This window comes from Chiroxiphia lanceolata, chromosome 3, assembly GCF_009829145.1.
Source record: "Chiroxiphia lanceolata isolate bChiLan1 chromosome 3, bChiLan1.pri, whole genome shotgun sequence".
NCBI classification, from domain to species: domain Eukaryota; kingdom Metazoa; phylum Chordata; class Aves; order Passeriformes; family Pipridae; genus Chiroxiphia; species Chiroxiphia lanceolata.
Window position 1 is genome coordinate 80,592,287 of NC_045639.1, and position 144,179 is coordinate 80,736,465.

The following is a 144,179-nucleotide window of genomic DNA, read 5'->3' on the forward strand; positions in this document are numbered from 1 at the left end:
ATTGTTGACTCTAGTTTGTGGTCTCCCACATTGTTTTCTGCCCACACAGTCGTCTCCTATTCTATATTTAACTTTCTGCCCTCATTAGATTTCTCTTTCCAAAGCATTGCTTGGTTTGTATTTTGTCTGATTGATTTTAGGCTGCTTCTTCAATTTCTGAGGCCTGTTTTTAGTGCTATTTCCATCCTTCAAAGCACTTTGCCACTTTACCCAAGCCGATGTCACTGCCAAACTGTGTCAGAGCACGCATGTGCCACTGCCCAGGCCGTTAATGGATGTGGGGTATAAAACTGGCCCTAGGATGACGTCATGTGGCACTCCTCCCGAGAAACCTTCCCGGAATGACAGCAAACCATCAATTACTGCACTTTGAGAACAATTTTGCAAATACTGTGCATCTACTGGGTTGCTGCTCACCTCTGGAATGCTCTGTTGTGGCTTACTTAGGAAAATGCTGTGTGGGACAGTGTCAAAAGCTTATCATTGTCAAGATGCATCATATCTGCTATTTGCACTTATTTGTTAAAGCAATTATCCTGTCAGAGAAGGAGATTAGCATAAATTGATATGATTCTTTTCATGACTAACCCATTCCAACTGTTTTTTAATAATTATCATAAGCTTCCAAGTATTTACATTTTTTTTATTTAATAATTTGTTCCATTTCAAGGGATAAAAGTTAGATTGACAATATAAAATGCTCTAAGTTCTCTACCCTCTCTTTTAAAAATAAGTATTGCATTTATACTTTTCTAGAGTTTGAACCTTGTGTGCTTGCTGTTATTTCTTGAAAATTATCATTAATAATTCAAACATTACTTCAGTTAGTTCTCTGAACATTCATGATTAATTTTGTCACAGCCCCCTAACTTAAACACCTTTAACTTTTTTTTTTTTTTCCTCTAAGTATCGTGGAATCAAGGGTTTGGACTCCTTAAGCTTGTACTTCACAATCCCAATATCATTCTGCAACATGTGTGCCTGGTGTCAAAAAATTGTTGTAATCAGCAAAGCGTGTGTTTTTATGTACACCCCTGCTCAGCCAAAGTGTAAGTACATGATTAAATGCTTCTGAAATCACTGGGACTTGCTACATTACCAAAGTTAATGAGACTTCACACCAATGGCTGCTCTGCAAACAACTGCAGACTGCTCAGCTGGGGACCTGGTGCGATTCCCTGCCCTGAATTGTATGTGAATGTCTGCTTGCTGTTGGAAATTATCAGTCTGCATACCGGGCTAGAAGGAAAGGGCGTGTGAATGGTGCAGGAGAACAGAGGTGAGCAGAGTCACCGCTGGGTGTTGCACACCGAGGTGTTAAAGTAGGGTGTGTTCAGCATAGCCTCAAGCAGCGTCTTGCCTTTGACTGTGGACAGGTTGATCATGTGAGCTCCTCGCTGAGCAGAGACACATGTGCAGAGTGCCTAAGCTGTGCTGATCCTGAATACAGAAGCAATCCACTTGCAGCAGGATGTCTCCGTGACTCCAGTGACAAGTCTTGCTTCTCAGCTGAACTTAGTAATTCAGATGTGGCAGCACATTGCCATCTCTCTACTTCTTTTGTAACTGAACTGGTGTGTTTATACAGGACCATACCACAGCAGTGGATGTCCTGGTGCTATTCGGTGACTGCAGAATGCCTCTAGATCCTGTATTGATACCTGCCTTAGCCTTTTTTAACCTGCTTTCAGAACCTCAGTGTCTGTAGTGATGCCCTGACAAAAGCTGTAGTGGTTGAAATATGGAATAGATAGGGTAATTTTAGGTGGGCTGCTAAAAAGCGAGGTTTTGGTATTTTGGAGCTTGCTTTGAGCCATATCTGGCCAAATGTAAGAATCTGAAGTGCAGCTGTACATGCCTACATCTGAGATAGATGTCTAGGTTCCCTTTATAACCAAGGAGAGTGGTCACTTTATCTTGGCCTGAGATAGTTATTAAAAATAGATCTAAAAGTGCCTTCCCCCCCCCCATTTTGATTCTGAGGGAATCAAGAAAGTCAGCTCCCCTGTCTATGTGGCATGGCAGCTACCTGTGTTCAATCAGACAAATCTCAGGCTCATTCAATTACATTTTGCAGAATATGTGTAGCCATACTCTCAAAGATACATTCCAAATATGGTAAATAATGAAACTATCAGTTCATATCCACACCTGCTTTTTTCCTCATTCCTCTTCCCCACTCTTTCATATGCATTCAATTTTATTTTGTTAGACTTTAATTTGCTAGACTGATGAATCACATTCTCTGTGGTTATCGGTTGTTCATTTCTCATTTGTAGCTGGTACTGATGGCAATTTTGTATATAGCAATTGGGTGAGTGGGAGGGAAAGCATGTGCATGGATTCATATTGCTTCTTGCAAATATTTGCTAGACCAGCACCTAGACACCTTGTGACCCAGCACTGGTTCACAGAAAGCAGGATGGGTAACTCAAACTGAAGATAGTCCCAGAGGACCCTTTTCTGCACCCCAGGAAACTGAATCCATACTCACTATGTTCCCCGTCCTGCCTGTTTGCACAGAGCGATTCTCTAAATTGTTCTCTGAGGACTGCTAATAGTATGTTTGTGGGTACTAATTCATTATTTGCTTAATATACCTTTTTAAGGCATACTACTGTGGGTATCAGGTCTGAAAAAGTTCCCAGGAATGTTGCTTCCTCTGTTTCACTGCACATTGAAGCAACATTGGTGGAAGAGCTAAAGCAGACAGCCTGGAAACTGTTAAAGCACAAAGATATTGGCACTGAGCTTTACTTTTCCCTGTCAGAGTGAGCTGATTTCACACAAACCAATAAATCAATGGTAAACTCATGACCTCATTTGCTGTAATGAGTCAGTTGAATTGCCATGTTCTGTAGCATATGAAAGAGCAGCAAATCTGTTTAAATAAAAAATGTGTGTTTCTATTTGACAAGACATATCAAATGTTAACATTTGTTCCCTAGTCATACTTCACTTGGTAGTATTTGGTACTAGCCAATAGAAGCAGCAAAGTTGTGCTGCCTCAGAATTTTCCATCTAACATTTAGATATTGCATTTGAAATATTTTTAGAGGAACCTGCAATAAAAACTGTAAAGGATATCCCCAGGAAAAAAAAAATACAGTCAATTAACAAATGGGGACATTGAAATGTTTTTATTAACTCGATAGCCAACAGCTCTGACTGCCTTCTTAGAGTTGTGTGTAGTGCACTCTGAGACATCAACATCCTGAAGCTGGAGCTGAAGGTGTACATTCAGGATCTTGTGTGCCACTTACCAGCATGATTTTTTGCCAGTCTGTCAGTATCTGCCTGTACCAAAGACTCTACAAACTGAAGGACCATAATACATATTTCTATGAAATCAAACCCAATATTGTTAAATGCGTTTTGTGTTAGTCTGTGGACTTCTGTATGCCTATCAGACTCTAGGTCCTTGTGATGTTTTTCCTACCCGTGAACAGCTCTGGGAAGGTGATTATGTTCCTTGAAGTCTGCAGCACTTGCAGCACCATCCTTTAAAAGGATGCAGTCCGTTCTCTTCTTAGCATGAAGCAAGCAGGGTGTTGGTCTGTAGTTTTACTGCCTAGAAGCCCTCATCATGGATAAAAATAACTTGAATAAAATGATCACCTTCAGAGGATTTTCAAGCTAAATACACAGTAAGACAAGAGATTACAAAGAGCACAGACAAAGAGAAAGAATCTTAAGAGGCAATTAACAGATAAGATCAATTCTCACTTTCCTCCCCTTTCTAGCCTCCTGGATGGGCTGAAGGAAGTTACAGAGAACTTCCAGTTACAGCATGGACTTCAGATTGTCTAAATGTAAAAGAAAAAGTATGATTATAGACAAAACATTAAAGATGCTTTGGACTGGGTTCTTCTGGTCAATTGTGAATATCGTAAAAAATGGATATTACTATCTAAGATGGCTTTCTTGACCTGTGTATAACCAGTGGAGAGAAACAAGCAATTGTAGGGCATCACCCATTTCATTTTAATGAGAGTGCTAAGATAGAGTAGATACCCTGAAAATGCCTGTGTCTTTCCACTGATTGTAGAGGTAGCCAGAGCAACCAGATTGGATATTGGCCATATGTACTGCAGATGTCTGAAGTTGAGGGGATTTGAATCCTGCTGTGCTATCTTTTCTCCTTTTGCGCACTTGTGCGAGAGTAAAATATCAATAATCTATATGTCTTGACAGCTTGTTATGGAAGTGGACACAGAAAGCTGCATGAACAAAATAATTCCTGAGTGTTGAGGGAGTGACCCCCTGAACCATTTCCCATGGCATTTCTCATGTCCATAAAGAGGACACAGAAGCAGCTCTGCAGCATTTAACATCCTGCTTTGCAGAGGCTGCTGAGCTTTTTGGGCTGGAAGTCAGCTAGAAGTTTTCTACCAATCTGCACCTCAGGAAGTCTTCCATCATCCCCATATCATCATTGGCGAATCAGAGCTCAAGTCAGTCCAGCAGTTTAATTACCTGGGAAGCATCATCTCCTCGGATGGTAAGATTGACGGAGAGATAGACAACAGGTTAGCAAAGGCATATAGTGCTTTCGGCAAACTCCATAAAAGAGTTTGGTGTAATAAACACTTGAAGAAAAGTACAAAGATCAGTGTTTACAGAGCCATTGTGCTGTCTACTCTTTTATATGGGTCTGAATCATGGGTCATTTACCACCACCACTTGTGACTCTTAGAACGCTTCCATCAACGCTGTGTCCATACAATCCTGAACATCCACTGGACTGATTACGTGACTAATGCGTCTGTTCTTGAACAGGCAGCAGTTACGAGTATTGAGGCCATGTTGCTGAGAACACAGCTGCACTGGGCAGGACACGTCTCCAGGATGGAGGACCACCGCCTCCCTAAGACTGTGCTCTATGATGAACTTGCCACTGGCTGCCACAAGAGAGGAGCCCCGAAGAGAAGATACAAGGACTCCCTGAAACAACATCTCAGCTTTGGCCATATTGATCATCATCATTGGTTTACTCTGGCCTCCAGTCGGGAGACATGGAGATACACTATTCATAACTCTGCTGCTTCTTTTGAGAACACACGCAGAATCATTTTTGAGGAGAAAAGACAATGCAGAAAGAACCGTGTCTTGCCAATACTGCCTAAGGAGACTTTCCTCTCTGCCTTTTGCAACCGGACTTGTCTTTCTTGCACTGGCCTTTTCAGCCATCAGCGTGTTTGCAGCAAGCATGGGTAGAGTCCTTCTCAAATCTTCGTTCACAAAGCCTAGCCATGATGATGAAAGAGGACACACCATTTGAACTAGATTTTATTTAGTTGTCTCTCAGCTCTTTAATTTTGTATCTAAACTTACCTTAAGAAATAGCATGGTTCACAAAATAAAATAAAATAGCAGCTTTTAAATTTTTACTGTTTTTCAGACCGCCTTCCCTGCCCTCTCCCTCCCCACAGATTTACAGCTTAGACCTTTGCAGTATAGTTAGATAGACATTTACCTCAAATTTGAGGTGTAAATTTGCTGGATTGTTGGCCCTTGAGCACAGCCGTGTAATATTGCCGGCAGCAAATGACTACTGCTCTGCCTTGTGAGAGTGGCTAAATTTCAACAATGTGGGAAATCAGCTCTCAAAGTTTTCAAAGCACTGTAAGATCTATTTTGAAGTGTTATTATGTAAATGTAAGACCTTTTTATTTCTGATAGACAACTGTATGGAGGTGGGCAACACTGGGCTGCTTTACTTTCCAATACAGCATTAATTGTAACGCTCTAGCCCATTTTCCATGTACTGTGTCACACTGATAGCCAAATACCATGTATAATTCACTTTTTTAGTTGCTCTGAAAGTCTCTGGCAAACGTGAACCAAATGCTACACACAGTTCCTCCAAAGAGGCAGGTGGCTGTGGGAAGGGGCTGCTTAGACGTGATCAGAAGAGATCACTGTGAGTGTGGGACCAGACCTGCTGCACTATGCATACCTGACACCTCATCTGGAAATTTTGGTGATGTCTTAAGAAAAATGCCCAAGTGGGTGGAACAGAAAGAGTTTAGGGGAATGCCTTTACTCCTCCAAACCCAGTATAAAATGGTGAGTTCTCCAGAGCAGGGGACCATCTCTGCTTGTTCTCTGTGAGGCTTTTTTAGGTGCTGCTGCAATATAGAACCTAAATATGGTGAACTTTTTATTCAGCCAAATTACCTGGCAGCCAGTTTCCTGTGTTCAGTGACAGCAGAGAGAGTAACAGCAACCTGGTAATGATCCTCTCGGTAATTTGATAGAAATAAGCTGTTTTCTTCAGAAGCCTTTTTACAGCAAAGTTTCTATGTCAGTACATTTTTTTTTATTATCAGCGCTGTAGACTTCTTTCTTGCTGCAATTTGATTGGAATTTGAGGAACTTAGGCATTTTTTCTGCTTTAATTTATAAAAAGCAAGAAATACACTTCTATGAAATGTGAAAGCAATTAATGATAGAAACCTCTACTAATAGAAGAGGTGATACAATGAGCATATGAAAGCATTCAGATTTGGGTTTAGAGAAAGATAGTAGTTAATTGTCTGAACAATTATTACTGTATAAGATAATGAGAATTGCTGAAATTGCTATTTGCATAAATGAGACATCCTGCATTATTGATCAGGCTTCTTTGTTTTAGCTGTGCTAGAGGTATACATTTCACCTTTACATGGCTATGTATCAGGTCTAAACCTCACATGTAATGATCTGCTCATATGTTTTTTGGGGTGGGTCTTTTGTAGTGTTTTTTTTTTTTTTATGAAAAAAAGATAAATGCTGAAATATGTTTAAAGTAAGGCTACATTATCTATCTCTCGGGGGCTACCCTTATGGAGCTACCCTTATAGTGCAGGAACATATTCATTGACATAATCAGTTTGATCAGTAGACTACAGAGTCCAGTGTTTTAGCTCTGTCTGAAAATAAGCACTTAATGTTTCAGGAGTCTAACAAACCTGGTTACTTCGACTCAGCAATGTTATAAGTAACAGGAACAGACCTTCTTGTTACCTTGTGAGCTCGTTTAGTCATTATATGAGGTGTCGTTACTTTTATTAATTAAAAGTAGAATAAAAGAATATTCAAATACTGTCTCTAAAGGCCTTGAGGTTAAATCTACATGTTAATGACATTTTGTTTGCTGTTCCGCAATGCTGTGAGAATTGTAATATTATCTATTCTAAAATTACTCAAAGGAATTGGATTTCAAATAAACCTATTCTAAAAAGAAGCATGAAAACAGAGCTAAAAAGAAGCCATCATCCTATTAGTACCATAAGTTGCCCAATAGCGAGAAATGATTAAACATTTTGACCTTGACAAGTTACAGTAAGAAAGAGGAATAAAGTATATCTATTCCTTATAATCTTTTTGTTTTTCATCAGTGGTACAATTTTTACTTAGCTTTCATGAAATGTTTATTGCACATATTTCTGAAGTGCCATTGTATGTAATATTAATTCCTTTAAAAAACAAAAAAAAAGTATTAGTGAACCCTCTTTATGATTTTAGAATGGGAGAGGCTTTCCAGTCAATTATTTATGTGCGATAAGTACTGAAAGCCTTATTATCTCAGAATAATCAATGTTTGGCTGAAGCTCGAGAATGCTAATAGCTAATCTTAAAAGTCCTGATCCAGTGTCATTTGAAATAATGGCAGAACTCCCATCAATTTTAAGCAAAGGAGGATGAGGCCAGAAAGTATGGTTTTGAGAGATAGTTTGAGGTAATCAGTTGAAAACATCTGTAAAAGAACAGAAGATTTTACTTTCACTCTTGCCATAATACAGTATGAAGTATTTCAGCAGACAGGAGTTCTTAACAGTGTGTATCTGTATTTTGTGTTGCCTTGGGGAACCTTTTTTATATGTATATATACTGAGCTGGTGTTATTGTCTCTGGGAACAGCAGGATGGCAGCTGAAAAAATTAGGAGCAAACGAGGAAGGAGTAGGCAGACTCAGTGAAATATTGCAATACCTATCTGGTTTTTTAGCACTCAAGTTTCTTTTTTTCCTTGAATCCCTGAAATATTTTTCTCTCCAGGATATGCCTTCACTCACTCATTCTGGTGGGGTCATTTGTTGTTCTCTCTCTTCAGCAACTCTGATAATTTGCCTACGCCACTGCAGAGCAGCTTGTGGTATGTGGGAGCCAGTCTCCTCCTGGAACATCTGAAAGACAGCACAGGAAATGAAGGAAGTGACACCATAATGCAAGAAATAGTACCAGCCTTTCAGGATGCTGTCTGATGTAGGGTCTAGTGCAGGCTCAGACTTGTGGGTGCTGTGTCAGCCTGTAGGGCAGGGCTGGACAAAGATGCCAAGGAGGTATTCAAAGACTGCAAGTGAGAAGGAAAGAGGAGTTTCTGCCATTTGGTGAGCATTCCTTTCTCTCAGATGGAGGGCTGCTGTTTTCTCATTTTGCACAAATTATGAAGGGTGGATTTTGGCTGCATTTGGATGAAGTTCTGAAATGTAATTTATTATTGGAAAAAAATCCTCCAAAACTCAACCTGTTTATCCATCCAAGCACAAAATGCTATCAAAACTTCATTTTAAAGGTTGTTTCTTCTCATTTGCTTATCTACAAAAAATAGGAAAACCAATAAGGAAGGTAGACATGGTTCTGATGAACACAGCAGTAATTAAAAAAAAAAAAGGTAGAGGTGCTCTCTACTGTCTTTTCTGCTGGGGTAAGGTATAGCAAACCTTGTACTGCCCTTATTAAAAGTAGGTAGATTTTGTTAAATAATGCTAATCTGTGACCACACTTGGAGGATGTTTTTCTGTTTAATAATTGAGTAGACTTATTTTAAATAGAAGTGTTTGTTTTCTGTAGCAAGGGAGCCCTTTCCCAGTTTTTTACTGACAGTGCTGGGTGTCAGTGCTGAGTGGCAAAGCAGAAAAGCTTTCCTTTAGTGAAGAAGAGGCAGCATCAAGAAGGAGCCTGCAGATAAGCAGATATCGCTAAGTAGGGAAGTAGGACAGATACCCCGAGACAGCATCTGGCAGAGCAAAGGAAGAGACATTAAACTCTCCTTTCCAGAGGAAGCCAGACAAGGAACTGTAGGGACCCAGCTCCTAGAAAAGTGCAGAAAGTTCTGAAACTCCATAATATTTAGGTGCTGAGCTCATGACGATTTCAGTCTTAACAAGTACTATATTTAGTTTCATTTATGTTCCTTAATAGAGTCCCAGTCCAATTTTGGAACATAGTGGCCTCAAAGAAACTAGAAAATTTCAGTAATTTGTTGATTTTTCCAACCCACAATGGCAAAATACTAATCTTGGCAAAGCATATTCGATGGTCCATTTTGGTGTACATACTTACCTATATTTTCATCCATATACTTATATAGTCTTATTTATACTTATAAAATCATAAGAGCAGTGTGGCAAAAAAACCCTGCAAGAGTATTGCTAAGTGATTTAAGAATACATTTTTTTAATAAACTGTCCCCCACCAAAACAGTGAGCCACATTCTCTCATTTCTCATTCAGTCACACATTAAGACAGATTTGACCAAGTATTTTTAGTTGGAGATTTGGAGCGGCTAAAGTAAGAAATCCTCTTAATAAAAATAGGAGCTTTTTTTAAACTATCTTTTATACCAGTGTAATTCCATTGACTTCACAAGATTTATTCCTGATATATTGTGATAGGGAAAGAGTACCGGGTTCTGGGAACTTTAATTTTTCTCCTTTGCTATGTAACACTGTCACTATGCTGGAGTCCTTCTAATGAAATAAATATTTCGTATAGCTTTTACTTTTTGTTAGTTGTTGTTATGCTACAATACATAGGTAAATAAGTAGTAAATATGAATATACAATACAATAATTATGGTTCTCCCAATTATGAAGATAGTTTTCTAGTTTTTGTGAAACATCACAAGTCATCCTGTGTTTTCTGTAGGACTGCAAGGTGGGATGAATATGAAATGGACAGGACAGAAGCACTCTATAAACTTCAGCCATTTGCTTTGAATGACAAACATTAAGCTTCTGTCTTCCAGGGGAACATTTCTCCGGAAGCTATGTTACCAATAGCTTTCAAATTTCAGTGGTATGCTTTTGTTCTTAAATTAAGCAAGATTTGTAGGGAGAGAGACTGACTGGTTTTTTATTTCTCTTTTATTGGACGTATTGTTCAAAACACCAGACAATCTTACAGGTGCAGAAATCCATCTTCAGTTGTGAAAGAGAAGCCAATTTCAAGCCAAGTATAGGCTAGGGACAATTGTTTTGGGTTTAACTTTGTTACACTGATCAGTTGAACAAATGGAAGAGAAAAAAGTGCTTGACACCTTGAAGCAGATAAGGTTGTTAATGAAGACAGAGGTGATAAGGTTCCGATAAATGTGTCTGAAATAGCTAACAGAGTCTGGGGCTGTTGCTGTTACTAAAAAGAAAATCGAGGCAAGGGAGAAGAAAACTGGACAGCAGAAATCTGCAGAGGTGTGATTCTCCAAATCCAACTATACAATAAACATTTTGTAAGAGACTGTTTGCGAATCAAAGCCTCGCTTTCGCAGGAACACAAGAAGCTGTAGGGGGTCTCTTTCAATATTGCATCTCCAACAGTGCGTGACACAAAACAGGTGCTTAAAAGGTAATTTTAGGGCTTTGTATGCTTAGGAATTTTTTGAATCTATAAAACATTTGTAAATTTCTACGGGTAGGACAGCGAGCAGTCCAAGGTAGTTACCTTGGACTCTTCAGTGATGAAAAATAGGTGCACCAGAGTGCATAACTAGGGTTTAGGCAGTTAACTTCTGCAGTGAACTTTTGACATATGGAGTAAACCTCCTTCAAGTCTCCAGGACTTGAAAACACAGTAGGGCCTTGAGCACCAACCCCGGGCTGTCTGCTTTTCCGGGGGATATTCCCAATAGGCATTTGGATGTTTGCCTCATCTTTGTGGAGGGGAAGGAAAATGTTGAATGGATGCAAGCCCTGCTGTGCCACTTGGTCTCAGTGCCTCAAGTCAAAGCAGAACCCATCTTATTTAGCCAGAATTAACACAGACACTGTCACTTGAAATTGAGGACTTCCAAGTCCCTAAACCTTAAAAATCTCACCTTGGTGCAGTTTTCAGAAGTGCCTCCATTGCATTAACTTTATTCTAAAACCAAGATAAGATCTTGCCAGAAATCTTACCTTTACAGAGGGGATCGTACTATATTTATCCATGCATTCATTTTCTGGACATTAAATTCAAATGGAGATTATTCTTCTAAATGTTTGTGTAGGTCACTGCTGCTCTTTATTTTTTTATTCTCTGCTAAAACAATGCCATTGGTATAGAAGTAGTTTATGATGGGTTTTTTTGGGAGGGGGTTTCAGTATTACTCTCAAGTTTAATGAGAAGTACTAGGAAACCTTAGTAATTTGTCCTTTTTCAAAAGTGAGATTCTGTTCACTGAAAACTGCAACAAAAAAAAAAAAAGGATGTTCAATGTTTGACTTCCCTAAGAAACTCATACAGCACTGAGTTTGTGCTCTCAATCTGACCTTTCTTTCATTATATAAGAAAAAAAATAATCTTTATGAAAGTCAAGTTGAAGATAAGATCAGCATGGTGGGCTGGTAATTACATAAAGTGATGTTCAGTCATTAGAGAAAATGTACAGTTGATCCAATGGCTTAGATGTGGGCGAGGAATATGATCTAGCTTTAACAGGTATAAAAGAAAGATGCAACTTTTTCATACATCAGTTTTGGGAACTTATATCCAAGAGTTGAGGACAGCTCAGCTTCAAACATCATCCTGCAGTTTCTCCGATTTATTCTTGTTAAACAAGGAAGGTAATATATTTTTAATTTTTTTATCACTGTTGAAGGAGAACAATTGCATATTTTTTCACTTTATTTCCCCTTCTCTCCATTTCATTCTCTTTCTCTTCTCCTTCCATTCTGTCAAAGTTTTTACTTTGAAAATTAGCTTAAAGGTTGCTTTGGAAATAAAACATCAGTGTTTGGGGTTAAACTAGTTTTGCAAGTAAGAGAAAACGAGGTTCTAGGATTAACTTGCAGCTAAATGTTAATAATGTGTGAGTTCTGTTTGGGTCCAGTAATTTTTTGTTAGCAACTGTGTGTTTTTCTCCTGCTCAATGTTGTTGCTGTCAATTGCCAAATATTACACAACCTGTTGTACTAGCACATCTTCTAGAATCTTTAAATTTCCAATCATGATCAAATATGTTAAGAGAAAGGAAAAAAAAGATGTTAGTGAAGATTTTTCAGCCTTCAACAGTTTGCAAGCAGATTACTGTGTGCATGATATGGGGCTGCAGGTGAAGTTTTGCAGTTGTAGTTCACTGTTGCTGTGACAGCTGTACCTCATGGCCAAGCACCCCATAAAGAAATGAGCACAATGTGTAGAGTGTTTAACTGCTGTTGGGTATGACAGCACCACCGTTACCCTATGAAAAATAAAAAGGACATCTCAAGTTTATGCTGAACTCATTAGGTTATTGCATACAATCAGTACAAAAGATGGCCCTTGAACAGAGCTTGCTACCGTGTCTGTGTCAGGACATGGCCCACAGAGTTAGACAAGTGATTCTCATCCAGTGGAGCTTCACGTGAATGTAAAGCACCCAGAGTCCCACACATACCTGAGCAGAAGACCTGTTTGAAAATACAGGTCTTCGATGGTAACTGATAACATGATAACTTATTTACAGAAAAAGACAAGGTATTGTAAATAATGAGATGAGACTTTAACTACTGAGAAAGACTTAAAATTACCATCTCTCCAAAGAGCTGCTGGAATTCATGCATTATATAGTGTTGCAGTAGCTTAAGAAAGATAATATTTAATAGAACAAAGTAAAAGTTTCCTTTGATTTGATGGTGAGCAGTGTAGACACTAACCGGGTTAACCGCACAGACACAGTTAGAAAACCAAGTAAGACCATCAGGCAAAACAGCTATTGCATTGGAAAAGTAGAGAAGATCACATCTGTGGTTTATTGGCAGGTCTCTTTGGTGGTTTTGTATGAGCCTGACAGTCTGACTCAATAGAGGAAGTGCAGAACTGCAATTTCAATTCCCCTTTTGGTTAATGTAATATAAAAACCTTCCCTCTGGGATTCCCTCAAACCCTTACAATGTACCAAATTACAGCATTATGTGTTCTTAGAAAAATAAGGATGAAGGATGTCATTGTGCCTTCAGCAAAGAGCATGAAATCACAGGATAATCGTTCAAGGGTTGTGACTGGCATCATATTGGAGTCATTGGAGCACCCAGGCTATCAAAAGACTCAGGATGATGTAGAAACAGGTTGGTAGGAAAAGGCTGTCTGTCTCTTGCTGATGCATGAGACACTCCAGCTGGCTTCTTGTACTCTGGGGAAGGTCCCCTTGGATTAAACTGTGGAATTGTGTCTCAGTGCAGGCAAGTCTGCCAGCAATCATACCCTCTCTATGGTGCTGGAAAGAGCACACACAGAAAACAACCTGAAAAAAAGCCTCATTTGCTGGAAGGAGGGATCCAGCCAATCCATTCATCCATCCATAGATGCTGCAGAGCTCAGGGCAGTTCCCAAACATCTGGCAGGACCATAGGAGATTGTGGATCTACACAGTGTGAAGGATCACCTTTCTCCTGCAGACACAGCTTACTCCTGTCGAAGTAACAGGGCACAGAGAGCTGGCAGATGCTTCTCAGGAACCTGACAGCCATGTTCAATGCTTTCATGGGGCTTCAGTGTTAATGGCATCCCATTTCCTTTGCCACCCATGGTCAGGTGTAGTCAGGAGACTATTTCTTGTATTTATAGTTTTTTTTAGTAAAAGCCTAAGCAGAGATGAATATTACAGGCTGCATACAGCCTCCATGCATACCTACATTGAACTGGCTTTTTGTTATTTCTTCCAAGTGCTTATTTCCAGTGCTTCCACAATTGTTTCTAATGTTTTTCCTCATGATTTTCATTGTCTGCTCTTAACTCCTTTATCCTCTGTTTTCTGCCAGCATGAACTGACTCACTGGGCAGGTGGGAGGGAAGAGGCAAAGTCACTTGTACTCAGCACACAGCCTTGCCACCTGTTAACTGCAACCTTATTGTCTCTTAGCCATTCTGTTTAGCTGGGCTTCAGATCATTCTCTTTCCTCTATTTTTTTCTGTCTTAATTAGAAAGATGCTTGTTCCCACTGCCTTCATTCATTACACTGGAAAGCATTGCACATCAGCCTTGCTCATAAACTGTTTCTTTCCACTTTGCTAACCCCAGTCAGGTAGGGGTCATGCTCTTTTCATCCTGCCTTTCGTCTCAGCCTCATATGCCTGGGCAAGATCTTTTTCTGATTACTGCAAAGATGGAGCTTTCTTTCATCTTTTTTCCTGATTTCAAAGGTTCCTCATAGGGCTTGTGCTCCCCTGCCTTCTGAACTGCTGCCTTTGAGGACTGCATTGTGTATCTGTTTAATCAATGAACCAAGACCTGATGACCTGTGCGTAGCAGCCCCACATCCCCATATATCTCTGGGAATTTGTGCAGTGATAGAGCATCACACTGCTGATCAATACTCTGTACACATCCCAGTGCTCCAGGTTCACTCTTAGATAATGACACCAAGCAAGTGGCTTCTCTCCTTGAACAACCTCAGATTTGCCTCTCCCTCCAGATGTGAGCAGGCATTATTTGAACATTTGCATCATTGTGGCAGTCCTTGCAGGGATTTTGCTGGCTAGGTGCAAAATCTGCAAAGAAATACATTAGCTTTATGTGAAAGCTATCTTCATTTAATTATACTTGATTTTCTACCATCTTTCCTGGTTAGTGTTGACAATGCCTTCTCTGATCAGTATAGCATGTTGAAATAACCTCTACAGCATATCTCTAGATTGATTTCTGTGTTGCTGGCATTATTGTCCTTCTCATTGCCACTTCACTTTTAGAGATGTTTGGGGCCACAATTTGATCTGTCCCTGGGGGAATTTATCATGGAGTAGGAGCATTGGCTGGTGGTGTATTTGGAAGAAGAGAAGCTCTTAAGTAGTTAAGGATTTCATGTAGGGGGTGGGGGAGGTTGTTGAGGTTTTTTTGCTTGCTAAAACCAATAGCTTTCAGTATCTAAAATGCATATATCAGTGTTGTCAGCTTGGGGTCTTATCCCACACATCAGTCATTAGCACATCATGCTCTTCTGTGTCAGTTTCAGTCTTCTAAAATCAAGGGGTAAGGTGGTCTGTGCAGGCACAGAAGAAACTGTTCAAAAGGTCCAGTTGGAAGAATCTGGAGAAACTCGTGGGGCAGTTCAGGCACAGCCCAAACAAGTTATGGGCTAGCTCCAGGCATGGCCTGGGGTGGTGACTGCGCAGGTGGAGAGATCTGCATGATCAGATAACGTTTCTGAGAAGGTAGGTAAATAGTTTGGTGATTAGAAACTATGTTCTTGGGTTTCTGCGTGGGGTGCTTGGCTGAAGCCAGTAAGGAAGAACTGGGGCTTTGTTGCACATTCACAGCCAAGCACCCACTCTTGAGGGTGAAGGTGACCAGTGCTTAGCCCAGAATTCATCACAGGATTAGCTACAAGGGCCTGGAAAGGCCCCCTGTTGAAATGTGCTCTGTGTTTCAGCAATAAAAAGACTCTGAAACTCAATCCTCCAAGGTAAGGCTGTCCCTGGCCTGCCAGGTTGGGCGAAGGAGCACTGCTGTCTCCATCACCTGCACAGGATGCCCCAATTTGGTAATTTAATACTTCAGCATCCTTTCTACAGCTCTTTCATCTGTGGACCCAATTACTTCACCGTGAGTAATTAATTTCTAAAGGAAGGACTCAGGTGTATGCTTTAGAAGAAAATAATTTTTAAGGGGGAAATTCTGCAAATCAGTAAAATGAAGCCTAAAAGAAATCTTGTCACTCATGCATGGTGGGATGGAGGAGAGAATCAGAAGAGTAAAAGTGAGAGAACTCATGGGTGGAGACAAAGACAGTTCAATAAGTAAAGCAAAAGCCATGCATACAGGCAAAGCAAAACAAGGAATTCATTCGCCGCTTCCCATGAGCAGGCAGATATTCAGCTATCTCCAGGAAAGCAGGGCTCCATCACGTATGATGGTGACTTGGGAAGATAAAAGCTATCACTTCGAACGCTCCTCCCCTCCCTTCTTCTTCCCCCAGCTTTATATGCTGAGCAGAACCCCATATGGTATGGGATATCCTTGGGTTAGTTGGGATCAGCTGTCCTGGCTGTGTCTCCTCCCAGATCCCTGTGCACCCCCAGCCTTCTCACTGGTGGGGTGCCATGAGAAGCAGAAAAGGCCTTGATGCTGTGCAAGCACTACTCAGCAATAACGAAAACATCCCTTTATTATCCATAGTTTTCAATAACATCCAGAACATATCCCCACACTAGCTACTATGAAGAAAATTAACCCAGTCTATCATAAATATTAGACAGTTACAACATTTGAAGTTTTGGTGCTGTGGCTTATGTTACTATTCAGAAAGAAAAGAATTATTAGGGCTAGGAAGAAAAGCATATTTTTGTTATTGTGATTAAGTAAATTTTCTGAGCCTATAAAATGCACATCAGTATACTGCATTTTCAGTTTTCAATCCTGGTTCTAAATTGTCTTTGTTACTTGCAGTGAAAGCTGTACCATTGTATAGCCTAGAAACTGGTACTGTACCCAGTGCAAAACAGTCCTTCAAAAATGTTTGTATTTTCAGGCAGATCATGGATTGCTACAGGAAGTATGCAGCTGTCACATTGACAATTTTATCTGTATTTCTACATCTTCTTCATACTTTCCCAGATGGAGAGTTTCTCATGCAGGGTAAGCTGCTTTCAGCCTTTAGAAATAGGACAATTATTTGTAAAGAGTATAAATTAAATTTTCACATGTTTTATGAATGTGGTCATAAATCTTATCATTCAGTTCCATTTATTGACAATGAAGGTATAACAAATCAAGATAATTTCACTGTGAGTACGCTTCCTATTTCTTTTCTAAACTTGATTTCCCCAGGTCAAGGATGTCCCAGATTACCATGCCCTCATGTTGATGTAGGTGACCTTAATCCTTGGAACACTATCAAATAGAAACATCTGTTTTCCTGTACTCTTGAGATCTAAATGACAATGTATCATCAGGAACAGCAGAACCATAGCTTCTCATCATAATATGCAAGATATTTTTCCTCTTTAGAGCCCAGAATATGGGATGTTGGTGGTGTACTATTTTATGAAAGATGCATAAATTTTAGGGCTATTTTGGAGGTTGAACCTTTTTTTCAGTTAGCCTCAAACTGAATATAGAAAAATGTGATCTACAGAAATCTTGGGACCACCAAATATTTTAAAAACTCTCAATAACAGAATCTTGCCTGAAAACAGTCAAAGTCTAAGAAGCACTACAAATCCTGCTGGTGCTATTTAGCTATCTATAGCTTGTAGGAAGTTTTCTAGGGACAGCTAGTGCTGTAGACATTCAAACAAACCTCCACGATTGTCAACAAAATTGAAAAGAAAACCAGAAAAGATACAATAATAATTGTGCTTTACCTAGAAGGCCACAGTCTAGTTTCACAGCTTGTGCATGTTGCAGAGATGAAGAACCCTAAAGAGGAGAGCTTTGCTGTCTGTGCTTTTCTGTTCTGCAGACATCAAGAAGAAGAATGTGGCCAGTGCTTCCTCTTATTGCCTGCACTTGCCCTTTCTTTTTGAAATGAAAATACAGCTGGAGACCAACTAAAAGTCTCTTCCTTATATTTTTGTGGCAGGTTGTCCAGAGTGCAAGCTAGGGGAGAACAGATTCTTTTCCAAGCCGGGAGCACCTATCTACCAGTGCACTGGGTGCTGTTTCTCCCGTGCCTATCCCACTCCAATGAGGTCCAAGAAGACCATGCTTGTTCCAAAGAACATTACATCAGAAGCAACGTGCTGTGTAGCAAAGGCTTTTACCAAGGTGAGGATGTGAATGAGACCTGCTTAAGCTTCTTTTGGGATGCAATATTAAGCTGAAGCAGTGAATAGAGAAGAATATGGTTTTGCTGGAGGACACTGGAGAACTATCTGAGGGAAGAATTTTTGGCATTTATATACTTTGTGCCTTGGTTCTTTCTTTTTTTTCTAAAGAGGAAATTAAAACATCAACAAGTAGTGATCTGGTGTTCAGGTGGGATGTGGAAATTGGTGCAGTGCCATTGACTTCAGCAAAACTGTTTGGTCTCATGACACCAGTAGTTCTGGTAGTGGACTTGACCCCTAATTTTCAGTTCTTCTAGATGTGCACCCTGCTCTTAAATGCTATGCAGTGTGTATTTGATTTTAATAAGTCAATTGTCTTGCTTCTTTCCTGCATAGGCAGGAGTTCCCTGGAAAGGTGTCTGGTCAATACTATCAATTACATATATGGGAATGAGGGACCAAAACCATCTGTGCTCATTAGATTAATTGAGACTGTTGTTTGCTTTTAATATTATAACCAAGAGGGAACTGTGAATGTGTACAAATACTTGAGCCTTTAACAATCTCATCTGGAAGGTTCTTTTGAAGAGAGATTCTCCTAAATCTCATTATTTTGGGAGTGATTCTGCTCCAAGTGAAGAAACCTTAAGCTTAATGTAATAAACGGTGAGCTTGTTGAAACAAGCTAAGGTGTCTATCCTATGGTGACCTGAATCCAGCTCATTGTGCCAAAATAGAGGCTCAGCCGAGTTGCCCACTCACAGATTTGGTCCATTTGAGATACCTTAGGGTCCTGAAGTCATATGTGTATGGCTGGCAGACCAGAGCTTCTAGAGTGACACTTCTAGAGTGACATGGGTTTGGTGAGATCCCCTCTGACCTCTCAAATGGCAATTGACAGCTCAGTGTGTGCAGCTGAAGAGAGTGCTGTGTGATGAGAGCCCAGATACCTGACTTAATTATAGACACCTACGCCTGAACCCATCCTGGCTCTTCATCTGAGGAGAACATAGATCTTATTCTAGATCAACAACATTATACTTGCCCTGAAGCAGCAACTAGAATTTGTTTGTGAGTAAATATAAAGATTGTGGGTTTGGTCTTCATTTTTATAATCCCTATGTGAAGTATTTTAAGGATACTTCCTGATTTTTTGTAGATGGGTTACTTGACACTTTTTGAAAATTAGCCACTTTAAGAAGTGTCCAAACTAAGGACACCAAATTTTGTCACTATGCATGTCATGATTGAAAACCTTCTTTTTACAGCTCCAAAACCACTGATGGTGCAGTTTCATAGGCAGGTGTTGAGGTCATTCTAGTAAACGTACCCCAAAGAGCCTGTGTACCTTGTGGTTAGGAAAAAGGCTTCAGACATCTTTTACTTGAGAATGCTGATTTTACTGTGTAGCTAATCCTAATTATTCATTTTATGTGTGTATTTTCTTTTTTTAAGATTACCCTTAAGGACAATGTGAAGATAGAAAACCATACAGATTGTCACTGCAGTACCTGCTACTATCATAAATCTTGAAACCTCTCCCTTTGATAATGATCAAGGACAACGGTGAATGGAATGTTTGTTTTTCAGCTTTTATAGCACCACTGTGTAAAATCTTATGTTTTCTGGTGAAGACACTGGCTAGACCTTTGGATAAGATAGATGGCTATTTCATTTCCTCTTTGCTTCTTCATGCATTTAACTAAGTCTGATTATTTCCATTAAGGATAAAATACAGCACTTGCATGACAACCAAACACTTGATCTATTTTTAAAATAAACTGTCAGTTAAATCATCAATGTTTATTGAGAAAAAAGTGGTGATTTAATAGCTTAACGCATACATAAAAAAAGATTCTGCTACAATTAATTTCTAGATTTTTTTAAATGGGAGAGGGATTGAAGGAGGAAGGGAGGGATGGGAAAGTGGACAGAAGAAGAAATAATTTCTCCTTTTTCACTTGATGATTAGACTTTTTGAAGATGGAGCATTTTGTTTCTGCTTCTCTTCTATTTTTTTCTTTACCCTGTGGGCAGAAAGTATAACAGTATATCATCTAGGCGTATACTCTGTTGTTCTGTGCCATCCTTTATTTTTCTTTGAATTTAATCTTCTCCCATATAGATAGGTAGATGGACACAGAATCAAACATTATAAAGAATTATTACATTTTCATGTAGCAATGGTGGAATAGAGTAGTGGTACAACAGCATTAACTGTTTAAGCTGTTTACCTCCTGTTTATCTTCAGCATGGTATAGGGATTTAGTAATTCCTAAATGCACTGTCCTAGACCCAGGTATACAAATGGAAAAGGTAGGGAATGTGTTAGGTGTGAAGAGGACCACAGAATATGTACTCAGAATACATGACCTTGTTATCATAAACTTGTTCAGTTGTAGTGGGTTGGATCAGGGTCTCTGGAGGAACTGCTTGCAGGTCTAGAGACTCCCCATGAGAACTGAAGTGGATTAATTCCCTTGCTCTTCTTAATTTCAGCCTTTCTATGGTCAGTGGCTGCAAGGGTTTAAATATGCTGACTCAAAAAGCCTCAGATATATTTGTGGGGGATTTCCCTGCAGTAGAAGCTGTGAGAATAGCAGTAAGACCTTCTAATGGGATAGGGAAGGTTTCCTGGGACGACACTTCGAGGGTGGCTGGTCTGTCCCGGGCCATGGCCATGGCTGATATCTGTGCTCATGCCAAATGACTGAAGTAGTTTAGACAGGCCCCACAGGGCTAAGCTATGATGGGACACTTGAGGAGCCAACAGTTGCTAGGATGTAATGATTGTTTAAATCCATCATTCATCCACCTTTCTATCTATTGGAGTGCAAATTCAGTGCTATTTTCTGAGAATACAGTTATGGCATTTTGTGTAGACTTTTCATAGATAGAGGAGATGAAGTCCTTAGAGAATCATTATTCAATGTATTTTCAGTAAACCCTGTTAGCCTGATCTCCACGCCTTTAACCCCCTGATTCAGTCTCTCTCCCCTGGGAACCACTGATCTCATGTCCTAGCTTCACTGTGCAGTGTGCCATTCCTGGGAGATGTTTTGTCTGACTTGGTATTGAAAAAAAACCTCCAGTGGTTATTCCAGAAACTTGCAAAGAGACTGATCTTGTTGCTTCACTGTTCTCATTATACTGGAAAATTTCAACATTCTGGAAAGCTTTACCCTTAGTGTTTTATCTGTCTCATTTGCTTCAACATTACTTTTGGTCAGAGGGGAGGTAGTTCAGTAGGGTGGTCTTTAAGATTAGTTTAATAACATCAGCAGCACAGGTTTTCACATGAGAAGTGTAATTTCTCATTCTGGGTCATCACGCAAGACACTACAGAAACACATGTCAAGCAACTGCTATAACTGACTCACAATTCCAAGCTTTTGTATAATTTTATTAAACATGATTGATGTGGCTACTTTTAAAGGAGAGCCAGGTCCTGCCTGGGATTTCTGGGTAGCAAGAGAGGAGTGATTTGAAGATGCAGCATGATTACCTTTGGGGATGGGAATGGTATTGCATTTTTTCATAACTTTTACAGGATTGGAAGGGAGAGCAGGGTTACACATTCTCTGAAGTTCACTTTCAGGAGTGATGTGCTTTTTTGTGTTGCCAACCTTCTTGGATGACCTCTTACTCAAGTGAGCTCCTCCGGCAGTATCAAGTACTTGCTTGTCTATCTTGTGCAGGTTGGTGACATGATAAACTTTTGTTTGCGTCTTCTGAACCAAATTCTACATTTTGCATTGTAAAACCATAGAAATACCAAATAGAGTGAAACCCATGCTTTAAAAAAGACACGAGATGCTCTAGCCCTGTGTCCTCCTAGGATGCCTGGCGTTTTTTCAGTGGTTTTACCCCTCTTGGTTGTACAAAGCCATTTTGTGCAGAACTTTTCAACTCATGGATCCCTCCCCCCTCTCAGGCAACCTCAGGCACTGCGAGCTCAGCTCGCAAAGTGTGTATCATGAAGGTATGTGGAATGGGGGAGCACCATCCCCTTTAAGTTATCTAACTTTTCAGCTTAGAAGTACTAACACAAAGGAAAGTAACAAAGAAAGTGTTAGAAAAAACACCTAGATACACAAACTTAACAGCAGGTGGTGAAGAAAAGAAGAAGACCAGAGCCTTTCAGCCACTGGCTGATGGGCCATTATGGATGGCCCTCGGGCACCGTGGTGGGGGGGCCAGCCATCCTGAGCTCCCTAAGTGGTGGGAAAGGGGAGCGAGGCTGCCTTCGGCGGTGGGTGCTTGGGGGCTGGGCAAAACTCGTTATGGGATATCAGAAGGTGCTCCTGGGACTGTGCAAAATTTATTATGGGACATTTAGAGGAGTGGCCAAAGGTGGAGAAAGGTTGTGGTGGGGACCAGAATGGACTGGGGAGGAGCAAGCACGGGAAAACAAGGGAAAGGGGCTGGTCGTGCGTGCAAGATACCAATCAATAAGCTTGTCTGACTGAGCCTCTGACTGATCACTGCAGTCTGTACTATATTGGTATTAAAACCTTTGCTTAACCTTTTTTTCCCCTTCTTTTTCTGTGTAATCCTGCTTTGTATCCCACGTGTGAGTGCTGCAAGGCCTAAGTGCTAGCTAGCAACTTGGAGGAGGGACCCACAGATCTTGGTGACAGCAACGAAACAGACCAATATGCTGGAAAACAGTATGATAAGGTCAGGGGAGACATTACCAGTCTCTACAACTACCTGAAAGGAGGTTGTAGTGAGGTGGGGGTCTGTCTCTTTTCCCAAGTATCAAGTGATAGGACATGCCTCTAGTTGCACCAGGGGAGGTTTAGATTGGGTATTAGGGAACGTTTCTTCACAGAAGGGGTTGTCAAGCATTGGAACAGGCTGCCCAGGGATTGGTTGAGTCACCATCCCTGAAGGTATTTAAAAGATGTGTAGATGTGGCACTTAGGGACATGATTTACTAGTGACTTGGCAGTGCTAGATTAATGGTAGACTTAACGATCTTAAAGGTCTTTTCCATCCAAAATGATTCTATGATTCTGAAAGAGAACACTCATCATCTGGAATGAAATTAATTTCTTCTAGACACGTGGGTGGTCCCAAATGGAGAGACAGTGGGTAGGTCAAGTTGTCAGCAACTGGAGGGACCAGGGTGTGTGTTTATGTGGGAGAGGTCTAAATAATAGCACCTGTAAATACCAAAGTGTGTTTATTTTTCCCACAGTTGATTTAATCCTGTATGCACATGTATGCGTAATTGTATGGGAAATTTTAAGCTGGACAAGTTGGTGAGTAGGAGGAAGCCTGCATCTGGAAGGACTCAAGGTTTGAGGCCATGCTGGGTAGGGGGACACAGGGTCTGGGCATGGGTGGACTGAGAAGCTGTGCCAATATTCAAGGAATCCATGACTGTGGGGACTCCTGTGAGACAAGTGTGCAGCACACACATCTGCCTGTGAGCAAACTTCAAGGTGGACTGCCCAGAGAGTGGGAGGATACCCACTTACTGGTTACGGGAGTCCACACATCGATATTAGAGGGCTTTGCAGGCAGGGCTGATATTGAAGGATCTGTGAAGATAACAACACCTGTGAATCTAGAAAGTGAGAGCACATAGAGGACTTCAGTGCTTATCATTAGGAGAAGAGGAGCAGGACTGGGTTTGCTTACATTTAAGTGAGGGTTGTTGGTGTTTATGTGAGTGGGGCAGAAGGCAAGGCTCTGTAAGGTAATCTGTGCATGCAGTTGCCTTGGTGCTCTCTGTGTGTGTGCGTGCGTGCGTGTGTGTGTGTGTGTGTGTGTTTGTGTGTATGTGTGAGCCTCTCTGGGACAGATGCTCAGTTTTGCTGCTGGCCAAACATGCCCACAGGGACAGGAGCTGTGTCCATCAGATTGGGATGGAGAGTTCCTGCATGCCCACATCTGGGCTGCAGCAGTCAGTAAGGAGGAATTCCTGGGTCCTGGGGTCCATGGGATTCAGCAGCCAATCTTTACAACCTTAACATATCCAAATACATTTTTTGTCATTGTAGCTGTTAGAATCAGGCCAGAATGTAATTGCTATTGTGTGAAAGTAAGTGAAAAACCCAGACCATTGTTGAAAGAGTGGTGATGGTAGGTCAGTGAGCCCACTTACAGTCAGGACTCGGAAAAACAATGCAACATGTCATTATGAAGCTAATACAGTTGACCATAATAGATAATAAATGGAATATGAATGGGAATATATAATAGAAGACAGGCTAGATTTATATTTGTAGGGATTAAATAAGGTATTTGCAGTAGAAAAGGAAAGCAAAAAGAAATATGATACAGTTCCTTTGCATTAGAAAATGGCTGAAATAGAGGCTTGGTTGATCATCTATCTTCAAGAGGGCATAGAGAGAAAATGTAACAAAATCAGAAAAAAGCCTAATCTCTTGTTTACACAGATAGCCAATGTGCATCTTCTATATTTTAGGAACAGAGTATTTGTGCATGGAGATAAAATGAAGTCTTTGTCAGTGTGGTTTATAAGTAGCAATAAATCAGTCAGAGTGATACTGTGGATTAAAAATGCTGAAGATCAAGCAGGCTGAAGATAAAAATGATATGTTTTTACTGTCACAATGACCTATATAAACCTACATCACCACAGTCCTAATAAAAAATTCATTCTGTGAGCAGAGAGACTAGTGAAGCTTGGTTTCCTGACTGTCTGTGCCACATCTCACTGAAGATCCATTTTGCCATGTCCTCAGCAAATCCCTGCCCTTCCTCCCTGGTGGTCCCATCATGTGCCCTCCTGAGCTGCTGCAGAGCTATTAGCCAGAGCCAGCGTCACTGTTGGTCCATCCAGAATGTTTTCTTAGGGTTGCTGCCAACTTCTTTTCAGTCAGACCCCAATTTTTATATTTTGCTATTAACAGATGTTGATTTTCACAAAACTGGTAAGACTTTCCAAGGCTCAGGTCATTACCCATCATCAAATAATGTTCAAAACTGACAAAAAGGTTAAACGGTTGCTGAGGAGTGGCTGTCAGACAGCTGTATGGACAGACTGACAATGTGAGTGCCTCACTGCTTTGGGGTGCCAGGCTAAAAAACTTTTCAATGATTCTTAGGTATTGTGATTTTCAGTCCACAGCTGGTGAGTGCAGGAAGGGTGTCTTCTTGTCAGAAAGATAAATCTTTCAAGCTGTAGGGATTTTAGTGAACTGACATTTTAGACCAAACTTTTCATCCAAGCAAGCCTGAGAACTCTAAGTGAGCACTAGCCTTCCTTTCGTCTCCCTGTCACCCTGCCTAAATAGTGTTTTTTAATAGTGGTGAGAGGGAAAGAGGTTATCCAAGGGTTTGTGTTAGATAAGCACAGGCTATGTGTTTCCCCTTTACAGCTGGGTGAAAGCTCTTCACTAACTTGGAATTCACCAAAATATATTCATATATAGCAGGAATCTCTTGCAGCAGGGGGAAGGGCATTTGGCTGTGTCAAAGAAGATTGCAGTGAAAAATGATTGATTTGAAGATGATGTCAGGAAACATGTAAACACATTTGGCAATGGAATAAAACTAACAGTTAATCACTTCCTTGGGGTCTGGAGGATTTCCTCATTTAAGGGATTTCCCTGTTGCTCTGCAGCTTCCCATGTCTCTGGCATATGCTAACCCAGTACTTGGCCTGCAGTCAGGTTGGAATAAGATGCCATCTCATTATATGTGCATGTGTAAGCAGTAAATCTAACAGTTACTGCCCTGCCAAACCATTCTGGGTGCTGAGGTTTGAGAGAAACCAGTATTCTTTTGGCTGAGGAAGACAGAAAAGCCAGGAAATTTACTTTGGGAGAGGAATTCAGCTCAGTGTAATTTCTTAAGAATTTGGTTTTTTTCATTCGATAATTTGTTTTTAAAATCACCTGACTCTCTCCACTATCTGGATGGTCTAAAAGCATAAGAAATGTCTTTCAGGTCAAAGCAATCATCCTTCTAGCCCAAGCACTCGGTTTCTGACTCTGGAAGTGTCAGATGCTGTTTATTGGAGCACAAGAGTCTGGCCGGCTTCTTGCAGTCAGTTTCCCTTGTGCCACTCCCACAGTATCACGGTATCACTCCCACATGTGCCAGTATCCACACTGGTTTACTGGGCAGTGTTAGAGGTTACTTCTCTTTGTATCTACCCATGCACTTCTTTTGTATTAATTTATCTATTCTGGTTTGAATCTGCTGATATTATGTTCCTCCATAACTCCCTGTCACAATAAGCTAGAGAAGTATTAGGAATAAGTAGAATGTTCTTGCAAAGTTTGTAGTAGTCACAGTTAGCTTAGTAGTAGGGGCATAGAAAAGTTATTAGTTATTTAGTTGCCCAGCATAAGATAATACAGTGCCCAGAACACGGAGACCAATCAGCAGCAAGGGATAAATATGCAGTAACCTCCATCTGGAAAATGTTGGGGACCCTCAAAGCCCTTAATGAACATGTAATGGGGGACATGTAGTAGGCTTGTCGGGAAGCCTGTAAACCTGGAGTATCTCAGCCAATGGAGAAAGGGGGAGGGACCTGCATTTCGGGCAAAGGGAATAAAAGAGGCTGCAACCTCTATCAAATAGAGAGACCTCATTGGGGATTGTCCAATGAACTCTCCCTTTTATTCGACTAAAAGTTTTAGTTAGCTCCTCTGTCTCTTGGCTAGTTTTGAGGCTCTTAGTACCTGGATTTTTTTTTGGAATAGAAGTATAAGAAGTATAAGAAGTACTTATTTTAATACTTACGTATTCTGTTTTAAACTAATTTCCTGGATATTGTCTTCATTATTATGTAATATTCAACTGTTCCTCTTCTCAGTGCTTTCCTCTCTCTTGCAAAGACCCCAGCATTTTTAGGTTTTCCCTCATCAGGCAGCTGCTTGATCATTTTGTTTGGTTTTCTCCACACTTGCTGTAACTCTCCTGCATCCTTCCTGAGATGCAGAGAGCAGACCATGACCTGTACTCAAGTGCATATAACCACTCAAATGTGGTTGTACCAAAGGTGTAGGTAGCAGCAAAATGATGCCCTCTGTCTTGTTCTCAGTACCTTTTTTCATTATACAGTTTTGGCTTTTATTGATGACCAGAGGCTCGTCAAAGATGACTCTTGAAATATTTTTTCTGACATGCCGCTTTCAGTTCTGTATTCAGCATCATGTAGGTTTGGCCTATCTTTCCCCGTATGCATTAACTTACATTTATATACTCTGAAGCTTATCTGACACTTCTTTGCCCATTCCATTTTGTCAGGTCTTTCTGGAGTTCTTCACCATCAGCATAAGAGTTGGCTGTCTGAGAAAGAGTTTAGTACAATTTGGAAATTTCACCGTGGATTTCCTTCACTAGGTCTCTAATGAATATGTTGAGTAAAACTGATTCCAGCATTTTTCCTTGCAAGTAAAGGGCTTGATTTAGTTTTAATCTTTTGTTTCCTATTTTTTAGCTAGCTTTTACTTTGCAAAGTATCCTTTCCTCCAACCCTGTGGCAACTTAAGCTTCTTTAAAAACACTCTTTAGGCATTGTTTTGGCATGTTTCTGTTTTCTGTGTAAAACACCACAAATTTTAGCATTCAGTTCAAGCTGTCTCAAGCTGCTGCTTGATAGAGATTGAACAATCACCTGGTAACTTTTAGGACTGCCTTTACCCTGCTGCTGGGTTTGGAGTCAGGTTTCCTTATAACTGAGTCAGGTTTCCTTTTCATGAAAATTTTGTTAGGGTATTTTCTTTTGGAGCAGGTCTAGCTACAGCTAGGCTCAGAGACAACAAGATTTGAAATTCCTAGACCTCTGTGTGGAGAGAGCCTGGAGAAGAGTTGGTCCAGAAATAAAACCACCACTCAAACCATAGCTTCTATCTCTGTTTCTCCTACTTCCAGAAATTACTATGGTAAGTCACTGCTAGCCTGTATCAGCACAGTAACTTCTACCACGCAGTCACAGCTAAGTTGACCAGTGTTAAAAGAGGAAAAGCCAACATGCTCTATTTCTCTGTGGTTTTGGTTTCCCTTGTCTTCTCCCTCTCTGCCCATCTTCTACATAGTGGTATTCGAATGAGTGCAAAGGCCCATCAGCCCTCATCCTCAGCAGACAGTGAGAGAGGATGTTATTACTTGTTCTCACTTCTTAACATTAATGTATGCTCATTAATTTGCCAGGTGAGGTGAGAGCAGATAACAACATAAAGGGAGAATGATTTTTTTCCCCCTCCAGGTTTTTGAGTTAACTTGATTTGGAATAGCTATGTTTTCACACGTGTTTGTCATTTCACTTGTTTTATGTCTTTATACTAAGTGGTTCATAATGTTCCTTTCATGCAAATATACTCCCAGAGGAGGATACAACAGCAAAGCAATTCTGAAAAGTCACCAAATAAATTAAAGCACAAAACATTGAGCCATATATTCCTGAAAAACATGAGGGTGCACAGTTGCCTGAGAGCCCAGGGGAAAGAGCTCCAGCTGATGGGGCCTCCAAGCATGGGGCTAGACGTAGGAGTCTGAAACAGTTTGAAGTTAATATTTAAAAGAGATGAGTAATTGCATGGCCATTAGTAATATTTGCAGCCATGAATGCAAAGATAATGGGAAACATAAAAAAATCTGGTGCTTCAAGAAGTAAGTTGGCCCTGTAAACATTAAGGAGCAATTTTTTTTAATTGCTTTTTGGTCAGACCAAATACCTGTTTGTGATAGGGTTGTTTTTTTTTTTTTTTTTCTGTTTCCTTGGGCATGAGGCATTAACCTTGCTGGGGAGATGATACAGGGGTTCATAGTGCAACAGTGTTCCTAATAAGGATCTTTTCTAGTGTCTTAGTATTACTCAATATTTTCTGTCCCAAGCAGAAGAGAAAACATAGTCTTGCTTTGGATTTGTGGTCCAGCAGTAAGGAGACTTAAAAATGAGTGGAGTGTTCAGAATTATAAACATGGAAACAGAATGAAGCTATTTTGCTATAACAACTTGCCTTCCTGCACTCTTCAGTTTCTCCATCCTTGGGCAGCATCAGCCCATTGGCTTTTTCTTGGTGCCAAGGGTACAATAGATTTCTGAGAAGTGATTGGGAAGAGAAAGGGTGTTGACATGAATCAATCCAGTGGTTATGCTCTGGATCCACCCAGTGGTTGCACTGTGGACCAACAGAAGTAGTAACTGAGCTCCCGGCTGCTATCTGGATAGTAGAGCTAGGGCTGTCCGGGCACAGACTGCGGAACAACATATCTCATTGGCTGATGTGATTCTAGTGCCCATGTCGCTGTGAGTGTAACATAATGACAAAGAGGTTTTGCCTTTTGAGTTGTTTGATTGGAGAACGGCTAAGGGGCGAAGATAATGCTGTGAATCGGACATGAGGAATGTGTTAGAACATAATGCCTTTGTTGTGTACATAATCTCTGTTGAGAAATGATTATGTGTTTCAACTGTGCTTTGTAGTTTCTAAAACTCTATTCACGGTCACTGTTTTGATACTTATAGTTAAAACTCTGCCCTTGATATTTCCAATTTCTTCTGGTTTATATTACATTGTACTATTAAGTGTCAAAAAATTGTTAACTTTTTCTTCCAGAAAAAAAAATTTTTTGTGCTTTTGTTATTTTAAATCCTCAATTCAATAGGCGGGGCAGAAAATCTTGTGCGTAGTAGATAGTATTTTAAGATTGAAAATCACTACAGCCACTTCCACCTCTTCAGGTAACATAAAATAAGCCTTATGGGAAGAGGGTTTGGATAAGGTTTGTATCTGATAAGGAGTCCTCTGAGCAGACTGTGTAAAAGAAGACCAGAAGATTGCTCCCTGAGAGCCTCTCCCTGCCCTTAAGCCTTGATGTGAAGAACAATGCACAGGCTGGGAGAACAAGGTTGTATGTGCAGGACTGTTGTCACTCCACTATCTTCTTTCTAGGCCTCATAAGCTATACTAGAGAGATAATTACACATTATCATATATCAAAGACCCAGAGACCAACACAAGTCTCCCTAGAAAATCAGCAACCAAAAACCCTGAGAAGCGGTGTGAAGCTGGGTTTTAAGATACCACCAGCCTGTTGTTAGGAGTGCACCCCATGTGCACTGGGGATCTTCCCTTAATAATATATGATACACCAGGTATATTTATTATATATGTTTATTACATACATTTATTATATGTTATACTATATATTATATATTTTTTATGAGCTGCTTGAACACTACAGACACATTCACTGCAATGGAAGGATGAAGCCTCATCAACTGTACACTTCTCTGTTGCGAAGTACCCTATACAGTAAAAGAGAAGATCACATTTTAACTTATGTATTCTCAGATCCCCCCTTCTTTTACCTGCAGGCATCTATCCCCTGAGCTGTGGCAAAATCCTCACCAGAAGCAAACATACCCTGTTGCCATCATACCCCAATTGGAGCTAAACTGCAGCAGAGCAAAGAGTCCTGAGCACATCACCAGAAACACTGTGACAAGCACTCCAGGCAGTACAGCCTGAGAAACACAGCTCATCAAACACCTTTGGGTGAGCGAGACCAGACCACCACCACCACCAGTCACACTCTCAGCATGTGGCGGGAACACTGGCTTCCCAAGGCAGACTTAAAAAATTAAAGAGGGAACTAAAATTCATAGCTAGACTTCATAGCAGAAACTACAGACTTGGCAGGAACACTGGTTTCCCAGAATATCACAGCTTTCCCTGATGAGTCTTCTGCTGCTTGTACTCCATCTTTACACAGCAGAGGCTGTAGCTCTGTCAACTCTCATCTTCCAGACTTTCCTTTGTACCACAGAGATGCAAGCTATCTTTTTCTTTAAAGGCTTTAAGTGGTGAAACTCAGCAAATGTTGCCTTCCTGAAGCTTTCTCTGTTCTTTCAGACCTGAGGGGATATTCATCTGCTCCAAAACTCACCCCCCTTTCCTGGTTATACCAGCTGGTGTGTAAAAGCAGTTATCTCTCTGCAAACCTGACCCTACTCGCGCTCCTAGACCCTTATGGCTACACCCCCACAAATACTGTTACCGCTGTGGGGTGCTCTTCTTATCTGTAAAAACTGTCAATCTGTCTTTATTCTTAATGATGCAGTGGAAGTGCAGGGTGGCTCAGGTGGGAAGGGACGCCAGGGGGTCTCCAGCCCATCCTTCTTTCACAGCCGGCTCAGCTGTGAGATGGGTTGGATTTAATGATGCTGCCTGGCAGTAGGATGTGTCTGAGCTTTAAAGAGGGGATACAAAGGCAGAAATGCTTTAAAGAGCTTTTTGTGTGTGCAGGTGTTGCACAAACAGGGCATTGTGTCTGTCTAGACCCATGGTCAAGTTAATACATCTCACTTTTTCTCTTTCTGTTAGTTCCATATTGGGAAGAAAAAACACAAGTCCCATCTAATAGTTTCCTGCCAACTCATATTAATGAGATGCCTAGATATGACTGTTGGATTCTCCTAATTGGAATGCTGCTTTTAGATCTCCTGTCCTACATCCTACATGCATATTCAGTTGCATCTCAGAGGAAAACTCCTTTCTTCTCAGAAACTGTTTTTTTATCTTTCCAGATTTATTTCCTTGGAACTTTGAAAGCATGAATATATTACAGAAGAATCCAAAGGCTTTGGACGCTTTGTGTTTTAATTTTCTTTTGCTGCAGTTCCCAGTGTGAGTATTTATGGCCCTTGAATGCCATCCAGTGGTGGAAAAGCAGGGCATCTCCCAGCCTGCTGAGAAACTGCCTCCAGACACGGCAAGTTCACAGGGAAAATTATTTTTACATTAACAGCTTATCATTCTCATGCCCTATTTGTAGTGAAATCAGAAACCATAAAAATATATTTTATATGGTAGGGCATTGTGACAGAAAAGCCATCTGGTGTTTCACAGTTCTTTAAAATGTGAGACAGAAATAGACCCTATTTATAATTTGATTTTGTCTGGCTTTAAAGCTCAAGCTTTAAACAAATGCAAGGGCTGACTTTTTCATCTTCATCAAGATCTTTTAAGGCAGAATTTTCTCTTGGGATTTGTTGCTCAAGAGAGCTAAAACATGAGCTCCCATGGAGGGAAACAGCATTGTTAACACAGTTTCTGCTTTTCCCCATCCCTGCCATTTAATGATGGCAATATAGAATGAAAAAAGAGAAAATGGCCAGAAAACAGAAGGAAACAATTAAAAAGCCCACCTCAAAACAACAACAAAATCCCACCAAATCCTCATTTTCTTATTTCTTCTTATAAAGAAGAGCATCTTTTTTTGATATCTCTGCAAAAATTTGATTTTCAGTCTTTTAAAGCTCATGCCATTTGGGACAAATTCTCTTACTTAGAATATTTTCTGTCCAGTCAACTCTGCTTTTCGGTGACAATTATGTCAAGCCAGGATTTCTTGCCCTCTGGGAGCATTCCCCACTTGCACCCTGAGCTGCGACCACTTACTCTGCTTGGTGCTAAATCACCGTTTTGACAATGAGGGTCAGCCCTTGTTCTGAAGCCTCAGGCTCCCATGTGGACCTTCCTCACAGATTGCCTTGCAAGGAGTGCAGAGATGAATGTATATCTCTGGTTTTCCACCTAACAGTTCCCTTCTCCCTGGGAAGTACTGTCTGTACTACCAGACAGTGCCAGGGGATATCCCAGCTACCTGGACATTCATACTCATGACCTCTTAACACACCCAGGACATTGTGCTGGTTTATGCCATATAGCACAAATCCTAGATCTAGTTCAAGAGAGAACACTTGGTACTCTTCTGATATGGCTTCTGTTTTGGAGAGGGACATAGAGCTCCGAGCTGGCCTCAGGAGCAGGAAGCAGGGACTTGTGCAGTTAGTTTGCTGAGTGTCTGTACCTTTTGCACACAGGTCCCAGGCTTCTAGAATATAGTACTCAAATACTTCCTGAATCCCAGACACTGTTTATAGTTATGTTTGGCATTAATGGCTACTCAGTCATTAGCTATTGTAGCAAGGCACAAAATGGTACCTACTCCTATTTCATCCTGAGTTTTTAAACACCTTGCATGTTTGGGACTGCTATGGAATGGGGACTACGGGATCAGCAATGCCACTGACTTTCCTAGGTAAATTTTTCAGGGAACCTATTGCAACAACAGTGACATACATTTTAGGATTAACACTCCGAGTTTGCCTGTCACTGAATACTAATTCCAGGAAAGACGTATTGCTCAGCTCTGTTGGTGTTACTTTTCTTTACTCTTTGCTCTGACAGGCATATTTCCAATGCCTTTTCCATTAAGATCCTGTATACACTTCTCTTGATGAGGCAAATCACATCTCTCTTTTATCTGCCACATATCTCAAGGAACAGAGTGCTCTTAGAAATCAAAATTAGTAGCAGTTCTCCAAGTGCTGAAAAATAAGCACAGAACAAGCATCAAAAATGAAGAACCTAGTGTAAAAGTAATTAAATTTTTAGCAGTAATAGATTGTAAATTTATTTGCCTGCTAGTTTTACAGCCTTTAGTGGTACCATACTTTCAAACTCCCCTACCTTCCTTGTACCCCCATACCTTGGAGGAAGGCACCCAGTGGAGAAAGACAGGCAGAGGCAGGCAGGGCTGCTCATGGTCCAGGGTGCCTGGTCCTTCCAGCATCTGCCTCTGCTCCCCACTTCAGGGTGTCTAGGGAGTTCAGCGTTTCCCTCTATTTTTGGTGTTAGCCACTAATTCCTTTTGAAGGGCAAAGTGAGCTGATTCAACCAGCAGAGAGGGAATGTGACTTCTACACTGAGTTAATCCTGACACAGGTATCATTTGCATGAGTGGTGCCCTGCAGCCATTGCCATGTGTCCTGCTGGTTCTCAAGATGGTGGAAATACCACTAGGCAGCACGAATCTCCAGTCCCAGCAGAGCTGGCCCCAGTTGGTGCCATGCATGTGTTTTTTTGTCAGTCCCGCACAATCAGAGGCCATGGTTCTCATGTCTGAAGAAGCTGACAAGTACATTGTGCAGCCACGTCGAGATCATGCTATTCTAGTCCCACACAGCTGCTTTTTCTGCCTTGCAACAGGGCTTCTGCCTGGAGCCTCTCCTTGGATTTCTGAGTCTAGGTGGTTGTGCTATTTGATATGTTCCTCTCTATTTGCGTGTAGTGTAGTTAAAGTCTTGTTTCCAGCAGTATAGAAACAAGCTTAGATGCTGGGTGGAGATAATTTCCTGACAAAACATCACCATTTTTCACCAGAACCTATCCTTGCAGTTCTGTCTCACTTTGTTTTCTGTCATGGGGATGCAAATATTCCTGTTGACAGTCCATATCCGTCTGCTGGCTCCTCTCTACTTTGCAGTGGCATATCCTGTGTCTGCCAGCAGATGCCATCAAAACTAATCAAACATGAGAAACTACACAGAATCATAGAATACCCTGATTTGGAAAGGACCCACAAGGATCATCAAAGTCCAACTCCTGTCCCCGCACTGGACAGCTCCAAGGGTCACATCATGTGCCTGAGAACATTTTCCAAATACTTCTTTAGCTCTGCCAGGCTTGGTGCTGTGACCACTTCCCTGGGGAGCCTGTTCGAGTGCCCAGCCACCCTCTGGGTGAAGAACCTTACATCCAACTTAAATCTCTCCTGACACAAATTGTTGCCATTCCCTCTGGTCCTGGTCACAGAAAGAAGAGGTCAGTGCCTGCCCCTTTGTTCCCTTCACGAATACCTGTTCAAGGGCGGAGGACAGCTCTGCTTCCTTTGTGCTTTCTCTGCTCTTCTCCAAACCACAGCCAGAAAGGGGAAGGAGTGGTCAAGGATAAACTAAAAATATTTCAAGGAACAGGTTAATGAACATATAAGTTTGATATCAGGCTGAACACATCTGATAAAATAAATATGGAAAGAACTAGTCAAAACCACCTCTGTATAATTAACAACTATCACAGAAAATTAAAGGAGTGTGTGTGTGGGGTGGAGACTTAATGTGCCTGCATTTAGAAAAGTGCAAATAGGGCTTGAATAATGTCATTCCTAAGAAAGAAAAATCTTCTACAGGCCCAGCCAAACTAACTCTGATATCTGACAAGATGTAGGACAATCTTTTAAGTGATCAATCTGTATATGCCTCCTCAGGTAAAAGGAAATAGTCAGCATAGATTTGCTGAAAATAAATTGTATCAAAAAAAACTAGTTTCATTCTTTGACAGGATAATGGCCTAGGAAAGGAAGTGAGAAGTGTGATTTACCTTGCATTTAAATCAGACTTCTAGTACAGCTATTGGATACATTATTTTAATATTTTTAATTCCTAGTGTGCAACTAGCTGGAAAACAGTTTATAATTAATTTTCAAGGACTCACTGTCAAAGAAGGAGGACTTCATAAATGTGGCCTTATGGGACAAGACCTGAGGGCAGCTTTAATCATTATTTTATGGATGACTTGGATGATAAACTAGTTGGGATATTTGCTAATTTTGTGAATGACATTAAGTGGTCAGTGGTTTTATGTACCTTGGAGGAGAAGAATTCATACTTATTTTGATAAATTGGGCAAATATTTCAAAATCAAGGAAATAAAAAAAAAAGGCAAGTGAAAGGAGAGACAAGTCTGACTCTAGTCAGTGCAGAGCGGAGGCTCTATCCAGGTGGTTTGGGAATGCTTTTGGGAAACAGGAGCTTTGAATGTTAGTAGGCTAAAAAGCCATCATCAGAGGTCCCAAGGACCAGGTGGATCTGAACTTAAATAACTCCATAGGACAATAAACTTAATCAGATTTCACTCCAGAAGGGTCTTTAGATTGATGGCCACACCACAGAAGAAGATGAGCACACCATTTTTCACTTAATTTCTTTGCCAAGAGGAATCCAGGGCTGAAACATCTTCAGGGTAGAAAGTGTGTTTGGTGGAGTTCAGTCCATCAAGGATGGATGGGAAAACTTGCATGAGAAGCTACAGCTTTGTGGCTGCCTGTTAAATTTTTAACTAGGAACCTTTTCCTGTTGCCTTACTGGAAAGTGTGTTAATACTCTTGTCTAGAAATCACCTGTAGAGACTCTCCAACAAATGCTGCCTGTCAATGTTCTACTGCAATGTAAATTAAGGGAAAATTTAGGTGGCACTTCATGAAGCCATTTACTTTCCTGTTGCTTCTACAGCCACAAATGAAACTTGGACTTTGATTTTCTGGGGACTCTGCCAGTTTTGAAAACACATTTTCACGGTGTTTCTACCACTTGCTAATGGAAACTCTTTTCAAGGAATTGTTAAGATCTGACAAATAAACATTAGTTGTTTAATACTGAGGTTAATTGGGAAGACTGCTCTTTCAAGATTCTCTAAGCATGAGTAACTGATGGCCATACTGTTGTTTTGCGTTGCAAATCTCCTGAAATAGATTCATTTGTCTAATGTTATTCCAAGGGAGGAATTCAATATTTGAAAATGGACTTCAGGAAACATAGTTGTTCAAGTCTGTTGTTGCTGCCCTTTTAAATTTCCACCTGTTGCAGCTGCCACTGCACTGTAAAGCCATGTAGGATGAAGAGGAGAATGCATATAGTTGCATTAATGCTATGCTACATACATTATTAAATCACTGAACTGTAAACTGCTCAAGAGAATATATTTGTCTTCCTAAGCCATCCCTGCATCAGGAATGGTAACCTGGGGAAGAAGGGTGGGTAACATATGTAACACACCTAGGAGCCACAGCTGTGCCTGCTGAACTCACCACCCAAAAGCAGTCAATGAATTCTGGTAAGAAGATTAGAAGATTGGGGGGCTGGTTTTTACAGGTTGAGATTTTGATTATCACACTGGTATCTTACAACAGTTAAAAGATAGAGAGGACTTCAAATTCTAGGTCCAAATTGTCAGTTCAGCTGAGAAGGATTGGCATGCCCATATTCATGTATTTAAACTGAAATACTGTAGATGTTATGAGAGACATCAGCTAAAATACACACTGCACCTCCTACCAGTAACAACTAAAACCAGTGGGTGCTGTACTGCAGAACAAGAAAAGGCATTGCCTGCCCCGTGATCTGGAAAGGAAACTAGAGCTTTTCTCTTCACATGATTGATAGCCAGAAGGAAGAGGAATTGCTTTTGCAAAATGGTCAGAGGCCTTGAACATGGTTGATGTCTACATTCAGAAAGCTCAATACACTGGAAATTGAGACTGTTGGTCTCTGAGGTGGAGAGTGGGGCAGTGTGAGTGCAGAAGGAAGAAGTGGGACATTTGTATTTACAGAGAAACCTAGTCAGTCATGGTAGACAGAATATTTTGAAGCCTGTGCTAACTTAAGTGTTGATCACTGCAAGACATGTCAGGCATGTGGGGGGATAAATTCTTGCTCTTCTGCAAAGAGGAGGAACCTAAATATTGTGACTCTGCTGCCTTGTGTGCTGTGATTTCATTTAAACCTTTGCAGAAAAGCTCAGAAAAGTGACAAATCCGAAACTTTCCTCTGGGTTGCTAGTAAATGGACCTGAGTTTTCTCCCCATGTCAGTTCTGTGACTCAGGGATGGAGAGAGACAAACCTAGATCTTTTCCATTGTCACATATTGTGCTGGTTTAAAAGTAAACTCGTGGGAGAAATGAATCCAGCTCAAAAGAGATTACAAGTCACAGTCAAAATTTACTGAAAAGATTACAATAAATACAATGATACACCGAAAACTGGTTTTAACCCACAAAACCACATGTATAACCTAGCACCCTGGGACAGGAACAGAGCGGTGTTCCTTAGCCCCTGTGCTCAGCACCACTTGGCCCCCCTGGGTGCAAAGGTTATACCTACATAGTGATAAACTGGTCCCAGCCTCTGTAACTAGGACACATATATACATAACAGAATCTTACCTTCCTTTGGGGCAGAGGTAGGAGAGAGGGCCTAAGGGTGTGTCAACACAATGCAATGAAAGTCATAGTGCGCTGACATCATGCAGCAGTCCTTGTGTTATACCTGGGCTGGAAGGAAAAAGTGGCTGCCTAGTGTAATGGTTAAGGGAATGATGCTTTGGAAGAATGGATGTCTTCACGTGCTTGATTGCCAGCTTCTGGGAACTAATTTGGGAGAACTGTCCCAAACTTCTTGAAAGAAGAGGATGTGTTACACAGAGCTCAGTCTCCCAGCTTTCCCATCAGCATTAGTAGACATATGTTCTCTGCATCTGTGATAGCTCAAGTTGCATTTAAGCAAGCACTGCTGTACTTGGAGCCCATGGGAGAACTAGAAATTGAATAGAAGGCTGTCACATTTGTCCGTTCAGTAATATTTGGATAGAACAGAAACTCATAATGTAAAGGTAAGCCCAGAACCATAATGCCACCAATTGGTTGAAGAGAAATGGCCCCATCCCAATGCATGGGCTGAAGAGCACTGGGCTTCAAGCTCTCACCAGCTCACACTGTCAAATCATTGGGATTTTGGAAGAAACTCCTGTTCTGAGGTGGGTAAAGAAATAGAGAAACTAGACTAAGGTGGCATGTGGTGTTTGTAAAAGAGATGTTACAACATGGCATTTGGGGGACAACATCAAGGCAGAGACAAAGACATCCCGTCCTGTCCTAAGCATGCGGAGAAACTCTCTCTTACCTCTGACAGGCTCTGCTACACAGTGTATGTGGAGCGAGGAGGGAAAAAGACTCAAGTGACAAGGGCTGGCATTATTGTACAAATTGGTCCTAGACCTGCTAGATTCCGGGATTGCCATCCCATTCTGCTAGCTGAGAGCACTTGTGCTCTTCTTCCCTAGTCAGTGTCTGTAGAGTTATCTGAGAATGCCACCAGTGGTTATTTTAGGTGCAGGGCTTATGTACTTCACTGAAAAGCAACCTTTTCATGCTTAGGTGTGAGGCATATGAAAAGCAATTGGCTGTAAAACCTAGAGCTCAGAGATCTGCATTAGAGATTTATTTTGCTGATAAAGGTAATTTGGTAATTTCTTTTTCTGATAAACACATCCTTGTTTAAGTTGTGTGCTTCCTGTAGTACTTCTCTCCTGGAATAAGAGTGGCTGAAGAGTGCTCTGATACATAATATGTATGGTGCATTTCAAACTTGTAAGTATTTCTTGTAATAGGCACTCAACTACAGAGGAACAAAAAGAAAGCGTGTCCTTCTGAACTGCTTATTGAATGTGAGCTGGTTTCTTGTTTTCTCTTCCTGTTGACTTGAGGGGAAGCTGATGATCTTTTTCACTTGCAAGTTCATGGGTCTCAGGCTCCTTGTGGACTGAGATCTGCAGAAAAACAAGCATCTTAAGAAAAAGTAATTATCTGTGCAGTGAGGCTTTGATACTGACCGTGACATCTCCATTGTTAGGTGTGAGATGGTACTATTTTGTTCAAGCATTGCTTCTTGTTTGAATTTTGTTGGAAACTGTGTGAAGTCCAATGACTTTGGCATCAATGATGAAAACTATTTTTCTTCACTCAGAGTGGAATTGTAAAATCGCTGAGGTACTAGGGCTGCATCTATAACAACTACAGAGAGACATGTCCCTGTACAGGGACTCATTTGTGCCCTTTATGAATGGTGAAGAAGACTACATGAGTAATTCAGGTGCCTCATTTCTGGATGGTCAAAACTAGGTAAAATGAATCCACCTGAGTGTTTCTTACAGCACCAGTCACTAACTGATAAGATGAATGTCAAAGTGCTTCCACCATTATATGTCATGATGGTAGAGTAGCATCCACCCTGTTGAGCCATGCTCAGCTTGCTAGTTTGGCCTCTGCAGCGACACTGCTTGGGACCTGAGGCAGAGAGGAGGTCACTGAGAAAAGAAGATGCAGTTGATGGTGCCTCCAGGAGGAGGCTGACCAGTCAGGAGGTGCAGAGCACTGAGAAGCTGAGGAGGCAGATCCTGGACAAGGATGCAGACAGGAGGTGGAGATGAAGACTGGTGTTAAATACCTTCTTTTGAGTGCAGTTTCCCGCACTGAGCAGCCAACCTTTTTGGCTGTAAGCTTTCCATATATTTTTCACTTTCCATATACTTTTGTGCAGCTTCAGTTTACTCAGCAAATATTAATGTTAAGCAAATTCGAAATTTTGCTGTCAGCAAACACTCTCAACAGAAGTTGGAGTGTAAGTATTAGTGTCTTCTTCCATGGCTGAACTGAGCAGAAGGGGTCTCTGGGGGTCTGTGAAGCAAGTGCAGTGAAGCAGCAGTCATCCCATTGTAAGCCTTTAAAATACACGACATTTTGAGGGAAACGTTTCTGACTGTAATGTCAAAATAACTGCAATCTGCTTATAGGCAAAATATAAGCAGAATAGGAAGGAAGATTTGTCAGGTGGTAAGTGTTCAGAGGCTGCTGCAAAGAATAGGGCATTCGATTTTTTCTCTTTTTCTGTGGTAAACGGAATAAGCAGCATACACAAATTGCAGTAAGGGAGATTCAGGTTCGATAATGAATAAAGCTCTCTGTTGCTGAAGGAAATGAAACAGCAAAATAGGCTGAGGAAGATGAGGCACTGCCATCACTGAAGGACTTTGAGAACAGATAGAACAACTATTTGTCAGAAGTGACATAGCTGTACGAGACCCTGCATTGAATCTAGGGAATGGATGAGGGCCCTCAAGCTTTATGATCTGCTGCTTTCTGAGACGGATTATCTACTACAGACAAGTCTGTTGGCATAAACACAATATAAATGTGTTTGTCAGACTGTTAGACCACTATGAGTACAGTCAGTCTAACAGACATGAGTTTAACACTTCACATTTAATAGGAGCTAATTTCCTAAAATGAAGCAAGGGATTGAGGAATCTATTTAGGAAGCCTATTCTAAAAAGTTTGAGCATAACACTCGCTGCTTCTAATGTTGCAGACTGGCTTATACAGCACTACACTTTTTAAAGAACTGAGCAGGGAGATGGGTGATTATTTTTCAAGTGTGAGTTACTCTTGATTCAGATCCTACCTGAAAGGTGTAAGACAGACCTGTATGAATTACAGCATCTTCCTGACACTGCTGGTGCATGTTGCCCCTTCCCCACATACTCCCTGTGCTTCTCTTCCTGGCTTTCTCTCTCTCACTAGACTTTTGAACAGAGCTTCAGGTGACATGATGTATGTCCCTTACAGGAGCCACCTGGACCAAAGCTGTGTCCAAGGTGGTCAGCTGGCTGGGCAAAGGCCATTCCCAGTGTCCAGTCAGCTTCCACTCACTCAGCATCTGCTCCCCACAGTTTCCCACTGTGAAATGTACAGTTTGGTCATGGTGATCTAGGGAGCCTCCTTGGCTCTGTCTGGTTTTGTAGTTAGTACCAGATAGCCTTTGGCCACTAAAATCTGTGCTTGACAGCATCAGCTGGGGAATGACAACACGGTCAGTCTCCCAGGGAACAGTGATTGCTGGGGTGGCAGAAATGATGGTAAAATCAGCAAGTGTCATCATCATTACACCCTAGGTGTCAGTATAGGTACATGTGTTGGAGGAAGAACAGGGCTCCAGAGTATGCCAGCATCGTATTTGCAAATGATGTTGTTGTGTATGAATTGTGGCAGTGACTCGTGGGGCCTCAGTCTAAGAAGAAATTGTGATTGCAATAATCACTGCTGCACTTTGAGGGATGTCCAGTCAACAGCTGCAAAATAGTTAACATACTGTTTACATCAGAAGGGGTGGTGAGGCCTGGGCTGGGACAGGGGAAGGAGCTGGAGAGGCAGCAGACAACAACATGACTTGTAGGCTTCTGTGGTAAGGATGGATGCCATGAACTTGCTGATGGTCAGCTCCTAACATGGGGCAGGGAGGATAGGACACTGATGTGACCAGCTTTCAGAAGAGAAGAGCAAATTATCTGTATCTGTATGGAGATTGAGGGCTGGACATTGGTCAGCTGTCACTACAAAGCTGGTGACCACCCTGCTCTGGGCCCAGGAACAGGAAGATCCACATTCTCAAATCATAGAATCATAGAATATGTGGAGTTGGAAGGGACTCATCAGGAACAAAGAGTCCAACTCCTGGCCACGTGCAGGATGCTCCAAGAATCACACCATGTGCCCAAGAGTGTTGTCCAAACGCTTTTTGAACTCAGACAGGTTTGGTGCTGTGATCTGCTATGACTTCCCTAGAGAGCCTGTTCCAGCACTCAACCACCCTCTGAGTGAAAACGTTTTCTCAATATCCAACCTAAACCTCCCCCTTCTGGCCATTTCCTTAAGTTCTGTCACTGGTCATGAGAGTGAAGAGATCGGTACTTGCCCCTCCGCTTTCCCTCATGAGAACATTGAAGACTGCAATGAGGACTCCCATCAGCCTCCTCTTCTCCAGGCTTAACAAAGCACAAGTGCCTTAGAACTCTCCTGAATCAGAAGTACAAGGTAGTCCCAACAGGGTGCTTGTGTCATGTCCATAATGGTCAAGACATAACCAGGTCAGATCTACAACTGATGGCCACGGCTCTCAGCAGTGGGCTGTACTTTTGGTGTGTGAAGGACTGATGGGTGCTGATGCTACTGCTGGGACTCCAATCCCTAAGGTACTCCTGCAATATCTGAAGTACAGATGACAGAGAGCATTGTGGCATGACCTCATGTGCCTGGGGTGTGCAAGGATCATCTGCTACTTTTCTCTCCCTTCTTGAATGTGTGGAGGAGGCTGACACAGCAAGATCAAAGGCCTGTGGGTGGGTGGGAGCCTCTGACTGGAGATGAGACAAGGATGGAAGCTAGCTGGAGTGTTAAAACTGCCTGTGAGGTGGCTTCTGTGACTGATATTACCCTGTCTGTCCAGCAGTGTTGATGTGGTTATAAAGACCTGACAGGTCAGTGAAGCCATGGACGTGGAGACTAATCCCCAAATCATGCTGCTCCCAAGCTGCTTTTCTCTTGTGCAGCTGAGCAAACCAGGCTGCCCTGGAGAGCAGCTCTTTCAAGAACACAGACACACTAGCAGTTAAAAAAAATACCCTCAATGAAAACTATGTTTAACACAGCCACATGTAGAACATGAACTTGCGAGCAAAGAAGCTGTACTGTCTTACCTGCTACAATTATTTTTAAGCCTTTTTCCCCCCCTCTTCTTTTTGTGCTGAAACTTATTCTTATCTCAAGGTTTTGCTTGGAATTAGGTGACCCATAAGACTGGCTTTGTTTGCATCCCTTTTCTCAGGCAAACTACAAAAAGGTGGCTATTTCCTTCATCCGAACATATTTTTTCACATTTATTTCTTTGGGTAGCCTTGCTGTTTCCAGCACCCTGTTGATCTATACATGACTAACTTGAAGAAGTACAGTAGAAAACACTTTTATGTGATTGAAAGAAAGACTAAAGCAAGAGCTTAGTGGGAAAAAGAAAAAAGCCTCTCTCTCCCTAGAAGATGGGCTATTCATAGAGAGTGTGTTTTTTTAAAAGACTTTACTTTTAAAAGGTCAAAGTAGAAAACTTATTCTTGCATGACCATGCTTCAGCATTCAAGTGTGTATATGAAGTTGCCTGCACGAGTCTAAGTTCCCATTGAAGCCATTGAAAATCTAGGGCTTAACTGAGCTGCCCACAGGTAGGCATCTAGAGATACCTGAGGTGCCCTAAAGTATCCTGCTGTTGCTTTACAAAGGTACAGATCTGTGAGGTCTTTGTCATGCCTGGGTGCAGGTATCTCTTCCAGGATGAAGTGAATTACAACCTGACTCCAACGGCTGCCTTGGACAGGTCTCTCTTGGCTCTAATGGGAGCAAACACAGCACACATGTAGGTGCTTCTGTACATCTAAATTTTTGTGTCTTCATATGCAGCCATATCCTGTCCCATCTGTTTCCACTCCAGATACTCTCTGATATCCCTCTTGTGCTTCCCATCTCAGACTCATTAGGCTGGGAATATGATGTAGCCTTGACCATTTGGTATTTTAATACATTTTGCATCTGCTGGAGAAGAGTCTGCACTCTCTTCTTTTTAAGCAGAGGATTATATGAAATAATCTGAACTTTCATTTTTGTCTGTAGAAAACAAAGCTTTCATGAATTGGGCACCAAAATGCTTTGAATCCCCAGAAAGCCAAGGGCTACATTTCCTGTAGTAGCAAGAAAATGAGCTTCATATAAAGCATAATGTAGCAATTACATTGGCAGGAATTAGAAAAGGAAGTGGCAAAGCTGCTTTAGAGCCAATGATAGGTCTTAAAGCTATGGAAGCTTTGATTTTTGCTTTTAATTAACATGGCTTCTCAAGATGCTCACTTGTCAATCACCCTACATAAAATGATAGATAGGTTAAAAATATAATTAAATTGTGGATTACTAGGAGAAACGGAAAGACTTATGTGAAGAATTGTGTGACTAGCAGACCTGATGAGCTGTGGAAACAAAGTGTGTACTAAGTTGGTTAAAAGTCAGAAAACTACCATTGGAAAGTATTCAATGTAAAGTAACAGGGAACATTAGTGCGTAGAGGCAGTTCATCAACCTAAGTGAAAATCTATAGGAGCAGATTCATCAACGAGCACCTCTGTCCGTTTCCTTCTATTTAGCTCAAAATGCCCTTTCAAAATATTGATTTTCTGCTGCTTTCAATGAATATTTTACATGGGATATGTTTGATTTTTAGGCTTGTGCATGTTAGTTTTTGATAACCTTTCGGTAAATTACATATCTAACAAATTATGTTTGAAGTCTGTTTGTGAAATAAACCCTCCTAATAAGCAGAATTTGCTAGTTAACTTAATGAGCAATAGCTTTCCTTTTTCAGCCCAAACTCCCCTCAGGGTACTGTAGCTCTGACACAGGTACTTGTTCACAAGCTGGGTGTTTCTGAAGTATTTCTGAAGGTGACTGTCTTATGGCCAACCTGAGAAATGGAAATTTCAGGTGTGGGTGCCTGGCATGCAGCTGCTGTCTTCCCACTGCCTGCACTGGCGCAGGGCAGTGACATCCATGACACCGATGTGCTTGGCTGTGCCTTTGAACCCAGTGGGGTGTGCCTGGTGGGATTGGTCACTGGCTGCCGCTTTGAATCAAACTCTTCAGTGATCTCATAAAAAATATGTGATATCAGTGGCAATGGGGAAAACAAAGACAAGCTCACTATACGTAAAAGTGCTTTTTCTCTAGCTAATAGTACATGAGAGAGCAGGATGCGTAGATCTGGTATCCAACTTCCTTGGGATCCCCAGCCCCATCCAGCTGCAATGGACGAACGAGGAACAGTCTTTGGCAGGAGATTCACTTCCACTCTGTTTTCCCCGGAATGTATCATTTCCACCCTGCAATCACACTCCTATGCAGAGGAAGGCAATATTCAACACTGTGAATTAAATCCAGACTTGAGCTGTGTCAGTGTTCAAGCAAAGCATCTGTGACAAGTGCTGTGGGGGTGGCAGTGCGCTGTGTCTGCTCTCTGACAGCCTAATATCAGGGCTGGGGCTGGGGTCAGGTAGCCCTCTCCTGCGTCCTGCATTAGGGGTCTGTGTGGGGGTGTGAAATTCCCACTATGTCCAGCTCCTGGCCTGCCAAGGAGGCAAGACTTCTTATTAGCAAAGTACTCCGTTCAGCTCAGATGACAACAGCCTGTGGTTTTCATGCTGCTGATGGTAGTTCTGTCCCTAATGGTGCACATATATATGTAAAAGCATAATACATTTCACTTGGTACTTCTTCAGCTTGCTTAGCTTTTTCTCTGTCATTATGGTGACAGAAGGGTTGATCTCAGAGTGCCACAAAGTGTGGAGTGCTCTTGCAGAGATACAGAATTGCTGAGAAATACACTGAGAAGATGTAAGGAGCAAATTGGGAGGGTACATAAACCCTCATTCCGGGTATGCTCTACCTTTGCTGGGTTCAACATCCCGCTTCTCGTTTTTGCTGTGGCTTTTGGTTAACAGACAGAGGAATGCACCTTCTAACCTATGTGCTGCTGCTGAAGTCAAACCAACCCACTGGATTGAAGGTAATGGTTCACAGGAGAATATTAGTCCAATAGGATTATGGGGAAAAGTGTGGAAGAGAGGGAAAAGAGAAAGAATCAGGAAATGATCATGCATCTAAAGTAATCAGCATTCAGATATTATTGTCAGATTATAATTCAAGTTTTCAAACAGCCTTCAAAAATAGCTCCAAATTTTGCGCATCAAGAGACTGATTCAAAGATAGTTGAAGACAGTACTAGATTTACCACTGACTTGTTTAACTTCAGATCCAATTTCCAAAATTTTATAGGTGTACAATATATAAACCATAAACATGATGAACAGATCACTACACTCCAGAATGTCAAAACTTTGTCTTCTCCCAAACCATTCTCCTTTAGAAGATACCCTACAGGCTGTTTCTACAATATAAAAATAACTGTACTCTCCAAAGGGATTGCAATTGGCCCAGAGGACCTCCATCCTTTATGTGTTATTAGTCATTACCATGGACTTGGGGTGTCAATGTCAGACTGTTGTCCCAAATGCAGGCTTGTTACCCAGTGTGCAGCACCAATTCACACACTGAGGTGAGGTATTTCAATTTTTTATTCTAGTTTGTGCAAAGTAGGGAGCTAGGTGGTAACCCACAAAAGACTGGTTCCCCGATCATCAAAAATTTACATACTTTTACATTTTAATAAACAAAGGCATCAGCATTCATTGCTTACAGATTACATAATTTTTAATTGGTACTCAAATCCCTATTTGCTAGTTATATCTCTCATGTCTCATGCTAATTGGTCTGCAGGCACAGTTTTTCCCTGCATTTGAGTCTGGTGTCCATCTTGAATAGGTGGTCAATGAGCTGGTGATTGTAATCTCCCACTGCCAGAACTACCATTCCCCCAGTTACTGCTCAGTTCTGCTGACTTCACTCCTGGTGGCTACCATCCAGACAGTCTATTCATCTTCAGATTTTCTTCCCTTTTCCTTAAAACAAAAGATTAGCCAAGCATACAATGTTCACAATGCAGTTACTTAATCATAACTGTCCAGCTATAGCTACTTGAAAAAAATTGTAAAGTTTGATTCAAATCTTGAGGAGTTCAAATCTTGAGTGGCTTGACATGAAGACAGTCAGACTTGGGTGTCCCACTGTGCTGATTCCATCAATAATGATGGATTTTCCAAAGAACAAGAGGAAAAGCAACAAACATGGATGTGGAAGGAGGTGAGAGAATGTCAAATAGCCAAGAGAGTCAGTGAGAGCTGCTCAGGCCTCTCTGTGCTCCATGAACTCTCTTGTGTGCACTTACATGCCTGACTGTTGCTCAGTGCCATGGCTGCTCTTGGTTGCCACACAGCACTTTTAAGGGTGAACCAAGCTATCAGCTGTGGCCAAAACTCCCTTATTCCATGCTTGTGCCCATCTGGAGGGTGGAGAGAAGTAAGGCTGCCAGTTTGTGGTTGCTCTGGGGCTGCAGTGACACCAGCTTGTGGTTCCCTGTTTTGGGGGAAAAGAAAGGCATTTGATCTCTTCCATTGCATTTTCTCAGCTGTTCAAGCTGGGCACTAAGCTGAGAAGTTGCTGCCACCTCAACAGGCTCTCACCTCAACTGCAAGGCCTCAGCAATGGTTGCTTTTGGGGACATCGGTTACTACTGTGCAAGGTGTCAGGAATCCCAGCTGCAGTGCTTGGGGGTTAATGGTGTCACTGTGTGGTGGGTTTTTTCAGCCCTTCCAGAGGTTTTGCCAAGACAACCTTTCAGTTGCCTCGGTGATAAGTACTGCCTGTCTTTGTGTGCTTTGTTTGTCTTTGTGTGGGAGCTAGGTTTGGTCTCAGTAACAGGTATCCACTCTCAATACCTGTCAGCCTGAACAGTCTCTGCAGTGTCTGTAGGAGACACACGGCTTGTTTCCAGCCAGGACTGATGAATGTGGAGGACAAGAGTGCTTTCTTTTACAGTGGGTTTGAATCTCCTGCTTATGTTTTGATCTGTAGAATGTCAGAACTTGTTAGTCTGCTTTAGGGAATGGGGAGGTTTAGAAACTGTCTCTGAAGTGACTGTATCTGAGTTGATCTGGTATTGCTCTGGGGGTATGTGCCTCCCTGCCATAAAAAGAAGAGTTTGGCAGAGGAAAGCAGGCCAGCTGAGTGAAGCGAAAACATTCCTGTAACATGGGCTGATGTGGCCTTTCTACATTAACTGGGGTACTGCTGGTCAGGATGCTGTGGCCCAAGCTTTTACACAGGCTGACACAGCACAACCCCATTGAGGGGCAATGCTCAGCTCTGGCTGCTGCTTGCCTTGCTGTAATGTGCCGTAAGGGCTTGATGAATGTAGCAGGGATGCAGCAGCGTGTACTCCGTCCAGGCAGGTCTGCTTCCCTGGGGTTCTCTGCTGCAGGTCTGAGTGAGGCTGCTGGCGTGGAGCAGGTTTGGTGTGCCAGGACATGGAGAGAGAGGGACAGTGCCTGCCTTGGGGACTGTGCCCTGCTGAGAGGTGCCCAGGGTGTGGTGATTATGCACGCAGCTTGTTTGCAGTCTGTCACCTGTCCAGATGCCTGTCCTGCTCTGTCCTGCACCTGCTGCTTCAATGGGGTTGGGGGACACAACTCCAGTCACTTGCTTAGTGCACAGCCCAGGCAGAAGAGTCGTCCTGTCCTTCATACCCCTCACTTTTATTTGGTCAGAGGTGCCCCGAGTTCCCTGGGTGAAGGGGGAAGCCATGATTTGGCTGGGGGCAGAGTGGGCTCTGAGGAAGGCAGGTGACAGCGGTGATACCATGTCCCCAGTGCTCAGAGGAAGACAAGATGTGGTCTCTGCCAGCCATGCAGTCCCAGCTCTCTATTCCCTTCCTGCCCATAGGGTCTGCATACGAGGTAGGAAAGGGTACAGCCTCCTACCAATCTTAATTAAAACCACAGATAACCTGCTCTTGAGCAAGTAGCCAAACTGCTGTAGTGAAAAATTAAAGGATTTTGATCTGTAATTTGTGTGTATATGCAAGCATCAGACCAAGACAACCATGCTTAATTTTGTAATCCTAGATTAACTTCTGTGACCTAATTGGATTAATTTTTTCTTTCTGCCTGCTTCAAAATGACGGTCCAGTCATCATACAAAAATGTTCTGAAATTACAAAAAAAAGACAGTATTTTCTTGTTACTCTAAATTTAAAAAGTGATTCTTTTTATTTCTCATATGCAGACTTAGCAATAAAAGAATAAGGAACTGTACTGGAATATGTATGAATAAAAGTAAAACTCTAGCTGACAGACTTTATTTTAGTGATCAGTTCAATTTAAAACCTCTCAAGCTGGAGGTGTTGGCCTCATTTTTTATTTATTGAAGAAATAAGCTCCTTGAGGCTTATCCCAGCACTCTAGCAGCTTGGAAGGCTGTTCCTCCTTTAAAGGACTGGGATAATATTTCTAGTGGCATTCCGAAAGTGAAAGTCTTTTGTGTATAACTTTTTATTAACCTGAAAAGGACATTGTAGAAAGCTTTGGAGAGAAACAATTTTTTATTGTAAAATCCACTGGAAGGTCACTCTGCTTGCTGCAGGGGTGCAAGTTTCATATTTTGTTTCTTAGTGCTCCTTTAAAATTAATATTCAGAAGCTGAGTCATTTAAAATTATGTGCAAAACAACAATTTACAAAGGAATAGAAATTCTGTCCCCCCCTCTTCACAGAATTTATGTTTTGTTTCTTAATTGACAAAACATGCATCTTTTATAAAGTGTAGTTTCAGGGAGATAGTGCTTTATGCCTCACCTCATAGAAATGTGTGCCATTTGCAGTCATGTGGTGTACGAAATGAGTACAGGAGGCGTAGTACTTTGGAAGATTTGAGTATCTCAATGACATGGAATCTTGCACCAGATAGAAATGAGGCTTGAAATTTGTCACGCAGGAAATTAACCCACGAAAACTTCAAAAAGCTGATCTATATGCAAATGCGTTTTAAGAATGCAGTGTAAACCACTGGAAGAGTGTGAAATGTGAGGGGTGGTGGGAGGAGTGGAGGGGTGCAGGGGGGCATTTCCAACACTGCTTATTGCATCTGGGAATCATGCTAGCTGCTACTTTAGTTTTTACTGATAGAAGCCCCATGGGAGAGGAGAGGGAATTATTAAAAAGATATCTTCTAAAATTGTGACATGTGGGAAGAAATCATGGTTTAATACACAGCATCCTTCATTTGGAAGAATCTCAATGTACATTAAAAATCTGATTTGTAGGAAAACTACAACAAAACTGAAGCAGAATCTGTGCAGAGCAGTGCTATGGAACAGAGCCTGCAACCTGATTTCCGAAAATCAAGAGCAGAGTGATGCTTAGGTTGTGTATCAACACAGCACAAAGGTGGCCTTGCTTCTTGCTACAGGTTATTAGATGCTGCTGTGATGCTGAGGAAGGCTGCAAGGGAAAGGAAGGAGAGAGAGCTAAGAAACAGGAGGAAAAATTAATGAACAGGATTCACGGACCAGGAAATAGTGAAATGAGGAAGAGAGAAAAGTGATTAAGTAGGAAAAAAGTTGAAATGAATCTTTCTCCCTCAGGTCTCTGAGAAGAGGTTCATATAATTTTCTAATCATATTTTTTTCCCACAGCTCATTCATGGTTACATCTTCTACTTACATCAGCAACATCAAAAGTGTACATTTAAGGCCCGATTCATAGAAGCATAGAAATTAACTGAGTGGGAAGGAGTAATTTAATCATGTAACATCATCTACGTGTGATCACCTACATGGGATTAATGAAGAAGTAAAGATCCCCTAGCTCTGTAAGAGGGAAAGAGAACTATGCTTGCTATGTGATGTATGTAGAGAATGTTAAAGAATAATTTTACAGCTCATGAACCTGGCATTTATCTAGACTCAGATAATTTAAAAAAAATTTATTAATTTTGGCTTCAAGAGAAAAACAGGTAGCAGTTATAAAGGGTGACTGTGTTGCATGGGACTCTTATGAAATACTACTTTTCCAATACAAGATATCACAATATTTACTGTGTTTCCTTAAACAATAAAGGAATTTAAGATAATTTTTCATAGAAATCATTTGTGTATGTAAAGGATGAACACACACCAGCTTGTCTGTTATTGATATTTACAGTGGTTAAACAATACACAGGCACAAGGACAATCTCTCCACTTCAGCTGGAAGCCTGTATTTCACCTCAACACTGTGCAATGCTCTTTACTCTTTGATAACTGGGATTGAAAATAGAGAAGTGGAAATAGAGCCCTTAGAAAAGATTGGTTTATTCTTTTAACATATTCTCCTCAATAAAGTCAATTTGTTGTTGTTGTTGCTCTTGTTTCTTCCTTGTACCTCCGAAGGACAGAGAAGTAAGAAGTGATAACTATGGAAAACTGGACAGCTCAGCTACATGGCAGTGAAGTCTGAATAGTGACAAACTTTTAAGTAAACTTGGTGAGACGTGGGCTTTGTTTTAAACCTTTTGGAAAGTTCAATCCCATCATGTATCTCCATTCAGGGAGATGAAAGAAATTGATCTCATGTGCTGTAAACAGCTAGGTACATCATTGTGGTGAGGAACCCACAGCTCTAAAGGGATGTACCTGAACCAAATCTAAGTGGCTCAGGATATACACAGCTCTTAACATGTTTTTGCTGTGTTTAGGATGTGCTGTGCCCAAGAGAGAGAGGTAGCTCACCCTGGGAGATGATGTAATCTATGTGGGAAGGATGGAGAAAAAAGGACAGACAATACATGCATAGTTATTCCTCCACTCCCATGTTGACTGTTTTCCTTTCAGGAGTTGTATCAGAAGTGGTTTTGAGAAAGAAAAAAAATCAGCTGCAAGGAATAAGAGCGTGTGGCAAGTGTATGGAGGTGGTCATGACAAAGCTGCAGAGAAGAGAGTTGAGGTTGGCACTGGCAAAAGAGCAGGAGATGAGTGCAACCAGAGTTACCTGTGTAGGTACAGGTGCCTAAAAGTGAAGATACAGATCCACAAAATAGTAATATGAGGGTCAGTTTTAATATGGAAGAAAGGGAACAAAAAGAAAGGGTAGAGAAGGAAGGCAACAAGATGAAAATAGCAGGTAAAATAGCATTTGAAAAGTAGGTCTTTTGGGGAGGGAAACTGGTTGATGGATGCAGTCTTCAAGGCTAGTATGAACTCACTCCAAAGCACTGGCTGCTTACACAGAGCAAAAAGCTTCAGGATATGACCTGGACACATATAAGACAGAGTAAAATCTGACAGACTTGAACAGCCACAATCATGGGAATTCTGATAGCAGTGCCGAGATAGGGGGAGAAAACAGGGGCTTGCTCTAGTAGGATCACAACAAATTTAGGGATTAAACAGTCAGAAACACAAAGGCAGGATAGGGAGTCAGGCCTGTAATGAAAGATAATTTTGCAAGGGGACCATTAGTGAGAATAAGGCTCTGAGGATGCAAGATGGTTTAGAGAGGCTATGGAAAATGGATGTAGTCTGAAGACCTTGGATAAATCACTAAGAGCTTGCCGGGAAGAGCTTGTATTGCACAATATAGTGTGGCTGGGCCTGATCCAGGATAAGTGTGAAGGGGAGTTGCCATGGACAAGTCAAGAAATGTCTCCAAACCTTCTGTAAAAGCAGCAAACACTTAACATAAGAAAAAAAAATGTTGTCAACCAGTGGTGCCAGACCAGCAAAAGTTTTTTTTCTCATGAGAAGATAGGTGATTTCTGACCAAGTTAAACTGTTTTAAGTAACCAATCCTCTATATTGTTCTTTACTTTGATTGTGAGCATGGGCAAAACATATATCTTCATTAGTCTAGTGGCATTTGTTGGAAAATACAGCTTTGTGTTTAGCTAATGACTTAATTAGAAAAGCAGTAGTCAGTTGGCAGTGAATGGTGAGTCTTTATTTACAAGGGAAGCACGGAAATTAGCCATCCATCTGTTTTTTCCTGTTAATTACCTCTAAATATTAAAATTGATTACAGCCTTCAACCTGATTGGTAGTTTGAGTGGTAATAGTGGAGTTCAGATACTAAAAGGAAGACATAGAAGAAATGAAGATGATGCAGCACCTGTATTTTACAACTTTTGTACATATTGCTGAAGCACTTCTACCTACCTAGGACAGCTGCTGTGGAGGTCAAGTTCACCATTTCTGGCCCTTCAGCCATACTTACCGCTTTAAATGAGCATCAGTCTTGGCAGCAGAGTTAACTGAGCCCTTACTTTTCCACAAGAAACATGACTGCACACCACATAGCAGCAGCAGTGCCAAGCTGTGGGTTTGGTGCCACTTGGAGGTTTGTTTTTAGTAGGGGGGTAGGACTAGTTGGCTTCCAGAGATCTCTTCCAACCTAAATTATCCTGTGTGCTGCTATGCCCTTAGGAGCAGCAGTCAGAGCTGGCAGCTTATCTAATTTTGTTGGTTTTCCACTCTGAAACACCTTTCACCAGCATTGCCACTCCCACCTCTTCCTTTCTTCTGTCAAAGATCCTTGTGCAGCCCACGGCTGAACCTTAGCCCCAGTGACAGCCCAAGGAAGCTGGCTGGGGTATAGCTTCTGCCTCATCTTAGCTGAGTGCCTTGGGGTGGCTCAGACTGTCTGCTGGGGCAGTCTTGCACATTTACTCTTCCCTTTCTGACCATTATTGCACCTAGGCACCCTTGTAGAAGAGCAGGAAATGACCCAAGAGACACCAAAACCTACTCTCTTCTAGCCACAACTGCTCGTATGTCCTGTTTTCCCTGTCATATTCACCTTGTTTCAGGAAATTATGCCCAATCCTTTTCTTTGATAATCATTTCCATTGAGCTTGCTGAAAGAAAAATAAAATTACTCTGCAGCACTTCTTAACAATACTACATTTTATTTTAATTCCCAGCTACTTTTTTTTCCTTAACAGCATAGGTACTCTGGGGAGCTGCTTTGGAAGCTTTATAGATAGGCAGGATAAGAACACACTTCCCCGGTTTCAATCAACAGTTTCCACCTCCAACAAGCTGCAAAAAGGAAAAACCATACGGGATCTCTGTGCTTCCTCACTAAAAAACATTTTCAGTGACTGAGATTAATTTTTCCCTCTTTTTAGGTATTAATGTTAGCTAGAAAAGATTTCCAGTTGTTTAAATCAGTGGGGTAAGATCAATCAATACATGGGGTTGTTCACTACAAGGCCCAGGTGAAGTGTGGCACAAGTGAATAATATCACTCCAGACCAAAATACAAGGCCTGAAGAAATAAGGTTAGTGGTATTAAACGTGTCAGATGTGCCATTAGTTTCACAAGTGTGACACTTGCTAGCTGCATCCTCTCAATTCCCAAACAAACTGCATAGGTGTCTGCCCAATTCTTTAAAGATAAATCTGGAATATTCTATGAAGAAAGTCACCTAAATAATTGCTTTGGAATAAAAAATGAGATTAATTTTCAGATGCAATGAACTGAACTTTGCTTTCTGTTTTGGGAGTGTATTCCTGAAGAATACACTGAAGAATAATTTATTCTGCTTCAGTCCAAAGTGGAAATGGTGGTAATTTTCCTTCTAAGTGGCTGTTACAGAATGCCATTTAAAGTAAAGATTTGTTGTTTAGCTGTCATGACCATGAAGTGTTTATTAATTTTTGAATATGTATTTATGGGGTTCAGTTTATACAGTGCATGACAATTTAGATGTTTGATTCTTAAATGGAAAAAGTATAAAAGTGAATATCGTCGTTTGCTTCTTGAATCATTGATTACAAAAATGTCTTAAACATCAGTATCTAATGGTAATAATATCTCTTTTGTTGTTTCATTTATAAAAAATCTTTTCCCTTGTAGAATAAATTTATTTCAAACCCTTTACCATGAATAGCACTAGAGATTAAAAAAACCAGCATAATGAATTACAGGCTGACGATAAGTCAAGCAAATAGGCAAACACAAAAATCTCTTTTATCAAGGGAAATGGTGACAAAGTCAAATTATTTTGCTCAATTTTAAGGCTAGGAGTCACGTCAGCATCATCATCTCCCAGTATTTTTATGTATGTTCCCGACACCTGATAAGCTTTCTAAAGGCCAGCTTGAAATCCTCATTGAAGCTCGTGTACAGCAAAGGGTTGATGAGGGAGTTGACATATCCAAGCCAGGTCAAGAAGTCCGCTACTTCTGGAGAGACAGTGCAAATGTGGAGGCCCACAAGCAGTTCCTTGATGAAAAAGGGTAACCAGGACAAAATGAAAGCACCTAAAATCAGCCCCAAAATGCGAGCAGCCTTTCGCTCCCGTGTCGTGGAGATCTGCTGCCGGTCGCCAGCCAGGTCCAAGTCATTCTCAAAAGGTGGGATCCTCACGGATGCGTTGATTTTATCAAACTCCGTGGTCGGGTCAGACGTGGAAAAGTCTGAGACGCAGAATGTCTGTGTGAGCTTGCAGCTGGCAAAAGAGTTTTGGCTATCTGTGCTTCTGTTGCTGAGGTGGCGGCTTGAACCCCGCTTTTGGTAAAGGCTCTTTGCAGCGTGGTAAATTCTATAGTACAGGATCAGGATCAAAGTCAAGGGTATGTAAAATGCCCCAAATGTGGAATAAATAGTGTAGATTACATGATCGTGCTGAATGCGACACTCGCTGGGAATATTGATGCTGTGGTGATTTCTCCAAAACAAAGGGGGCATTGATATGAAAATGGAGATAGCCCACACGGTGACTATCATCAGCCCAGCCCTCTTTGCCGTTCTTTTCCTGGCGTATTCGATAGCGTCTGTGATTGCCCAGTACCTGTCCAATGCAATGACACACAGATGAAGGATTGAACATGTGCAACAGGTCATGTCGACGCTAAGCCAGATCTCACAGATGAAGTATCCCAAAGTCCATTTATCTATCATTATGTAAGTGATGCTCAAGGGCATGACGAGAACAGCAACAAGGAGATCTGTCACAGCTAGTGAACATATGAGATAATTTGCCGGCTGGTGGAGCTTCTTGGTTGTGGAGATTGCTGCAATTACAGCAGAATTCAGCAGCATAGTCAAGGTTGTGATTGTGGTCAAGGTCAGGGTAACAAGCATCTTTTCAGTTACTGTTTTTGGCTTTGCAGCCCCACTGGCTTCAGTGGTGCAATTTGTGAAATTCATTTTCTCCTCCAGGATGCAAGAAGGTGCTGCTTCAGGTAATGAAGGGTTGCAGGTTCAGAAGTCATCCATTTAGAGAGATGTTCCAGGTGCAATTTTTTTTTATAATCCCATATTCAACTAAGCAGCAAAAAGCTTCCAGATTTCCTCCTGTTCATAGTTTTCCTAGAAGATAAAATCACATCTATTAGTCAATCGAGGATAATCCCACCTTTTGGTACAGAGTTCTACATTTCTAATATTACTATCTCAAATAAAATGTTGGTGTGTTTTTCCTTCTTTTCTTTTCTCTTGCCTTTTCTCCCCCCTTTTCTCTGCATTCATGGTTCTCTTTTTTCCTTCTCCAAAGGGCACTTCAGGCTAGATTTCCTGCTGATGTGAAATGGTTATTCCTTCTTTGGTTTTGGAGATTTTACTTAAAGTGGGAGGTCCCTTCTCACAAACATGTCTGTGATCTTTGTGAATTACTGATACCAGGAGCTAGTCCTTTTCCTGCTTGTTAAAATACATTCCAGCAGATGAAGAGCTGAGGAAATTTGTCTTTTCATTTCAAATGCTGTATGAGAGTTATCAATTACTTCTATGTATCACCTTTGAAAAAGAGCAGCAGAGGCATGCCGGCATTTCACAGTTTTCCATTCTGCTTTTTCATATCCATGTCTGTATTAATATATTTGAAACTGTGCTTAAAGATTTCTCAGGTTACCTTTATCATGCAGGTTTCAAACAAAGTTTAAAACTTTATGGAGAATGCTTAGTTTTACACATCACATCAGTGTTGCTAGGAGCTTATATAGTTTTGTCTAATTATTCCTGACATTCCACATAGCTCACTGTGAGCATCTTTAAAGAAGACAGACAAAAAGATTTTGCCATTGCTTTGAGATTTCTATCTAACTGTGCTCCCTGTCAAGGAGCCCATTGTGATGTAAGGTATGAATAATAATTTAAAAAAACCCCAACGTTTAATGCTGTTTCAGGAGTTCAGATGTCTTTTCCGTACACCCCAAATGCTGATTGAAGCCATTCAGCAGTCCATGAGATGCAACTTGGGATATGCTCTGGGGCTTTGCTTACTCATTTGTAATTTACCTTGCAGAAAGGATGTAGAAAACTGAAAGTCTGAATCTTTTCCCATGAAAATAAACAGAAAGATTCTTTCCTCTGTGATGCCTTAAGGTCCTTTTAGTTTTTTGGTATTTCTAATTTTTATAAGTCTTATAAGTAGTTATATATCAGAAGTACATTTTAGAAACAGCAGCATATACTCCTTTACCCTTTCCCTTACCCTTAGCACAATCCTAAACATCCACTGGTCAGATTATGTGACCAATACACCTGTTCTAGAACAAGCAGCAATCACAAGTACTGAGGCCATGTTACTGAGAACACAGCTGCACTGGGCAGGGCACGTCTCCAGGATGAAGGACCATCACCTCCCTAAGATCCTGCTTTATGGTGAACTTGCCACCAGCTGCCGCATGAGAGGAGCCCCAAAGAGAAGATACAAGGACTCCCTGAAACAACATCTCAGCCTTGGCCATATTGATCAACATAACTGGTCTACTCTGGCCTCCAATCAGGAGGCCTGGAGACACACCATCTATAACGCTGCTGATGCTTTTGAGAATGCACGCAGGATCACTCTTGAGGAGAAAAGACAACGCAGAAAGAATCGTACCTTGCAGAATATACCACCTAAGGAATCTTTCTGCTGTGCCTTTTGCAACCAGATGTGCCTATCTCATATTGGCCTTTTTAGCCACCAGCACGCTTGCAACAAACATGGGTAGAGCCCTTCCCAAATCTTCGTTCACGAAGCCCAGCCATGATGTAACCCTATTACCCCATTCCATGCTCCCCATATAAAATATCCCCTGAATTCCATTAGAAATGTTTAGTCTCTTGTCAAGGTAGGCCTATTCTGTTTAGAGAACACTTGTACTCTGGCCTAAACCGCAAGATACAGCCAAGAACTGGGTGAATGTGTGCCCTTTGTGCTCCGAGGAAGACTAGGGGGACAAAGTAGGTGGTCCCAAAAAGACCCCAGCCTCAATTACCCAGGTGTGGACTGGGGGTGGACCGGGGCAAAAGGCAGAGGGTGGGAAAACCTCAGCTTGGACAAACAGTGTTATAAATTGTAAGCACCTGAGGCACAGGCCACGTGTGCATCTTGTAACCCCATGCCCTGGAGGCACGAATTAAATCCTTTTCTTATCTCACCTCTAATTAAATTGCTTTGGAGGTTTTTTTTCCTCAGCTCCTTTAAGCATCACCTGGCTCCTTTTATCAAAGAGTAAGGAGGCTCCTACACTGGTTGTACAGGCTCCCTCAACAGGCAGGGGGATAAGATAGCGGCTGCCAGAAATACACTTGTCCCCTCTCACGACAAGTCTTTAGGGCAGATGTTATGAATCATGTCCTGGAAATGCTGATTGTCTCTATTTTGACTACAAGTGGCTCCTCCACAGTTGCATTTAGAATACACGCCAGACTTTTAGATGGCTAAATTTGAAAGGTAAAACCCATTCTCACTGACACCAGTGGGACTTGGATTAGGCTCTGAGAGAGAGTTTGCACGTGGAAGCTAATAAGGAATTAAGAAATTGAATGAGAAATTATGAATTTAAAGCTAGTCAACTGCTTAGCTCTGTGTACATATGCTCTTATTCAGAAATTGGAGTGCCATCTTCAGAATGAGCTGAATGAGGAAGAATCAAAAATAGAAACTTTAGAAAAAACTGCTATTTGGATAGGCTCTAGGAAAGCTGATTTGTATTGTTATAGACTCTGGATTAGCAAAATGTGAGTTTTAAATTCTGCCCAAGGAACAGCAGAACCACCTTCCCCCAAGGCAGAATCCACACTTAAGAAACTGCTTTAAACTGCTTTAAAATACGAATAGCTTTGGAGAAAATATCAAGCCTGCTTATTAAAAATTGACTGGAGAAGTCAGATGGAAATCCATCCATCAGTCTACAGGACTGGAAATGGCAATTTGACTGTTTAGGCCTAAAGTCAAAACTTCAGCTCTAACATTTTCATAAATTGTTCATGGGAGTCTTCTCTGTCAAGCCAGATCCTGATTTCCTTAGTTTGCACCTTTACTATGTCTGATGCTTTGACCAGAGGATAAGGGTTTTCTCTACCTCCCTGAACTCCTGGAGAACAGACTAGAAGCAATTGTAATTAATAAACTTTCCTCAGCATTATCACTTAACGAGTGTAACCTATCCACAAGCACACTGGTCCAAAGACAGCTGAAGACATCATGGGATTCTCATGCCTTCCACAACCACTTACTGAGCCAGTCCACCCACTGGAGAGCTCGTGATGCTTCTTGATGTAAGCAGCATTTCTTTTTGCTGTCCTTCACTTCTCTAGGGGCTCTGAAGTTTCATGGTCCTGGCACATCTCCCCATGCTGTGTGTTCCCCACCATTTTCTCTGCTGAGCACTGTCTATATGCATCTTTAATCCAGTAGGAGCTGAATTGCTGTGGTTCTCCCCCAGGATAGCCTTTCCCACTGACGCATCTCAAGGGAAATCCTTTCTAAGCTCTACCTGTTCTCTGTACCACAAGGATACTCTGAAAAGTAAATTCTTTCTTTGCTTAATTAACCTGTCCTTAAACAAACTTAATCAGACCAAGCACCAGGTTTCCTTTAGGACAAAGGATACTGCTGATGAAATGGGGGAGTTTGGTTGTTTAAATCTTCACACTGCTCAGTGGAGCCAGCATTTTTTTTCTTTGGAAAATCACTGCAATAATTGAAGACAGGGAAAAATATAAACAAAACATCACCGTTGCAGAACACCAGTCTACAGGTACCTCAGATCAGGCAAGACCATCGGTTTATGGTCAAAACCCGTCACTGGGGAATTAATTCAGTTTTAATTCCCAAGCTCCTTATAGGAAATGAGCCCTTAGCAATTCAAACAACATAAACACTACATACGAGAATGGTCTTAAGCCAATATTAAGAAAGTATATTTAAATGCTGAAAAGTCATTTCAGTTTTTAAGGGATGAAGGTTTCTTCTACAGCTTAAATATGTGCCTCTTGTCATCCCTTACCCACTTCATGAGGATACACACCGGTATTATAACTAGTCAGTTATAATTAGTTGACTGTAGGCTTTGTGGCTCCTTTCACCTGCTCTTCCACCCTGGCTGCTCCTCTTTCCAGGCCATCCTTATTTCTATATGATCTGATTCCAGCTCCTGCCTTACAGAATGCACAGGGTCCCACAGCCCTGGCTGTTCACCTCCCAGCTCACCTCCTGTGCTGGAGCAGCCTCAAGCTCCCTTGACCTGCTGCTGCCAACTCACCCACTACTTCTAGGAGCTCGGTCAGGGCTCGTGTCAAGTCTCCCACAGTGCCTGTGTCCCAGCCTTTCCCTCATTGTCCTTGCTTGTCCAACTGTTATCTCTCTACTTTTGAGTCAGTTGGTACCTATGTGGAGTATTTTGGCCCAGAAAAGAGATGGGGTTTTAAAATGGGAAGTGATTTACCAGGAGATGTCAACGACTGACCTTGCTTATTAATACAGGGCAGGATTGAAATGCTACTTATCATTAATCTTTAAAAATGCAGGTGTGTTTGTGGTCATACCACATGTGTTAACAAGGAGAATCTTACCATCTCTAGTCAAGAATAGCTGGTTTCCAGCATTTCTATCACTTGTGTAGAATTGCTATATATAGTATTGCTATCACTATAGTAATTGATTGTGGTTTTCTAAATGACATCTTGGAAGGGACATTAACAACAGTTATTTAAAGTACTCTCATGAAAAGCATTGCCATGTTTATGTTTTGCAGCTGTATTCCTTTAGGCTGTCAGTCATTTCCTACAGAGAGGATTTTACACACACAGATTAATTTCCTGCATTTGGTGAGAGAAACTCATCTGGGTTACTCCAAATGGGAATCAATCAATCAGGTTTCATATTAGATGATTATTGTTAATGGCGTTGAGTGCTGTCTAGGAGGAAAAAAGGGGAAAGAGGTTGATTAATTGTCCCTTAAAAGCAACTGGACAATTTTAAGCTGCGAGATGGCAATGTCCGTGTCTGCTCCTGCCAAAAACTATCTCCCACTTTTCCACAGAGGACCATGGTGTAGCAGCATAATCTGAATTTCTGCTGGACACACTGACTCCCACTCCTCGGCTACTGAATTTTTCACCATTTCATAAGACATGGAATAACATTACTTGCAGAGAACAAGTGGAACTGGCACTGCACGTGTGTGTGCAGCACAGGTTAGTTCCTTTACATCCACAGTTCTACATTTCCTCTAAACAATTATGGCACTATACAATTGCTACATCTTTGTCCCCTTGACAGTAATAAACCAATTTGACTTTGTTAAAGTCTGAATTGGTCTGAAAGCTTTACACTTTCAATATTTCTACAACTGTAGCTGTGAAGGACAAGAATCTGCGGCATGATTTGTGAGACAGTTTATGGAAAATATAACTTAGCACATTTATGATAATGCTAATATTTCAAACTATGGAAAGATGCTAAACTTCCGATGCTCTTCCTTATTATCTCAAAGAGGTTGTCTCTTCCAAGTTCATATACAAAGCCTGAAATTCAGGCCTTCACGTCAAATTTATTTTGCAAGATCTTGCAATTTTTTAGATCATCCTGCTTTCGTAAAGTCAACAAATCTTCTTGGACTTCATGGTTTCTTGGTAGTCAAATGATAGAGCTGAGTTTAACTGAAGATTATAAGTTTCCAAATACTTTGTACTGTACTCTGGCATGCTGGTGTTGCTTTGGGTTTCTGAGGATCTCAGTGCTGCTGCAGAAGTCATGTTATGGCAGTAGTCTTAGGTGGCTACAATTTATGTAGGAATGACTGGGGTTTGCAGGTGGTTGAGATGGAGTTATATGGGAAGTGGTCGAGATTCACAGAAAAGTAGAGGGGAGCACTGGGGACATTTTGGGAGCACAGCCTCACCAGACCCACAGCACCTTAGCTGCTGCAACAATAATTGTATATAAAACTTGTGGGAGTAAGTTAAGCCAGCAGCACCTGCATTCGGTGAATTAGAATCAAAAGGGAGTGTTTCGGCCTTGGAGCTGAGAAGGAGTGTGTGAATCAAAACACTGAGTTTGCAAAAAGTCCTGGGAATTCTAGTTAACTAAATGACAACACCAGGTGCTGTTTAGCAAAGAACCCTAATAAAGGGGAAACTCAGAGAGAGCTCTGTGGAGAATTCTGAAAACTGAAACATGGTGTGTCCAGCCTCATTTCTTCATCATCTGTAAAACTGAGCTTGCTTACATTAGCTGTGTCATAAATTCCAGATTTATGACAACCAGGACTGATAGGGAGAAGGTAATTTGATCAGGGTTGTCTATCTGGGAGGAGGCTGAGATGGAGAAAGGGAGGGTCAAGGCTGGTGAAAAGAAGGATGAAAAGTGGAAGAAGGGTAACAAGTCAAAAAGGGAGTAAGTGTTGCTCACCCACAGCCAAAATCAGGGCAATAACTCAATCTGTTGTCCAGACCAGAGCACATGAGTCAAACTCGAGATCATGGTTGGGAGGTCTGGGGGGACAGGGGCTTTTCCCCATGCTGGCTGGCATAGGGACCCACGGGAGAGAAGGATGCAGCACCCTGGTGGTGTTGCTTCGATGCCTCCACCAGGCCTGATGGCTTTGGTAGCTACCCATCACCTCCTCAGGGCAATGAGGTAAGTCCATGTCCTCTTGCCTGTGCAAGAGCAAAACTAAGTGCTCCTGCAGGCCAGCTGTGTGTGTGTGTGTGCAGTAATCCTCATGGCTCTGCTTATTTTCCATTGAAAACTAAATGCTGTCTGTGGGGTTGCTAAAATGACAAGCTGTGAAACGGTGCTTAGGCACTGTTATTTCTGCCCCTGGATCTGATCTTCTATTGCTCTCCATCTCTTTTGCTGAAGGGCCCAGGACAAATGCCAGAGTGACCATGATGTTTTAACTCTCTCAACATCATAAGGTGGATCTCTCCTTGCTTGTCAGGGAGGCTTAACCTTCCTTCCCAGTGGACACTGCCAGCCCAGAGGATTCCCTTCCCAAGTTAGAAGCCTGAGAGAAAATTGGTGGGAAAGGGGAGGTGCTGCCTCCCAAAAACCCTGGTGCAATCTGATCTGAGTCAATGAAAGACCACAAGCTGGCAGTTTTGCAAAGCATTTTTTTTTAAAGAAATCCATCCACGATGGAAGTAAGCTTTTCTGGTGCATATCTTGGCACATGCAAATGAGAAACAATAATTAGTGATGATCTTCAAACCATGTTCCCTCCCACAAGCAGTGGCATAATTATCTTTCACAGATGATTACTCACTTTTATCTACTTCAATATAAAAATTAGTAAATCATTTTAGGCAGCGAAAGCTCCTAAGATGCTGCTGAGCTGCAATCTGATACAAACTAGGACTCAATGCAGATTTAGTCCTGTTTTAAGTCAGCCATAAATAAAATTCACTGTAGTGGTAAAATATACAGATTTCTAACAAAAAACCTACAGTAGCTGCATACTCTAATTGTAATAATTTGTAATATATAATACTCTAAGTTTATAATAATTTGCTTTAAAGAGACAATCAAATGAAAAAATAAACTCATAAAAAATAAAACTCATTATCACTTCTCATAACACTTTAGACCCTTAGCACTGTACATTTAAAAAGTCTGTTTTGTTTTATACTACACAAAATACCCAGGTGAAGTTCAGCTCATTCCTTGCAGTTCACTTCACTTTACCCTTTTCATGCCGTACTTTAAATCCTGAGATGTTTAACCTATGGACACCACCAGAAGCTGTATTTTACCATACCATGGAGCCAAGAGACATGGGTAGCTGGATCTTGCTGGATATTTTGGGGTAGAATTTGTAGTACAACTCTACACTGTCAAAACATGTAAGTGCTGCCTTTCCCATCAAGTTGTTGCAAGAAGACCTTCTTCCTGTGCCTCTTCTTTCTACAGAGGTGCTTTATGGAGATAGAAGCCTTCTTTAACTATAAATCTGTGCCTGACAGTGCAGAAAAGATGTTTTGATTTGTCTCTATTTGTTTTGCAGACTGCATTTGTATAAGTGCTGAAATGAGCTGGCTTGGGTACCAGAAACATTATGTTACGTTAGCATGGAGTGCTGAATGGGTTAATTCATCCAGCCGAGAAATGGTAGATTCTCGACCCTGGAGTTCCCAGTCACTGCTACATGAGGTGACTTAAGTTGACCTGATTCAAGTCAGCTGAAGTGCTCTCCCCTGATACGTGCATGACATGTATGCTAACAGAGCTTGTTTGATTGCCCCACAGCAGCATGTAGCTGCTCCAGAGTTGTGCTTGTCAGCAGACCTTGTCTTAGTGCAATGGTGCTCTTGAGCCCTGGATTTCCTAATTTATAGACAGCCAGACCCGGGAGACATGTAACCTACACACTTAACCTCTCATCTTGAAAGAAAAATACAGTCTGCAAGTGTTACTGACCCTTGCAACCTTCATGCTTAACTGTCATTCTGACATACAGACATTATTGTCTGATTAATTTTTTTTTTTTTTAGAAAACCTGTGGTTAAGACTGTCTTCCTTGAACTTCATATTTCTAAATGTTTTTCACTACTAAAGAAGACCTTTTCTTTGTGTTTTTGGTTCTGTCTTTGTACAAGCATCTTTACAAGATGCCGGGTTACCAACATTCCCTCTCCTCTGTTTTTATCTAAATTTTTAAAGCTTTTAAATTTTTTTTAACCTATATTGTTTTATAAAATTGACTATGGCAGTGATCCCTGCTATGGATGTTTTCCATAACAGAACCATAAAAATTTCAAAGACCTGGTGACAGACTCAAATCTCTTGCTATGGAACATGTGATTATCCCAAGAGAAGACATTTGCCCTGGGTTTTGTGCTGCTGCAATACCCACTGCTTCTTTTGGCTTGGGTGTTTTGCTCTGCACTTCCCTTTTGTCTTACTGAATGGTTCAGCAAGGCATGAACACAGGCACAAAACAAAAGAGAGCTGATGCTGAGTATTGGTGGGTCCTGGGGCCCTTCATAATCCTTCCTCCTACAGCTCAACCTTCATTCAGACTATTTATTCATTGACTGTATGACTAAGGCCTGCAATCAGGTAAAATACAGGTGGGAGGACAGCTTGGATAATGAGATACCCTATCAGACATCAGCAGGTAAGCTGCAAGATCGCTCCTTATAATTTTTAAGAGGGAAGGGCAGAGAAGTGTGCCATTTTCAGCACTTACAGCCCTCCTTACAAGAGCAACACCTGGGATGATGCTTCACTGATGGGTGGTCCAGGGGCAGCTGTTGATGAAGCTGGTCAGTAAGGTTTAACCGTAAAATGAAGGCACACAACGTATGAATGAGCAGGCAAGTCCATCCCCAAAACCTACAGTTCTTCTGGCAGCCACATCACTCAGTCTGCCAGGCAGCAGCCAAGACGCAGATCCATCCATAACAAGTCCAAGAAATATTTTCCCAAAGCAAAATAAACTAGAGTCACATTCGTCTTAAAGCTAAACCAGAATGACAGTAAATAACTCTAGAGGCCATGCTGTCACAACAATGGAAGGCTGGCGCTGAAGAGATCCCTTGTTTCTTAGGTGGGAATAGCGTATACACAATCTTAGGGTTTGAAGGAAATAGAGAAGCACACAACAAAGTGCTGGAGGACTTGGAAAGAGAGGAGTTTGCTCTCTTCTGAAAAAAAATCTTCTGAAAAAAAATAAAACCTCTTACTTTAAAATCTAGATCCAGCAACAAAATGTTTCAGTGTCCCCTTGGTCACTAAGTTTAATTTCTCAAGTAAGAAATCTATGTTTCCCCTTTTGAATGGACTTACAAAAAGAAAATCCATTATTCGAACTCATTTTGACTAATGTTTACTCTTTTTAAAAAAAATTCTAGACTTCCTTAGGTTCCAGTTACATGGAGAATGGAAGAACTATCCATAGAGCTCCAGAAATGGTGATTTTTTAAATAACATGAGCTACTTTGAAGGTTAGTATCCTTTGAAATAATAATGTTTTGTTTGTTTTGTAACTAGAAACAAAACTGCCTTGTGATTCTCCTCCCATGGTCTTTTAGAACAGAAATCATGCAGGACCTGTAAAATTGTTTCAAACAAAGAACTGTTCATTAGAAAGAAATCTGTTTCATTTGCTAACTCTTAAAGCACCTACTTCACTGGAAGATCTTAAATTCCTCTGAAGTGGACTACATCTAATATAACTAGACACAGTTTGCAAGCCTAACACTTCACATACTGCACACAGGCCCTGCGGGAGGCACAGTCCAGTTCCTCACTTATTAACACCTCAGAGGAGAAAAATGCAGTTTGTGGGTGCGAGACCGTGTAAAGACAATGAGATTGACTTGTCCTGCAGCTCCTGATGCCCGAATGCAGAGCTGGCTCTAGAAATTCAACAGCGCTGTAGCCTGCAGATGAACTGGGCTTATTATCTCTAAGCACATGCCTGAAATCCTACCTCATCTTCACCGTTTTATGGCTTAAAGGAAATCTAAATGTTTCTAAAAGTGCGCCTTGTAGGGAAGACTCGTTCCCTGTGTTGAACAGTTATTACCTACCCACCTTTCCTGTGTCACCTGTGGTTTTAAAGGCCTCTGTTTTCATCAGTTTGACCCTCAATCTTCTCTTTCCTAATTGAAGAGCCTGAGCACTCATTCTTCATATTGATCAACTGTGCTGTTGTTCCTCATGCAGAGGAAAAAGCCTCTGTATGTACAGGTGCTGCATTATTAAAGATGCTTAGGTCCCTTAAGTCCCTGAAACTCTGGCCTATAAAATCCCTACTCTTGTATAAAGATGGTGAAACATTAGCTCCTGGGTGCATAAATCCTTTCTGAATATAGGTATGAGACTTCTAAACTAATTAGCTGCTTTCGTTTTTCTTTCTGAGGAGTTTCTCAGGCTTGGAGCCCAGCCACATAGCACAGCATGAGTGACAGGGTCAGGAAACTACTGGCAGAAACCTAATACATCATAGTCTGTTATAGTTTTGTTACTTTGCATTTAAACCACTAACTAGAAAAGGAAGCATCTGCCTTTCAAGGTCTCCCAAATGCATTGAGAGAAAAACTGCAAAAAAATTCTGTGCTGAATTCTCACCTGTGACTGCATTTTCCATCTCAATTTCTCATCTTGCTGCTTAGAGACATGTCAAAGACACACAAATATTTACCGATGAATATCATACATTCAGCTCTGGGGAAATGGTGCTATTTGCATTTATATGGAGACTATCACTTTATACAAACTAAATGTCACTGTACATGCATTCTTTTTCCAGTCGGTATTTGTTTCTTGCTGCTATTACATATCAGGAGACTAGTGTGAATGGGGTTTATTTAATCTCCACATGACTTGGTTCTGTACATAACTGCTCTGCAATTCATAAAGGCCTCAAATGAGCAAATTTGACAGGCTAAAACTTAGTAGGCCTTGAAGCTTGATATGAGATCCTTTGAAATCGATGGAAATACTTCTACTGTGAGCAAAAAGGTTTCAGATTAAGCCTTAGTGAATATACACCCGACTTCTTGCTGGTAAAATACAGCAGATGACTCACAATGGCTCTAGACTTGGTTTGAAAGGAAAATTTTTTGTGACTGTTTTATTGTAGCAGAAGGTGCTGTGGGTCCTTAATCATGTAAAAAAATGTCTCATATTGGTGAGAAGCACTGGGCTGGTGGCATGAGCCTGCTGCCTGGGACTGCGAGCGTGGGATTTCCATCTGGCCAGTGTGCTTGTTGCAAATGCAGGAGAAATGAAGTACTGGCAGCCCACGTGGTGTACAGCAGCCTAAAGGTCAAGGACAGACTCCTGGTTAGTGTGAGAAAACACTTCTTGCACAAGTTCTGAGTGCAAATCCTGCTGATGAAGAGGCATTCAGATATTAGACTGGCTGAGCTCTGACCTTCATGGTGGCCTGATTCACCTTCAGTTTGCCATGTGGAAAGAGGGTCCAAAGTTGCTGTAGTACATTTATGGTAATGTGAGTTTGTATTTGAATTGAACTCATGCTACCATCTCAGTCTTAAGGCAAGCTCTAGCTAAACTTGGGCCCTAGGCCACAGTTTGAACAAAATTCTCAAGCTAATCCTGGTCAATGGCTCTTGAAAAAACACATGAAAAAGAGACTTACTGCTTTCATTTCCAGAACTTTGCTGTTGGTAGTGGAAGCCATGGGAACCATTAGATCAATACCAGACACTCACTGAGCTGACAGCACATACAAATGACTTTTTGGTTACCCATATAAATACAGCACTGTTGTGATACCTCAGTTACATTATTCAGGGTCTTAGTGATAACTACTTCTAGCTGTAGCTTCCATATGAAGACATACTTTTCCCCTGAAATCCTTACTATACACACAACCAAGCTAAAATATTTAATTTTGTCCACTGCCTGGAACAACTAAACCATAGCTCTGCTTTTGGAGACTTTTAGTTGCGACTAAGATCACACAACTGGCACTGTAACTACTTGTCTGGAGCACCATGTAAATACAGAGTAAGCAAAAAATCATTATGAAAATAATTGAATATCAACCATTTAAGGCATGTCATTATATGAATTAGTGATAATTACCTGTCAAAACCCAAAAGCATAATATAATTAACCCATAAATACAACATAAATATAGAGTAATTACAAAATTTCCCCCACTATAATGATTGACTTGTCCTTTACAAGGTGTAATAAAACATGATGAATCAAACTCCGTTGGAAGAAGAGTACAGGAGTTGGTGTGTATGATGCAGAAAGAAAAAGGACAGTATTTGGCTCTAATTCTCAGCAGAATGCCACTGGAAGTCATATGTTTTTCAGCTATAAACTACATATACTAAATTTCTATTTTCCCCTTGTAGTAAATTGGTTATACTGAATACAGAAGACTGTGGTTCATGCTAATAACATCCTATTCACATAGCCTTTTATTAATGAGAAAAATGCTTATGTGAACGTGTCTTGCCCTGGATTGTATTTTGCTGCAGCAGTTAATACTCACAGCAATTAAGAGATATTAGTATCATGCTAACAAGGAAAGGGTCATGGAAAAAAAAAAATTAACCAGAATCCTCCCTCAATGCTCCCCCCAGGTGCCTGTCTCAGTGGTAGAAGACTGATTTTAAGGGTATAATACATTAGACACCTACCGTGTGCATTTCAAATGTATTTTTCTCACTAAGAACAATATTAATTTCTGGATTAAACCAGAGTACTTTAATCAGCAGCACAAGCAAAGCCTTGATTTACTCTGACACACAAATGAAGGGAAAGGTGAAGGCGTAGAAGATGGAGAGTGTCTGTCTCTTTTGCTTTATCAGACATCTGCTTCAGGAAGCTTGTGTAGATACAGGCTTGGGTAGAACTTACTGTGGGATCAAGGGTGAATACAGCAAAGCAAAATGCTTTACAATTTATCAGTTCTATAAAATTAAAAGAGCATACATTCTCTAACTCATACAGGGACTAAAAATATGTGTATTATGTATGTTTTGTACATACAAAACTAGTATGTAATTGTACAACCAGCATGTTATTCCCTAAATATTTACTGAAAGTCCAAGGACCTGAAGACCCTCATTAGTTTGAGATTTTGAATTCTAACCATGAACATCACGACCGTGCTAACTCACCTGCCCCTGAGGTGACAAAAAGAAAGGAGCTGACATTGCATGACCCCTGTTCACTCCAGTAAGGGCTAGAACAACGCTTATATGGCATTTAAGGCTTCCTCATCCCACATGGGAAGACTTGCTGTCTCACTTTCTAGATGCTGTCAGCTTTACAGCTGATATGCAGCCCAGTATTGCTTGCAGTGAGAGATGATGGACAGCAACAGACAATAATACTAATCCTTTTTGGACAAGCTGCCAGGCTTGACACCCCTCCTGCTTCATTAAATGTGAACATTGCTCACCAGGCAACATTTCTTCTCTGTCTCCAAAGCAAACATATACCAACCTGTGTGAGACATTAATTGGATGGAGAGTTAATTTCTGAACAGGATGGTCCAGAAAGACCCTACTAGACTGAGTAAATTTTCCTCAGTCAAACCTTGTGCAAGGTAAATATTCTTCCTTCACACAGTGGAGTCTCTAGGACATTATACCAATGTAACACAGTAGAACTTGGGGTAAGAAAAGGAGCTGCTGTGATTCTGTGTCACCGCTACATGAGTTTATTTCTGGACTTACATGGCACCGCTTACGATGAGGAATTTAGAGTTCAGAAATCACCAAAACAAAATAGATCTGATGGAATGCAAAATCCTGACTGGCCTTCACAGGAGTGCTCTGCCCCTGCTGAAACATCCTATCAGCACACCTGCCCCAAAGTTCGGGGCATCGAGTTTGTCCTGTCCTGCTGAGGACTTCCCCAGTGGGTTCAAGGCACAGCCACCTTCTGCTGCGAGCTTGTTCCAGCACCTGAACACACTGAGAAAGGAGATGGAGGGTCAGAGGCAGACTCTCATTGCTATGTATTGGCCATACCCCATTGTCTCCAGCTGCAGCAACCTTGGTGGCAGTGAACCACAGAATCAATTAGGTTGGAAAAGACCTCTGCGATCATCAAGTCCAACTTTTGACCAGACACCATCCTGTCTACTAGACCATGTCACTAAGTACCCTGTCCAGTCTTTCCTTAAACACTCGCAGAGATGATTGACTCCACCACCTTCCTGGGCAGCCCATTCCAATGCTTCACAACCCTTTCTGTGAAGAAATTCCACCTAACGTCCAGCCTGAAACTCCTCTGGCACCACTTGAGGCCATTTCTTCTTGTCCTGTCACTAGTTGCCTTGGAGAAGAGGCTGATCCCCACCTCACTACAACCTCCTTTCAGGTAGTTGTAGAGAGTGATAAGGTCACCCCGAGCCTCCTTTTCTCCAGAGTAAACAACCAAAGCTCCCTCAGCTGCTCCTTGTAGGACTTACCCTCCAGATCCTTTATCAGCATCTTTGCCCTTCTCTGGACCAGCTCCAGCACCTCCATGTCCCTCCTAAATTGAGATGTCTAGAACTGGACACAGCACTCGAGATGTGGCCTTACCAGGAGTACAGGGGGACAATCACTGCCCTGGTCCTGCTGGCCACACTATTGCTGATCCAAACCAGGATGCCATTGGCCTTCTTGGCCACCTGGGCACACTGCTGGCTCATGTTCAACCAGCACCTCCAGGTCCTTTTCCAATGGGCCAGTTTCCAAGCACTTTTCCCCCAGCCTATAATGCTGCAAGGGGTTGTTGTGGCTGAAATGCAGGACTGGGCACTTGGTTTTGTCCAACCTTGTACAATTGGCCTTGGTCCATTGATCCAGCCTGTCCAGATTCTGCTGCAGAGCCTTCTGAGCCTGCAGTAGATCAACACTCCCATGCAACAGGGAGATAGGTAATATCTCAGCTGCTTTCTTTTACAACACACCTTAAATCTCCTGAAAAAATCATTTAATATGATTCCTTATGTGGCACAATACACTTGCAGGTGACTAACCTGTATTTTTTACTTTTGGAGAGGGAGGCTGGACTAGATGACTTCTGGAGGCCAACTTACATAACTCTATGATTAAAACAATTGTCACATATATTACAAGAAAATATATGAGGGAACCATCATCTCAACTTATTCTAGTTTAAACAGAAAATCCACGTCTGCCTAGGAAAGTTTCTTTCAGGTAAAAAAATAAACAATGTTAAATTAATGACAACAGCAGCAGTACCACACTTCGTCTGGGCAGCAGCTAAAGTAACTGGCTTTTCTTAGGTAAGTTTAAGGTATGTAGGTCTGTTCCCTTTAGCCCAACACCCTTGTTTTGCCACAGCCATTTCCTACCTACTGTGGCATGTGAGCCCATCTGACCAAAGGCTGGAAGACATGGACTAGACCTCTGTGATGCTCCAGCCTGTGCAAGAAGTAAAGTCCCACCATCCCACGGACTGTGGGACATCAGATTGCTCTCATGCTAAGCACTATCTCAGGGGCACAGGCAGTAGAGCAAGCTGTTGGGGTAGTGAATCTTATGCCTCATAAACCACAAAACACAACAGGAGAATAACTCCAGATAAATCCTGGAGAGATGCACCAACCTGCTGTGCAGCCTGGGCAATCCCAAACTCCAGAAGAGATTGCAGCTACAGGTGGCCAGAGGCTGGCATTGCCCTCCTCCTTGCCCACTCTTTGTGAGATGACTGGGCCACAGGGCCTTCGTGGCTCTCCCCAGAATGGTGGGGAAGATGCTTCACTTGGGATATGCCGGAGGATGAGAAGCAGCTGAATGCTCTGGAGGCATTGCACTGCCTCTCTATGCAGAGATGCTGGTGACACAGGGACTCCTCAGCTGGGAGAGCTTCTCTCAGGGCACCTGATGATTATAAAAGGGAAGCTGAAACAGCTCGGATGTCTGCAGGTTGTTGCAGCAAATTAAATATGATGAAACACAGTAGACCGTTTTATAGGATCTATTAACTGTATTAGACCTTCATATTGGAATAATTTATTGCTGGATTCTACACAGCCCAGATGAAATTCGAAACATCCTCCAAAAAGTTTTGGTTCTTTGCAAGGGCATTGGCATAGAAGATATATCCAGTCAGATTCAGTAGGAGCTGGAAATTTACTCTGGAGGCTGTCCCAACAGTGTTAAAGGAGCAGCTGTAGCCCTTACTCCTAGTTGTCTTTTCTCATGCTGACACTGCTGGCACACTTTGTAGGAAATGCCAGTCCAAAAGAGTGTTGAGGTTTTGTGGAGACTGTCCAGCAAGTCTTATCCTTCTCAATGACCATGTGAGAAGTACTCCATGTTTCAAATCGGTCTGATTTACTTCTCACCTAGCAATCTGCTGGAGCAGCACTGGTTGTAGAGAAGAAGACCTCCGGCATACTCATGCTGGTGGAGTCACTGCCTGCTTCATCCAGTGCTGAAGAGTGGCAAATACACCCCAGGGCTGAGTGTCTGCAGGAGGAAAATGAGGCAATTCAGAAGTTATTCGTTGGTGTCTCATTTCAGTGGTTGCAAACAAGAACGCTTGTGCTGCTCCTCATGCTACTCTGCATTGAGGAAGTGCAGGCACTCACCTTTAATGGATGATTGCCTTTGGATAAGTTTGCTAATGGCTGCAGTTATGTCACTCAGGAAAATCATCTTCGCGATTTCTGAAAGACCCCATTAACACTGCATTAGAATCCTGATGGCTTTCATTCACTGAATTATTTAATTACTTAAATTTTTTAAACATATCAGAATACCTTCTAAATCAAACGTGACCTCCCAGTCTTCTGTGAGAGAGGCTGACCTTGAGCATGCTTCCTCGGGCTGTTGTAGCCTTGCTTCTCTCTTCACACATGCTCTCCCTGCAGCACTCAGCTTTATACCTTCAGAAAAAGTGTTTTTGAGGGAAGCAGCATGCTAAGTGGTTTTCTTTTTTTTGTGATTTATCCAAGTGCCTGTTTGCTCCCACATGCTGTGAGTGGATAATAGCAGTTCTCAATCAAAGTTAAAATTACTAACGCTCTTGTCTGTGAAAAATTTAGTGCAGGAAAAAAAAAAGGTTAATGATGCTGCTATACTACCAAGCTTACTATGGTTTGTCTTATCTTCATCCCTGCATCCTTGTGAGCATTGTTATATTGACTGGTTATTCCAGTCGATCTCTCAGCTGAAACCTAGGAAAGACAATTGTATTTGATATTTTGCTAAGATGGTGAAACTAGTGTAGAAAAAGCCATGTAAACAGAAATGAAAAAACAATGTTTTTTCAGACACTATGCACATCACGCAGTAAACACTCACAATTCAACAGTGTACTGACGGCACAGTGGTTAGCACAGAAAATTACTCCATCCTCCTCCTAAATATATGTTTATAGCAGTAAATTTTGCCTATGTATTCCCTCATAGCTGAAAGCTGTCAAAATTATTTGGCACAGGATGTTGGAGTAGTTTGAAGAAAAAAAAAAAAAGGGCAACAACAGCAGCCACTCTCACTTCAAGTTATTGACACTTCAGTGTCTGTCTGCAGTCCCATCATACACAGGTACCATACTGTTAATTCCCTTTTTGTATTGTGTTCACTCTAGGGTCTTTTGTGACTAAAGTAATGACTACTTTTTAGTTGTAGTCTGCTACAATCTTTGTCAATATAAAAGGGCAGAGAGATGATCCTTTCACTTATACATTCTCAGTCTTCCACTGAACACATTTAATTTATGGGAACTGGAAAATGGGACAGCATTACAATTTCATATATTCATGTACAAAGTCATTTCAGTTGAGATAGATGAACTCTGATGGATTATATAGCGTCAAATTATACGTTTCAAATTATATAGTGTAGTGATGGAGTGGTTTGACCAAGTCACAATAGGCTCCTTATCTGAAAAGGTCTTATATCAAGCATCTGAAACCACTCTTGGGCACTTAATCAAAATCAGTCTGGTTTGCAGGGGTCATCAACATGCATTGACCACTGGCTAAATTACTCTGTCTGTATGGTGAGTAACTGAAATGATTGCTTGCTAGGTAGTCTGGGATCAAGTCACCCTTTATCGGAGTGCCTGGTCTCTGAGAAACTGAAGCCTCCAGCAGATGGATGAAGTTATCTTTACTTCATCCCCACTGAATATTGCTAGTTCCTTGTCGTGCTTTAGAGAATAATTACCAAATTTCAAACTTTACTCTAAAGATATAACTCTGTCCAAAGATTGTCCTCCCCTGTATCTTGGGATGTTTTCAGTGTGCCCTGATGTACTCTTCCCTGTGATACATGAAAGCTTTGCTGGAGCATGTTGGCTCCATTTCTCAGATATGCAGATGCATGAGCTCTTTATATCGCTCCATACCTTTTTTCACAGGTCTAATACAAAGCTTTTGGCAGACAGTGAAAAGATTTCCATTTTCCCACAAATTTTGGAAGAATCACTCCAAAATTGCTCAATTCCAGTTTTCCCAAGACTCGATGTTTGCTGGAGTCTTGCTTCAATACAAACCTAAATTCAGAACACCTTAAGCACCAACTTAACATGAAATATGACAGTATTTCCAGAGGTACTTGCTGGGTCTGTTGCCTTGCTGAAGATGAGACAGGTATTTAGTTCCCAGTGAATGACCCTTGAGGATTCCCTGCATGGAGTCAGCATAGGTGAGGGCTCAGAGGCCAAATATGTAAGGTGCTGCCCTAAGCCATGGTTCTTTCCCAGAAACCTTGCAGTTCTGCATGTGTTGGCCTTACAAGGCAAAAAGGGAGCTAATTTGACACGTGATCGGGCACCCCTAAGACACTTCTTGCCTTAATTGTATTTACATAGGAATAACAACGAACGGAAGGAAAATTCTGCTCTTATCAGCACAGCCTGACATTCCCAGTGCATTAGCACATTAAATGATCTGGTGACAGAGTAAATAAGATATGAATTACTTTTTAAAAGCTTTTACAACAAGGTTTAAGATGCTTCCATCTCAAGGGTGACCTGTAATTGTTAATAATTTGCAAAGACAACCCCATCAATGAAAATGAGGGTTTCAATACAATTATCATAAATGCTTCAACTAATCAAGTTATTCAGCACAACTAGATTTAAACATGCCTTTTCATTTTCATCTAAGGCCCTATGACAACTGGACTGCCTGTATAACATAACAGCCAGCAGCAAACATCTCTGTGGGAGCCCTCTGCTTTCGCAGAGACAGCAGAGCTTCCCTGCTGAACACAAACATTTTTGGGAGCCCTTAAAAAGCATCCAGCTTAGTAACCCTTCTGGAGGCCCCATGGGCTGAAGCTGGATGTTGTCCAGCTATGGCAATCACAGAATCACAGAACAGTTTAGTTGGAAAAGCCCTCTAAAATCATCGATTCCAACCATTAACCCAGCACTGCCAAGTCCACCACTAAACCATGTCTCTAAGTGCCACATCTACATGTCTTTTAAAGACCTCCAGTGATGGTGATTCTACCACTTCCCCAGGCAGACCATTACAATGCTTGACAACCCTTTCAGTGAAGAAATTGTTCCCAATATCCAATCTAAACTTCCCCTGGTGCAGCTTGAGGCTCATTCCTCTTGTTCTCTAGCTTAGAGACTGACCCACCACCTGGCTACAATCTTCATTCAGGTAGTTGTAGAGAGTGATAAGGTCTCCCTTGAGCCTCCTTTTCTTGAGGCTAAACGCCCCCAGCTCCCTCAGCTCCTCTTCATAAGACCTGTGCTCCAGATCCTTCACCAGTTTCATCATACCCTCTCTACACTTTGTGTCACAACAGTGACTTCATTTTGTCTCACCACCTCCCGAGGTGTCACTTGAGCAAAGAGCTGGCAATTTGCTCTGGACATCTGAACAGCAAGTCCACATAGGCAGAAATGGGCCACATCAGGGTACAGTGTCTGTGAGCTGCTGTGGCCGGGTGTGCTGGCAGCAGGGCACACCAGTCCCATTGCATTCTGGGTAGGACTTCAACTTCTTGATGCAATTTTATGTAGGTTTTATTGCCAGCCTCATTTTATACCCACCAAAGCCAGTGATTTATTTAGTTTAGAACAGCTTTATTCAGAGATGTTTACCCACAGAGTGTCCCAATATGGAGGTGTGGGAAAGGAGATTACTTACAATTTCTTTAAAGTTTTTCTCTGCTTATTTTCAGCAGTCCTCTACTGAAAATAACTTGGAGCTGTGCATAAAGGCTGATTATCAAACCTATCTAGGGGATTGAGTCACACAGCTGTGCATCTAAATCTAAATTGGAGATGGTATTTTTGGATTATAGATGGCAAAATGGGAGAGGGAACAGCAGGGTGAGAAACTAAGTGAAAGTGTGACTTCTGCATAGGGCTGTGAGGTTTCATCACCAATGCTGGCATGGAGGGAAGAAGGATCTCCTTGGCCTGAGAAAACCTAACAGCACAAACTGCATCTAGCTCTGTTAAACTCCCCAAGAAGCATGCACTAGGACAGCAGCACCACTCTTAAAAATACAGCGTATTTTGCACCTGAGGAATTCAGAGTTTGACAATTTAATACCTTTGGAAGAGGCTGCAGATGGTGTGCTCGGAAGAGTTTCTGTGACCTACAGGAGCAGGAGTTGAGACCCAGAGTTGACACAGTTTCCCTATTAAGCTGAAACCAACACAATAGAGCTACCTTTTCTCCCCAAGACCCAGCCTTATAGCTTTGCCAGATTATTTTGACATGTTTTCCACACACTGAGGATTTTAGCTTTACTTGTAATAATACCTTTTAGCTTGGAAACATTGTTGATTGCAGACTCTTTCCAGAAATGAAAAGGGGAAAAAAAAAAGGAAAAAAAAAGAATTCATTTCCAGACACTTGAGAGTAGAGGAATTGTTCAGGTGCTGAAGTCAAGGCAAATTATTAGATGATAAGTAGGAGGCTCAAATGTTAAAAATCTCAAGGTAGGAAGATAACGATTTGAACAGGCCTTCTCTCCTCCAATACTACTGGGAAAGGATGATATTACAGTGAACCTTGTTAAAATGGAATATTCCCAACAGAGAATAATTGATGCTAGTACTACTGTCAAACTGAAGATCTGAAAGGGACTAATTACGTTTTCTACTAGGAATAACTTTCCATTTTGTCACTGCTTCCATACCTGAGCAATACCATTAATCTCAAACATCTGAATCTCAGATCCTCTGCTTAATTTCTGCTGGGAATTGAGGGAAATAGCAAAACCAGCACTGCCAGAGCTACAGTAGCTGAAATTGATGCCCTTAAATCAGAAGAACATGTCAAAACATTCCAGGCAGTCTTTAATAACTCCTTTTAAGGAGCATGCAGATATAAGAGAGTAAGCATACAGAAAGCAGGATGTCTCATGGGGGGTGCTGGTTTGGCCATTCACGGCTGTGACAGGGAGCGAGGGATCCTATCCCCACAGTCCTGCGTGGGGTGTTGGGAACATGCATAGGGCTAAAAATACGAGCTAAGAGGGAGGATGGCTCTGCTTGTTAGTGGGAAATTTCCCTCCCCTTCTGTCTCACCATCATTAGCTCCTGACAGGGCAATGAGTTCTTCCTCCAGCTTCCATATGGCTTCTGGAGAGGTTTCTGTTTGGTCTTGACTTCTAGACTAAAGGGAAGCAGTTAACTACTTCCCTTGAGTGTCAGCCTGTTAAGTCTAGGCTGTTAGAGAGAGCACATCAAGAGAAAGCATCACCTATTGTTTCAAGAGAAAGCACTGGCCAGAAATGAATGGGATTAGCGCATCGTCTACACAACTACAGCAGCTTTGAAGTGTTCCAGGGATATTCCCTACCTCAGTGTTTATTCTGTTCCTGGGTGCTTCTTTATGGTGGTGTGCATATTCCCCATATTGCAAAGAATGAGGGAGATGTGGGATGAACAGTTTTTAGACAACATGCTACACTGTAAGAACTTTGTCAGATGATTTAACATTGGCAAAGAGAAGATAAGTGTAATCGCTGAGAGCTGGGATGGGGGATATCGAACCACATTTTACTGGTTTATTATTATTCCCCAATAAAGTGGAAGTTTTGGCAGCCTCTCTGAAAAGCACAAAGATGCCACTTATGTGATGCTATAAAAATGCAGGAGCCAAGTCCTACTGGAAATGCCATACTGGAAGGGACCTTAAGAGATTATGTGACCTGGCTCCTCTGTGAAGCAAGATTAGCAAGAGCACCACTCATCTGGGAGTGCAGCCTGTGTCTCCTCTTACCCAGGGCTGCACTTTCAGGACCAGTTCCCTACCCCTGGGTATGAGTGGTTCTGCTGCTTGCCTGCAAGTAGTGACCAGGTGCAACAGAACTAGGGAAAAATTGAAAAAAACCTCACTTGAGGAATACTGGGGTGGTTGAAAGTCTCACCAAAGTCTGAATTCTGGAAAGGCTGAAGAAAATCAGAACTGAGTTCTCTGCCCTCTATCTGAACATCCTGGGAAGACATTGCTTTGAGAAACCCCAAATGTAGAAGAACCAGTGGGCTGGTACAACTGAAGTTCACCAGTAGGACTCCTCCCTCAACCAAACCCAGACCCTTTCCTTTGTGTAGTCCCAGAAGCAGTATATATAACAATAATACTTTCTACTTAATGAAGTAGTTTTTTTTTAAAAAATAGCTGATGCTAAATGTATCTTACTTATGAGGACATCAACAGAGTTTGCAGGTGCAGGAGAACAGAGCTCACATTTGATCCCCATCAGCACCATAAGAAATGGTTTTCTCCTTAGCTAGGTTATGTTTGGAACATGAAACATCATAAAAATGCAAGGGTTTTTTTGAGTCATAAGAAGTATTTATTTTTGCCTGAATGACATTGGTTTAGAAAAGAGTTTACAGGTGAAGGTATAGAGATCTCTACATGATCAGAGGCACTCCAGTTCTTTCCAAAGGTGCTGACTATATCCACGTCCATGTGTGAATTCGGTGTGAAAGATAACGTAACTGGGGATAAATGCTACCACAAAAAGGTTAACACTGGAGGGTAATTGGAAGTAGGTGATGCATCAACATATCTGCCCAAACTGATGATGAAGGATCAAAAATGTCCTGGAAATGGCTTCAAGGAAAACTTATGCCTAAGAAGCAGACAAAATCAGCAGTTTGGGGTACTATTTTGTAGCACATCTGACAGACATGCAATAGAAATTGAATACAAATTTTGAGGGACCAAAGGAATTAGGTAAAGAGACACCGTTTTGGAGACCTACTAGTAGTCAGTTGTCCAGAGACATTTCTAAGGGCAACATTGATTCTGTAAGAAGCACTGACCAGCTAGATCTCTCTGTGTTGACACTTCAGTGTGGGAATGCAAGGAGCCACCAAGGAATTTTTGTCTATTTAGCTCCATTGTTAGGCACAGCCAGGATGTGACATTTATCATTGGGCATAGCTTGCTGATGATTTTCTTACCATCATCTGGCTGGCAATCACTGGCCAAGGTCTACTTTCACATGTATTGTATACTTCAAGCTCCTTTCAACCCCATAACATGCTGTTTTCTGCTCCCCCCTCCCCCCCCCCCACCTCTATCTGCCAAAAAACCTTCTAGCAAAAATGAAAATTCACACTGATTGATTTTCAGAATAATTTTCATGATCACGCAGTATTGCTCAGCCTTGTATTACATACAGTTTGAACCACTCATGCAGGATTTCATGCCTCATGAAACAGCTTAAAGTATTCTATCTAAAAGGGCCCAAAATTAGATCAGTGTTGGTACTGGTGAACTAGATAGTGAAATTGTTTAAAGGCTGTTACATTAAAAGTTCCATTAAGATATATGTTGTTGAATCAACAATGTAAAAACATTATGCTTAAAATACTAAAAATAAAATTACTACCATGCTTTGCCTGCTGAAGACAACACTTTAAAAATATTATAAGTCAGTTTCAGAGAGAAAACATTTTTCTGAAAATAGACCATGGTATCAACAGTATCATGAATTAAATACACAGAGAAGAGAGGTATTACATGCACCCAAAATATAATTTCTGAAAGAAATATGTTTTTTTTCTCCCCTTCTGAATAATGCCTATTGTGTGCCTGGTTAGAAAACAATAGCTTGGTTATGAAATAATGGAAATTTTATCCATGAAAATGCCGCCCTCACATTAAAATCATCACACAGCTCAGAGCATGCTGTCTGCAAGCTTCTTGGCTATAAATGCATCAGTAAATAAGGACTGTGGCTCTTAACATTAGGTGAATGTCTTATTCAATGGTTGCACTAGAATGTGCTATACATGAAAAAGAGAAGATCGAATTAAGGTGCACTGTAAAAATTAAACCACAAGATGAGATACATGCAAGCCTCTTCATTTTTAACCTACGTTTACATTTTACGTTTTACATTCTAAGTTCTAGCTCCACAGTCTGTACAGTAACAGCCCTACTGCTTGCTCCTGGCTGTGTGCTCCTGGAGGTCCCAGAGGTCCCAGGACACAGCTGCACAGCAGGGAGAGCCCCATGAGCTCCCCATACCTGTACCAGGGTGGTCAGTGACATAGGAGCTGGTCATACCTGAAACACTCATAAAGCATGGGAGATGGATGCAACTCAACATCATTCACTTTTGGGAAACTGCTTTAGTTAAGGGTGCAAACTCTCAGGTTTCTCTCCATCATTTGTCCCTGGCTGCTCTGGAACCACTCTTTCAATCCCTGGATTTTTCCAGTGCTCCTCTGATGCCCAGGCAGAAGCACTTGTAAGGGACAGCCAGGGTGAATACAGACATAGGGAGTGATGAGATACTTGTTCCACAGCCTCAAGTCTCACAGAGTGGGATTGAGTGTGGCCAGAAGATGGTGATAAATGCCAGCCCACCTTGTCCATGAGGGAAAGCTACAGGATCATTTTAAGTGTGACGCAGCCTGGATCTCATATACAGTGTATGCAAAACCTTCACATTGGGAAGTGTTTGCCTGGGAAAGAGCCTGCACTTAGCTCCATTCACATCTGCTGAATCCCCCAAATTATAAAGGAGCCAGGATAATAGCAGTTTACCTTAGAAAACTCTCTCAGCAACCAAAGAGTAAAGAAAATGGGCTTAAGAAAAGCGAAATGTTTCAATATGGTGTGGAAGACACTTAAGTAATATTTTCTCCCCTATCTGATTTATATATTAATAACTCATTTACATTCTCAGCAGTTCCCAAACCTCTATTGGCTCCAGTTGGCATCTACAGTGCCTAAAGGATGTGGACAAAATCCCAAAACACATGCAGCGATTTTGTACAGATATCAGGGACTCAAGAAAATTGACAGGATTTTTTCTTCTAATATACTGCTGTAATTGGGCCAAGTCCTCACTTTAAGCTTTCCAGATTTAAGCTTTCCTGGTAATGTAAAGTGGTACATTAATATGAACCTCAAGCTCACCTTCCACCCTGATCTTGGATGTCCCTAGGGCTTGCTGAGGATGTTCTCACTTGTTCTTCTGGCTGCCCTTCAGCAGCATTGGGCAGGGTTCTCTGCTAGCACTTATTAACAGGAACAGTTAACAGAAACAGCACGATTATAAGTTTCCAAACATCCATGACGTGCTTTTTGACACCAAGCGAAAAAATTGCGAATATCTCCACCAGCAAATCCCAGTATATTTATCACCCACCTACATACCAAACCTGCCTCAAAACAAGCTGTGCCTAAATCTCTTGTGGCTCTAGTTTTCTTTATGATGTGTTTTTTCTTCTGTGTTTGAAAATAGTTCTTCTATTATCAAATACTTGGGAAAATAAGTAAGCTTTACTTTTGTATGACATGCATTTACTTTTAGCAGCTTAGTATATATGTTAAATCATAACTCAGAGATAAAAACCAACAGTGATAGAAAACTGGTATTTTGACACTAAATACTGTAACCTTTTCAAACAGACAATTGGACTGCACTAAGTCATTAAAAGATGTCAATTGTCATTTAATATGAGAAGGTTTCAGAGCAAATTTGGCATCATTGCTATTAATGGAAGATTTCTCCCTCTTTCACAGACACTTCTGCATCTACCAGAAAGAAGAGAAAGTCTGTGGTTGCCTCAAACTCTACAGGACAGAAGTCATCACAATTAACAGGTTAAATGCAGGGCTAGTTTCACTTCTTTAATCATGATAAGAAAAATTCTATGTAGAAATTTCCCTACTTTCTTTTTATGAACTTCTCCACAAGTAGGAGCAACTAGAACTGTAGTCCCTGCCCCTAAAAATTGGACACAGCATTTTGGACCCCACCAAGGCTCAACCAGGAAGCACAGTCCCATCATAGGAGGTCTTCTGACACCAGCCTTCAAGCACAAACTGTAATGATTTTGGATAACTACTATTTCTAGCACTAGATTAAGAATTTACTACTATTTCTTACACTCTTTTCTTTGGTTGATGAAAATCTTTTCATTTTCTCCTAGAGAGAGTTTTGTAGACTGTTGGGCTATAACTATGTCTACATGGATACAAAAGAGGAGGATTTCTTTTGTATCCATGCATTACCTGACACAACTGGAAAATATCTGAAGAAGGAGACCATAGGCTTCCTAATAGCAAAAGGCTCAAATAGCTAATGAGACCTCCTCTTGGCCTTCCCTATGTGTCTCATGGGTTAGCTGTTTTGAGGACCCACGGGAAGAATTCAAATATGGACAAGATGATCACCGTTTTTCAGAGGAACAGTCTGTGTTTTAATATCCCTGAAAGCCCTCCTAAGGCTCAGCAAGAAGCTGCTGTGTGAAAGGCAGCCCAGAGAAAGGCTCATACACATACAGCAGGAAAGTGCAATTTTAACCCAGGTGAGTGCTCTATTCATACAAGTTCCTAATGCATAATTTGTCCAACTATTTGGGAATTTCAGATATTTGTTTCAGTCCAGTAAACAAAACCAGTGATAATCTGGGCTCTTAATTCAAGAAGATAATGCCCAGCACAATTTGATTTTTAGCTGTCTCTTACACTGTGCAGTTCACACTCACACCGTGCAAAGTTTTTATCAAATATTTACAGCTCTGTGAGACTGCTTGGCTAGTTTATGCTAGTTTATGAAATATAACAGCACATCAAAAAGAGAAAGGTGGATTCTTGACTGTCACAACTCAGGGAAAAGCAAATTGTACAGAAAACCACCTGAGCAGCGACAGCTACCACAGCAAGCAGCATCAAGCAGAGAGCTGGGTGCATGTGTGTACCCAGCTGGACCACTTCACTTTGGTCAGAGCAGGCACATGCTGTTCTGACCCTTAGAAGCCTGGCAGAATCAGTTGGAAAACATCTAGAAAAGAAAATGTATGTGTGCCCGCTTGTGTAACCCACTTCAGACCTCACTCAGCTTGAAAATTGGGTGATAACTACTGAACCTAATCTATTTCAGCAGTTTAAGAATTACTTTGTTTTGTTATTTCGGTCCTTTAATGAATTGTCATTGTAAATGGATCAAAATTAAGTTATTGGCTGTATAAACCTGTGAATTATGCCTGTGTATTACAATCGCCCACTCCCATGACAGGATCTTGCTGGGCAGCCAACTTTAGTTTTGCACCTTTGGATTTTTTGGGATGTGAAGTTAAGACACAGCACAGATACAGTTTTGCTAAGCTCCAGGTATTTTCCCTCATGCAGAACTTCTCATACATGAGAAATGCTACTAATGAAAAACCTTACTGCAAGAATGTGGTGTTGATGGGAAGCTGTCCATTTTAAAATTAAGATATTAATTTGACTGGCAGTCATTGTGTGTTTGCAAGTCAGAAAGACATAGCTACAGCCCAACAGTCTACAAAACTCTCTCTAGGAGAAAACTGAAAGATTTTCATTAACCAAACACTTGAAGCAAGGCAGAGAACATTTAATTCTGCGAAACACAGAATAGTGGAATTATCCCGGCAATTTACATGTGAGCTCTGAGTCAGTGCTTTCAGGCAGGGAATAATTCCACATATGCATTCCGGATGAAACAGGACCATAAATCTCTTTCTGAATGGTACTTTTCAGCTTATATGCTTGGCTTCAAATTCATCTCCTACAGGAAAGACACTCAGAGAGAGAAGCAGCTCCAGGCCCAACTCACGGAGCACAGTTCAAGAGAGCATTTTGCTATGATGACATGCTGTCACAGCACAGGTAGCTGCAAAAACACCTAGAGGCATGAAGAAGGTGTCTGGAGGGACAGGAGACAGCCAAGGGCTCAGGCAGCCCACCCTGGGACTGGGCTGCCCAACTTGGAGAGATGGATATGGGTCTAACCCCTTCTCTGAAAGCTCTTCCAAAGAGATGCTGCTACATCTGAAATGCAGGTTCATTAAAGGGATCCATCCTGGCCTTCCATGACTTCTAGCTCTTAAATAGGCATAAATTGGTAAATCAACTGCAGCATAATTAGAAGCTATCAGCATGATATTCCCCCAGGATATCCAAACTTGGAAAGTCTTTCAGGAAAAGAAGAATAATTCTGCAAGGGTGGTGCTGGAGGTCTCAGTGTAGCCTGTTCCCTGCCAACCTGAAGCTGTGGCGTTTGGCCAGAAGTGTGAAAGAAGAGGGTTTCCAGTGGTAGCAACCAAGTGGCAATGCTGGGGGCTAGCAGTGTGCTGCCCTAGCTTTTAAATCGTATTTGGTGAGCTGCTGATATTGTACCACCATGCCTTTTTGAGAGTACTGCAGAGATTGAATAACCTTTTTCATTTTTAGGATCCCAGACAGACCCCTGAGAGGACATGAGTAACCCTCAGAAGCAATTTTACTATGAGCTTCTGGAACAGACAAATACTTGATTTGCCTTCTTCCAGTGGAGATGTCCTTTTGTGTCTTCCCGCAAGAGTGAGGCTGAGCAGGGAAAGGCTGCACCCCATGTCCCACAAGCTCTTTGGTAAGGGAAGTAGCCAGCCCTTACGGGTAATAAAGAAGGAAACTCTGGCAGTGTGGAGTGAAATCCAGAGCAGAGGCAGGAGTGGAAATGTCCCCTGGACACAGCAGTGGGATGAGGAGGTGCTTTCCCTGGAGGTCCAGGGAGAGCAGGCAGACTCTATAACCCAAGAAACAGCCACCTAACTGAAAGGATTCAGCCAGCAAAGGCAACAGAAGGGAAACTGGCATCCAGGAAGACTCAGTCAGCAGCCACAGCCTTGGCAACTGCCATGTGTAAGACTAAGCCTTGTCTTTAAAAGGGTGGTCTTCGTTTTGGCATTTTGCCTCCTTGTTTCTGGATATGAAGAAACAGTAAGCAAAAGGGTTGTTCCATGTGACAGAGGAGTTAGATGATGTGGCTGATCAATGTGCTTCCTGGAATTCTATATAATTTAAAGGCCCAAACACTTATGTCCAAGATGACTTTGCTGTCTGTGCAACCAAAGAAAGATATCCCTTTGTAGTAGGAGCTCCTTGTTACAAAAGCACCCTTGCCAAGTCCTACCCAAGCCCAGGATATCTAAGAACACCCTGTGACTCTTTCAGAGTATCTCCTTGCCTGGATGGGAGTACAGCTGCTGCTATGAATGTGACTGAGCCTTTAGAAACTTTTCCCATGGGAAGTTTCTCAGCAGTCCAGCACACTGGTTTCTCTAGGGCTTGAGCCCATGCTGGCTTCACAGGGAGAAGATAACACCCCTCCTCTTTTATAGATCTGGGGGCTATGAGCATGTCCTCCTTCAGTCCACTCTTCAGGTTAAAGAGCCTGGTGAATCTCCCTCAGACCATATTTTTAAGCCCTTCCTTGCACGCTCACCAGGTAGCTGACACACTGAACAGCTCTGTCCTCAGCTGGCAGAGTCCTCCAGCCAAGATCCCACCAATGCTGACCTGCAGGACCAAATCACACCACATGTCTTGTAGGGTGCAATCCTCCTTGTGCAGCCCTGTGAGATGTCAGGCTTTCTCTCAGCGCTGCTTTTTATTTCTGCAGAACTTCTACCAGGCAAGCTGCTTCCCATACTACATTTGTGCAGCAGATTATTCCCAGGTTAGCATGATGCTTCCCACCTGGTGTTCCTTAACTCACTTCTGCAGATCACATCTCCACCTCAGTTACATTCAAATTCTGACCTGCAGAACTTCCTGCAGAGACCTCCACAGACCCCACATTTGTTGCTGCCAGGATTGTCAAGAGCATCAAGCTATCTATGTAGAAAAGTTCAGAAGGGCTTCTCCACCATCTGTTTGCAGAAGTAAAACCTTGGGCAGGTAGTTAATTTTACACAGGTCAAACCCTGTTGAATTTATGAGGGCTGCCCCTAAGCAGCTGTATTTACATACATGATCTTGTGGAGAAATAGGTGCTGGCATTTTTAATACACTAGTTACTTTATTAAGGAGAACCAGACTGATATTTTTTTAGTCAATTGTGTCAGGGATTAGTTTGACAGACTTAAAGTAATTAGATGGAGATGAGTTTGGCCTGGTGACCTTTTTCTTATTGTGTCCTCCCACTGTTTGACCAATGACTCTCCAAATAGCTTTGAACTGATTTAAGACTTTTCTCACTGTTTACTTTGAGATTTTTTCTTCCTTTTTACTATACATGACTACTCCCTTTGTGTCCTGGAAGAGATCCTCATGTCTTAAATATGTCATTCTTATAGGAAGGTTATGATAAATCCAAACCCCTCAGTCAGAAGAGGGGCTGCTGCCAGGTTCTCCTTCTACTCACTAACATAATTGCCAGTAAGGGACACCTGGATTTCAGCAGGCATACCAGGATCAGGGATACACGAGTTTTAAAGCCAACATCCACTGTCTTTAGGTGGTCACTTGGTGAAGCTGGTGGGTTTTACAGTAAAAGAAAAAAACCCAAAAAACAACAACAAAGCTCAAGGCACATCATCAAAAGCAACAGGTTAACACAGAACTGTGAAACCAACACTGCTTCTGTCAGTACACTCCTCAAGTTGTTAAATAACAATACAAGCGAAAGTGCATCTTAACTTTATTGGAGCTTGTAAGGCAGGCGTATTTATCTGCGTCCTGAAAAGAATGGGAAGATACTCAAGGATACAGACGATTTCAGCATGTACAGGACTTCGTCAGCAGAGAAAAAACAGATAACAATTAAGTACCATTTTCTAATTTCACAGGAATAAAAGAGTACCTTGCAGAAGAACCAAGCTACTTAGAAATAAATGCTAGTCCTTGGACATCTTAATTATATAATGTTTTCTTTTTTCATGCTGGAAAGTACTCTGGTTCCTGACAACTATCTATCTGTCGGATGCCTGACAATAATCTGGTTTTGGTGTTTGTAAATGAATTGCAGATCATAGTCTTACCAAATAAGAGATTCTCTGCGTGCTTGCACTTTTAAAATTGGGTAGAGCATATGAAAGCTACCCTCCCAAGTCCTGGAGTTTGAGAGGTAACTGAAATGCAAATGTAGGCTGAAGCCAGCCCACGATCATGGAGAGCTACTGGCTCTTACGAGGTTGTAATCTGCATTTCAAGACAGTCAAGAACTGCTCACCCCATATTTACAGACCTCCTAAAAAAACCACAGGAAAAGTCCACAGCACTAGTGATTACCTAGTTCTGTGCAGAGAGACTGATGATGCTGTTAGTCCACGTTTTCCCTGATTTGGTTTGCCTTGAACTTTTGAACGACTGTGATTCATGTGACTGAATGCTTCAATGAGCAGTACTTAAGCCCTGGTTTTGAGAAACACAGAAGCACATTTGCCTTCAGCCTTGCCTTCAACAGTTCAGTAATTCCACCGAAGCTCATGACACCTAAGTCCCCACTTGAATTTAACAAGCACTTTACTGTGTGGATGCCATACTTACATGTTTCTCTATGGTAAAGTAGTGCTATTTCTATATCATCGAAGTTACAGATTGGTGTGGGTTTTTTCTGGTTTTCTTTGTTTGTTTGCTTTGGTTTTAAACTTATAGCCCCAGTACACCCAGGTTACATGCCAATTCCTTTCTTTTGAAGCTGAACATTTCAGAATTTTTTCAGTAAGAATCCCAGCCACCAGGAAATAAATACAGATTAAATTCCTTATGCTTTTAATAGCCCATTATTTAGAGTCAGCATGAACCCAAATAATGGACTTTAAGTGTAAGGTTGGTTACAAACAACAAAATGAACTAGCCCTGCTCTACCCCCTATCTCTCTACACATCTATATTGAAGGAGACTCCAGACTGTGACCAAAGGAAGATGTCTATTCCACCTGATGCTCGTTTTGGGTCACAAAGACTAACAGGTAGATTGACAGTCCAACAGCTGTATTTCATGCCCCTGGAGGTCCAGTCCTGAAGTGAGAAGTACAGTCTACCTTGTACAGTACTAAGAATAACTATTTTCACATCCTGTGAATCATTCCACCACTCAGCCCCCACCCAGGCATGGGAAAGCAGAGGGCAGAGCACTGCCCTTTCTACCTATTTAGAGAAAGGGCCGGTACTTTAAAGACAACCTCACACCAACACGAATAGCGACTGGGGATACCTGGACAACCCTGGAGAGCACGCTGCTTACCGGGACAACGGGAGCGCTGGGCGCCGAGAGGAAGCCGCGCTGGGCGGGATACCCCCACTACTCACCCCCGCTCCAGGGTTCCCACGGACACTGGAGCCGCGCAGCCCTCAAGGACACCTTCGGGAGCCGTCTCAAGCTCACGAAGGAAAACTTAGGAGTGACTTCATGGCGGCAGCCTGCTGCCTGCCCGCCCCTGTGCTAGCGAGGTTTCCCCTTGCAGCCCGTCTCCTCGAGGCAACAGCGGGGGATGCCAGATGAGGCACCCTGTACATTCCTGCAGCTCCCTGCGACCCCCGCACTGTCCCGTCCCTCCTCCCGCAGCTGCCCAGCCTCAGGCACTCACCTGGGCTCAGGCGGTAGCGGCTCCTGCTGCCCCTGGGCGGGGGTCGCCAGCCCGGGGAGGGGATGTTTGGGGCGATACGAGCTCCGTCGCCTCCCCGTAGCGCGGCAGCCGCCAAGTGCTGCGCTGCCCGCCGGCACTGGGATTTATCGGCGGCGGAGGGGAGGGGGGGAAACGCCGTGCGGATCCACTTCGGGGCGCGCCGCGACTGCGGGCAGCGCCCGCTGCCTTCCCGCCCCCCTGGGCGGGGGGAGCCGACGGGGCCGGGCCAAGACAAGGATGAAGATGCGGCAGCTCCGCTCCTCTCAGCTCCACTCCGCGCCGGCGGGGACACGGCACCGGCACCGGCACCGGCACCGGCCCCGCCCGGCCGTGCCCGCCAGGGGGCACCGCCGCCCGCCCACAGCCGGGTGAGCCGCGGGGACACCCGGCCAGGCCCAGCCCCTGCCCCGGCCCCAAGCCGCCGCCTGTCCCCGCTCCCCGGCGTGGCTGCCGCCGCTGCTCAGGCACGACTGTCGCCGCTGTCCGTGCCAGCGATGCGCGGGGGCTGGGCCCCTGTCGGGGGCGCTGTCGCTGCCCTGTCGGGGCGTGGGTCGGCGGGCGGCTGCCACCCTGCCGGGAGCCCGGCTGCGGGTCTGGGTCACCCCGCTCCCAGCTGGAGCTCAGCCCGCGCTGGTGCGGGCAGCGGCGCGGAGAGTAGGTGTGTCGGCGGGCAGGGCGCTTCCGAGGGCTGCTACCTGCTGCGGTGACTGTCTGGGAACCTGGAGCCTGCTTGGGGCTTGCCCGCTCCTCGCAGCCCGTCCGTCAGCACCCTGTGCTGACCGGTGCCGGAGACGCGCTCCTGGAGCAGGCGGGGCTGTGGTGTGAGCCATGTGCGTTTGCGAGCGTGTTTTGTGATTATAACATTGCATCCACGCTGTCTGAGCACACCGGAGTGAAGTCGCTCAGTTCTACATTGTATAGCCTGTACAGAGTGACAGATACCCTGTGGAAGTACACCAGAGAGAGTTTAGAGGCCATTAATGATTCAAAATCAAGTAGCTGTTCCCTCTGAGAATGACATAATTTCTACCAGCAGTGTTTACATTGCCAAATGCAACTTTGATGCTATATTTTCTGCCAAAACAGGTAGGATGGAAGCTTCCCCACACATCAGACAATTGGTATAAAAATGCCACAGGACAGTCTTAAAAGGTTTCTGCTTTCGTAAGGAAGGATGGATGGATGGGATACAAGGAAAACAATAAGTGAACGGAAGTAAAAGAACCTCTGCTTTGTCTAAGGAAGTTGTCACTAACCAGAAATCGTGTTATTTTGCACAGCTGTAGATACTTGTGGTTTAATGTGGAGATTGTTGGTTTAAAAATCCTTCCACTAAGTCTCTGCTACTGTCTCTCCTACTTTAGCAAAGGATACTCTCACAGAATCCTGATGGACAAAATGTCCATCCCACAGCTGGATAAACACATCATATGGTGGGTGAGCAATTGGCTCACAGGTTGAGCACAGAGGGTAATAGTGAATGGGGTAACATTAGAGCGGTGACTTGTCACTAGTGGGGTTTCACAGGGCTCCATCTTGGGCCCTGTGCTCTTTAACGTCTTCATAAATGATTTGGACAGAGAATTGGAAGGGATACTCAGCAAGTTTACAGATGACACAAAACTTGGAGGAGCTGTTGACTCCCTCAAAGGCAGGGAGGCCCTGCAGAGAGATGTTGACAAATTAGAGGACTGGCAATCACCAACCATATGAAGTTCAACAAGGGAAAGTTCTGGATTCTGCCCCTGGAATGGTGTAACCCTGGATGTATGTAAAGACTGGGGAATGAGATGCTGGAAAGCAGTGTCATAGAAAGGCACCTGAGGGTCCTGGTCAATGGCAAGTTGAACATGGGTCAGCAGTGCCCTGGCATCCAGGGGGGCCAACTGTGTCCTGGGGGCATCAGGCAAAGCATCGCCAGCTGGTCGAGGGAGTTGCTTGTCCCACCTTGGTCTCCACTGGTGCAGCCTCACCTTGAATATTGGGTGCAGTTTTGGGCACCACAATATAAGAAAGATATTAAGCTACTGGGAAGTGTCCAAAGGAGGGCAATGAAGATGGTGAAGGGCCTTGAGGGGAAGCTGTATGAGGAGCAGCTTGGTCTGTTCATCCTGGAGAAGAGGAGACAGAGGGGAGACCTCACTGAAGTCTACAACTTCCTTGTGAGGGAAAGAAGAAGGGCAGGTACTGATCTCTTCTGGTGACCCCTGACAGGTCCTGAAGGAATGGCCTGAAGTTGTGTCAGAGGAAGTTTAAGTTGGATATTAGAAAATGGTTTTTCACGCAGAGGGTTGTTGGGTACTGGAACAGGCTCTCCAGGGATATGGTCACAACACCAGGCCTGTCTGAGTTCAAGAAGCATTTGGATGATACTCTCAGGTACATGCTGTGACTCTTGGCTAAGGGTTGGACTCAATGATCCTTTTGAGTCCCTTCCAATTTGGTATATTCTCTGATTCTATCCTGGTGCTTTCTGGTGTTTAAGACTGCTGGAGGGCTCTACGGTTTAAAATGGGAGTGGAAGATCAAGAAGATCAAGCACAGATCAAGAAGACCAAACACTTCTGGATCTCATTAATGATGTGCTAATACTTTCCTCAAATTTTGAACAACAAAGGAATGAGATTCCCAAGCATTATTTATGGTCATCAGTGCTGAAGAGAGTTTCTGTCTTGGACTTCCTATAGAGTCTCTGACATCTCTTACTTTTGTTTGGGGATTAGAGGAGGATGGTAAGGCTGGTATGTGTTCATATGATATCAGCCATAACAGGGCCATAAATTTCAGTGGGGCTATCATCATGCCGGTCAGACAAATAAAAACTGAGTAGTATTTATTCAGAGATGTGCATGATTGTATAAAACATGGCATGTGTCTTGTCTCAGGGAGTGACTGCATCTCACCCATCCTCCCCTAACACACTGCAGCGACAGGTGAAACCTGCTTCTAGGAGCAGGAGGTAGCTGTGTCAATCCCATACACATGGAGAGCCCTCTGTCCAGGGTTTCTGACAATGAAAATACAGATTTGAAAAATAAAAGCCATATGACACAAAACTAAGCATGGAAGGAAGGATTTTAACTGAGACAATGGACTCTTAATGAAAGACACGAACGTCAGTCACTCACAGCTGAACGATTACAAGTTGATCGGAAGCTGGGTGGAGTGACAGCCCAGAAAGCTTCACATTAAGTCAATTAAATCCCATTATTCTTTAGATTTTTTAAAAAATAATTAAATTAATTTCATGTGACTGTGAAAGGAGCTGAAATGACTGCCAAAAAATGTTCTTGTGACAGGCTATAGAGACAGGATTAGTCAGTAATTGTGATACCAGGCTAGTGCTCAAGAGAATTTTGTGTCTTATCTTCCCAGCTCTGAATGGTGATAAGAGGACTCTTCAGTTCCCACAAAATAGTGCTGGGGACAAGTACTCAGCTTGCATGGTGGGGTGGTATCTCTGTATCTCCAAGTATCTCTGGATCATCTCTTACTGCATACCAGCAACACTCCTTCAGACCTGATCTGTGATATCCTGGGCGTATTTACAGGTAGATGATGTAGAGCCTGCTAAGTTGCTTCCTTTCAGATGGGCATGGATGTCTTGCTGTGAAAAAGAACATGCCTTTCAGAGAAGATTTCATACGCATTCAGATATGTGTGCGTGCACCTCCTCAGTCTGCCAAACTTCCATCATGGCAGAACTGCAGATGTAAGGGGAAAGGTAGTGTGAGACCATCTTGTGGGCTAACTACCATCTCCCTTACTGCAGTCTTGGATAATTCAGATATAAGTAGTCATAGTGAGCCATGCTGTGTTGGGCAGAAAACATCCAGCAGGGAATTGTTGGCTTCTTGCTATCTGTAGATTTCTTTTACTCTTTCTTTAATGTATTACCCTTCTCCTTTCCTGATCCATTCTTTGCATTTAGATTGCTTCTTCTTCCCTAGGAAGTCATTGGATATGTCACCAGGCACATCTCAGCAGGGCAAGAAGAATCCACCAGAGTTGCTGTCAACAGTGTGCTCTGTAACCCCCTCCCTTCTGTCTGCAGGGCTGGCTGCTCAAATGCTAATGCACTTCACGTGGGATTCATATGCCTTTAGCTTCTGACATGGTGAGTTAATCATCAGAGTGCAAGCTCATCACCTCAGGCTCTCTGTATAGATAATGGAGAGAAATAGACACCTCCAGAAAGCAACTCCTCTCATCCATCTTAGGCATCTATGTGAAGATGAAATGAGCTGCCTTTTGGAGATGCTCATTTCTCTCCACCAAGTCTTAAAGGAGCCCAGGGTGACTTGCTTAGATGGAGGTGATTAACGTTTAGATATGTACAGTGAAGTGAAATGATTTCACTTCTTTTGAGTAATTGTAGTAGTCATGACCTAGTGGAGATTGAGAACCCTTGAGACTTTCTGTATATTCTATAAAATGCTGGCTAGGGGCAAATCTGAGCTTTTTTGCAGCTTTCTGGCAAATAAAAGCAGTGCTGATCAGACTGATTAATTCTAGTGCAGCAGGATGATGCAAATATAGGAGGGGACAGAGAAATGTTGTTCAAGCAGTTTCCAGAGGTGCCATTTTGACTGGTAGGTGGCTGCTTCCACCCACCTATCCATCTCTATGTGGTAGCTGGCTGCTTAGAAACAGGTGACTCCTGAACCACTCTTGCCTGTGCTAAACCAGGTTTTTCTTTCGCATTAGAGTGATTCAAAACTAATTTTAAGGGCTCTTGCAGCTCTCTCTAAAACAGCTTGTTCTGGCTATAATGAGATGCTGTAAGAGACACTCACCAGACTCACCGTAGTTCTTTCTTCAAAGCTGCCTCTTCCTGAGCTCTGGATGACACCCTGTTATCTTCCTAAGGAGATAATTCTCTTTTGTCTTCTATGAAAAAGTGATCTATTTTACTGTCAGTACCCACTAATCTACTGCATTGCAATTACTCCTCTTAAGCAAATTAACAAAACAACATCCTCATTTTATTTGGATTAACTTCTGCAGTTAAGACTTGACAGATGATACCAAAAATACCAATGTAAATACTATGTATTTTTATGTTTGATCTTCTCAGAAATACTCTCAGGCTTATGTTTTTCATGTGTGGTCTCTGGTCATTAGTAGTTCTAGGACTCTGAGGTATAAACAGATGCTTCTGCAGGGAAGAGCAGAGCTGCTGTTTTCCAAAATGCTATCTGAATAAATCTACTGAAATTCAAAACTTGGCAGGATCACACTCCTCAGCAAGGAGTCAATTAGTCATTAGTTTGCTGTTGTTCTTGGGTTCTTCCATGTCTGCATGTCAGTACTGCAGCCTCAGATACCCTGGAGCTGTGATGTGCTGCTTGGTGCCATCAGCTCTGTCTTGCTTTGAACAGAGCAACTGCAGTGTCTGCTCAGCAGCAAAAGTCTGTCTGGGAGCAGGGCCCAGAGGACACAGCCCCAACCCGCTTGCATCCAGCAGATGAAATGTTAATGCCTGTGGCATGGTATGGGCACGGTGCCTTCTGGCTCTGCTATGCTGGGGCAAAGCCTGTTTGTGACTTCTTCATCTGTACAGTGGGCAAAATAATTATGTGTTAGCTTATGTGTGTACTTTGTGTGTTTTCTTTCCATCTCTATCAATGGCAATGGTAAGCGTTCGGCAAATGTCACCCTTAGTCCATCATTCTCTCTTATTTTGCAGGCATATTTAGCAGGATGCTGTCTTGCAGCATCCCTCCAACCTCAGCAGCTCATTCTTGCACAAGCTGTTCATCTGCTTGTGGCTTGTATGGGATCTGCTTTGCTTAATGCTTTAACTATGCCTTAATCTGAAATATTCCAATCAATGCTGCACCAAGGCTGACATTTATCGTGGTCTTTTGACTTGATTACAGCCAACCTGGTTGTTGTGCTCTATACAGCATACAAGTTTCAACTCCCCTGAATCTGACCTACTGAACTGCAGTTTCTGCAAGGTGTCTGTCACATCCCACCTCAATCCAGCTTCACTGGGGCTCAAGATACAGCAGAAGGTTGAGCAGATCTGCAATACTCATTAAGCCTCTAGGAAATGAAGTTTAGGGTATTCTGGGACAGTGATAAAGTGTGCATGTGGGCTTGTGTGTAATCAGGGAGCCCCCTTCATGCTGACTGCCCATGTGCTGGGGAGTGCAGGCTCCTTTAGCCCACTTTGATATGGCCATCTACTGGCTGTTTTGGAAGGCTTTCTAGAAGAGATGGGAAGTTGATGAATCATTATACAAGTTTTCCTGGCAAAAGATGTAAAAAGTTAAGGAACTTCAAAACTCCACAAAAATGCACTTCTAGTTTTGATTTTCAACAACATACTCACTTATGCAGGAGTTGTTGTGGGCCCCTTTCTGGACTTGATAAAACCCCTAAGTGTTGATTAAACTGTGATCAAAATCACAACACAGAGTACTCTTCACAGAGGCCTATATACTTCTTATTTAGATGGCACCTAAAATTAAGTCTTAAATTGTTTTAGTTACTCACAATAAAGTGAACTGAACAGAACGTCTCTTACAAACACTTTGCCTTAGGATGACTATTCAGTCAATCTTTAAACGCCAAGTTAATTAAAAATTCATTCAAATTTCATATCAAATTTATTCCATGACTTTGTATGTATGGGGAGAGTCTAGTACAGCAGTCAGTATATCTGAGCACACTCAAAATTTCTCTGCTAAAACAGGAGTGTGCAGAAGTATGCAATTTAGTCCCTTATTGTGCAGTGACTGGAGGATTCTTTTCTCTGCTTTTATTTTTCTGTAATTTAGTGTTATTCTGACAAATCACTAAGAAATGCTTATAAATTACTTTCGTATTTCTAGATAAGAAATAAGCAAAACAGTATCTTAAAACCTCAGAAATTTGTATCTTGTCAGCTTAATAAAAAACATTTGTGGACACATCAAGTAAATAATGGTGTTCTGTTACGATTCGCAATGTGAACACACAGAGATTGCACAGAAAAGAAAAAAATGTGGTTGAAGTGGTGAAAAGCAAAATCAGTTCCACTCTGAGCACCCAAATCAGTACATGTCTAAAGCTGTTTGTAGGCAATACCTGTAGTTGATAAAATCCTCAAGAATAAAGGGATTCTGTAAATCTTTTTTCTTTTTTTTTTTCCAAAGGACCACCCCAAACTTTGACTCATTTTTGCTATATCCCACAGTAATTCTTTAATTATATCTGTCCCACCTACTGGAGGTGTGCCTATGATGACTGTAAATTTTGCTACACAGCATGTTTTGGTATTGTTGCTGTAACTTTAGCTGTTAGCTGGGGATGTTGTTTGGTTGTTAGCCTGACTGTAATGGGGATGGATCACTGATTTGGGATGTTGTTTGAAGACACTGCCATTGCCAATATTAAATGGTTAACTGGTGATGTTGAACTGGGTGATAAACAGAGGAGGGGATAATATGGGATAATATCCATTAATAGGGATGTATCTCAGTATGGGTTTAAAAGATGAAATTAAGATAGCCTTCAATGGCTACAATTTTGTTTCAATCTGACATTTGATGTAGTTGCATGTATTGGAGTAATTTTAAGTCTTTTCAGACTCTTCATAGCAAGAGTTTTAATTGCACCCAAAGCCTGCTGAAATTGATAAGAAAACTTGTTCAGTCTAAGGGGTGGTGAATCACACCCTTGGAACAAATTGTGCAGAGACCATCTCGCTCATGCATTCTCTGCTCTATTCATTAACAAATGCTTAAGTAACATTTTATATTGCCTAAAGCACAGGAAAGTTGGCAATGCCCAGTAAAAAGGACACTAAATTACAGGTTTTTATCACCAACAATTGAAAATGTATTAGGATCTAACAATGCAGAAAAATTTATGGGGCAAGGAGATATCCAGAGCTTTTGAGAACATGTTTTAGGACAATGACTGCAAGTAGTCAAGCAATTAAATCCTTCCCATGCTTACAGCTGTGGTTAGTTACATAAGTATTCTCACCACCACCGGATAAGGCAAGAAGCCACTTACATGCTGCAATTCTGTTGTTCCTCTTGATGGCACTGCCCTCTCCAGCTGAGCTGACACTCTCTCTATAAACTTTCAGACACTACAAACCCCAGCTTAGATACACCACTGTTAGGAACAATGCTTTTTATGGATCGTGTGTTTCTCAAGCATGCATGCTGCATTTCCTTTGCACTGTATTTGTTGCTGATCGTTGCCTGATTATCTGCATGGGCTACCAGGTACATCCCATCTGCTGAGGGTTGTTGCTCGGTCAAAATCCCTGGCAAATTGACAGCTTTGTTTCCTTCTCATGGCCCTCATATGACCACTCTTTTTTACTCACTGCTATTGCTTGGCAATACAGAGAGTGTATGTGCAGGACAATGCTAATTCTGATTCTTTGCTTGTGTACGCACAGAAAGAGCAAACGGGTAATGGATCTGCCCCACTCAGTATGGAGGCCAGGGTCCTAAAGCTACAAAAACATCTGGAGGTGGTTCCCCTTGGAATCCCAGATTGCTCAGAAACAACTTTATGTGCCACTTTATATGCCATTTATAACCCAAACTCTTTTATGTGCCATTGCTAGGTCATACTGTCCATTTGTGTGTGTGTGTATGCGCTTGTAAATATTCAATACAAGACACAGGTGAGTGATACAACCTGGGCAACTTTGTGACAAGAGATGCTGTCGATTCACAGAAGAAGAGGCAGGTTTGTTTTCTTCATAACACCAGCACAGGTTCAAATCAAATGAGGTGAGTAGGACATTTCTGCATGTAATTCTGGAGATAGTGCACACCCCGACGCTACCAAGCTATGTTTTCTTTGCCTAGTCTGTATTCCCTTAGGCTCATCTCATTTGGCCTGTGATTATTTAGAGGAAGCAGGTGGAGAATTCCCAGTGAGAGGAATAATATAGATGGAAATGAACTTGTCTGTGCAATGAGGCTAGCCTGTTTTGAGAGAATTCAAACACATTTTTTGCATGAAAAACTCATTACCAGTATCTTCCACCTGACTCTTCACTTACCTTGCATAATTTAGTTGCTCCCTCCCCAACATTCCCCAGTGGAAATCGGTAATGACAGAACATTATTGATCTCTCTGACAGTATAGTAAACAGTATTTGGAACTGACTGCACAGTGTCCCCTACTTTTTTATTTCCTATGTTATTAGATCTGTTTGTCCCAATCTTCTGAAATCTTGTGCCAGTCTGCTCCTTCCAGAGCCTAGGTCCTTTCATTTCATTTTAATTCACACACTTCTGGTGGATAAAAATAGCAGAGGTTCTGTCTACTGAAAGAAGGATGGTCGAAAAAGCAAGATTTTTTCAGTGCCTCTTTGACTGAGGTGTTGCCCTGTACATGCTTCTGGAAAAGCACTGCTCAGGCAAAGGTTATCCATGGACAGGAATCCAGGTGCTATGTAAAACCATAAATGTCTTTCTCTCCATTTTTTCCTTCTAAAAGCCGAATGTAGGACTGACTCAGGCAGCTATCGTCCTGCAGCACATTTCCATAATGGATCTAGATGCACAGTAGCACAACCTGACATTTCATTATTTTTAATAGTGCTATTGCTGGAAGGAGCTGCTGATGTGAGTGCACATTCCAGCAGCAGGCAGAGATATTAATGTGGAATCACAGCAGCAAGTGCTGAAAGATATGTGACTGGGAGAAAAGGCAGTACCACTGACAGGATACAGTACACAGAGTAAGATTCAATTACACAATATTTATAAACCCATACTTTCTGTTTCAGTGATGCGCAGCTGCAAAGAAGGAAGAACAAGCCTCTTCCTCTAGCAGTGCCTCTAAGGGGCACCCAGTAGCTTATGAACGGTAACACCTTCTAAACCAAGAAGAGAAACAACTGACACTGGCCATGTGCTGCATCCTAAAGTTGCTTCTGATGTGCGTACTGCTGTTGGCAGCTTTTGCAAGTGAAGGGAATGTGTCATTCATTTTATGGAGCAGCACTGTTTTTCTGGGTTTATGTGACCTTTTTACTCCTTCCCACCCTAAGCTTTGCTGCCCTGCCCTGGCTGTAAGGAGGAGCTGTTCTGTCCCTTTCCTGAGGCTGCAGGGAGCCACGGGGCTCCAGCTTGGTCCTGGCTGGAGGATGGACTGAGTGAACCACACTGAGGACACTTGCTGGTCCTGACATGAGAACATACTTGATGTGTCAGGCGCCTGTGCCTGAGTAATATTTTAGGTATCACTGTATGAAAAAGCAGGCAATTTTGTACAGTTGTCTGGGCTCATAATGGGCCCTGACTAAATCTGGTTTCCAATAGCAAGGTTTCAGGGGAGGCTTAACGATGGCACAAATAGCATTGCATAAAGTACAGTAACCAGTACTTTTTTACCAATGCTTTTAAATTACAGCAGCATTTTAAACTTAAAAAAAAAGACCCTGATTCTGCTCTTTGTTCAGATTTTTGTTATAGAGATACCAATTTCAGTCACCTTAGTTTTGCATGACAGCTAAACCAAATCTACAGTCCTTATGTCTGATATCACCCACTATTTTTTCAGGATTTGTTAGCCAGGATCCAAACAGGTTCAGTCCGTCTGCTCCCAGTACTATTTATGTATTCTGGTTTGATGGCACTTAAGTGAGAAGTGTAAAAGCCTGAGTATGGCTCGTTCTGGTGGAACCAGCTGCCTCACTCAATGAGAGGTACAGACCTTGCTTACCTGTTCTCCCCCGTCCCTGCAGCACCTGCATTCATGCTTTGTGGGCACAGCTTTGCTTAGAAGGATGGTCCCAGAGGAGACCTCAGCTCAGCACTGCCCACAGCCACGCATTGGGGTAGCTCCCATTAAAACCAAATTAGGGATTCAAATCCCCTGAAGGAACAGGCAACTCAATTCAGACTTCCCATGTCCTGGGTGCTGGTGTGGAGCTAAATGACCCCCACCAGCCATGCAGTTCCTTTCCTGATGGGAGTCCCTGGGTGCTATCTCCTGCATGAAGAGCAACAAGGCTGCCCTGCTGGGGTACTGCCTCGTGGTGTCAAAGCCTAGAGGGAATGGATGGCAGTGGCTCGCCTACAAAACCACAAACTATTTCTGAAATAAAATTCACCTCTTCTCATCTTCTCTGTTGCTGACAGAGGTATTGCAAACCCATGTTTATTTTATCTTCCTGCTCAACCAGTTAGGAACAGGATGGAGTCCAGCTTAAATTTCCCTTCTAGAAAAATAGTGAACAAATTGCTTCTTACATCATGGGCAAAGGAGTTTGCCACTGTGGCTGTGGTATATCTTAAAGACAGAACTTGAAATTAAGTCCTTGGGTGAGAGCAAAGCAGAACATTTCAAGCACCACTGTTGCAGAACAGAGGAAGAAGTGAGTGTGATTTTGCAGCTGGCCTTGGCCACTCTTACACTAATGCAGATGTGTTTGATCTTCAGATCCACCCACAGATGGTGGATCACTTTGCATGGGCAAAAAGGAGCTGTTGTCAGAGAAAGGAGACTCTCGAGAACAAATCACAGAGGGAGAAGAGTGCTCTGAAGTGATATTTTCAGGCCAAGGAGAGTTCTACAAAGAAAGTTCGTGCATGCATACCCATCACAGACAGCAAAAAAAAGTAGAAATAAGCCTCTCACACAATGACTTCTTAGATACTTGAAGTTCTGGCTTAATTTTTGTACCTGAATGTGGTTTTTATTATTCTCAGAATTTGTTCCTTTCATACATCATGTAAACAAGCACAGCTGATGAATAAATAAGTTGCAGAGTTAACATGGATAGCTTTCTCCAGCATTGCTGCCAAAGTTCTGAATCTCTTGCATTTGGTTAAAAATTAATTATTTTCAACACATCCATTTCAGCTCTGTTGTTGTGGCACAAAGCATCCTTCAAAGAAACAAGAAGCAAGCAAAAAACCCTCTCAACCAATTTCTCTTCCTTGCCTTTGAGATGATGACTTGGTTGGAAAAACTGGCAGAAGGTGAATCAAAAGTGATTGTATTGCAGGGTAGTTTGATAATCACAAGATAAAAGCAAAACAGTAATTTGTTTAACAATTATATTTAGTATGGATCAAAATGTAGAGATCATAGTAGAGATCATATACTGTGAGGGGAAAAAAAGAGTTTAGAAACAGGTCATCGTATCCATGGCAACATAGGAGGGAACCTTTCAACAAAGAGAGGGGTTTCTTGTCTAGCTGTTATTGCCTTATGGGACATATCTCAACAGGTACAGCACTTCTGGGGAACTGGTGAGCAGTGGGTTAAGATGCTATTTTGGGAGGACCTTGGTCTCTCTGCAGTGTGGAAGCAGGAAGGAAGGAGAACATCACAAATTGTGAGCAGCACCTGAGCCCAGCTCACCTGGCTGGTGGAGGTCTCCCATTTCATCCCCATATCCACCCAAAGATGAAGTTCAGTGCCGTGAAGGCAAAGGGATGAATAGTGGGGAGAATCTCTCGGAAGAGGGCAGATGTGTTTGTGCAGGGAAGTGACTGGGAGAACAGCAGAAAGCAGTAGCCCTCTGAGGAAGAGGAGCTGCCAAAGCTCGTGGGAAGGGAGTGTCCTCACTCAGGGGGAGCCCAAGCTGTGGATCCTCACACTGCACAGGACATACACTGCCCGTAGAGAAACAGCTCTGGGATTGTGTTTACTTGCTGACAGACCATGTAAGGGTCTTTGCCATATGTATATATATATATAGAATATCTGTTTGAGTTCAGAGTGAATAAAATTGGAGTTTTCTTTTTTATTCCCCTGGAGGAGTTTCCTTTTTTTTAAATTGACCTTCAAAATTTACCCACAACCAACTCTTTCACCTAGTACAATTAATGACACAAATCTTTCTGTATTAACTGATGCACCTACCTAACTTCTAATAAGTAGTTAGAGGTATAAACAGCCTTAGCAGCATTCATAGTTAGGTGCCTAGCAGGAGAGTTTCCTTTAAAAGCTGTATCAACTAGTGTTTTACTGATGCCTACATGACAGTCAGAAGAAAAAAAGTTTAATAGAATGTGTGCAGCGATTAATACTTATTTAACTATATCTCTATTTATGTATTTGTTTGTCTGTATTTAGGCAGAATCCTTATTTGCCTTTGCCTTATGTGATGCTGCAAAGGTACTGTTGATAATTTAGAAGCCAGAGTTATAAGCAAAGAAGACATTTTTCCCATTAATATGTTGCTAGATCTCATCTCTGAAATAAAATAGTTGAGGTACAAGTCTGAAGGGACAGGAAGGAATTGTCTTTCCTGCAAACTGGTTTTGCTTTCTTCTTCATGTCATCCACTCTGAATTTCCCATGTATGTTCTCAGCAGACTCTGTATAGCTTCCAAGTGTTTGCTGCTGCTACTTGTTTGCTCAAATAAGATTTGCAGTTTTCTGGTGCTATCTCTTTTACAGAACCTGAACAAGACTCTCATTTTATGTGTCTTCATGACCATTCTGTTCAGAAGGCAGATCCACCTAATAATGGGATTTCTTGCCTTTCACCCTTTATTTTACTTAAAAATCACTGTGAATTGCCAGTGCAGCCCTTTCAGCTCCATGCTGCCCACCAAGCCTTCCTCTGTCAAGCTCAAGATGAGCTTCTTGAGATCAGGAACTCGACCAGAACGTGATATATTTTTGATATATGACATGAATATGACAAGCCCTAGGATTTTGCCTACTCGGTCTGGAATAACTAAATTCCAGCACTATTCTGCTCCCATTCACTCAGCTATTTGCTCACAAGACAATGAGCACTGGTGTCATATCAAAAACTACATCCAGCTATAGGAGGGGACCTAGAGGTTCAGCGAAGCCAGTACTTGAAGATCTTGTTATGCAGCCATCTTTCCTGATGCTGTGCTCTTGGGATGCACTTGTGTATGTGCATGAGTGGTTGACATCCTCAGTAACCAATGGTAGCTCCCCAAAATTGTGCTGACTCAGCTACCACCCCAAGTACACACCACTGTCCAGGGCTGACAAGTCTGGGAGCATTGTCAGGCAAAAATAACTTAGTTACTTGAAGTCTTCTTTCTACTAAAATAAAGTTGTCCCACAATAATGTATAGGACACTTCCCAGGGTCACCTGTGCAGCATTGCTTAGGGAGTCCAAGATATATCATAATCATCTCCTAGCACCTACCTGGAATTGGTAAGCATAGTATGGATGTGGATAATAATTAAGGCTTGGTGTCTATATGACAGCCAGTATGGAAAAAAGAAAGCTACTTTGCACTGGCAATGTTACAGCTGTATCTGAACTAAGTAACTCACAGCTTGTAGCAAGCAGGTAGAAATAAGCCCAAACTTTAATTTATGTGTTTATCACTTAATAAATAGAGGTATTTGCTATTTCTTTTTCTAAAAGACATTGATATTGCTGGGAAAGATGTAACGCTATGTGAACTTCCACCTCTGTGGAATGCTGCCAGGAACTACTCAAGTTTCCTCTTGCAGTGGCAAGGTTTAGTCTTTGCAGCCATGTGGAAAGATTAGAAATGAAAAAATCATAATAGGCTTGTCTGAGTGGACAAGGCGTAATGTAATAGTAAATTTGAGAGTTCAGAAATACAAAGTCGGGTTTGAACTATATTCCTTATGCCTGAAAGGGATGCACACAGCTCAGTAGTCAAATTTTGTTTGCCTTTGGGGTTCTGTGCCTGCAGTACCTGTATTTAGTCTACTTTTGGCTCTTCTGCAAGAAAAAAGGAAGGATCTCAGCAAAACATAAATGAAATCTCAGGAAGTGGTTCAGATCCTCAATTGAGCATAGGCATCCTGTTTGAGTCTGTGGGAGTCATTTAATTGCTACCTGCAAAGAAAGGAAGCAGGGAGAGCAGAACAAAATGTTTTCATTTGCTCTGTGCTGTCTGATTAATGGAGATCTTTTGTCATAATACCAAAGTTCTTCTTTTCCCAATAAATATATAGAAAAAAAATCTAAAACAACATGTTCTTTAAATGAAAAGTCAAAAGACACTGATTGCCAAGATGTGTGAAAGGAAGAAAATGTATTTTTCCTGACCAGCCTTTCATTCCTCAGTCTCTCTCTCCTGCTTCTCACTGAACTTCACCTTCCTCAGTTCAGATATATTTCTATATTAGGGTGGTTACTCTGCCAGCTCTCTCCCTCTCTTTCTGCACAAAGTTTAGCGGAGACACAGCACGTGCAGTTTTGTTGCATGGAGACCAGTTTCTACTCTCCACCTGCACCTGTGCACCCAATACCTTTGTGAAGCAGGGATGGGGATGCCCATCATCAAGCTTTCACAAAAATTCAGTGTTTAATTCATAAGCAAAGCAGTATAGCCTCTGCTCACAAGCACACTGAGGGCGGGATGCTCTCCCACACAATCTGGCATAATAGGGTTCACAAATAGTTATGGTCTCTCGTTATGTCTTGTAGAGATGAAAATAGATGTCCAGATAGCATGTGAGAGTGGACAAAACGGAGAAGTGACAGTGTCATAGTATTTATTATCCCTTTGGAAGGTCACTTGGAGAGAGGTGTTTCCCCAAAAAGTGTATGTGAACATCTGCAGGGGTGTGCAGAGTAGTGTGATGAAGTAGAGAGGAGCTGGGACTACAACAGGTAGCAAACAGCCATGGACCAGGAAAATGTCTCAGTTCACAGGCAAAATTTGTGTTCAAATCTAGAGAAGAGACTCTAGGAGGGTTCTTATGGAAATCATCAAGGATAACCCAGGGATGTACCAGTGGAAGAAGTTCTGAGAAGTGAGCCCCAAATACTCGAGCCATGGATTTTGTGTGCAGAAGATCAGAGATAAGTTTTTTGGCACCATCGAAAGATAGACATAAAATGCTGGCATTCCTAAGCTAGTTTAGGGTAATGCTTATTTTTCTGCTGGTATTTGTTGTGGTCAATAACTTTGACAGGGTCTTGACCTCATCCTAATGTAGAAAGCAGGAAAAAACCCTGAAAACTCAGAAAATATTTTTCAGGGCAGGAAACTTGTCTGGTTAATACTAAAAAGATTTTCTAGTACAACATAGTTCTAGAGTAAGGACATTTAATTCCTCACAAAGCTGTGTTTAAATTTGTACTTATACTGGAAAAGTATCAAATTAGCATTTAAAAAAAATTTTAAAAACAAGCTATTACATCCCGTCAAGTTTTATCTCAGTGCAAATGCATATTGAGATGTTATGATAAATGGCAGACTATTTATACCAGAAATACCAGTAGGCCTTTAACTATGGCAACACAAATGATGCCACTCTAATTAAAATTAGTAAATGGTTATGTTCAGTTTTTAATGAAAATATTCTTCCATGCGTTTCCAATCTTTAGCACCATTTCGTTTTGTCTATAGTGGTCAGGGAAATAATTATTTGAATTGGAGTCTAAATCTCCATGAATATACTGGTGATCAAAGATTTCTTCTATTAGCACTTAGATGAGCTATTCTTCTATAAATGAACTGGTAGAGATCTACACTAAGCAAAGTTGCTTTCACTTTGGGAATTAGATGGAATAAGTGTTAGGTAGTTATAAGCATTGGCCAGCTGGCCTGAGCAGTTTGTGCTCTGCAGGGGATTAGCTACAATGGTGAGACATCTCGAGTGTATGCAATTCAGCAAAGTGACAATGTGCATTTAGAAGTGTGATTAAGCAGTACACATTTTCTTGTCTTTGCAGCCTTGAAATGAGATCACCGCGGGTCTGACTGAAGAGCAAATACGAGGCTAGTTGAAGGATAATGGTGAAAAAATATCAAATGAGAGAACTATAAAAAAACCTGAGGCCAAGGCTTTCTCATTGCTTCCAGGTCTGCTGCCACTGCTGGGTTTGTGCTAGCCATCCTACTCGGCTTTCCTCTCAGTAGAGGGAAGGTATGGACTTCACGTGGATTTGCAACGGGATACAAGTTTCCATTGTCACTCAGTGGTTTCTGTGATATTTCTGGATAAGCCCCATGGAATAGAAAAAAATATTTCAGTCCTTCCTCTTACTGTGTTTAATATTCTAGTGATTTTTTGTAGAATTCCCATGCTAGCAAAGTAACATCCTTCCTCCACTACTAATACTACTAAGAAGCAAAGGTAGGGCATCACTTGGTGCTTGGTACATGCAGCAGCTGGTGTTTCCAGGTGCTCCAAGAGAAAACCAGTCAATGTGAATTACTCATTGCTAAAGGGGGTGAAGGATTAAAGCATTTTATATTAATAGACAAATATGTTCCTAAGATTTTAACAGTGGACTGCAGAAGATGGCATATGCTTCTTGTGCATATCACAGCCTATCACAGCAGTACCTCGATGCTAATGACTGAGAGCCTTTGGTGCAGCTGTGCTCTCTGCATTAGTCTTGATCAAAGGGATCTCTGATTTCCACAGGCTCACAGTCATTGCAATCATCCCAGAGCAGCAAACTCCCAGGGTGGTGCTTGCCACCACCTGTGTGGAGATTACCCTGCATGGTGCTGAGTGGCTGAGGCGCATGGCAGCCTCCTGGAGATAACTCCTGGACATCCTTCTCCAATGGGACATAGCCCAGTTGGCCTCCTGAAGCCCCATTTCTAGTGATCACCCCTTCAAATCTGCCTGGAGCTGTGACCAAGGGGACTAGAAAAGTGGTGTTCCAGCCCGTCATGAGCTGCAGTACTTCCAGGGTAAAACAAAGCTTATTCAGGAAAAGTGAAATCAGACTTTCAAAGGCTTAAGACAAAGTGGCCAAGGTTTGGCATTCCCCGTGGGAATGCTGAGGTTCTTATTCTCAGCAAGAAATAGTTTTTCTTGCCTACCTTGAAAAGTCTTGATTGTGACTAAAGGAAAGATGCTTTGTCATTCCTTCTATCAAACAAGGTCTCCCAGCAAATCACCGCCCAGAAAATTGGAGGCTTTTCCTTCACAGCATCATAGCATTACAAGATACCCAAGTTGCAGACTTGGGCTCAGGTTTCACCATACCTTCCCCCGCTCCCTTTTTGGCAGCACTGAGGCAGGCTAATGATATCCATGGGCCAGGCACTCTTGCTCTTTATGGTTTGGCTCAAGAGTTTCGCCCAATCTCTCTTTTTCTCCACAAATGATTCTTGCACAGGAATCCAACCTTGCTGAATCAAACACCTTTCTCACAACACTTGCGACAAGAGAAAACCAGAGTAAAATAAAGTGTCGGTCCAAAGAGCTTCAAGTAATCGAGTTCTTCTTTTCTTACTTCTCATAATATAATTTTTTTCCCAAGAATCATCATTTTCCACTTGCTGTACCCCTGAATGTAGTAAAGTAAAAATAAAGCTACCTGTTTTGGTCATGTTCTGCTGACTTCCTGTGTACACTTTGTTTCCATGGAAAGCTAATTCTCTCTCTGAATATTTTACTGAGTCTAATGTTTTGGTTTTTATTTTTGGTTTGGTTTTTCTGTTTGTTTTATGTTTGTTTGTTTGTTTTTGTTTGTTTGTTTTTGTTTATTTGGTTTTGTTTGGTTGGGTTTTTGTTTTTTGTTTTGGTGAGTTACTATCTATTCTTTTGCACAGTATATTAAACAACTTTATTTTACCCATGATGTTAACACCCTTTTTCTTTCTGAAAGTAAGCCTATCTTGGTGAGTACTACTGACTCCAAAGTCTTAAAATATTAGTGATATTTCCTTTGACTTTCAGAAAGTTTATTTTCATGAGTTTTTCAAAATTCCTGTCTGACTGCTTACAGCTGCGTCTTTTGCTGAGAAGTTTTAACAAGCAACATGGCTAGGAGAGCTATTTTATTTTTCCCTGTCATTATGTTGGTTTTGTAGCTAGAGTTCTGGTCTTGTTAGAAAGTACAGGGATAAATGCCACCTCCTGCTTTCAACCTCTTTAGGTTGTGCTAATATGTTTTTACGTGCTAATATATTTTTACAACATGCCCATTGCAGTTAGTGGTAGATGAAGGCCCACAGTCATTCACAGGAACAAAGACGAACAAGAACTGTAGAACAAAGAAGTGTTTGGTATGATGTTAAAAAAAAAAAAAAGCTGTGTTCGTTACAGGATCTTCATAATGTGTGCATTTTGCAGTAGACACAGAAAGATAGAGTTAAAACAAACTGCCCTCATGGCAAGAAGGAGCTTCTTGAAGAAGAATTACCCTAGGAGGTTTTATTAATGCCCTTTTTGGATTAATACTATCAACAATATCAATTTTTTATTCAATTCAGTAGAAATTCAGTAATTCGGAAATCCAACTCAGTTCGGTAGAAACATGAAGGGGAAAGAAAGCCTGATGACCTGCTGAGAGATGCAATCTCCTGAAGTCCAGCGACTTCACTGGAGGTAAATTGTCTGAGCAATGATCCAGGAGCAAACATGATACAACCCAAAGCTTTAAGTATTTGTATAAAGGAAATTCTCTTAAGAAATTAGTCAGAATGAAGTTGATTTAAAGAGACACATTCAGAAGTAGCACTGAGCATTTACAGAAAAATACTGACTGACTAAAGAGTAGGATCTATTGGAAATCAAGTTAGGGAGGGCCATGCCTTCAAAATGCAGAGATGCCACTTGACTAGGATGAAAAGATGTAGAATGACTGGAGAGGCAAAGGACCAGCATGGGGTTTATTACTGCTACCACCAGAACCAAGATGAAGAAGGGCAAGGGAGAAGAAAGGAGGTGATCCTACACGAGGGAAGAAATACCCCAGGCACAGGTGGAGGGAAAAAAACTGATTCACAGCTTGAGAGAATGGAAAATTAGGCGGGTTGGATATTTTAGGAGAGTAATAGAGTGGGTGAGGGAAAACCAAGACACTTAGAGATCTGAGTAGAGAAAGGACACCCTGGGACAAGGAAAAGAGAGGCAGTGGGATATGAAGTTGGCATTGATGCATCAGAAAATGAAAGGAGGGCAGGAAGGAGGAGAAAAATACACCTCCAGTTGCAGCACTGTGGACAGGCCATGGCAGGCAGAGGGAACAGGTACTGGAGCCAGCATTAGAGGGGCTTGCAGAAACTGCAGTGGGATTTGCCATCCCCAGTCAGATGCCTGAAGTTTAAAGTCACCAATATATTTTTTATGATGATAGCGTGGTATCTACTTGAAACAACAGATACAGAGTGCAGGAAGAATCAGCAGCTGGTGAAGATTTATGGATTTGCAAGCATTGTCTGTCCAAGGAGGGTGTAAACCAACAGATAAATATGGCACAAATATGTCACAGCAACCTTCCTGCTGCAGAAGGGAACATCTACAGCTTTCTCCTTCGCCTCGTGGTTTTCAGCTGCCATCTGAGAGAAAACAGATATTCCCCTCAGGGCCAACTGCAAGGCATTCATTCAAAGGAGCAATGAGTAAGAATAAATAAGAAAAGAAAGCAATGGAATTTGCTGGGTGACTGGAAATGTGAATGAAGAGTTAAAGGTTGAATAGTGCCTGTGAGATAAAAAATCCAATAATTTATCTGTGAAAATAGGTAAAAGGAAGCTGTGTTCTGCTGCATGGTGTAACAAAGATTCCTTTACAGCTTTCACCAATGGAGAAATTGAACATATACCAGAACACTGCAGCCTTGGAGAGCAAAAAAATCTGAAAACTGCGTTTGACAGTCTCCCAAAAGATCAGAGACACGTAAGTTTACAATTTAACATGACTGTTGAGGGGTTACCGTGTGAAAATTGTCCTGTCTCCACTGAGAGGCAAGCAGCATCCTGCTTTTAGGCATACGTGGATCAGCTTTCCCTGCTGATGGTGCACTATCTGCATGATCATGGAGTGGCTTTATTGGCACAGGACAGCCTGGCTTGTGGGACTGGACCACAGCAGGATGCTAATAAATCCTCCAGTGCACTGAAAATGTTGTGTGTGCATAATACACTCATTTGTATCTGCCCACAAGGCCAGGTATTGCTGTTTTGGTGAGACATCACACTGTGCATTAAGTACCTTACTGAAGCTGTTACAGACATATACTGAAACCTGCCACAGTTGCCATGCTTCAGGAATGGGACCATTGCTTGTGATGCTGGGGCCTGCTGGTAGTGAGGCACAGCCCTGTTGCTGATTGTCTTCAGGGTCAAAGCCACAGTATTTGTCAAAATTGAGTTAAAGGGAGCCCAGATGTGTATTTAGCTATAGGGTAAAATCCCTTATATTTTACTCCCTGAAACTAAAGCCTGATACTGCAGTTTTGGAAGCATGCACATGGCTTGACATGGCATGACTAACTGGTGTCACAGGCAAGCAAAACAGAGCAACATGAAGGTGAAGGATGAAGGGTTCCAGCGCGAGGATGGCATTTGTAGGTGACAAAGAAGCAGAGATTTTTTTGGTGACATTCAAATCCTGTGCATTTCTCCAAACAACCCAAAGGAAAAACATGTCCTGGATGTGTCTCAGGGAAGATTTTAGCCTGGAGAAGAGGAGGCTCAGGGGAGACCTCATCACTCTCTACAACTATCTGAATGGAGGTTGTAGCCAGGCAAGTCTTGGTCTCTTCTCCCAGGCAACCAGCAGTAGGACAAGAGGGCACAATCTTAAGCTCTGTCAGGGGAAGTTTAGGTTGGATATTAGGAAGACATTTTTTACAGAGAGAGTAATCAGACACTGGAATGGGCTGCCCAGGGAGGTGGTGGATTCACCGCCCCGAAGGTTTTTAAGATGAGACTGGATGTGGCACTTAGTGCCATGGTCTGGTAATCACAGCAGTGTTGGATCAAGGGTAGGACTTGATGATCCCAGAGGTCTTTTCCAACCCGGTTGATTCTATAATTCTATGATTAATGTAGAATGTAAAGGAAGTGTAAACATCTTGTTAGCTTTATGAAGCTTGCAGACTGCACATTTTGAGTATATTTCCACCAACATGCCTTCAGGTTACTGGCTGTGGCAAATATTAATTAAGTAAAGAGAGTGCTTGACCTATTGAACAATTATAATCATATAGGGAGCAATAAACTCATAAATCAATAACATTACAAATTAGTGCTCATTTCAAGATTTGCTTAGGATCAGCTGAATAGTTTCAAGTGCATCTGAGTGAAAGGGGTAGGTCGAATACATTATGCAGCATAAAATTAGCCTACCCTGACATTTTCACAATGGTTGAACTTGCAAGAATGGAATGGATGATGACAATTGCTTGTGTTCCTCATGACTAGTACATTTTCTATAAAGACAGACTTGATCACTTCTGGTTGCTAATATCCCTGTTTAACATACAGTGTGTGAATTATTTCACAAATCAGGGAAAACACAGCAAAGACGGTGAATTCTCTGATAAAGACAAAAACCTGATATATCATAGAATCATACAATCAGCTGGGTTGGAAGGGACCTCCGAGATCATCAAGTCCAACCCTTATCTCTCATCCTGGTTGCTTCTTGACATCCATTCAGTTCAGCAGGTTCTTGTGCAAAGCAGTGGTAGTGACTTGCAGTGTGGCTTCAGTCTGCAAGGATCCCAAATGCCAGGCTGGCTCTGGTGCCAAGTGTAGTGCTCAGAGCAGCCCTCACTACTTCACTTGAGGAAGCATCTGAGCAGCATGTTTTGGCCCATGGCCCTTGTGCCTTCTGCCTATTCTCCTGATTTCTATGTTCGTGTCTGTATGGGCTTTCAGACTGTTCCTTAGCCCTAGGACGTTCGAGGCAGATTGTTTCTGATTTAGATCCCACCGACTTAAAAGCGGGCATACCTTGCATACAGTGTAAGGAGACATCCACCATGCACAACCCTGTGTCAGGCAGCCTGATAATGCACTTTTATTGAGAATGCGTGGTAGGGTACAAGCCTAAAGGTATTGCAGAGGTCATCTCTCCTATCATGCTGCTCAGCACAGGCTGGAGAACAATCCTAGATGAAACACTGTAACATTCAGCAGCACTTGGAAAGGGACTTAATTACTTTTTTAAAAAGTCTGGTCCTGGAGCAAACATCATCACCACTAGTAACATGTTGCAGTGCTTGGCTCCTCTTTGCAGTAGACTTGTAAATATTTATTTTCTATTTGACCTTAGTTAGGCTAACAATAAAAAATAATTAGGCTAAAATTAGGCTTATTTTGAGAGTCTCTTCTCTGTGTAGGTAAGATTAGTTCTTGACATAGTGCTTAACTTCTGTTTAATAACCTTGGAAATCCCAGGACGTCTCAACATTTTCCAAAGTGCTGATGCACATACTTTATTGTGGATCTGGTCCAATTTTTCATCCTTATATTCCTTCTGTAGACTCAAAGGTTACACATTTGGTTTTGCCTAGTCCTGAGACTCCATGTTCAGCTGGTTGGTCACACCACCATCTACGTGTCTTTCTCGAAGCCATGCTCACAGGAAATTCTCTATGCACTTCACTTATACCTTACCCTTTGCACACCATGGTTGTCCTGGAGGCTATGGGATTGGTGGTAGAAGGAGCTGAAATCCCATAAGAAGTCAGGTCTCTGCAGTGGACCCACCACTGTGGGTCATTTTTCACTGAAAGACCTTACTGAAACAGACTGATTTCTGTCTTCACTCATTCCTTTTATTTGTATGTCTTAATTTGGAGGGAACTGTGAAAACATCAGTGTATGAAGGTGACTTTGAGAATGTTCCTTGTCCTGAGAAGAATGAAGGCTTTGGGGGATGCCTGGGGTTACTGCACCACCTGACTTCTGTCCAGTGCAATTTTCATCTAAAATAGACATGCAATGGAAGAGTTTTTTCCCCCTTTTTTTCCTGATGAAAATGCCAGAAGATCAGCTGTTCACACAACCTCCTTAATTATGTTACAAAGAAACATCCTGTTCCTACAATATTTTATATAATGGACAGCCAACAGGATAAATTTGTGCAGGAACAGACAGGGAACCAAGCTGGGCAAAAAGGGAGAAGAACTCATAGAACAAAGAAAATCCATACCATGTAGAACAGAAAAAAATGGAAGATGAAAAATGTGCCAGAAAATAGTAACAATGTCCAGATCACAAACAGAGTAACTCAAACAGTTGCCCTGATCCTGGTTCTGACCAGTATGCAATCTATTAGGTCCTGATGGAATTGATACAATAAGGCTGTATGACACACTTGTTTTAATACTAAGTGTTCTTTTCTGCAGATCTGTTTTATTCCCTGAGTGACCAGAGATGACAGAAGAAAGACCTGAGCAGCAACATGAGATTGAGAAAATGAGGACAGCAATTCTGTGCCCTTCTGAATATGTGCCTCTGCCTTGGAGGCAGAGGTCGAATACTCTGCTTGCCAGTGCCAGCCCGATTGTGGCTACTTGGGACTGCTGGTTTACAAAAATTTTGACTCTTGATGTTAAATGCAGTTTTCAGAATTAGGCAAAAATGCTGATGACTATAGTGAAGTTAGCAAGATATTAAAAATGAACTCTAATTACTTATGGTGTATAAAGCTGATTTCTTCTCAGAGCAAACCCAGCAAAAAAATAGATTTTTTTTTTTAATTCTGCTCTGTTTTACTCTGATAAAATAACATTTCAAAAAAACCTGAAAAATAAGGAAACAGTTGAATACCTAGTTAGTTTTCTGTGTCTAAGTACTCTGTCACATTATTAAAATTTAATAATGTGACTAAACTCAAAAATGACAATATTCCTTTCCAGGGCTTTTCTCATTAAAAAATGAGAAAAATGTTAATTAATTTATTCTGTTTCCACTGTTAAAGTGTTAATTAAATTATCCCAACTCCACAACTGCATACAAATATTATTGTAGCACACATATACCAAAACTGAGTGAGAGAAATTAAAGGACTCAGATTACAGCTCTCAGTAGTTTTCTGAATTTCTAATTGCCAACATTTATGATTGTTCTTTACATCAGACTAAAAAGCAGGAAAGAGTTAACTGCCTGGAAAAAAGCCAAGAGCTGGAACCTCAGTGTCGTAAGATTCTCTGTCTCACACTGGTCATGTATTTATAGGACTTAATTAGAACAAGAAACAGGTAAGGACCTCAGATTAAAAAAAAAAAGCATCAGTGCACCACTGTGCTTTATTTGATCCGGGAAAAAACCATTTAACTCACTATCCTGACATGCCCCTGGTTTCTGCCTGTGAAAAGCTGCAAAGGAAATCGTTACCACAACTGATGCAACAGGAGTTTACCTATTTTGAGTAAGTACTCTTTGTCCAGTAGCAATGTCTTGGAAGTTGTGATGAACCATACAGCACAATCCCCCTGTGTAAAAGGCTTCATGTTGTTGTCAAGGAGACTAGCTCTTTTGTCAGATGGAACTTTGAAAGTGAAGCAGTCATATGAAGGAAAACTGTTTGTACCTGTGATATTTAAAAAGACACACTTCTCAAACTCTAGAAGAATTTAATTTCTCCTCCTTGCTTACACCAAAACATCAATAAATGGGTTTTTAGTAATTTCTTAGTGCCTCTGTATTGTGCTCTCAGTTTCAATAAAGTCAAGTGGCAAAGTCTGAGTACCAGCTCCCAGGCAGTCAACATCGACTTTTCTGCATTGAGACTGCGGATGGTATAATCAGCTATGGTTCTGCTCTGATCTTTGGAAAATATCATTGTTTCATATGCTTGTTCCACTCATCAGGGACAGCCTGCTCACAGGAGTGGTCTGGCCAAGGTTTTATCTGGCCTTTCGGCCAGCAGACTTATGAACAAGCAGGTGTTCTGCCCTCTGTTTTTCTCCACTTTTGTGCCATCTTAGAAGGAGAAGCCTGGAAGCATCTTCAGGGCCTCTTGGTCCTTTCTCTTGCCTCCACTCTGGTTCACCTGCACACATGTCAATCCCTAATGATGCTTGCCTACCCTCCTCTTGGGGGTCTCACTGGAATTTGAACAGTGCAATTCCCATCTTTCTTCAGTTCTTTGTTCTAAATCTTTACAATCATGGTTTCTGGACCTCACTGGTATCTGTTAGGCTTTCTCTAAGTCACCTGATTCCTGGGCATGGAGTTCCATACCAGGTCTAGTACTTCAGATGGGGCCATACCAGTGCCAAGCAGAGCTGAAGGACATCTCATGTGCTGAACTTGGGTCTGTGCTTTCAGTGATACAGTTGCCTTTTTTGGTAACAAAAGTCACATGGATCTTGTGATTGGTTGTCTGTCTGTTTCTTGTCTCCTGCCTCCTCCCACCAGCTCAGTAGATTCAGCCATGGTAGACCCAGAACAGTAAACTTCTAACACTTCATTTTGATGGCAAATTTTGGATAGCAAGCCCTCTGGATCAGGGTGTGCACCCAGTTTTGCATCCATCCTTTAACAGTCTTAAATGTTTTTTTCCTTAGATTCTTTACAAGAAAGTGGTTGAAACAACACCAAGAAACTTTAATAGAATTAAGTCAGGACATCTCCTCCTTCACCCCTATTCACAAGGATGGGTACTGAGATGCAAGAGGTAATTTAATTGATTTGAAACAGTTTGTTTTAACATATAAAGCTTAGTTGTGTGCCTTTGAAGCAGAGGAAGATGTTTGATGCTCTTCTCAGGTCTTAATCACTCTAATATCCTGTGTTACATAGCAAAATTCTAGAAAAATCACAAACCTTCAAAAATTCAAGTTTCCAAAGTGTATTTTACTTTACAACAGTCGACATTCAGATTTTGTTTAGTACTGGTTTTACTTTGTCAATTTTCTGGATTCATAAAAGTGAAAATGTGCTTTATTAGAGTACTGAATATGTCTTTATACTGCATGAATTTATAACTGTCACTGATGAATGTTCTGGGATTTCAGAAAGTGTTTCCCTGCTGTGCTGAACATTAGAAATCTTCCCACAATAGATTTTATCTATTGACACTCTTTGGTCATTTGAAGCTCATTAGGCTATCACAGCTATGACATCTTCTAGTGAGGCTGCAACTGCACTTTACTGTACCATTATTTCGTTTTATGAGGCATGGGAAGGACAGGGACCAGAACAGCAATTCACCCACCCCTGCCCTCCTTTGAACTCTCCCCTATGGCTCTTCTACAGCTGTCTACAAAATCACAAATTTGATCTAAAAACAAGCACCATCAATTTTTATAAGTGCACCTCTCTTTCATCTGTCCCATATTTTCAGCTTTGCCACAGAAATAATAACCTGTGGGCATCAAGTGCAGGCAGTGTTTTGTGTTATTCAAAGGCAGCAGTTGCGACATGTATTATTTACCTCCCACATTGTGAGTCCATGGGGCTGGGTGGGAAGGCTGCACTCTGATCTGAACCTCCTCCAGCCACAGGGCTGGAATGGTCCCTGTCCACAGGATCCCTGGGACAAGGCAAGCAGATGTCAGAGTACAGAGCAAAAGCATGGGAGGGAAAAGAAGGTCAACAGCGATGGAAAACTGTGCCTGCGGAGTGTAGAGAACATGCAGAGCTCAGATTTTCCTTTTGAGGTTGCAAGTCAGCAAATGTTGGTTTAAAGATGCCTCTATTCCTGTCGGTCCCGCTGTCTGCCCATTAGCAACTGGCAGTTTTCCCAGCAGCTCGAAAGGAGTGATGGGCTCCGGGAGAGGAATTTCTGGGCTGTGGACCAGCCTGGGATATCAGTCCCAGCCCTAAAAAAAACTCAGGAAAGGGAGCTTTACAGCTCCTTGAACCAGCAGCTGGACATCAGGGATGAAGGCTGGTGGTGAGGATGGAACAGGGAAGGCAGCCAGGATTATGTGAGAGGAGGTCAGAAGTGAGGTTGCATGACCAAGTTGGTGCCAATAGATACCTCTGGGGAGGAGGTGAGGAGTCCTGTGCTTTGCTGCTGGTCAGGGAGAGGAACACCCATCCTGGATTGTCCTGAGGACATTTAAGTAGAGCACACTTGGAACAGCCAAACGTCTGAAGTCTTCCCAGTCTGTCCTACCACCCACCTGTTGCCAGTCTGGGTGCTGCATGGGCAGGAACAAAACCACACAGATCTTTCGTGGTAGGATAGGCTGCTGTGCTTCTGGATGTGATGGAAAGTCTCAGTACAGTGTTAGACTGCAGACCATCCTGTGACTGCATGATGCTCAAAAACTACACATTTACACCCTTGTCTCCCCTGCTTCTGTGTGCAAGCCAGGTAAGGTATTTCTCCAAGTCTCAGCATACAATGAAGGAAAATGCTAAGACCATGGCTCCACTTCTTCCAACCTAGCAGACTCTGGAATGAGAGGAAAGAGGCATGTCTCTGCAGCTCCCAGCGGGATGCTGCTCCTCATTCCCAATAGCTTTGCCTCTCTAGTGGATCCTGGGAAGACAAATGGACTGAAGCATCAGGGTCAGTATGTTTTGGGGGCCACCAATGATATTCAGGAGTTTCCAGGAGAGGATGAAGCCAGTGGCGGTGGAAAAAGTTGCTGGCTGACTAGGGCTGCTGCTATTAGATACAGTTAAGCATCCTCCTTCAGTAGCTGCCTCTCACCTCAGGGGTGTTTGAGTGAACTGGGATTTTGAAGACCTTCTAAGCTTAATCCACAAAACACTATGACAGAGAGAAGCACTCGTATTTGTTGATGGCTTGATGGGAGACTGGGAAAATACCATAAAAACATTCAAGTAAAAAAATAAAAGGTTGGTTTTGGAATTAATTTTTTTCCTCCAGGCCTTTTGCACACTGTTTTCTGTAGGCTTTGTCATCCAAGTCTCATTTCCATAATGGAGGAAGTCATAGACTTAAAAAAAAGCTCCCACCCTGGAAAGTACTGGTGGCTGCTGGCCTACAGAGCTTTCTTCTCATAGGATGTGACAGACACCACAAAACTTGTACTGCCCCTGTGGCCAGGTCCTCTCCTGACAACTGAGCAATGATGGGGTAATAAGTCTCCCCAATGCCATTGGGAGATGCACAAGCAGAAAAGAATGAACAATATCTGAATTGAACTTCAGACGGCTCAGTGAGGACTTGCTTTCCTCTAACTTCCATGGTGTATTTTAGCATCTGCACACACTGAGATAAGCAAAAAGTATGTAACTTTTCCAGCTGTAATATGTAAAATGCCTCCATTTTCTTCAGCTGCTCTCATTTTTGCTGCAGAGTTTTCCATTCCTCAACAGAGTCAACTTCCTAAAGGGTAAATGGAAGACCCTTGTGACATGCAGGACAGGAATTGCAACTCATTAAGGTGAGATAACTTTTGGAAACTGCAAAGAAAATGCCTCACAGAAGAATAATTCCACATTGGTTGTTCCACATTGGTTTTTAGACAAAAACATAAGGCAGAAGAAGAGGATGATTTCCAAACACTGACTCTCTCCTGCCAGCATCTTATCTAGGCTCTTATCTAGGTGTCTCTGGATTACATGTGCCTGAGAATGTCTTTAATCCATGTCCCTCATGGTGATGAATGCAAAGTGATTAAGGGTCTAAAGATGTATATAGGCATCTGGAGGCAATTTTCAAAGGAACACAGATCTCACAATTGTCCCCTTTGAAAGAGCTTAACTGGTCAATTTTCAACCACCTGCAACACAGAGGTGCACTGTTACCTGCCTACCTACCTGCCTGCCTATCTGCATTTAAACACCCTGCTCTACTAAAATGGGCCAGTGGTTAAAAGGCATTACAGCTTGTGAGGAAGTTTTGACTGTCTCCAAGAATAATATGGATACAGCCTTTTGCTTCCAGCAGAGAAAGGGGAGATGGCTTCTTCCCTGTGGTTTTGGTACAGTTTGGTACACCACTGTTCTCCTTGCATTGGCAGGAAGGCATCTAGGACAGTCTTCAAAGGAGAAATCATGATTCAGTACATCCATGGGACCTGTCACAGGTGGACGTTGAAGAAACACTGCAGAGCCCAAGCCTAGCAGTGGCCAGAGAAGCCAGATTCGTTTCATGGACCAAAGCTGATCCCCACTGGGAAAAAGAACTTCAGAATATTCACAGTGAATTCTGTGCTGCTTTCTCCTGGGGTTTTAGAAGACCTTGCATAGTGGAACATGAACATGGTTTGGGCTTTAGAAAACTTACAGGGGTACAAATTATTACAGTTCATAACAGAAGGGAAAAAAACCACCCCATACTTGGTAGCTAAAATTGCCTGAGGATCAAAAATTGCTTAAATGTCACTGTTGCTAGAAGGAAGCTCCCAGTGCAACTCTTACTGCTGTTTCTGCTGCCAGTCTCTAAAATGGAGCTGCCTGTCAGATGCTCTCCTTAGAAATGCCTGCTTCCCAGAGGGCAACTGTTTGACAAGATTAAACAGCTCTGATTACGTGCAAAGCATTACTAAAACTCTGAATTTATGTAAAGTTTTCTTTGAGGCAATAGAAATGTATACTGCTTTCAACACATCAATTTTACCTATTGCACTAGTATGCACTGAATCAGCTCTTTTTCTGCTATTGTGATGAGCAGCCCAAAATGAATCCTTTTCTGAGACTGCTTTATGTGGGCTTCATGAAAAAACTAAGTGTGATTTTAGTCTTTTATTTTCTCTCTCTCCCCTCCCATTCCTTAATCTTTCAAAAGATTACTCACTCTTTCCTCCAGGAAGTTTACCTGAGGTGAAGAATATCTCTAACATGGAGTTTCACAAGTGACTGATTTCACGTAAGTGCTCCTCACCCATAAAAAAGCACAATCAGCTTCATCAATCAGAGAAAAAAATGCCATGAATAAACCCACATTCTCAAGAAAGGATCATATTTTCCTGGAATCAAGGTGAAACGAGTAAAGAAAAAAGCTCTAATATCAGCACAGCTCTATGAATCAGTGTAGAATATTTCTGCTAAAAATATCTAGCTTTACTTATAATTTTAGTTAAAAATAAAGGCAATACATATTCCAGAGGGGTATATATAATGCTAAGAGTACTCTAGAGTAATGAAATATAACTCTGGTAACATTCAGGGGACTTTAGCAGAAGAAGAGACATTTTTAATGGTTTTTTTAAAATATTTTCCCTTTTATAAATGACTGCAATTATTTAATAGAGTATAATTTTTAGAACCTGGAGCTGCCTTTCTACAAATGATGTTATGAAGTGTCAGTTTATCCTGGAGGGACCCAGAAAGGACAGAGTCTAGTTTTCTCATCATTGTTGAATTTGAGTAGCTTCTCCTTGCTGTATCAGTGCACATATCTCCACCATGAGATAGTGCCTTGGCATCCAGTAACCATGGCAGTCCTACCAGCAGCTTTTGTCATCTTCTTCACCTCTCTGCTGTCTCCTGGTATGAAAACCAATCCTGCAGTAAAGGTGCAGAGATTATGAGGAAGGCTGGAGTTATCATGTGGAAATAGAAGAGGAGGGTAGTGGTGGGGAGCTGTGTAAGTCTTTTTTCTTCTTTTTCAGTTGCTATATCTATAACGTGGGTGAATTTTTCTTTTAATGTGTTTGTTGCTTCTCATGTCTGGTAATAATACCAAGAAATAACAAGTCAGGATGGGTTTCCGTTCCTCTTACCTACTTTCAATGGTACCAAGAGGCGTCTTTATTTGGACATAAATCAGTCCCTTGTTTTTGGCAGTCTTGGGGTGCATTAAGCTCAGAACAGCCCTCTAGATGAAAGAAGTGATTGTCCTACTATACTCAACATTGGTGCAGCCCCATCTCAAATACTGTGTGCAGTTTTGGGCTCCACAAAGTAAGAACGATATAAAATATTAGAATGTGTCCAAAGGAGGGTGAAAAATATGGTGAAAGGACTAGAGGGCATGACTTAAAGCTGAATAGCTGAGTATACTTGGTTTGTTCAGCTTAGAGAAGGGGAAGTGGAAGAATCACCTGAGTGCTCTCTACAACTTTTTCAAAAAAGGGAGGTGCTGATCTCTTCTTTCTGGTGTCTGATAGGATGCAAAGGAATGGTTTAAAGCCATGTCAGAGGAAGTTCAGGCTGGGTATTAGGATAAAGGTCTTCACTGAGAGGATGGTCAAGCACTGCAACAAGATCACAAGGGAAAAGGTCATGATCCCAAGCCTGTTGGTGTTCAAGAAGTGTTTGCACAATGGTCTTAGATATATGGTGTAATTTTTAGGTTGCTTTGTGTGGAGTCAGGAGTTGGACTCGATGATCCTCCTGGGTCTCCTCTAACCCAGGATGTTCTGTGATTCTACATCCTCATGTTAGGGGCACCTGTGAGATGGCTAGAAGTTTATGCTATGATTCATAGCCAGAATGAGGTATGGAAATGGATGTATTTTCTTACTTCAGTGGGGGTGGTGTTCAGTCCTGCAACATTCAGTGGAGGAAAGAAACAGCAGTGTGGGTCCCCCAAGCCTTACTTGCTACATCCCTGCCTTGTGAGTGGCACTTCGTCTGCGATTTAAAGCGACTTCATCCCTGACTGCAAAATCTGTGTTGAAAAAAGCTCATGGTGTATACAAACCTCTACTACACGTTATCTGATTCAACTAGTTTGCAGTGGGGACAGTGTTAATGGTGATTATTAACTGAATAGTGTGTGACATGTACACAAGATGGATGGGATCCGCCATTGATATTACTGTACCCATGGAGAGTGTCGAAGCCCTAGTGCCGCAGAACAGAAACTTCAACTCCAGGGACTTAGGTCTGTTCTACCAGTCAAGGATGCAGCAGGGTCATATGTAGAATGCTCAGTTAGAAAGGGAAAACACTTCCCTGTAACAAAACCTCATTTTATGGAACTGGTTTAAAATCTACTGCAAATAAAGTCACATTCTGAGAAGACAGCTCACGGCTGCTGGGTCTGCTGCACCAACAAAGCTCCAGAGGTAGCCATGACTAATATTTACATACAATGACATCTTCATAAGGGAATCTAGTTATCATCTGATGCTTGTTTCTGAAAAAAAGAATGATGATTTGTTTGTCTCTCCTGGTCACTGCCAGCCTGCATTAGATTTTAAGGGTTGATTGTTAGTCCTGAGCTTATCTCAATCTCCCCATATATTTCTTTCAATTAGACAGCAATTTGAACTTAAATACAATTGAGGAGCATATGATCAGTCATTACAACCTTGTACAGTAGGAAATATTAACTCATTACATAGAATGCTTTGAGCCCTTGTTCATTTTTTATTTAGTTTTGAGAAAATGCTCAGTCATGCAAACTTCCATGAAGCAAGCTTCTTGTGCTGCGGCAACCAGGCACGTAGGTCCCAGAAAGGTGGTTCAAGAGAAGAGTAATTGACAGAGTCAAACTGGCTTTTCCACTAGGTAAATTTCTTGAAAACTTGGTTCATGAGACTGTATGTGTTCAATTAGTTCTGTTTGTCTTTGCACGCTGCCAGCACTCTTCAAATCAACTTAGATAATGGATGTGAGATAGATATGGCTGTAAAGTTTAAAACCAATTACTGGTAATGTGCTATTCAAAAAATGATAATGGAACTATATAATAGCAGTAAAATAAATACTGATTTTTAAAATATTTAATGATAAGAGAAGTCCTATTCTTTCCCTACATGTATTTCTGTTAAAAAAAAAAAGCATAAGAAATTGGCACTCCAGCTGCAATCTAGGAAAAACATACATCAGAAATGTATGTTGAAGACAAGACCTACAATTTCTTTTGAAACAATTCTGTAGATGAATAACACTGAAAACCTCAGTGAAATACAGCAATTGCCCAAGACTGCATTCACTCCCAAGAGCAGAGGTTATTGTAGCCTAACGTTTATTATTTGTTTATATATTATTTGCAGTGCGCTCATGGCTTGCCAGGCACAGTCCAGATTGTTAAAAAGGGGGTTTCTAGCTCTGAGATAGACTATAATTGAAAGACAGGGGTTATGTTTTCCCTGTACCATAATTTACAGCCTTCAGTGAAAAATTCATCAAGATATGTGATAGCACAAATAAATGTTCCAAGTAACAGTTTTAAGGCAATTTCTTGTTTCTGCTTCCCTGTAAAACTTCTGCTTCCCTTGATGAAGGCTGCAGTCCCTGCAGATGAAGGGACTCCGTAAATATGGGAGCATACATGAAAGAAAGTACACAGAGTTCAGAAGAGCATTTCAGCAATTCTTCATTAAAGCCCCAAATGCAGGTCATGCAGAGGGAATTTAGGCAATTACAGCAAATCTAACCACTTGGAAAGCAAATTAATTCAATGTATTAAACCCAGTTGTTTTGCACTGAGGAAGAACTGGCACATTCTCAATGCAGAACATCAGTTATGAGGGAAAATAAGTACCACTGAGCTTAAGTCGGGTCTGGAAAGTAAATCCACAATTAGACAAGTAGGATGAAAATAAAAGAAACTTGATGCCATGAGAGAAAAGAAAGGAGGAGTGTGGTGAAGGGTGTTGATTCCTATGCAGCTTCTCCAAGACGCAAGCCAGCAGATAGGACCCAAAAGGGAGCCAGAAAGGGCTTTGTGGCACTGACCGGTCAGGGAGTGGGGGAGCCAGCTGTGTTAGCAAGACCCATACTGCTAACACAGCTGTGCTCAGGAGAGGAGTGCTTGCTGGTGTGCTGAACTGAACCAACCTGCCAAGCTCCAGGGAGAAGTATATGCCAGTATGAGCCTGGGATGTCCGGAAATGGAGTCACTGCATCAGGAAGGGACAATGAGCAACTCTGTGGTGATGTTTCATCTCTTGTAATGCCCGCAGGCGCTTGAGTTGAGGAGTATGATGCATACAACCCAATGAAAAGCCTTATATGAAAATGGAAACCTAGACCAAGGCAGGTTGTGTTGGACTCAGGTTTGACTTGGATATACCAGGCCATCTAAGGCTGTCAATATACAAGAGAAAGCTTAGCGTTTCAGTCAGGATTCTGTGCTAAAACACCACTTTTATAGCACTATTGAACATTATTTAAACTGACCACCCCCCTCCCCCCCAAAAAAATAAAATTACCTGAAGCTCATAATAATGGTAGAAATTTTTGTATTCTTCACCCATTTCTGTGTCAAGCTGGGTCATCCTGCTGATCAGTTAATTTCAGAACACCCTGTGGAAGACCCAGGTCAGCAAGGGTCACTGAGAGAGGAGAGTGTGTTGGTAGAAAGAGAGGCACAAACTCTGGGAAAGTGTTAGTTACCAAAGGAGGTTCTGACATTGGGAGGGCCAGCATCTAACCTGTGGCAGCTCCAACCCTTGACAGTGAGGCTAAAACCTCCTTCTGAAAGCAGGTGGCTCAGCAGGGGGGGAGGCACTGCAGCTACTGGGTCACTGTGTTCAGCTGGGCCGGGGAAAATGTCCACAGGCACCTCTGGCTTACAGCAAATGCAAAGTGCTCTGTTCGCCATGGAAAGGAGCACAGGCACAGGGTGTTACTGTGACTCTGGTGATATCCAATAACTCGTTATGCCTTGGTAATTTGGTTATATGTCTGGCCTGAAGATGTATCTGTTACCACTCAGTGCCTCACATTTATGATGAGCTGAATGAGTAATGAATAATCATCTGGAACAGAGTTTTGTCTCCCTGTTGGTGTAAGCAGTTCTATGGGTGGATTTGCAGCAGGGAAGAAACACTTGGCATGAACAGGGATGCCAGAAGCAGTCTGTATGACCACCAGTTCTGATCATCCAAGTGTATCTCTGATTGAGGATTGACATTTCATGATTCTTCCTTGCTTGAATGCTGAAACTTTCCAATCAGCTGGAGATTTCTACATCATTTGTTGTTATTATTCAAGTGTCAAAAAGGCAGAGTGATCTCCAGCCTTTTCAGCATCTAATGCCATGCCATGAGGACAGCGGGACCAATATTTAGAACCTGCCTCACAAGGCTAAAGCATATCTGCTCTGGAGAGCAGGGCAAGTGAGTAGGAGGCTTGAGAAAACTTCACTCTCTTCCATGCAGACTGCTGTCTTTGATATTGGCTTTATTGACACTTATAAGTTTGGTGCGTGTCAGTGCATACAAAGGTGCAAAAACAGAAGCTAACACCCTACCCTGAACAGAAAGGTGGAAAGGAGGTGCCCTGAGAATGCTGGTAGGTTTCAAACCAGCATTAATGTCTTAATAATTTCACTCAAGGGTACTGAAACAGAAACAGGTGTTCAAGAGACTTGAAGGGAAAGATTCAGCAAATGGAAACATGAAAGGGGTCCCAGAGAGGCTGGGAGGGTCTGGAGGGACAGTGGTGGCAGAGCACTGAGGCTCGGGCTGGAGCTAGTCTCCCATCACTACTCATGGCACAAAACAATGCGACCAGGCCCAAAGCATTATCTGCACAAGCTGACCCCAGCAGGAATTTTGGGGGGCTACCCATGTTTGGTGCGTCCCATCAAGTCAGTGGATTGCTGTTTTGGTACCACACGTGGTGAGCAACACAGCAAGGTGGGTCACCAACACATTTCTTCAGCTGGAAAGCAACAGTGCAAGCCCACACAAGGGGACTACCTGTGTGACCAAAATGTCCTCTCTCATACAAAACCACTTGTTTCTTTCACTTAACATAGCAGAATTGTTCAGATCAGAACAGTTTCTTTGGATATGCAGGAGGACTTATTGGCTCAGCAAACTAAATACCAATATAACTGGAATAATGAACCATTATTTATGCAGTGGAGCCATTATACTTTTATTTATTGCACTCACTGTAATTACAGTTTCACCAGACCTGACAGTAACACATCCTTTAATGATGTATCCAAAGAAAAGATTTATTTGGAAAAAAAAAATCCCCAAAGTGTTAGTCATTACTTAACTTTCTACTGGAAATTTTTAGGAAGGGAGGGAGAAAATATAAATAATGGATTTAGTAAGAAAATATGTTTGTTTGGTTTTTTAATCTTTGTCACGTTTCCAATCTCCACATCACTCTGAAAGGTCACACAGTGAAAGATGCTGTTGTGCTGCTAAACCCTGACAGCGGTAGTTGTTGCTTTATAGGATGAGATCTAATAAACTAGCACATGCAGAGATGCTTGTGGGAAAGTAATTGATGGCAAGCAGAGAACCCCCCTCAAACAATAAAACTTGCCTTATGGCAGCTTCACCAGGTCTCATGTGTTTGGCATCGCTGGATCACTCACACCTCTCAGGTTTTCAAATGAGTTGTTTTTCCTGAGTTCTGCTCTGCCATCAAAGTGTCAGTCTCCTATTCAGTTGTTGTCTATCTCACTCTGCCTTCAAAAACAAACAAACAAACAAACAAACAAAAAGAAAGAGACTTCACTTGTAAATTTAAGGTAACCTGTTATTTGTTTGGCATGTTTTACCTATCAGGTACCTCTGTGTTGACTAGCCTTTTCATAAATATTAATATAAAGGCAATACCTTCACAGGCAGAAGAATGCATAAATGCCTAATGATGAGCTCTGTTTCCAGCTAACTTCCAGGCATCCTGTCTGAACCAAAGCCCACCCTCACCCTGAATAATTTTCATTGTGACTGTGTCTTACTCACAGTGGGGACAGCCTTCTGTATTACTAAGTGCAGACAAACACAGAACCCTCAGGCTCTCTCTGCTAGGTCCTACAACTTTGAAATATTACCATCTGACTGTCTCTCTCTTTTAGTATGATGTTCAGAGGCCCCAGCCAAAACCAAGACTCTGTAGTGTCAACCACTCAACAGCCACACAGAAAATCCAGTCGCCTGTGAGATCCACTACAGCCATACTTGACTTCAGCTTGATCTTTTTTTAGTGTATAGATTCAAAATTAAAACCCTGTGGACTGGATAAACCATGTAGCTCAGTTTTGCTTTAGAGATCCAGATCTGTGCTGACTGACTATTGAGATCATTATCCCACATAGGAGTATGTCTCAGGAGATGTCACTTCTAGGTCTGACTGTGTTTGCACTGAGGGAACATCTAGTAATCCTGAATGTGGTGGGAGTTTAAGTGCCCTCATTCTGTATTGGGATGAACTTTCTTCCAGCACCTTTTCCCAGACTGATCTATTATTTTGTGAATTGCTGTCTGCCTCAGGCACTGTGGGCATCCACAGTGGTTCATGTCCTGAGTGTTTGCAGCTTCTGATACTGTGAGTGGCACCGAGCTGGAGGGGAGCTGACAGCTCCTCACAGCAACTCAAACAATACCACCAATCTCAAATGATGGGGGGAAAAAGCATAGCTTCAGTGTGGTGAACAACAAAACCCCCACCAAGAACGAGGAAAGTATATAGAAGTTCCTGATGCTTAATTATTTTATTTGTTTGTAAGTTTACTGCCTTTTGTGCTACTCCTGTCCCACATGGGGCTAAGCACAAATAATGTATTTGCTGTTTGTTCTGTCATCAGAGCAACAATCTCTTTGCCTCTGTTTCTGCTTTCTTCAAATGAAAGTCAGTCTACATTTTAAGCTCTGAAGTCACCCCTTGTGTTTCTTCATGATTGTCTTTGAGATCTACGTTGACTGCTTTCCTGAAGAAAAGTACCAGTTACTCATAGTCAAGGGAACATGCCTGCATTTATTTACATCTGAAAACAAGCAAGCAAATCTTAGAATGATTTGTGGCTTTACAAACTTTTTCTGAAACTATACAGCATTTATCGCAGCCAGCCCTGGCATCCTTCTTCCCATGTGGTTTGCTGCCATGACATGTCAAGTCTTATCTCGGATTAGGTTGTTATCTCTTCAGGACTGAGGTTCTAGCCTCCATGGTTTAATGTCATTCACTGGGTCACGTAGACCAGAACTATTTATGAAAAACTCCAGGAGTCCCCTTTCTTGTGATGAAAACAATTAGGGATTCAGAATTTGCTTTCTGTTCCTGTATTCCCAGCTGTACTGAGTATTCATGCCAGAAGGCATCAAATACATTAGTCTACTTGCAGAAAGGGATGGCAATAACAATGGAGCAGGGGAAATCAAATAAGCAACCATGGAACAGTTGCTTATCGTTTTCAACCAGCCCTATGAAGACTTTATTAAAGGATTCCTTGGGCAGTGTCAAAAGAGCAAAAAGAATATTTGGACCTATAATCGTTCCTGCAGCAAAGGCAGATTGATCTAAAATCCCAGTGTAAGAGAGTTTCTCCAGGAAAAGTATATTAGGATTTCAGAGTTAATCCCTCAATGATGTCACCAAATCTTTTTGAGTCTGTAATCTTCACCAGGTTTGCAGGACAGATTTTGTGGCTATTTTGACAAGACACCAAAGCCAAAGTTACTGTCATGGTGTGACCAAATTCAAGTGGCTGACAGAGCAGACCTTAGCACCATTAAAACGAAAAATATAAAAGTGTGTTCCCCAGAGTTTAAACAGAAATGAAGCAAGATTGTAGTTGCTGGCAACAGAACCAGAACATGTTGCATGTAAGCTGTGATTCTGTCCATCTTAATTATATGGATGTCAGTGCAGCACCAATGGTGTGAACCAGGAGACTATTAATTACAATGAAGAAATAAAAGAGGACCACAATTACAAGTGTATTCCATAGCAAAATTAACACTCATAAGGATGGAACATTTTTCTGACCAACACCTGCAGTCAAGGCTAAGCAGACCACATTGGATCTTTGGAATCAGTGCATGCATAGGGCATCGTGGGTGTATTTTTCTTTGGAGGATTAAAAAGCATTCTTCTCCCTCTCTCCTCTTCTTGGTCACATCCAAGGTAGGAGTTTGCAGTATTGACTGCTCAGTGCAGAACATAATTGACAGAGTAGAGAGGGCTGCCACAGAGGAACTGTGCTTTGATGTATTAGAACTGGGAGGGTTCAGGGAGAGCAAAGGCAGTCAGATGTACAGATGACCTTTTGTACAAAGAACTACTGAGTAAGGTTGTCTTTCCATCTGAAAAGCAGGTAATTGTCAGAGGACAGGATGAAGGTGTCTAAACTCATGAGCAGAACTAGTTGGTTGAATAAGGACACACTTTTCAGTTCTCAGCACAAGAACGAAGATGCATTGAATGAAAGAGGTAGGTGTCAGGTTCCACCAGAGCAAAGCAGTAATTGACTTTTTGACTAGCACGTGGGTTGACTCTGGAACAGCTCTGCACAGAGTATCATAGTAGCTGAAAGTTCTGAGAGAATATGAAGTTCTAGAGATGAAGAGAGCTCAGTGAAGGAGTCTGAGATCAGAAATATAATCAAGTCCAATCAGAATAGAAATATCATAGGAAGAATGTCTGGCTCATGAAGTCCCTGAATGTTAAGAAGTAGGGAATAGGGAGAGTATGTTGGGGAAACATCATACATACATACTTGTCCTGGTCTTATTTCCCTAGGTATTAATTTTGTCCACACTGAGAGACCTGATATAAGGCTAGACAGACCTTTGGTTTGATGCAGTAAGATAATCTTATGTTACTTACATTTGTATGTGTATAGAAAAGTTAACAGAAATATTAGATGTTCTTTTTTATGTATATCATCTCTCTCCATGTACTGCTAAATATACTCAAGGTATATTGTCCCCATATCAGCTGATATGTTTAAAGTCCGAGCCTAAGGAGGAGGATTAGCCATTGGAACAAGTTCATCCATTGAGGTATTCAAATCTTGATGCTTTCAGTGCCTCTAGTCAAGGTATGTTTCAACCATGCACAGTATAGAGGCATAAGAATGAAATATTAGGACTTAGGATTTTCAGGTATGGATGATCCAACAACAGATCCTTCTGGCCTCACCTGACCTAGAGAGTCTACAATGCACAAACCACTTCATGTGAACTAGACACTTAAGGCTCCTTCCCTAGTCTCTTGAGAGGAATTGGTTTGCTCAGGATCTAACTCACTTGACCTGTCTCAGCTACTTGCTTTGGAATCCTATCTATTCTCTTCACTGATTGTACAGAAAACCTTAGGGAAGTGAGTCAGACATGTACATTTACAAGAGTTAGATCAGCTTCATCCTCTGAGTTATTTACAGGCCTAGTTTTCTAAAAGTGTCGGGAGTTTCACAACTCCAGTTTCACAACGAATAGCTTCTGTTTTTAAATTGTAAGTTCCACAGGCGTTCTACTATTATTGAAGAAAAATACTGTACCAAATTCCATCACACCATCAAAACTCTGTGAATTTAATGAAATTTCAAAATGGATTAAATTAGCAAGCTGGACAGATGTTTTGATGAGATTAATTTATTGTAAAATTATATGTAAATGTATTTCCTATCTTGGTAAGCATATTGGCTTATACTGGCTTTGAATAAATTCATTGTAAAGTAGAACAAGAACACAGAATTCTTCAAAGATGCTCTGAGATTTAATCTTGTCTCCCTGTTAAGTAGAATTTCATGGAAATTCATAAGAACTACAGAATTATTTCCAAATCAATCACAATACATATACTTTTCATTTCTGTTTGTTTCTTATGCCTGCATTGAATTTAAGACCATGAAAAAAAACCCCAAGAACTGATTTCTTTCTCAAAGTTGTAAAGTTTTTGAATACTGAGACAAAAATAAAGCTAGTCATTCTCCTTATGTTTTCAAGTATGAACCCTCAAGAGGAGCAAAATCAGGGAGACCTAAAAATACAAATATACTCCCCTTTTTCTTTTTCTTTTTTCCCCAATGCAGGCCAGTGTGATTCGTTTGGCTTCACACATGACTTCTTGAATGTAAGCATTTTCAAAAGGGTCTAAATTAATGCAAATAAATCTTAACCTTATGGGTCACTATCCAACCTGAATTAATGCAAATTTTATGCAGTGTCATGCTTGGTAACCAAAGCTTAAGATAGACTGTTTTACCTAATTTCTTTTTATCTCTGCAGTCTCTCTAACAAAGTGAAATGGAGGTGAAACAGTTTGCTGTACCCAGAGAGTCATTTATCTTTAAGATGTTCTCATCAATACTTTCTACTTTCACATTTAAGCACATCACTTAGACCAGTTTGATTTTACAGGTAGATCTCTTGGGACCTTCCACAGTTCATTTTGGGGTGAAAATTTGCCTAACCCTCCTGTCTTCATCCTGTATCCAACATGCTATGTCAAGGACTGAGGTGTATGAAGGGGCCTATGTTTGGAAGAGGGAAAGAGGGTAGATCAGTGCTGCTGTACCTCTACGTCTCACCTACACGAGCACATTTGAGACAAAGTTGTGTGGCTGAGCAGAGGCTAAAAAGGACTGTGAGTCTTTTGTCTGAAGATATCCATGATAGGCTGTTGGGGTCTTGCAAGTGAGTTTATCTCAGGCCCGTGATAACAGCAGTAACAGCAGCATACTGATCCAGAGAAACTGTGGTCGAACCCAAACTTTCTAAATCCTGATGTCAAGCACAGAGATAAATCTGGGAATTTTTATTGCCTGAAATAGTCTCTTATTAAGCCATAGATTCTACTAGGTAGTGTTAGAAATTTGATAACTGCTTCTTGGGGGGGGGGGTTGCTTGGTTTTTTTCTTTCCCCCAAGCAAAAACTCAGTTGCACACATCCAAGTTCAAGACTAGAAAACATGGGCAGACCGAGTCCTCCACTATGAGCAAATAGGACTCGACCCCGAGGTAAGACATGGGCAGCAGAAACACAGATGATGAACACTTCTACTGCACTGTTACTTTATTTTGTAGTTCAGAATTCCCTTATCCCACAAACCCTGAGAGTGGGACTTACGTCACTTAATATTAGACATTTAAATTGCAGCTGGTCCCATGAGATTAATTTTATAAACAATGGGGAGAAGCAGTCTCTGGTAAAGTGACGCAACCAAGCCATTCTGGACCATGATCTAGGATTGCCATTTTCTACCCATTAGGAATAAAATGGTCACTAGTTTTGACTGAAATATGTAATTTTGGCAGATACATTAGGGTGAGTTAATTCTATTCTTTGGTTGAAACTGTCTAGAATGACTATATACATTTGATATCAGAAAAACTTTATTTTCCTTATTCCTCCCTCTATTGGAGAAACATCCCCAAAAGCAGATTTTTCATGGCTCAAACTACCAAAAGCTAAATGTTAGGTAGGTTTACCTATGTCCCTTTACTTTTACAGGCTGAATGAATAAACTGCCTTCAGTAGGAGACTTCTGCATAGAGAGCACAAACCAATGCTATAGGATTCAGGTGGCAGAGTAGAGTCCAAAATAGCACTGAGCTTTTTTTGCACCTCCAAGGAAGATGAACGATGAGGAAGAGCTGTGGCAGAAGTAGCCTCAGGCAAGAAACGTGATGCTGTGACACCCCCTCCCCATCTGCTTGCAGAAAAGAAGCCTGTGCTGTTGAGTGAACGTGGAGCAAAGGGAGGCACTGAATTTCTCAAGAAGAAGACAGAAAAATGTGCTGATTTTCTCTATTGGACAAAGATGCCAGCATTAATTTGTGGGTTGGGGTTTTTTTTGGTTTTTGTTTTTTTTTAGCTGGATAGAAGACTGAAAGCTAATTTTGTCACTGTAACAGTGTTTAAGGCAGAGATATTTTAGCATCCAAAGACATTGAAACTGAGACGTAAATGGGAACAAAGGAATATATCCAAAAACTACTTGGATTCAAAATAGTTAATAAACCACCCTATAATTCACTCTATTGCATCGTGTGTGCTTCCTATAGTGAAGGCACTGATTACTTGTGTGGAAGCTCTTCCTGCCCCAAGAAAGGGCAAAAATGAAAATTACATTTACATAACAAAAAAATATTTTTCTCAAAAAATTCAATTGGCCAAATTCAGCTCTGGAGGAAAGTGCCTTTGCCATCAGTGGATTGGTTTGGTCCAAAGCATCTAAATCTTAAAAGCTGCTAAAGAAAAGATGGTTGTCTGGGCTGTCTTCCCACAAATTAAAAAGCTGATTGCAGAGTCTATGTTAACAATATCAGACTTTTGCCTCTCATCTGTGAATATCCCTTAATGACTTTTCCCTGAAATGTGGTTTGACGAAGATGTGAATTGATGAAGCTTCACACTGAGTATTTACTTCTGGTGAGATCACTCAGGGATTTCTCAGGAGATGTGTTTGGGAAGCTCTGGCCTTGTAATTAGGATGAGAATAATTTGGCAATAGAAAGCAGAGAGATACTCCATTAGCAGAAGAATGTATGAAAATTGTTCAACTGCTTTTGCTGCCCTTTCTTGCTATTGTTGAAACACTGAAATAGCTACCTCAGAAATCAGTTGTGTTCTTGAAGGGAGCCCTACACAGAAGTGTGAAGTACTGAATGTAGGCAGTATTCTCTTTGAATAACTCTTCCAAAAAAAGCTCCCAGAACCCTTGTATTCTGTCAGATCGTGGTTGTTTTCTTGAATTAAGAAACACCGCTTCTATTTCAAGTATGATGCCTCTAGCAGCATCTGGTGAGGCCAAAACTCTCATTCCCTTTGTTGCCCGTCATCCTCTGCAGCGTACGTATGTCTTTCAGTGTGTGCGCATGCAGCGCGTATGTGTGTATGTATATATGTATGTGTGTATATATTTTGTAATATTTATTTTCTTTACCTTTCACTCCTCCAAAAGAAAGAAAAGCAGTGGAAAAGAGTTATGTCTTTTAGGCATGGTCTATGTTTTTCCACATGTGTAGGATGGAACTATGCATCTAGAAGATCCAGGATACAGGGAGTGATGCTGTGATCTGTGTGTTCCCACCATGAGAAGAGTACAAGCAACACTGGGGGCACAGGCAAGCTTTGATGGAGGAATGGGTGCCATATATGTCTGCCAAAATGCCAATGAGCATGGTACACTGGAGCCTTGTGTTTATCAGCATCTACATCCATGCAAGCAAGGCATGCTGTAAACTTGCAACTTAATAACCTCTTTGCATCCATACTGGTCCAAACATTCTTTTTGATGTTTTAGGGTATTTCTACTGACTGTTGGAGTGTATCAAATGTCTGAGTAGTCTGAATGTTAGTAAGCAAATGCAGGGGATCTTGTTAAAGTTGACCTAGCACCCTTTGGGGGATTTGCCAGACATCTTCCCTGAGTAGCACTCTGCAGACAGAAACAGCAGAATCCTTTGTGTTTGGCTGGCACACAAGAATCAGGGAAGGCTATCTATTGCAAAGCTTTGGTGTCTTCCTGTGAGGAACAGTATGTACACATCTCCACTTACCCTCCTGTATTTCATGATAATTTCATTTATTGTCTCACTGGATTTGCTTTTATTAAGGTATTTCACAGAACTGTTGTTCCTCAGTTTAGTTCAGTAACAAAGCTGAGCAGCTCATCGCTTGCTATGGGAGAGAAAAACAGATGTTTCAGGCTGTTTTCTTATACTGTATTTTTTTATTGTCTTAATATGTCAGCTTTAGCTAAGAGAGTAAAAAGTACTCTTAAAGTGAAAGCAAAAGAATACTGTCATTCCTTGGGTTCAGTTAAAAATCTTGAGGTGCCAGAAGAGTTTAATAAGTAATACACCCTGTGTAATGGCTTCCAAGAAACTGTGCTTCACTCCTATCCATCAGGATTAAATCAGATTTATGTTAAAACCAGCCTGCAGAATGTGTTATATCTCTGGAAAAAAAAACCATTTACATGCAGATTAACAGCAACCAGCACTGGGAGTTGAGTAACAAAAAGGCATTTTTCCTCTCTTTTTGGGAAGGATTTAATCATCAGAGACTATCCTGCTCCCACAGAATTTAAGAGAAGTAGGAGAGGATGCCTCAGGCAACCATAGAATGAGACATATGAGAAAGAGTAGCGGTATTGGAGGATTCTTGCTGCATGGTAGCTGAGGAATATTACATATTCATGTAAATTTTGTTATGTATTCATACCATTTGAAACTCCTTTGACTGTTTCAGCTACGTAGCACCTGTCTACTTTTCTTAAGTTTCTTAAGTTCCACCCCCTGCAGAGCAAATAAATGTATTGCTCTAAAGGGCTGATTAAATGATGGAAATCATTATCTAAGGCAACCTTTACTAATGATTTGATAGAGCAGTTTGAATTTTAGTTCACAAAATTTGACCACATTATTAATATTTTCAGATAATGATTTGAAGCAAAGGTATCATTCCAGGATATTTTCACTAAGCTGATCACTCTCTTTTTAAAGGAAATCTATGCAAGAGTCTACAGCTTTAATTTAGCTCTAGATATGATAATTAGCCATTTAATATCCATTGGCATTTTCCGGAGGCTATAAACTAGTGGCTACGAATCAAACCTGTCACTTCTTTACAGTCCTTCCCCTCTTCAAAACAACAGACCAATTTATCACCTCATTATACGAATTTTATGCCAGCATATCTTCCTTCAGTTCTCTGGAACTGCAGAATGAAAGCAAAGACATGGAATAGCATATAAATGTCTCAAAGTCTTCAGAATTCACAGTTTTCCTAGCTCCTTTTGGTTCTGAAAGTACCATTAATTCTAGGTGAATGGTATTCTCTAGGTGAATGGTATACTTTGACCCCGATTTCCCTTCACTCATTAGTTCTTATAATAGACATAAATCAGAATATCCTCCTGGATCAGCTCAGAAATCTTCAGGCTTTCTGCCCGCTTAACTTCGCAACTGCTAAATATTTCCAAATACTTTTCTATATGGCTAGAGAAGACCTCCTAGTCCCATTTTTTCCTGTTAGAATGTCTCTGAAGGACCTTGTCTTTGTCTCTCTTCCCTCACTTTTATTCCTCCATCTAAGCTTACATTTATTTAAGTCTTGAAGACATTTCTGAGTAGAAACTAAAACTTTGCTATTTTTACCTTGTCCATACAGAATTTACCTCTGTTTCACAAACTTTTAACTTGGCTATATGGATTCTTATAACTCATAAGTAATAATTTATAAATTATAATACTATTCTGTATTCAAATTTTAATATTTGTCTTCCCATATTAGTCTTATACCTCACACCTTGCTGGAATCTTTTACTTTGCACCTATTTCAAGGAGGAATCCAAGTGTGAACTGATAGAACATGCAGAGGTTTTGTAAGTGCTACCAGTGTGGATACGAGAGAGAGAGATAAAGTGCTTATGGCAAGTCTGACATAACTAACGTCTAGTACTAACAAGATAATAAATCTCTGAAAAAACAATACTATCGATGTGATTCCACTTCCAAATAATGTTTCCCTCTTCTCTACTGTATCAAGGCTTAATTAGATGTTGATACTTTGATCTGTGTTTGGCCCAGCCACCTGTGAAAGTTTGTTCTTTTCCTGCCAAGTTATGAGAAAACAAGCACTCACAAACGAGAACTTGATCCTTGAAGCAAGCATCTTGTATAAACTGAAATTAATTGGTGTCTTATGATTGGCTGACTGCCTTCCAGGGGTGTTTGAAGAGGAAAGTGAAGAGGAGGAGGATGAAGTAAGCCCCCAGACTCATTCAGAAAAGACCCCTGAGGTTTAGTGCGCAAGCGCGGGGGGATTTCCAAGGTACCCACGCATGTGCAGAAGAGATACCACTTGCATAATGGAGGGTGGGACTGAAGGCCTCTAGCTGGGCTGTGCTGGCCACACCTGCCCAGGTAGACATCACCAATTAATTGTATAAAAAGCAGATAGCTCATGCTGGGTTGGTTTTTTTTGTCAAGCTTCACATCAAAGGACAACGCTGCCTTTTGCGGGGATGCCTGCTATCTTGTGAGCCTGCCGACTCTCCGAGAATGCAGCTTCTGCCATGGGTAATTCTAGGCATTCTGGGTCGGTAAGATAATTTCATAAGCAACACCTGGGGGAATGGGGGAGTCATACTGAGGGCTTATTTTTCCTACTCCTTCCTCTCTCTCAGGTTTTCGTTTTGTTGGCCACCTCTTGGTAATAAATATTGGGTTTTGTTGAGCTTTCAATGGTGTATTGTTTCAGTTTCAGCATCCTTTCGAACTCTCCCTGATACATCTACTTAAGGGCAGTATTTACAACCTGGATTTTGTTCCGAAGTCAAGGTACCATATTTTTTATTTCATATATTAGCAAATTCATGGAAATTTCACCTTCAGAAAAGTTTGTTGCCTCCGTTTATGTGGTTCAAATAAAACATCTCACTCTGAAGATCATTAGATTACCATCCATCTCTCTCACCACTTTTAAAAACAAAAATATTTTCAGTTGTCCATTCTTTATTTTTTGTTTTCTTTTGTACCGAATAAACTATCCAGATCAGGAGCCAGGGCCTTTATGTGCGAGGTGTTGGGGTTTGCTAATGTTTTAAAACATTTCAAGCCTTTTCACATTACAACTCCAAATCCCTAGCTCTGATTTGCCCACAGTGGAACTTCATACAGTCCAGACAAGACACGGCAGCTCTAAGTCGGCTGATGAGCTGGTGTCAAGGGAGAGAGTGGGCAGTGACAGACATTTCCTTCAGCTCGTGGTTTCTCAGCTGCAGATCTGCTTGTGCTTCCTACAGACACAGCAACAATTCCTTTGGAACTCAGCAGCAAAATAACTGTCAAAAGTTTCTCCTAGATATTTTGGTCCTAAAGTGTCCTATATGCCATTGCATATGTGATACACCCTATGTGGGAGGGGTAGCACATTGTACTGCTGCCTGTTTGTGACCTGGAGGTTAAAGGCTCCAGAGTTCATCAGCTGTCCCTACTGAGAAACCGTTCTCTCCTTTTTCAGTCAAACCAAAAGAACCTCTCGATATGCATTGTAAACCCTGTACTCCAATTCTACTTCAGCCCAACTTCTGCTTAATGTGCTTGAAGTAAAAGGATCCCACAGTCCATTTGGCAAATTACTGTAAATTTTCTGGAAGCGCCTGCTGACAGTGTACCCAGAGCAATTAGCAACTCTCTTTTTCCAGAAGGGTTACAGCAACTTGGGTCATAACTGTCTGGGACACCCTCACAAGGCTCTGTAGGACACAGCAATTGATTAAAGCTATAATTTAATACTGGGGCTGTTGCTGCTGCCTGTGAGGCTGTTTCCCTGTTTTTTCGATGCTGCAGAACCTCCCACCAGGAGACTCGGGGGAACTAAATCATAACAGGAGATTATCATTGGTTTTAATGCCACTTGTATTGCTTAATCATTTTCACTGTTTATGAGCTTAGGAAGGTGCAATTAAAAGAGTATGCAGCTTTGTCTGGCAGGTTCAGTGTGCAAAAAGAGAGGTTTTAGGCTGTATGTCTCATTGGGTTGCATCATTTTGATGCAGGGTCTATTCTTCCTGGATTTGTAAATCACTCTCTGCATTTGGATAAGTCAATTCCATACCCGGAAACTATTGAAAATTCACAAGGGTATCCTATATTTAAAGATTAAATCTCCAAAATCACAGAATGGAGAGTTGAAGACAGAAGAGAAGTTTTTCTTTCTCTGAATGTCCAGCTCTGATTGTCGTGCATTGGGTTTCCAACTCCACAAAGATCAGCTTAACACACTTGTAGTGTTTGATGGACTCCAAATGTTGAGGGGAAAAAAAGCAACAAGCCAGCTCTCCACCAAGAAGGTGCCCAACCTTTGGTAACCTTCTTTGTTTCAGAAGATATCAAGTTACTGAGCCTCATTAGCAGTAATTAATTCTGTCTGGGGAAAATAGTTTACGGTGTTTGACACTTTTTCTGTGACAATAAGTGTCCTCAGGCCCCTGAAGGGAAACCAGGGCTGCTGAAATTCAAAGGAGGGTTTCCCAGAAGTGCTCAGTGTTGGCCCCACTGCCATTCCACTGACCTTTGAGTCAAACAGAGGTCACAGATGCAGGAATAGACTCACAGCCCCGACCTTGGCTGTTTGGCCTGCTCACTTGTGGCACCTCAGGAACCTGCATAAAGCTGCAAGTTGTACAAACCCACCTTTCTTCTGCTGTCAGAACCCATGATCCAGCAGAGAGTAGACAAAGAAACTGTGTTCCAGTGCCCATCTCTCATACAGTGCTGCAGGAGAGGGACACATCTCAGAAGAGCTGGAGGGAGGGTGACCATCAGTAACCAGCAGCTTAGTGATGCTGGACTGGGAGACAGTCCACCAGGGAAAGGCTGCAGATCCCATCATGCCAACCCACCCCACAGTGTATACTACTTACAGTGCAATGGACTTCAGCATCATGGAAATACAGACAAAGTAGTTTTCTTTTTACAACCTTCAGAATTTTTCTGATATATTCTTAACCAAATAGTAAGTGTCCTTCTTGCCTTTAGTAAGTGGCTGTTCCAATGCCACCTGTTCTCACAGTCTCTGCAGGGGGATGGGGAGAATTTGTAAATTCACTTGCAAGCTTCCCACAAGGTGTGTTTCAGCTGGTAAGAGTTGTTTGCTGAAATTAGCAGTTCTCTACAACAGCAAGCTAATTTTATTTGCATGTTATGACACACCTGAAAACACATGAAATACAAAGCTTTTGAACTCAAAGTATTTTGCTGTATGTGACCATCTGAGTTTCATTTCAAAATTAGTTTTACTTTGTTATAAGATCTTAGTTGAAAAGTTTTAAAGTTCAAACAACCATTGAATATTTTCCATGTTTTGAGAATTATTATGGTAATTTTATGTCATAAGACATTTAGAATATCTTTCCATTTTATATTGTTGGGAATAACTTTCCCTAAATCTGTGAATTCCTCATGAAGGAAACATTCCAACTCCCCTCCAATTTTTGAATTAGTGCTGGCAGTTCTTGTTAGTCATGAAGCAGGATGAAGAACAGAATGAAAGAGAAACATCTTTCAGCTGAAACATTCAGTTAACAGGTCACAGAAAAGAGAAAAACACCCTCTCAATGCAAGGCTTTCTTTTACCATTATAAGTCTGAGCGTGTTTTTTTCTTTTTAGGCATTTTCTTTTTTATGGTTAGGAAAAGGAAATAAAAGGCAAAATGAAAAAAGCAATGTTTATGCAAATATTAAAACTGTTTCAAAAAATAAGTTAGTTTTACAAGTTAAGTGAATACGAATTGCAAACCAGGACTGACATATCTATCTGCACAGGCTCACTGATACAGTGTGAGAAACCATCTTCCCTCCTCTGCTGAGTGAAAGAGAGGTTGTAGTCAGAAATGAAATAGAAAGAAAGAGTAGGACTGACATGTTGTCAAACTGTGAGTGCTACATGAGCACCAAGGGCCTTGATGAAGTTGCAGCCCAGCCTCCCACTCTCCTGGTGGCAGCTCTTGCCCCCAGGGAAATCATGAAAGATGTTTGTACCTCCACTCTCATTAAGCTCCAAAATTGACAAGATATCAGGGTATCTACAAACCTAAAGCAGGTGCTACTGCATCATCTTATCCTCAGATTTGGAAGGGTTTTAGCAAGGGTGATTTACCTTTACCATCTCTATATCTCTATCATTATCTATATCTAAACATTTCTATATAATCTAAATTTATATACCTATACCAATGTGGATACATATCTATATTCATCTCTATAAAATAAAATTTTTGGCTTTTGGATTAATCAATTGAGAAAAAATGAAAAGTTATTATTCACATTATGCCTAAACATCCCAGTCCCATAAGAAAAAAGCTGGGAATCACCTTTTTTTGTTTTGTTTGCGCTTCGTTTTTCATATTTAAGCTGACAGACAAAAACAAGGCTTCTATATTTTTCTCATCTTTTTTATGTGAGATATAAATTGTAATTTTGTTACTTGAAAGTAAATATACTGCAAATTGTTCAGTTCTTATCTGACAGAGACGCTGGATTTACTATTTAATATGCTTGTGCTAGAGATAAACTAGGAAAGCTTCCTGGAAATGGAGTAATGGGAGGGATTACCTAAAGTTTAGGGTGAAACCTTATTTTTGCTACCTGTGAACACAGTATAAACTGTGGATCTGTCACATTTACCTCTTCATAAGGGTGAAGCTGGATAGAGTTTCTCCTGGCCCCCAAACCATCGGGTTAAGATGTACTCACAGTTGGTTGTCTTTCCTTGGTGCTCCAATGCAATGAGACCTCGGGTGAGGAACAGAACCTGGCTCAACTACTGCAATCTGCCAGATTGAAGCTGATTTGGCTTTTCATGTCCTGCTTGCATTTATAGCAGCCAACTATTCAGCATGTGTTCTGCAAACTTCCCTTTGCAGAAATTCATGTTTTCAATCCATCTGTGTAGCAACGACTAATTCACTTAGCATTGCTCATGGAGAGCTGAAAAAACAGTGGAATTAGTTTGGTGCCTAAAGGTATGCCCAAGATATGGTCAATGTATCATATTTGAAGATGAATTCACCAAAGACATGGGAAAATTATTTCAATTGTTTCAGTGATCTGACTAATCTGCAAGTCTCAATGTAAGTCTTGTTATTGCAATGGATTGATGTCACAGTGACTTCTCAGTCATGTTTTGACTCATGTTTTGCCATCAGTATTGTTGCTAGAATAGAAGTAGAATGGTTTATCTTGCACAAATATGAAGTGTATTTTAAGATTATTTTCTTGTAGCCCATGGGAGCATGTGGTGATCCGTTGTTGGATTTGATCTGTGGTGAACTGAATAAAGTGAAAGTGGTAGTGCCTTGCCCTGATGTTTTCTCACAGATTTGTAAATCAGCTTTAGAGCTGTGCATGGCAGCCAAAAGACTGCATGTGGTAACTCCTCTCAGAATAATGTGTTTCTCAAATAACCTTAGGCAGCTGAAGCTGCTGGTGTCCTTTTTCTTTATACCACAGCATCTCCCTATCATAACTGTCACAGCTTCCCTGCTGAAAACTGAAAGAAGACCTAAATCTTCTAAAATCGTGATTTGTTTAAGCAACTCAGATGAAGCTTGAATATTATACTTTACAATTTACAACATTGAAACTAAGACTTCTTTGTGCTTGAAATCCATCACAACAGATTCTGAAAGGCAGAAATGGGAGATATCAACAAAACAGACATTTTCATATTTTCCTTATATATACAGCTCTATTTCTGATTCCCATGTTTCCTATAGAAGTTCAGAGTTTTTTCCATAGCTATAAATTCGTATACAATATAAACACACTATAAATAGTGTGTTTCAATAGGTAGGGTGTTTTTACTATCACAGGAAGCTGAATTAGAGTGAGTTCTTACAGTAGAGAGAAGATGAACTGATAGTTTGGATCCAGCTTCAAACTACTTTGATTGCCTGAATCAGACCTGTAGGGGAGGAAATCTCTTGGGTTCAGTCTCCATGTTTGGGTATTACTGCTACTACTCCCAGGTTTGTATTTAAGAATAGAAAGACGACAACCGTGAATGGGTGTTAACTTACATATCAGCACTTACATACCTGGTTTGTAAAATACTCTGCTGAGTCCAGAGGTCTACAGAGTCCAAGAGGGTGATGGAGAGGCCCTGGGTTGTGCAGAGACGTGGGGCTGGGCTGTGTCTTTCTTTTGTTGAAGTTAAGGTGAGATATGGTAGCCAAAGGTGGGGACATGGGCACTAGAGCGTATCCATATTCATCCCTATCTTTAGCATGTACTTTGGGAACTGTCCAGCTACACTTGGATCTGAGTATGTCAAGGCTTTATAAGAGCCCTTAAGGACCAACAGAATTGTTGTGCCCTCTTTTTGGGAGTCTGAAGGGTTTGAACCTCGCAGAGAACTTCACTTTCAAGCACTTGTTTCATATGTTTAGGCTGTAGCAAACTGTGTTAGGGCCTTGCTACCATACTAGGAGACAGCTAACAGAGTTGGTTGAATAAACAGATAAAACATAAACATTTTATGAGGACATTAAAGTCAATTGTATAAAATGATACATCACTGTAACAGTACCACACAAGATGCCTTCTCTTGTGGTAGAAAACCCAGGAAATGTGAAACAGAGCATCTGGCACAGTACTAGTTGGAGTCACTTTGTTTTGGCAGGTAAGAGCAAATAACACTTCATAATCTTTTACGCATTCACCCAAAGCACATATGAAAAGAAAATTGGCTTGGACTGAGAATAGCAGAATAAGCTTTTCCCACTATAGTTAATGCAGTGGGATAGTAATGAAAAAATTTCACTAAATTCCACCTTAGGTTTCAGTTAACACACAGCTCACGCCCCAACCTGTTGAGTGCCGGGATCATTGCCATCATGTCAAAGCAAGAGCGACATGTGGGACATAATGGACAGGAAGAGGTAAAGGCCATGCAGCTGTTATCACCTGCAGCCATCAGCCTTGCCTATAAATTGCCTATCAGTTTCTTCAGAATCCACTAGCTTACCGAAATGGTGTAGACCAAACGTGCAAGGTGAAAGGGATGAATACATCAGCTCACTCAAGAAGCTTCTGAAGCAGATCTAAGGGCAGCCAGAATGCTGAGGCTTTTAGGCTTCCCTTAGGACACAGGGAACATCCATACCATAATGGAAAAGTGAGTATGTGTACCCTCTCCATTATCTAGGAAGCAATTTCACTCATAGGTGTTGGAGTTACTAATTAAAACTTATGAATTAGAGTCAGAAACCTTATGAATTAAGCGATGAATTAATGAATTTACATGTTTGGCCATTGTTTGATGTGTTTGTTTTCTTTCCTAATGAACTCATAAAATTGTAACCTATGGAGTCCTGTAAAATTGAGGGATCCAAATGGACTGTGACATTTGGCCATGTTTAGCCAAAGATGCGACATGAATGGACCACTTTTTCCACTTTGGTTGATGAATATCCTTAAATGCTGTGGAAGCAATACAGGAAGAATACAGCATCAGTAAGGCAGTTTCATATCATGCCTTAAATTGAATATCTTTGTTTGAGTCATTTGCCAATCACTAACTTTTTAAAAGTTTATTTCCACAGAATTACCCATGACAAATGGGGAAGTCGCTGTTACAGACAAGAAGAGAAAGACAGATGGACTGAGGATCTAGGCTCCAAGGAAATATTTTTACAATGACAAAACCTGTTACTAGGCAAAACAGCCTTTGGAAAGTTGTACTCCTTTAGCGCTCCTGTAATGTTTATCTGGCCTGTGAGCTTCCAATATCTATCTTTCAAAAGCAACTTTTCATGCTATGCTGCTTTTTTTCTGTGTGTGTCATTATAGACAACTGCTGCAATTCCTTCATCTTCAGTTTGGGAAGAAAGCAAAGCATGATGAACAGAAAGAAACAAGGTTAGAGTAGAGAAATAGGGAATAATAGGGACCAGCACTTAAAATTAATTGAGAGAACATAATGGTAGGGGAAATAACTAGAGGATATTAAGACATACAGACCAGTTAGATAAACACTTGGATAAACCTCAATTTAAAAAACTCATTGAACTTCTTGGAAGGTTTGCCTCAGACTGTCCTAATAACAGTTCTTTTTCTACTTCTTTAGAAATTCCTGCTCCAACAGAGTGCAAAAGCATCCTTTCTCCTGTATGTTAAATAGAACTTTGGATCTTCCTTTTCTACACTTGTATAGGGGAAGACACTGCACAGGCTTAAGATAGTCACGGGCAGGAAAGCAGCATACTTAGAGATTTCAAATTTGATATACACAGAATTTGCATGTTGATTTTTGTCTTATTCTCTACTGAACTAAAAGCTATTAAAAACTAGAAGATGTACTAAAAGTACTAAAAGTA

At 41.6% G+C, this 144,179-nt stretch overlaps 2 protein-coding genes and 1 long non-coding RNA gene across 8 annotated transcripts; 2 read left to right on the forward strand and 1 right to left on the reverse strand.

Moving 5' to 3' along the window:
- Positions 1-1,107: 1,107 nt before the first annotated feature.
- On the forward strand, positions 1,108-19,797 carry CGA (glycoprotein hormones, alpha polypeptide). 2 transcript variants are annotated; one of them, XM_032683137.1, is made up of 4 exons: positions 1,108-1,217; positions 16,682-16,794; positions 17,741-17,925; positions 19,383-19,764. In XM_032683137.1, the coding sequence occupies exons 1-4, from the start codon at positions 1,108-1,110 to the stop codon at positions 19,458-19,460; spliced, it is 486 nt and encodes a 161-aa protein (XP_032539028.1). In that variant the 3' UTR covers positions 19,461-19,764. The 2 variants fall into 2 exon arrangements, with proteins under 2 accessions (XP_032539028.1, XP_032539029.1); XM_032683138.1 differs by lacking the exon at positions 1,108-1,217 and adding an exon at positions 11,721-11,806 and having other exon boundaries at positions 16,688-16,794; positions 19,383-19,797.
- A 32,677-nt stretch (positions 19,798-52,474) lies between these two features.
- Positions 52,475-89,374, reverse strand: HTR1E (5-hydroxytryptamine receptor 1E). 5 transcript variants are annotated; one of them, XM_032684340.1, is made up of 6 exons: positions 89,129-89,374; positions 73,117-73,386; positions 72,946-73,023; positions 72,700-72,823; positions 71,958-72,232; positions 52,475-55,990 (listed from the first exon to the last, which is right to left on the reverse strand). In XM_032684340.1, the coding sequence occupies exon 6, from the start codon at positions 55,826-55,828 to the stop codon at positions 54,734-54,736; it is 1,095 nt and encodes a 364-aa protein (XP_032540231.1). In that variant the 5' UTR covers positions 55,829-55,990; positions 71,958-72,232; positions 72,700-72,823; positions 72,946-73,023; positions 73,117-73,386; positions 89,129-89,374; the 3' UTR covers positions 52,475-54,733. The 5 variants fall into 5 exon arrangements, with proteins under 5 accessions (XP_032540231.1, XP_032540229.1, XP_032540228.1 ...); XM_032684338.1 differs by having other exon boundaries at positions 71,958-72,823; positions 73,117-73,242; XM_032684337.1 differs by having other exon boundaries at positions 71,958-72,823.
- Positions 89,375-96,458: 7,084 nt separating this feature from the next.
- LOC116784691 lies at positions 96,459-110,669 on the forward strand. The gene is made up of 3 exons (XR_004356202.1): positions 96,459-96,471; positions 98,044-98,046; positions 110,493-110,669. It is a non-coding gene; the product is annotated as an uncharacterized LOC116784691 (long non-coding RNA).
- Positions 110,670-144,179: the final 33,510 nt, after the last annotated feature.

Bases quoted from the DNA above. Each gene is read 5' to 3' on its own strand.
- CGA (XM_032683137.1), top strand. From the start codon at position 1,108: ATGAGACTTCACACCAATGGCTGCTCTGCAAACAACTGCAGACTGCTC. The intron at 1,218-16,681 runs AATTATCAGTCT...AAATGTTTGTAT, and splicing joins AATGTCTGCTTGCTGTTGGA to TTTCAGGCAGATCATGGATT. The intron at 16,795-17,740 runs GTAAGCTGCTTT...TTTTTGTGGCAG, and splicing joins TGGAGAGTTTCTCATGCAGG to GTTGTCCAGAGTGCAAGCTA.
- HTR1E (XM_032684341.1), bottom strand. From the start codon at position 55,828: ATGAATTTCACAAATTGCACCACTGAAGCCAGTGGGGCTGCAAAGCCA.